Source organism: Miniopterus natalensis, chromosome 11, assembly GCF_054644295.1.
Source record: "Miniopterus natalensis isolate mMinNat1 chromosome 11, mMinNat1.hap1, whole genome shotgun sequence".
Classification (NCBI taxonomy): Eukaryota; Metazoa; Chordata; class Mammalia; order Chiroptera; family Miniopteridae; genus Miniopterus; species Miniopterus natalensis.
This window is the reverse complement of record NC_142091.1, coordinates 56041369-56183557: the sequence shown is the minus strand read 5'-3', so window position 1 is coordinate 56183557 and position 142189 is coordinate 56041369. Positions and strand designations below refer to the sequence as shown.

General features: G+C 43.9%; 1 long non-coding RNA gene across 1 annotated transcript; it reads left to right on the top strand.

Annotated features, from left to right (window-relative positions):
* Window positions 1-22276: 22276 nt before the first annotated feature.
* On the top strand, window positions 22277-84724 carry LOC107531940 (uncharacterized). The gene is made up of 3 exons (XR_015715313.1): window positions 22277-22366; window positions 64662-64751; window positions 84369-84724. It is a non-coding gene; the product is annotated as an uncharacterized LOC107531940 (long non-coding RNA).
* The last annotated feature ends 57465 nt before the right edge of the window (window positions 84725-142189 follow it).

The window sequence follows — 142189 nt, the reverse complement described above, 5'->3', positions numbered from 1 at the left end:
TAGGGGATCGTCAAGAAATGAAAATTTGTTGTGGCAATATAAAGTCAGTAAGTTCATTCAAAAGTGATTCCTATTTAGAATATATTCTACGTTTCTGCTATTTCAGTCATTTGCCAAGTTTCTTGTGATTAACCTGCAATGGTGGTGATCAGTGCAAGAAAACAGCAATGGGATCTTTGGAGAGTATTCATGTCATCAGAAATCTAGGAAAATTCTAAGCAGAGAAAGTTAGGGAGGAGTCAGTAGAGTTTGTTCGACCAAAATATTGGTGAGATTTAGAGGCCTGACCATTTTTCTCAGAACCTCTTAGATGCAGTGAAACTTACAGATGATCATTCTACTTGAGTAAATTTACCTATAGAGAGAGAGTGAAGAACTTGCCAACATAGCAATAAACTTATGTCAGGAACATAGTGTGCATAGACCTGAATTCCTGGGGTTTTAGATACAGCTACCATCTCTAAGAAACCTTCCATTCACACAGTAGATTAAGTCATTTAGGCACCGTTTAGCCATAAACATCATCCTAATAAGACTTTCCATTCAATCAATAATTAATGAGTTAGAACCAATATTAATTGAACATTTACTCTGTGACAGATATTTTGCATATTGATTTAGGAATTTAAATTATATATTTCTTTAATTGAGCAAACATTTACAGCCTAGCCAGGAAAACAGCAGAATAAATGCTATAATATACTATGCTTAAAATTATGTTCAGAGTTCATATGGGAACATAGATTCAGCTATGAATGGATTAAGAAAGGCTACAAAGGAGGTTACATTAGAGCTGGTGAAAGTTATGGAGGAATTTTCTAGATGGCTATGAGGCTGACCATACTCACGGACACGTAGTGGAAGGTAGCTGGGAATGAAGCCACGGTCAAAGTGAAGAGGCTCTGTGTGCTGCAGAATCAGACTTGGTCCTGTGGGCTTGTGAGGTCCTGCTTGCTACACCAATGAGACATTTTTAAAAGATTTTGACTACCAAACTTCATCTATTATTAAAATCTCATTTTTCTTCAAACCAGTCAACATACCTGATTACCATGATATTAGTGTTTTTAACCTGAATCAATTTTCCTTGAAGTCAATATACTTGATATGTTAGGCATTACAAACTACCAGTACATTACAACATTTGAAATTTCTGTTGTGGTTTTTAAACTATCTTTTTGACTTCTGCTACTACTTTGATAGGAACTGCTCTGAAATATCTTGGTAACCTATAGTGTCATCAAATTCATGATCCAATAGAAAGGACACAAGTATTGTAGACGCAAGTCTGTGTTTGAGTCCTAGCTTCGTGTCTGCTTATCTAGGAGATGCCTCAGTTGTTTTCAGTGTTCAGTACCTTATCTAATTTAGAAACTTATCCTGGGGAAAGTACCTAGAAAGGCAAAATTGTTTCTTTTTTATATAATGGTAGTTCTGATAAGATGTACAAATATTCTTTTTAGCAATAATTGATTTACATAACTGACTTTGGTTAACGTGCCAACCTTGACTGATGATACACCAAAAACAAGTTAACTTGTCTGCTTAGGGTAGACTTTCATTTGCCTCCAACAGTAAAAAGTGAATACATTGTTTTTATTTTCTTCAAATTGATTCAATAAATATTTCTTGAATACCTACTAAGCACTAGTTAGTACTCTAGATGCTGTGAATAAGAGAGGGTCCCTGCTGCCTCATGGGATCTTCTTTGACTGATAGCAAACAGATATTGAACATGTAAACTATTTGTTTGGCTGTATGTGCTGTAAAGGAAATAAAACGGCATTGGGATAAACCAGGGATTTTTCAACCGCTGTGCCGCGAGAATTTTTAAAACATGCACTACCTGACTACTTACGGGCACCGACCTCGTTTCCCTTAGTTTGTCAAATAAAAAAATGACAACAGCCAACACAATAGCCATCCCGTGTGAATGAATCACAATTATACCTATTTTTTTGTCAGATTGGCAAAAATATTTTTGGTGTGCCACAGAATTTTAGTAATTCACGTGTGCCATGAGATGATGAACAAGGTTGAAAGTCACTGGAATAAAACTAGGTGGATGGATGCCTTAGATGGATGGGTTTCTCTGAGGTGGCAACATGTCCTGACTAGCCTTGCTAAAATCTGGGGAAAGAGATACCCAGTCGGGGAACAGCTTGTAAGTGAATTTGGTGTGTCTGAAAAAGGCCAGCTTGCCTGGAGTGGAGAGAGTGATGGGGAAAACAGTAGGAGTTAAGGTTGGAAAGTCAGCAGGGCAGATCATATATAATCCTGAGTTCAGTAGTTCAGATTTTATTCTAATTGTATTGGGAAGCCTCTGGAAGGTGTTAAGCAGGGAATTGATATGATCTGGTGTATAGTTGAGCTGCTCCGGCTGCTGTGAGGAAATTGGCCTGTTGGAGACAGAGACTCAAAAGCAGGGGAAACTCACTGGGAGCATTTTGCTGTCTCCAAAAAAGAGACCGTGACAGTTTAGATTACGATGGCAGCGGTGACATGGTAAAAGTAAGGGTGTATTTGGGATATGTTTTGCAGGTAGAGCAAACAGGACTGCTAACATTAGATGTCAGGTAGAGGGAAGAAGGAAAAGTCAGATAAGACTTTTCTAATTTTTAGGCCTGATCCACTGGGTTAATGAAGACGTGATACGAGCAGGTGTTTGGGCTGAGATGGGGGGAGGGGCATCCTTAAGAATTCTGTCCTGCAGCCTGGATGGACCTGGACTGGATATGCTGAGTGAAATAAGCCGGTCGGAGAGAGACATATCACATGATCTCACTCACATGTGGAATCTAACGAACATATAAACTAACGAACAAAATAGGTCCAAAGGCATGGATACATGGAACAGACTGACAGATCTCAGTGAGGAAACGAGAAGACATTACTCAAAGAACTTATATACATATACGCATAGCCCATGGACAGACAAGAGTGTGGTGAAGGCCTGGGATGGGGCAGGGGCTGGGAGGAGGGGAGAAATTGGGGGAAATCTGTAATACTGTTAACAATTACACACACACACACACACACACACATATATATATATATATATATATATATTTTTTTTTTTTTTTTTAATGAGTTTTGTCCTAGATCTGTGAGGTCTGTGGTACCAACTTAATATCCCACTGGCAATGGCAATTAGATATTTGTGTCTGACGCTCAGGGGACAGCCAGGAGAGGAGTTACAAATTTAAGTAACATCAGCACATAGGTGGTATTTAAAAACACGGGACCGGGTCCGGTTGCCTGGGAAGAGTTTAGATAATAAAAAGAGAGGGTTGAGTATTCCACTATTTAGAAGTTGAGCGGCCAGCAGGGATCCTGAGAAGCAGCGGCCCTGAGGTAGAAGGAAACCCAGGAGGCCCGAGGGGGAGCGTTAGAAGCAGGCTGTGAAAGCGGAGCGGGAAGAGCCTTCTTGGCGGGTTTGGTGAGGATGAAGGGCCATCCTGACCTCAGTGGCGGGCGGCGGTGAGCACTCCCGTGTGCAGGGAAGTGCCCGGGCCGCCTGGATGGCTAACTCCTGGCCTCAGGGCAGCCCTGTGAGGTTGCACGCTTACTATCCCCGCTTGATCACTGAGGGAACACAGGAGTCCCTACGCTGCTGTTACACCTAGTGACTCCCAGGAGGGGACTGAGCGTAAGACGCCCCGGTCCAAGCTCAACCACATTCCTCCTTCCCTCCTGTATGACACATGTGATAAGGAAAATGGGTAGGAAAGCACAGCCCGGCAGGGGGAGGAGAGAGCGGGAGGTGAGAGCGGGGCCGCCCGGGAGGAGCTTCGGGGTGCGGGGAGCACGCGCGGCCAAGGCCGCTTTTCATGTGGGTGATAGTAAACGTGCTTCTCCGCTGGTGCTGCTGACCCAGGGGAAAGGGGACTTGCAGATTTAGGAGGCATCAGGGCTGCTTTAGCAATGCATTTCCTAAACAGCAGAAGTTGATGGCTTCGTGGAAGCAAGGACACTCCTTCCGTCTGGGCAGGAGAGACGCGTGTCCCCAGGCTCGCCTGTGCCCGCGACAGCACTGGCCGTGGGCGGGTGACGTGGGCGCGGCTGGTCTGAAGCCTTTCGGTTTCTCTGCCTCACGGAAGGGGGGCACGGTCCTCAGGAGAGGGGTAGAATAAGTTGTTGCAGGTAGGAGGGCAAAGAAAATGCTAAAAGAGAAAAAAGCCTCTCAGAGAGGGGGGGCATTTACCAGAGAACTTAGTGGGACTGGCCGGTGGGCAGTGTTGCCATTTCACATTTTTTGCCCAAAGTGGGACCAGTTCGCAGGCTCCGCCCTGGTGTGGTGGTGGTTTCTTCCATTCTGGAGGCAAGTTTAGCTGCTCGTGTTTAGGGGCAGAGGAAGCCCGACGGGCTGGTCACTACCCAGCGACGGCGAGGACAGGCCCGGCTGTCGCAGGACGTTGGCTGGGGTTCCCTGAGGGAAGCTGGAGCAGCAGCCTGGAGTCGGGGTGATGACAAGGCCCAGAGGCCGACCGTGGCACTGGGCGGCCAGGTGGAGTGTATGGATGAAGTCGAGGACATTGAGAGATTAAGAGGCCAGGGTACCGGACATCTTTATATAGATGTTGAGATCGCTGGGAATGATCAGAGACGTGGTGGCTGAGAAAGACGGCGGCTGGGTGCCGGAGTCCCAGCGAGCCAGGGAACCTGCCAGCCCGGCGACAGTCAGAAAGAGCAGCGCTGCGGGAGGGCGAGATGACCGTTCAGAGCCGGCAGCTTGGAAGGGGCAGGAGACGGAGCGGCCTGGAAGCTGCCTGCGGAGCAGGGAGGCAGGGAAACACCTGCCTGCGGCCCAGGCCGACGCCGGAGGTGGGGACAGCACGCGCAGGAGCCCGCGGGGGCCCCAAGAGCCCTCCAAGGCCAGGCCATGGCAGGGTGGCTCGGGGGCACAGGGACCAGCCACGGAGCCACCAGTGGCAGTGCTGGGAAACCATTCCAGGGAGAGGTGCCGGGTCAGATGAGGACAGTGGGGACAGAGAGGAGGGAAAATTCCATCTGAGACAGCCCGTAAAGGGGTGCAGAGCCAACGAGGTGGTCATATTAGTGGAGGAAAGGAATGCAGAGAAGGAGGAGAGCTTTGGCTGTGAGAGACGGGGGATTTTTTATCCTTTTAAATTGTTTATGAAAATAGTATATGCACATAGTTTAAAAATCAAATAGTGCTAAACGTTTTTGGATGGAAAACTGCTTTGCCTCACTTCTCACTACTACACGGTCCCGCTCCCAGGGGGATACTTACTCATATTATTTCTTTGATAATTGCCTCTCGCAATTATTCTCTGTTCCCTTTTTCTGAAATTCTTTTAGGCAATTATTAGTCGTCTTGAATCAATTCTTTATTTTTTTAAAAGTGAGTTTTTTTTCCCCTCCAATCTTACTTTTTTTTTTTTTTTACTCCCTGTGAAATCTCTTTGATGTTATTTGCTAATTCTTGAATAATTTTTATGGCTACTTTATTTTAGATTTCAAGTTCTTTTTTTTCTGTTTATTCCTTTTTCATAGCATTCTGAACTTATTTTATGGAAGACATTAATTATAATTTCTTCTTTCTAATTGGCTCTGTTTCCTCCAGGTGGCTTTTCTACCTCTTCATTTTCTCTTTTTCAGTCCTCAAATGTTTGTAATCTCTGTGTGACATTGATGTTCATATTATGTTCGTAATATGAATTCCTGTCTGTCTATACTTGAGAACAGAGCATTAAAAAGCTGGATGGAGCTATGTGGGCACAGGTTGGGCTTGCTGATGGTGGATTTTGTTGTTGTTGAGGGAACCTCCCCGTACTGGGAAGTCTTCCCCTTAGGCTATTCAGTTTCTTAGAGAAAAAATCTAATCTTCCTTGGGAACGCAAGCCAGCTGCCAGTTTTCCTGAGTAGAGCCTGGGAAGGAGGCTCTGTGTGTCACAGTCCATTATGTAAGCTGCCACTTGACCTGCGTTTCAGTCCACCTGGTGCATAGCCCTGTGCCCCTTGGTACCTGGGTCTCCATGTGCTGAGCCTTCCAGGGTTCTGTAGGCTGAGACTGAACCTGTCTCCCTCCCCCCCAATATCTAATTCAGCATTCAGAAACCTTGAAATGGTAAAAGAAAACAGCAAATAAGGCACATGAGGAAACAGCCAATTAAAAGAGAAGAAAATATTGCAACTTATATTCCTAGACATGAGAAGAAATCACTACGCACATGTGGGCCTATCCCCAGTTCTCTCCTAACTCAGCCAGTTCACCTCCATCCACCTTCCACGTTCCAAAAACGTGTGGAAATCTTTAGTTAGCTGGTGGGTTCTCCTCTGTTCTCTTTGCCCTTGTGGATTTGTACCTCGTTTTCCCTTAAATTCCTCTACCATTAGTTAGCAGATTGGGGAGGGAAAGGAGATCATCTTGTGTGATCAACCTGTTGTGTTTAATTGGAAAGTCTAGGTTTAGTTGTGAACGGTATTGACATCAGGGTGCTCACGGAGGTATAGGCTTGTTGCCCAGGTGAGATATTTGGGTTAGGGATAGTTATGTAAATTTAGGTTGGGTATAGATATGTAGATATTTAGTTTAACATCATTATTGAAGCTACGGAGATTGATAACCTTTGCCTAGGAGAGTTAGAGAAATGACATTCTTTCATTCAATGCAAGTTGACCAAGTGCCTACTGTGTCCCGGCAGGGAGAAGATGGCCTGGGCTGGGATGTAGGGAAGGAACATCAAGATGAGGCGGAGGGAAAGAAGCCGTTGGAAGAGCAATGAAAAAGGTGGCAAGAGGATACAGGAGAGAGTTCCCAACGTGAGAAGGAAGTTCTAAGGAAGGGATGGGACTGAACCCTGGAAGGGTTCAGATGGAATGAGTGAAGCCTTCTCTTTGATTATTCCACTGGTATTTATTGAATTTCTAGCAATGTGCTAGATTCTGGAGGTATTGAACCTGATAGAGTTTACATTCTGGCAGAGATGAGTTAAACCAGTCCTTACCTTAAAGCACAAGCTCTCAGGGTGGATCGGGAGGAAACCAAGTTTTGCTGAGTTCAGGAAAAGCTTCCAGGAGGAAGCGATTAAGCTGAGACTAGTTTTGAGCTGCCCAAATAAACAGCACTTAGCATCTGATCATTTTGGAGGCCAGAGAGGGATGCATGGCTTTGGAACAACGGTGATTCCATCCGTAACCGCTCTCTCAAGGACCAAATGTTGGTGATAGGACAGCTTTCAAATCCCAAAGGCATTCTCAGACAGCTTGTGTAGGTGGCACACGACTACAGAGTTACAAGGGAGATTTCTAAAGCCTTAGTCATTCCTGAAGAAAGCCTTAGAATTCCATGGGAAGGTAAACCTTGATGTCTAATGCTAAAAATAGACCATCTGGGGCCTCAGTGTCTGAAGGAATACAGACGGGGCTATTTATTTAATAAATAAATTGCTAGTGATCTCATTGGCAGCTCAAAGGTTGGACTTTCACAGACTTGCTTATTATGATCCCCAAGGCCCAGGTGAACAACACAGTGAGGGTATTTATGTTGCACTAACAAACTACACATTATGACTTAAAACTAAAACCTAATTTGTCTCTATTCAAAAAAGAAAACATAGCAGATAATACTCGTGCCCATTAGTATTCTAAGTTAAATTCATGTGTTGGCTTGAGAAAGAAATGAAACACACAAAGTTACTTTACAGTGAATATTTACCTACTCCTGTTGGTAGTGGCAACCTGCCTGAGAGAGAGACCTTTTCAGCAAGGACAGTGGGATCTTGAATTACCTCTTAAAACTGGAAGTGGGCTGGACACTCGAGAAGGGAAAATACTCCGCTATCCGTCAGTAGGGAGAAAGCTGTACCTTAAGTGCAGGAGGAAAAAGTCGGGAAGGAACACTGTCCTTTTCTTCCCCAGAACCCACAGAGCCTCCCCTTTCCCTTTGGTCATATGCCCATAGAACCAGCACAGGAACTTGGGGAAAAGGAGGGGTCCCCCTTCCCACCAGCCTCATGGGCCTGGGAACCACCTGAGGGCCAGAGGGAGATGGAAGGAGCGTTGTTTCTCTTGGGTGGTGTGGGAGCGGAATGTTTTCTTAGTTTGAATAAGTTTACTAAAAAGCCATCCATCACCTACCTGTCTGCAACTCCCACGCCCGCGGCCAAGGGCTCTCCTCTCTTAGTGTAGACTAAGGTGCACAGCGCCCCATAGGCGAGTCTAAAAGGTAAATCTTAAAAAGTTTCCATCTCTCAAGCAAACAGGAGAAATTCTCACCGATTTCTTTAGCTGTCCAATGACAACATTAAACTAGGTGACCTCAAAGGCCTGTTTCTGCTCTACGTTTATATTATTCTGAGTGGTTCCCTTTTGTATTTTTAGAATGCGGACTTAGGTCACTGTTTCTCTCGTAAGGACGTTGAGGGCAACACCATTTCCCTCTAAGCGTGTGACATAAGAACAGCTGACTTCAGGAAGCTTCCCACGGGCTGGGCCAGCTCCTGCCGGGGGCAGCCTGGCTGGGGGAGCGCTGGGGACTCGCCTGAGTGGGGATCTGAGCTCTGCTCCGTGTGCTGGGGGAACTGGACCAGTCTCCACCCTTCTCAGCCTCAGGGACAACTAAGTGCACTGCAGGACCCCGGACTGGATCCTGGAATATAAATCGGAACGAAATCGATAGATTAGTTAACGGTATCGCATCAGTGATAATGTCTTAGTTTTCATAAATGTACCACAGTGATATAAATGTTTATAAATGGTTATATAAATATACCATGGTTATATCTAAGGGAAAGTTGGGTGAAAGGTATATGGGAACTCTCAATATTCTATTTACTACACTCTTGTAAGTCAAAATTATTTTAAAATAAAAAGTTAAATACACTTTCTTCTGAAATTTATGCTTTCAAATCCAGAGGCTTTGTTTTTGTTTATCCTTATAAACATTGGATATTTTGTTATTCTATTTTAACATAACTAGTCATTTGGCAAGAGAACATTTAAACATAGTTATAAATGCTTGGAATTTATTTAAAGTAAGGGCTTTATTTCACTTTATTTGTCGTGGAACTAACATCAAATATCAGAGAAAAAGAACATGAAAGAGAACTATCATGTCATGGGGTGGCACTGCCATTGGGGGAAAAACAGACCTTTTTATGCCATAGTGTCCTCTATTAAAAATATATGCACATATAATTTTATATATAAAGTACAGTTAGTATATGTTTGTATATATTTAATATATATATTCAGGTGAAATGAAATTTTTCCTTGAACTATCTCTAAGAATTTGAAATCATGAAACAATATAGTGAGCGCATAGACTTAAAATATTCTGACTTAAACTAGGATGGGCTATGCCAGAATTTACATATTGGTGGTCCACGGGCCGTCTTTCATTGGCCAGCACAATTTAGTTTTTTTAATTAGTTGCCAAAATTTAAAAATAATGATTTTTTATATAAAATCCCAAGCTTCCATCCTCTCTCAGACAGTAAGGTCTGTCATGGCAGCACCTGGCAAGGACAGGGTGGGAGGTGCCAGTGACAAGGTGTGTCCTTTCCAGCTTGCCACAGTTCCTCTGTTGTTGTTGTATCTAGATTTTTAAAAATTGAGGTGAAATTCTCATAACATAAAATTAATTATTTCAAAGTGAGCATAACCAGTGGCATATAATACATTCACAAGGTTGCACAGCCACCACCTCTGTCTAGTTCCAAAACTTTCCATCACCCCAAGTAAAACTGTTCCAATTAAGCAGCCACTCCCCATTCTCCCTTCCCCCCGGCTCCTGGCAACCATCAATTTACTTCCTGTCTCTCTGATTTTACCTATTCTGGATGTTTTATATAAGTGAGATCATATGATATGTGACCTTTTGTGTCTGGCTTCTTTCACTTAGCATAATGTTTTCAAGATTGATTAATGCAGAGGCATTTATCAGCACTCCTTTCCTTTTTGTGGCTGAGTAATACTCCATTGTATGGATATGCTGCATTTGGTCTATCCTTTCATAGGTGCACATTTGGTGGTTTCTACCTTTCGATTATTATGAATAGTGCTGCTATGAACATTCATGTACAGGGTTTTGTGTAAATGAATATCCTTTTTTAAAAATATGTTTTTATTGATTTTAGAGAGAGAGGAAGAGAGGGATAGAAAGAGAGAAACAGGCTGAATATCATACCTTTTATATTTTCTATGGACATTACAGTTGTTTCCGCCACAGTTCTCACACTGCCTCCCACCCGGGCCCGCATTACTCACTTGCTTTCCCATCCCGCCTGCATCAGCTTTAGTGTTTACATTTTCTGGGCATGTAATGGGGTTGAGCATTTCCCCTCCATGCCTGCACTTTCTTCCAGCACAAAACTTGAACTAATTAATGAAAACATTTTTACATTTTTCTAAAAACGTACCTCTATACTAAATTTCTTGGTCTGTTTTTCCTTCAGTTTTGGTCGTTCTCCAATAACTATTGGTTATGGCTGAGGGTTTTTATTTTCTTCTATTTTGGGCATTAAAATATAGGACAGTTGGAGCAGATCTAAAATTGGGGCTTTGCCCCTTTTAGAGTAAGCAGGGACTTTAAATATGCATGTGGATTTAATTATAGTTGGCATCTCTGAACTTGGAGGCAGAATATGCATAGCTGAGATGTCACGTGTTTCTGGGACCCAAGAGCATAACCGCTCAGAGGTGTAGTCACTCTGGCTTTTTTTAACCCGGCCCCAGGCTCTGTTTACCTCCCTGTTCCTGCCCCTGCACTCCTGCAATGGCCTTTTTTTCACTTTAATCCCTGTCAGTACCCCCTCTGATTTCCCCTTATTTGCCATTTAATCATTCACTCTAAGTAATTTGACTTAACTTCTTTATGGTTGTATATTGCCCCCCTAACTAGATTATCAAGCCCTGCTGAACACAATCTAGTTGTGTTTATTTTTTATATGCTTCAGTGCAGAGCCTATGTAACAGGCATGCAATAAATATTTAAACTAGTGACTCACCAAACCAAAAAAATCCCCCTTTAAGTATTCTTAAGTTCTCAGGATTATACAGTTGAGCAAGTTTAAAAGTGTTCAAATTCAGTTTTTTAGAAATAGTAAGTTATGGCAGTAAATTCCTTTTAAACCTAAATCGAAGTATTAGTAGGAATAGGTGATTCTAAAAATGTGTGTTGCAAACCGCCTGCATCAGAATTGTTTGAAAATGGAGATGCTTGGACCTCACCCCAGAATCTATACGCTAATACCGCCTGATGGTTGAGAGTACAAGGCTGCCCTGGGGTCTTTGTACTCTAAATGTTGAGAAACACTGGGATTGAGAAGTCAGTCCTTTTACTTGGAATAACTCAGGGAGATTAGAAGTTCAACCTAAGTTGCTATATGGGGACAACAAAAAATTGTATATATTTTTTAATAGATATTGATTTCAGAGAGGAAGGGAGAGAGAAACATCAATGATGGGAGAATTGTCATCAATCCGCTGCCTCCTGCATGCCCCCAACAGGGGATGGAGCCCGCAACCCAGGCATGAGCCCTGACCGGGAATTGAACCCTGGTCGCCTGGATCCTAGGTCCACGCTCAACCGCTGAGCCACGCCCGGCCAGGCTGAAATTGTATATTTACCAAGTGATCATTTCAACGTGGTTTTTGGGAAGTTCATTCTTTTGAGTCTACAAACGAATGTTACTGATGCTGCATAGTTTTAAGGGCATGGAATGAAAATCCTAGAAATTTCACAAATCCCAACTAACCTGAGAATTACTGAGGTGAAACGATCAAATCGTGGGAAAACAGCACTGTATATGATTAACACTTAAGTTCCTCCTAGGACAGAAATAATGAAATGCGACTCTCTCTTCCAAAAGCCGAAAAGGCAGCTGAAAAACAAGTCCTGCACGACACCTTCCAAGGTCCAGTGAGTGGCCGCCGGGACTCTTACCAACCCTGTGCCATGTATTGCTGCTTGAAGAACTCCTGGACCGAGTGTGCAGAGGCTTGGCAAGCACTGCGTTCAGATAACGCAGACTTATCGTGTCCTAGGAGTTCAACAAACAAGCCAGTAATAAGTAACCAGCAGTATAATGAAGGATCACCCAGCAGAAGTGACACAGGGCGTTGCTTGCTGGTAGCAAGTCACTTAAATGAAACAAGTCTGTAAAACTTAGATGCTGTCAGGGAATCATCGCAAGTGATCGCCCAGGGCTTTTTGTTAGAAAAATCAGGAGTTTACTGGCTGTGTTTTGCATCCCCACGAGCATGTTTTGCTCCCTCTCTGCACTTCTTAAACTTACTACTTTGCGTAGCCCCTGATTCGGTAGTGGAGCCAAGATTTATTCACTAATTCTGCAAACATGCTTGCAATATATTTTCTTGTGGGATTCTATTTAATTCTCTATAGATTGATAACTCACCGTGTGATTTGGCAGAGGCTGAGCTTCCTTCAACCTCACGCTGATCAAACAGAGCAATCGTTTACACAGAACTAGACACCGAGGACAAGGCTGAGCGCTTTGTCACACCTCTGCATTTAACTCTCACTAGGGTCAGCTCTTGCGGAAACGACAATGGGCATGCAGGGCCCAGTACCCTATTTAACATCACCCAGTATGTTTCTTTCTTATTTCATTTATCATGTAGCCTTATTGGCACTAGAAGACAAGCCTTTCCACTCCCGAACCTCGTTTTCTCTCTCACTTAATGTAAGATGATAAACCACAAACACTGTGGGCTGCAAAAGGGACAGTCTGCTTAGGCCGGTGGTCTGGCAAATGAAGTCTTAAGTCAGTAGAACTGAAAGCACACAGAGCTGGTGACAAGTTCAAGGTCGAGAACCAGGACTGCTTTTCCTGGTTTTTTGAGTCAGACAGTGTGAGTTCATTATTTTGTTTCTATTTCCAATCCCAAGAGCTCCAGATAGACCTGGGATCAAGTGTAAATAGAAACACATTTCCAAACCAAATAAACGATTTTGGGATTACCTGGGTCACTGGTCCCCTCCACGAACGTGTATAAGCAAGAGATGATGATACCACATACGAAAAGCAATTCTTTGATGAAAGACTTGATGCTTAATTCCTTGTAGGAGTTTAGTTTTTGTTTTTACAAGTTTCAGTTTTGACATGCCTGTTTTCTGAAGAGTGTCCCGTTCAGTCCTCTGAGTTACAGAATGTCATCTGAAATACTTAGCTATTTGAGAGAAAGCACACAAAAAGAATCCAACTGGGACTAACAACTTATGCCAGACCGGACAACATAAAGCATTAGCCATGGCTGTTGAAATAACAAGTTAGCAATCATAAACTCCACTCCCACCAAGACAAAGCGGTCACTCTCTCCCCTGCCCCCCACTCCCCTCTCTCACATGCAGCTTTTATAATGCACTTGTCAGGCCAGTTGTTAAGTTCCCATTTGTATGCTGACCACGAGGACTATTTTGGCTTCCACGTTGGTCAAGTTGAACGGCTTTGAAGCTAGTAATCTGCTGAATTAGCTGACTTCTTTCATGGTGTTCCAGAACAAACAGATCCCCTTTTAAAAATCCCCCACTTCTGTTATTTCAGGTGGTTTGAGACTGTTATTCTTACCTAAAGATGTTAGGGCTCTTCCAAAAGGGGTTCAAAGAGAAAGTTAGAAATAAAATGTCAAACAGATTAAAAGGGCCTTTAGGATGATGATCGTGTCACTGGGTGAAAGATGAGGTTAACGTTGGCCATCACGTCGCTGTGGAGTGAGCCATATTTTTTATTCTGAACTTGCCTAGAAAGTCTCAAGGTGGCCTTCAGTTTCACCACTAGGAAAGGCGTCAGGGTACCGTTTATGGGGTGCTTCCTCTAGCCACCCTGGGAAGCAGGGTTATTATGCCCATTCTATAGATGAGGAAACTGAGGCAAAGGGCTTAATACCACGCTTGCCTCAGGTAGGAATGAAAAGTTATCCGCTCGAGGAGGCCTTGTAGCATCGTGTGGAGCTTGGCTTCAAAGGCATGTGGAAATGGGTTCAAATTCCATCTGTGATGCTTAGTTGCTGAGTAATTTTGAGCACATTTCTTAGCCTCTGAGTCTCAGTGTCCTCATCTGTAAAATGGGATTATAATTTCTGCTCAAAGGGTGATTTTGTGTATTAATTTAAATAATAGTAAGTACTAATAATACTGGACATTTATTGAGTGTTTACGATGTACCAGCCATTATGCTCAGCACTTTATATTCATTTAATTTTTACAACAACTCTATTATGTGGGTACTTTCATTACCTCCATTTTTATTCTCAAGAGAACATCAGTGTAGAGAAGCTAACTTGCTAGTTAATAGTAGAACTGGATTTCAAATTATGGAGCATAGTCCCTGACAAATAATAGGCATGGATAATAGTAACTATATTACTGGGACCTAGAGAAAGGGAAATGTTCGCAGTGTATCTGGATAATAGTAATTCTTCTCTTTCTCATAATGCCTTTACTAATGAACATTGGAGAGGCACAGAGTATTGGAAGCGTCAGGTTCGTGGGGCCCATTCAGGGTGGTGTAAACCTATGCATCAGAGTGAAGTGAAAAAGGAATTAACTAACTTTTAGCCAATTTGATTTCAGCCTCGATGCACGATATTCATTAAAACAGTTGCTGCTGCTACTTTTGGGGGCCAAATGGATGCACTTGGGCAAAGCATGAAGAATAATAGACAATCATATCTAGACATGTATCCCCATGTTTGTGTGCAAACAGGTTTTGTTGTCACCTAAATGAATTTAGTCAGTGAGAATCCTAAAATTATATTTTGGGGCTGTTTTTCTTTTGCACGTTTATTATCGTATCTTTTTTTACTATGAATGGTTGCCATGTGAGTTTACTTTTAAAATATAGTCAGTCCTTAAAGCCCCATTTTCTCTTTTCCTCTCGTGTATCCCCAGTTCTTTTCATGGCCCTAACACACTCACACACTCATACACACGCACGCACACACACATCAGAGTTATACAAAGTATAGCTTTTAAAGCTCCATCATTAAGCATGAAAAGGCCAAGGAATGTGTGGAACTGGTAGGCTGGAGCCAAAAAGGTTTATCACATTGTAAAAAAGAATCTTTGGCATTAATGGAGAAACCAGAACCAATTGTAAAGAATAATTACTGCACAAACATGTGCAGTATGTGTGAAGCTACGATCATTCCTTTAATCTCTTATACCAGAGAAAACCAAGACAATGTGTCTGTTGTTTAAATTCCCAGGCACACTCCTCCTATATCCTGCTAAAACATTGCTTTGTTTATACATACATCTGTGTAAAATGCAAGCAAACACCCAAGCTCAATTTCTTGGAAATATGGTTTGAGTTCCTAAAGGAGATTCAGAGTTTTGGCTCCTCGTGCGGGTTAAAAAAAGGCGGGTCACATAGCTAGGTTTATGGCTCCAATTTCAACAACCAAAATGGTCTCACGCAAATAAATGACTACCTTCCACACCCAGCAATAACTAACATTTCAGGAAACTATGTAGTGAATTCTTCCTTAGGAAGGAAATCCCCAGTGTCTTAGAGGTGTCTTAGATGTCTTCCTACCATACAAGGATTTTTTTTTTTTTTTTTTTTTTTTGGTGCTCTGTGACACAATTACACATTAACAGTGTTCACAATCATGCTAGCTAAAACTAGTGGGGACTTCCTATGTTCCCAGCACCTTGCTAAGCCCCTATGAACACAGAATTCATTCACCGCCTCCACCCAGGAGATGCTATTACACTCATTTTACTGGTGATTTTCTGTTTGTTTAAAATTTGTTAAAACGCTGTTATCCAGCTTTTCAGTTTTTAGAGAAAACATTCTTTCTTGAAAGCCGTCATAATTATTTTGCTTCACTTATTAATTTCTGCTTAATTTTCATAAAACATTTTTTTTATCCAGTACAATTTAGACATGCTATGAGCTACGAACTCCACTCTTTTTCTGGGCACACAGAGATCAATAGGGTATTTTCCCCATCCTCAGAGCTCATTGTACAGGGAGGGAAGGCAAAAATGCACACAAAATTATTGCGTAATACATTTAGTGATAGAAATATGTGCAAGTCATAGAGACGGCAGAGAGGAGGAACCTTGGCCGAGGGATTAAGGACATCAAAGAAGACTCTGGATGAGCTGATATATGAACTGAAAACTAAAGGAGAGAGTTCATCAGACCAGCAAAAGGGAAAGGGGTCCCGCAGAGAGCACGCAACACCTGCGAAGGCAGGCGGGCGTGAGAGCACTCGTTGTAGACGACATAAATAAGAACCCCTTCTACCATATGTGTTCCTGGCAGTAAAGTTTGAGGTGGACGCAAGGCAAAGAGGCACGTATCTGATGGTGAAGGCCAGGGAGCAATGCTAAGGGACTTAGACTTCACTCCACAGGCAATGAGCTTGTGTAGGGTCTTAAATGGCTGAGAGACAAGACAGGCTTATGTTTTAGAAAAGTCGCTTCAATGTAACAATCACCGTGTCCTAGAGCAATTTTGACTTTTCATGATTGGGGTCAGAGTACACAGGTGGATAAAGCAACCTTTTTAAAAAACACTTTATAAAATAAATGGGAACAGGATGTGATAGAATTAAACACAACAGAATAGAAATAGAAAATATCAGAGGGCATTTCTAATAGTAAGGTTATATATTCTGGGATTTTTGGGGGGAGTTGCCAATAATAATATTTTATATTGTCCAGTGAATCATTTTGAGTTGTGTTGTAAAATGTAATTTTTTTCTTAAATCCTCACCCGAGGATATTTTTTCTATTGCTTTTCAGAGAGAGTGGAAGGGAGATAGAGAGAGAGAAACATTGATGTGAGAGAGACACATGGATTGCTGCCTACCACCTGGGCCCCGCTGGGCCGGGATCGACCTGCAGCTGAGGTACATGCCCTCGGCCAGAATTGAACCCGGGACCCTTCAGTCCTCTGGCCAGCGCTCTAACCACTGAGCAACTGTCTAGGGCATAAAATGTATTTCTTATTATGAGTTGTGTTCAAAACATTTTGAAAGCCACTGTCCTAAAAAACCCTTCATACGTACTAGGACACAATGATAAGAACGCCTATAAGAGTATTGCTTATAATAACAAAAAACTGAAAACAGCCAAATATCCAAGAGCAGTAACAGGATAAATAATTTGTGGATTAGTCATGTAATGGAATATTCTTCTGAAATAAAAATGAAGGAACCTTGTGGGTTAGTCATGAAATGAATACTCAACACAAGCAACTACTGCTACATACATAAAAAATAATTAAAGCTGAAAAGCATAATATTGAATAAAAGAAGTGAGTCACTGAATATAAATCAGTATGATTCATTGACATAAAATTTAAAATGGAGCAAAACTCCATATGTTGCTTAAATGTGCATCCATAGGCATTGAAACTATAAAGAAAGGGCAGAGCTCACTCCTGCGCGGGAGGCAGAGGCGTGGAGATATGTACAAAGCATGTTTGAAGGCGCCAACAGTGCTCTGCCAACCCGGGTGAGGGGCACCCGCGTGCTTGTATTTTTATTATCATTGAATCTGAACACACGTGTTCATACACCTGTGTACGGATGATGTATTTCACAATTTAAATAATTACGAGAGATACAAGCAAGAGAGGCGTCCATTGAGGAAGCCCCTTGAGGCAGTGCGTGGGGACGGGCTCCTGAACAAGCGGCTGGGCATTTCTTGGACAAAGGGAGAGGCAGCTCGTGTGCGAGAGCAGGGCAGGACGAGACGCGGAGAGCGGCGCGGGGGCGCTGCGGGGGGTGCGTGGGGCGGCGCGGGGGCGCTGCGGGGCGTGCGTGGGGCGGCGCGGGGGCGCTGCGGGGGTGTGCGTGGGGCGGCGCGGGTGCGCTGCGTGTGTGCGTGGGGCGGCGCGGGTGCGCTGCGTGTGTGCGTGGGGCGGCGCGGGGGCGCTGCGTGTGTGCGTGGGGCGGCGCGGGGGCGCTGCGTGTGTGCGTGGGGCGGCGCGGGGGCGCTGCGTGTGTGCGTGGGACGGCGCGGGGGCGCTGCGTGTGTGCGTGGGGCGGCGCGGGGGCGCTGCGGGGGGTGCGTGGGGCGGCGCGGGGGCGCTGCGGGGGGTGCGTGGGGCGGCGCGGGGGCGCTGCGGGGGGTGCGTGGGGCGGCGCGGGGGCGCTGCGGGGGTGTGGGGGTGTGCGTGGGGCGGCGCGGGGGCGCTGCGTGTGTGCATGGAGCGGCGCGGTATGGGGAGAGGCGGGGGGAAACCAGTCCGCTTATAGACTCTTCATGGATGCAGGAGGTGAGAGTCCGCTGAGAATGAAGGGGCAGAAGGCCTGGGGAGGGGAGTGAGGGCTTAGAATTTCACAGGGGAGCAGGCATGATACTAGGAGGTGATTTGCGTGGGTACCTAGGAAAAGTAGTTTTTTAAAATTTTAATAGTTATGAGTTTATTTTAATGCAAAGGTGTTTTTTTTTACTTTTATTATTTTTATTTTATTATATATTATGAAGAAAAGCACATCTAATTTAATATTTCATGGATATGATTTATAAAGCAAAAGTGCTGTTTAAAAATTGAGTTAATCTGAAGGAAGGTATTCAGTAAATATTAGCTCAGGTGCTACTTTGATATGGCAAGAATCCCAAAGGTGAGGCTCAAAATTTGGGGAAACTTTGCTATTTCAATAAGATATCCACGAAGGCAACTGGGGAAAGAGGGGATGCTATGTGTAAAAAGACTGGGGAGTCGTGCCGAGACCCCAACCACACCTAAAAGCACAGCCTTGCCAGGGCTCAGACTTTAACTCTTCATTGGGAAGCCCTGTGCTTTCATACAGGTGTTGCCAGAAACTTCTGCAAAATTGGATTTGCCAGAAAGTTAAGCATAATGAAGAGTAAGACAGTTCGTTCTTGGCTTCAGCAACTCCTGCCCCTCTTGTTGGGCTGCCTAGGGGAGGGCAATAATTATGATAGTGTCATATCCCAGCCATAAAAGTGTGGACTCTGCTATGGAAACAGGGGAGAGTTGCTCATAAGGAGAGCTGGAGAAGACACTTTTGAGGTGACGGTTCACCGGGTGGGCAGGGAAGTTACATGAGATAAGCTCAGAGGTGTGGAAAGGCGTCAAGGGCAGAGGGCGTGTGAGGTAATCCACAGAGGCCTTCCTAACTCACATGAACTCTTCTCTTGAGATATCAGGAACTCCGAGAAATGAACTTTGAAGTACTTGATGGATGAATGTTCTAGTCACTAGAGTGCTGTATTTCACCCATTTTAATACTGTGATATACTTTCGGAGAGGCCCTTGGCAGGAAGCTGTTCTCATGCTTAGGTTTGTTTGTAACCCAACCTAGGCCTTGGGAGTGGGTCACAGAACAGAGAACAGAACTTTTCATAAGAGCAGCCACACATCCAGAACCTGAGTGGCCTGTGTGGGGTGTTCTAGGGGAACGTCCCAGGCAACCAGAGGCCACTGATTAATTAGGGAGGGAAATGAGCAGGTCCCCAGGGGAACTGACTCATTGAGGAGGACCATCCACATATTCATTCATAAAATACCTTTTGATTGTGGCTCGTGTTCGTTGGGAATAGGACTGATCTACATAGACATGGCCCCTCTTCTCACGGAGCTCACGCGGAAGAGCCTGCGTGCACTGGCAAGACATCGTGTTCATTCAGGCTTTTCCAAAGCCGTTGGAAGTGCCAGGATGAAAAGAGCTAAGGGTTTAGAGGCAGCACTGGCTTTTGTTCACTGAAGAAAGCCCTCTGCACATTCACTGTGTTGCTTCTGTAGGCTGTCCACAGAGTCAGCCGGTGAGACTGTGGTATGCTCTTACATTTGACGGAAAAAATGCTCCCAAATTGCTACTTTCCTAGAACCATCTTCGTTCGCCGCCAATCCCAGGCATGCCTAAGGGAATGCTAGAAGGCCTCCAGGGCCGTATCCATAGGCTTTTCCTTGACTATTAGCAAATATATACTAGTTGGTCAATCCTTCCAAATACTCTGAACAACAGGCTGAAGAGATAACTGGATAGGCATGGAAAACATCATAATTAAGGGAAAGAGTAAAGCACTTCAAAGTTCATTTCCTTGAGTTCTTGGTATCTCAAGATTACACCCAGTAGATGCTGATAACTTCTTAACTTGGGGTCCTTAGAGTCCTGGAGGGTCAGTAGATACCTGTCAGGGTGGTCCATGGATGTTCTGATGTTGTAGGGGAAATTGTGTAGTTATGGGCCCATAATTCTCATTGGACTCTCAAAAGGACCCTAAAAGTCAAGGGTAACTTCTATAAATCCCTTGAAAGTGCTTGCTTCCACAAGTGCTTCCTGTGAGAGCATTCATGGAGACTTTACATAGTTGTCACAGACCATGAGGCAGTGCAGCAGAATATCACGGGAGACCTGGCTTCCCTTCCCGTTCCCTTGCTACCAGCCACATGACAGGTTTCAGCCCCATCTGAGCCTCAGCTTACCTATCTGTTAAATGGGGGAAAGGATACTTTTACTTCCTACTGTTTTCGTGTTAAATGAGCAGATGCGTGTAAAAATGCTATAGAAACTCAAGCTGCTGTTTGGAAGCAAGAGACTAGAAAATGTTTGCTATCTGTACCTGTAGCCGGTGATATGTTCTTGGTCACTAGAGGGAGCTTTAGGATTCAGGGGAGAGATAAGCCAGTGATGTGACATCCCTCCTTGAAAGCTTGAGGTCTCTGTGAGGGATTCTTCAAAAAACATGTGCCGTTAATAAATATCCATTTAGAGTTTTCTTCCTTTTTTAAGAAATTCACATAAAGGTCTATAAAAGCAAATATGACCACAGTTCCTTGTGGCACAGATTTTTCCACTCATTAACCAATAGGATCCATCCTTCCGACTTTCTCGGTTGTAAATTTAGTTTGTGGGAAATCCTAGTATTTATGTAGAATCCCTTTAAAAGCCAAAAAAAAAAAAAAAAAAAGTAGAAAACAACTTTCCAGAAGGCCTTAGGAAGAAAGTACTTTTCCATTAGCAGAAACGGTTCATTGTAAATTGTATGACACGCGGTAATGACTGTTTGAGGCTTTTCGAGCCCGGCAGGATGGGGAAGTGCATTGTCTGACTTTGGCATCCACTTGAAACTCTTACTTTGGATTTCCTGGTGCCATTCTCTGCAGTTCTTAATCGGTGTGCTTTGCTCATGTTAGGGCTGGAGCGAGAGGAATCTCTTACTCATTTAAAAGAGCTTGGCTGTCCCCCCAGACACCCAGAATGGGGTGAGGTAGGAGGTGTGAGAGAGTAGAAGACAATGACTGCACATCAGGGAGTCAGAATTTCACTGGCTCACTCTGTGCTTGGGGAACAATTTTTCTCTCCTTTTAGGATTTCAGGTTCTCTCTCTGCCTCTGACGACTACCCCATCCATCCTCCCTGTTCCCCACATATATATGCCCATGGTCAGATGGTCTGTCTTCCTGACGTCTGGATCGTTAGGTGACCGGAATCAGGCCCCAGATCACGAAAGCCAAAGTTTTGCAGGAGCACAAAGCTCTTAGATGTATTTGATTTTCCACCCAAATTTCTTTGGAGAAGGTGAAGTCTTGATATTTCTCTTCTCTGTAGCCCTTCAGGTTATACTTCAGTCCTGCAGCAAAACAGATGCTTGCAGAAAACAGTGACCATCACTCTTTCACATAGATTAGCAGGGTGCCAAGTAAAAACGTCATTGCTGAGATCCATGAACAAAACTGGCCAATGAAATTGTCAAGCGCTGTTCTGTCCAATTTTCTTTATTCTAAGCTGTCCTCCCACAAGCCCTGCCCTCCTCAGTTTTACTTTTCGAAAACGGGGACACGTCTGTGACTTACTTAAAGAAGCGGTCACGCCCCTCCCGAAAAGCTGTCCTTAAACCCGTGGTGTGTCCTGCAACCTGTGGGCTTTTTGAACTGAGGCAGTGCTCTAGGAAACACCGTATTTTCGTTCTGTGCGTCTCACACCTGGCCGCTCACAAAGCTGGCCTCTGCTGCCACGTGCGTGCTCTCGTTGAAACTGTCGCCGCGATTTCTGTGCGGACGGAGCGGCTGCGGGTTGTAAGGATGAAGCCCCGCTAGGCTCCTTCGCCCGGTTATGAGAAACAGCTGCCTTGCCTTGCGGAGATGCGCGTTGGAGGCTTTCCTCCCCTTCCCGAAGCCCACCAGCCAACCGAGACTAATCAGCTGATTTGGGTCAAAACAAGCCCGAGGCCCTGGCAGCGATTTCAGCCCGGCTGTGCCACGTGAGCAGCAGGGCATTTTCTAAAACAATACAAACACTTGATCCATGATTCCATGAATGATTACAACCTGAGCAATTTTCCCCTTTTCTGTTTTCCAGAGGCTGCTGTTTCTTCTAAAAGCTTTCAGGTGCTGAAGGTCGGAAGGCGAGCGACAGAAACGTTCCTCAGGACTCCTCAAATGCCAAGGTACCTGCAAATGGCTGGGATCTGGTTACACCGCAGATTCTGATTCAGCACCTCTGGGGGTGGGGTGGGGTGCGGGGGGTGGGGACCTACGGGGCTGCGTCTTTGGACCACACCAGTAGCAAGGCCCTAGTTAATTTTTATCTCTGTGTCCTGTTTCCAGCCGATGCTATTGGTAGGGCAAAGAAGACCTTTTCTAATCTGATCCTCAGAGGCTGTCAGAAATGAATGACTAAATAATGATTTCGAGCCCATAGGAAATCCTGAGGTGGCAGATTCTATCTTCTGAGTTAACAATTAAGTTTGGCATACCGTGACTTTGAATTCTAATTTATTGCAAAGCAGAATATTGAGAATAGGCCCGTAGTGTGCACAAAGGCAGGGCGCAGAATTCAGGCAGATCTGATTGTTCCTATGAGATGGCAAAGCAACTGTTTATCTGAGGTTATTTTTCTGCATGACAGGCATACTGCATTTGAGTAGGAATCTGGTGGGGCGGTGTGGGAGTTTGTGCACCAGTTCTCCCGGCTCTAAATCACCGGTGTACTTCATCTTTATCTTCAGTTCCAGGAATCCAGTCTAATTACTATTTTTCTTACAAAGCGATGAATTTTGTTCAGGTGTGAAGAAATTTCTGTTTTTTTCTCGACTATTCTCGGGAGAGCTGCTTTTTGGAATGGTCATACTGAGCTTTTTAGACCTTTCCCTTGACTCACCGTCTGTTGCTTTGGATCTGCTATTATTTCCACAATTTCTGTTTTCTTGGTTATCCTATAAGCTTGCCATAGTTGGATGTCACACCTTCTGTTTTACCGGCCTGGAAAACCGAAGGTGAACTTTAAACTGATGGAGTCTAGTTTCCTCTTTCGAATATGGATTTCTGTAAGCCAGCCTTCGCTGGAAACACATTTGGTGACGGGGATCTTACTGCTTTGCTTTCTATCCTTTGAGCAGGCCTGGCTGCTAGGAAGCCTTTCCTGATACTGGGCCAAGAGTTGTCTCTGTGGCTTTTGCTCACTAGCCAGTTGTACTCACTGGGGGCGGTCCTTTGTCTTGAATAGAATATGGACACATACATATTGTTGGGCAACTGACTTTGTCAGGCCCAGCACTTGGGGGTTCTCTGTGCCTTTGGCAGTTCCTCATGCAACAGAGTGGCCTTCAGCGCATGGCGTGAGGAGTAGACCTGGGGCGAGGCCAGAGCTGCACCTCCAGAAATTGCCTGGGCCCGGACAGTGGCTGCTTAAGGGATCTATCTTACCCTGCTTCGTTACAGGGGCTTAAGATTTCCTGCACTTCTTTCTTATGTGCAGGCTGCCTTAAGCCTCAAATGAAATTCAGGATGAGGGTTCATGATTACTCACGAATTTTTATACCACCAGGTCATTCCATAGGCCTCTTAGTAATGGCTCCAGTTTCCAAAATGTTTATATTTTCTTTCTTCTCACCTAAAGCAAAAATTTAAAACTGGCGAAGTTGGACTCTAGCCTTCCTCGCCTAGGCCCCCTTCAGAACCCTTCTTCTATCCTATTTTATGCTCCATGGGCGACTGGATCTCCCAGGCTTCCCCTTTGCAATATCATTACCTCTTCCTTGCCCTTTTCCCTCATCAAAACTTACCTGCCCTCTGTCTGATTTTCTCCGCAGTTGGCTTATCCAATGGGACCCTGACTGTTAATGGGTCTTGTTCCCCTTAACAAATCCCTGATAATGTGTAAGATAGCTCTTGCTTTATCTGCCTGCCTCAGCGTCATAGTTCCTCAATCCAGACAAACCCAGTCTCCAGATGGCCCTCAGGTAGTGGCTTTTTAGTGGGGAGGCATGGGCATCATGATAAGATCATGGATGAGAGACTGTTTTGGTCTGTGTGCCCCTTAGCACAAGGTCATATTATGCATCTCCTCATTAGATGGAACCAGTTCTGTTTTCCATAAACAATAACAACAGCTCTTACTGCATGTCATTATTAATTATAGTTACTTACTATGTTTCAAGTACCGTGCCTAGGACCCAACAGGTTTCTCATTCAATTTTTATAACAACCCTGTGATAGAGGAAGAATTATTCTCATTTTGCTGATGAGCAACCTGAAGTTCAGAGAGGTTAGGTAATTTGCCTAGCATCACACAGCAGAGATAAGGTTCAGACCAAGGTCTGTCTGACTGAGGCCCTGCTGTTGAACATGCAGCCCCCTTTTCTCTGATCAGCCAACAGGGCAGAAGCCTAAGATCAGTGAGATTCCCCAGACAAGCCTTGCTGTGCCCACTTTGAATATAACCTTTCTACTTCACCTAAGTATGAAAAAAACACCATTTTGCTCATGCCTAACCTCTCAGGTCTTACCTCTCTCACTTTTCCATGCTTAGAAAAGCTTCTTCTGGCTTCTGCATGCACAAGAATAATGCCTATTTATTTAGTTACAAGGATTTATTATAGAACGAGAGGAGGGATACCAACACATCCCACCTGGGGTTACTTAAAAACAACTGTGTTGTTGAGTAGATGTGGTTTTTCTTTTTTCTGGAGAGAAATAGTTCCAGCAACTCGGTGGTGCATGAAGCATGGCGTGATTTAACAGGAGTTGGGTGACTGAGACATCTTGGTGTTATTTCTGAGAAAGCGAGATGGTTCATCCCTCTTAATGAGAGGGCAACAGAGTTGCCACAATGTCAGCCTTGGACAGGTGGGTTTACACCTGTGCCTGGATTCGTTATTTTTTTTTTTAAGGACATTCGCATCAACGTCTCCTTTTGGGACAAAGAACATAAAAAGACAACAGAATGCTGCTTTCAGGATAAATGCATCGGTTTGCAAAAATTCCCAGGGCTTCCCAGTGCGGCCACTCAGAGAGGCAGCGACATCTGGCCGGCATGCTGTCACAACAGGGGCGAGCCGTGCTTGGGCACAGGGCAGGGCAGAATGTCCCTCATGACTGGGTGGGAGACGCGCGGCCAGACCGAAGCCAGGAGGCGGCAGACCTCCCGGGCCAGGGGAACATGGAGCTGCGTGAGGCGGGGGCCTAGGTGCGGCCACATTCGCCCTGTGGCCTGTAGTGATTTTGAAACAGGCTTACACAAATCAGAAACGTGTGCATCTCCAGAGAGGCCTTTGCCTGTTTTCAGACAAAAAGTAGAATGAATCAGTATTTTGTAAGAATAATAAACATCTCCATTCTTGGAAATATATTCATTTAGCTGAGGCTATGATCTCTAAGAAAGATAGTTTTCATTCATTCATTCATTCATTCATTCATTCATTCATTCATCCATCAGATGTTTGCCAGGTGTCTCCTATGTGCCAGGATACTGTGTACTTGATACACAAAAAGGAATAAGACATCGTCTCTACCCTCAGGAAGCTCATAGACCCGTAGGAAAGACTCATTGAATGAAGTAACTGTGGTTCAGTACGCTTTACGGGACGCCTGGGAGGGTCACCTCACCAGCCTGCAGGCATCCATGAAAGCATCCCAGAGGAGGTGTCACCTGAGCCAGGTGTTTCAGCACCTTCAGGAATAATCCTCCAGAAATCTATATATTTACACCATATCGCTTCACCATTTAACAAGAGATGAAAAGATTAAGTAGATGTTGTGTGTGTGGCGGTGGCAGGGGGGTGGAGATAAAGGGGGTATTAAGTAAAAAATAGGAATTTAAACATTCAGACTGGGATGTTTGAAGGGCAGTGCAGGCAACTACAGGCTCTGGCTTTCGATGACTAAGGTTGGGATCTCTACCACTTCCTAGGTGTGTGTACCTGAGCAAATTGCCCAGCACACTAAGATCCAGTGCCTCACAGGGTTTCCAGGTTTCGGTGAGAGAACACTTGGAAAGCCTTGGCTCAGGAGCTGGTTTATTTAAATGTTAATAAATGTCAACTCTTATTATTAATGCTGTTATTATCATCAGTAGTGTTCTGGCACTGATTACGCTCTTAAGCTCCCTGAATCTCCTGTCCCTGATTTTTTGCCTCCACAGAAAAATGGAGGGAGGGACAGGAAAATACAAAAAGAATATAAAAAATTAGGGTGTGATGCTGATTGTCACTCTAGTTCAGAGTGGGTAGATAGATCTAAGAGGGCATCTTACACAGAACAGAGCACACTGTCCCTTTTTGCCATCCGATCACAAATCCTGCTCTCAGCCCGCTGATCTCTGCTCAAAAAGGCAAAAGCATTCGTGACGTGCAGTTCTAATTTATGAAACTTTTAGTTCTGCTGGTACCAGATAACCTAAAGCCCTCCTACTGGGAAACTCCTTTTACTAGTGCAATGAATACAATCCCCTTGGCTGTGGGGGGTGTGGGAAGGGGAGTGGGGATGGGAGATGAGGCCCTATGCCCGCCTAAGAGGAAGAGTTGGAACTGAGAAATATAAAATAAGGGAACGTTTTCCAACCCACACAAGGAGAGTATAAGAAAGAAAGATTAAAAATCAGCCGCATGGATAAATATGTGTGCATAAATACGCAAAATGCTAGGAAATTAATGAATGTATTAAAATAAAATTGTATTTATCATTGGAATACAAAGATGGTTTGACATTAAAAAGGTTAAAGGAGAAAAGCCATGTGATTGTCTCAATAGCATTTGATAAAATTCAATGCCTAGTTATGATTAACAACTTTCTTAGCCAACTTCTAGCAAAAAGGAAATAGAAGGAAACTTGCTTAATTAATAAAGGGTGTCTACTAAACACCTACAGCAAACATTATTAAGGATGAAATGTTAAAATCTTTTTCTTTAAAAGTGGGAACAAGACTCTTTCACTAGGGGGATAAAAAGGCTAAAGAAATGAAGAAACATACCATGTTCATTGATATGATGACTCAGCATCAAGAAGCTATTAATTCCCAAAATTAACTTGCAAATTAAAACAAAATTCTAGGTAGAGTTTTTCCTGGAACTTAATCAGGGGATTCTAAAATTGATATGGAAGGGCAAAGGTCAATATGAAATGAAAAAGAAGAGAGAGAAGGTGGGTGGGGGAAGATGTTGAAATTGTTCCACCAGGTATAAACTTATAAGGCTATAGTAATTAAGATATGTGGTGTCATAACAGGAATGGACAAACAGAGCTCATAGGCCAACCCACATAGCTATGTGAACTTGACAGATGAAGAATGTGACATTACCAGTGTGGAAAGGATGGTGGGATAGGGAAGTAAGCGAGCCTAGGAAAAGTGGTTATCCATTTGAAAAAATATATATTAGATCCCTACCTCATGTCTTAATCCAAAATAAATTCCAGATAAAATTATAAGCCTAAATATCAAAATTAAATATTTCAAACTTGTAGAAGAAAATACAGGAGAAATACTTTTATGATTTGGGGGATAATTTTTTATTTTATTTTTAAACAATGTTTTTTGATTTTTTGATTCCTAAACAAGAGAAAGAACAGATGGAATAATTGATAAACATGACTCCATTAAAATAAAAATACAACTTCTGGACACTAATAGTAGCCACTGTTTGTGAGGATTAAATACATTAATACATGAAAAGCAGTTAGGTTTTACTGCGTCCCACACATAATAAGTACTGGCAGGTATTTGCTATTATTTATTTTATAGGGTATTTTCCCCTCAATAATTGCAATGAAGCTAGATTTACCATGTATTTTTTTCTCTTCAAGACACATCTTCTAGAAATGTAGCAAATGATATAACTAAAGGGAGGGACTATTATTACCTGAAAAACAACATAAAAATGAGTATTTTATTCTTAGGCAAATCTGGCAATTATTTGAAAAGGGGAATCTCTTTCATGGGAATCAGTCCTCATTTGCGTGACCTCTGTAGCTTGTAGTCTTTTTTTTCGTCATGTGAACATGCAGCAAATTCCTCCTGGTGACTTGCTTTGTGTGCCCAAGAATGCAGCTACTGGCATCTCCTAGGAATGTAAGTGCTGGCAGCCCCCCAGCAGGTCTGAGGCTGCGGCACTGCTGCGGCTGAAGTGGTTAGAGTGGAAACCAGGAGCCTCCTCTGCACTCCACTTTTAACCCTGGGTCACCATTTTACTTTTCCATCTGGGCCCTTCCACATTTATCTCCTGAAATAAACGAGTGAACTTGCATTCTTGCTGGTAGGTGAGACCGCACCAAAGTATTGGTGTTATCAGAAGAGAAACATTTGTGGAAGCTCTGGACGTCTTAGATAGTCATCATTTGACAAATAAAAATCAGAAGATGCTGGGCTTATATTGACCATGGAGGTGAAAGATGGCTTTCTTTAAAAAAAATAAAAATCATTCCTCAAAATGATATTATTTCTGGCCCCTTGGCTGAATCCCTACAGTTTCAAAAGGCAATCTCTTTAAACCCACGCTCGTTAGCATTACAAATGAGCGATTACTGTGCCCCCTCAAAGCAGCAGCAAGAGCTGTTTTTGCTTCAACTCATAGCACAGTTCAAAAGGTCAGACTTGACCACAGTATCTCCTGTTATTTCAGGGCTTACATGTGTTTGCCTTGGCGCCATTTCCCTGGCATTTGGTTTCCCTTATTTTTCCATGGGTTTGGCTTGCAGGAATCAAAGAAGCATACTTTTGAAAATAAGTGAAGTTTGTGAAGATGAAGCATTCTGAGCTGGCGGTGGCTGGGCGCAGCGAGAGGGAATGCGCTCCTCCCTGCTCACGTTCAGGAGCTTGGCCCTGACCCTGCTCGCGGCCAGCGTGAGTCATGGCAAAGGCGGACGGCTGTCCCACTCCGCAGGGGCTGCTCAGCGCCTCCCAGCGAGCTCCCCGGTCAGACACCAGCCAAGCCCAGTTGTCTCAGTTCAGGGTACCCACTGAGGCCAAAGCTAAAAGCTGGGGAGAGTGGGGGGCCTCCCTTGGCGAAACGCTTTCCATTCCCGTCTCAGTGACAGCTGAGTGTTGTCACTGGGAAGATTCTGTGAGTGGCCCTTTGCCATGGCTTGCTTTGGGCCTTGACAGGAGCTCTCTGAAGAATGTGAGTGTGGGAAAGAGGTAGTCACTCTGTGTCAGCCGTGATTCGGGTCACTGGGGCGGGGGTAAACCCGCAGGGGACGCTCAGGGCAGATTCCATCAGCCTGGAGGGGCCTGGGGGCGGCGGCGGTGGCTGGGTGGGAAGGAAGGAGTGTCCAGTGATCCCAAGCTTGTCTGCACACTGGGGTTTCCTGGGGGGTTTCAAAAACTGCTCTTACCTGGGATTCACCTCAAGAGGTTTGATTGAGTTGGTCTGCAGGGTCACCTGGACTCTGGAGATTTTAAATCGTCCCCAGGTCATTTAGAACCACAATGTGATGGTTAAAGAGCCCGTGCTTTGAAGTAGCAGAGCCCTGGTTTGGGTTTGAACTCCCAGATTTACTAGCTGTGTGACTTTGAGGCAGGAAAACTTTGTGAGCCCCGGCTTTCTCATCTTCAATATGGGGGTGATCTTTTCTCTATTATGTGGTTGTCACGGAAAGTGAGCGTAAACATGCCAACTTTGTAATACAAAAAAAGTATCACATCACCAGTCAGAGATCTGGGGAGCAGCGCAGCTCCCCCGTTTCCTAGCCGTGTACCAGACGGGTGGTATGGCCGAGTTACTAATGTGGGCTTTGGAGTCTTACTGGCCTGGGTTTGAATTCTGGCTCCATTGTTTGATCTTGGGTAATTGCCTTTAAGTCTGCACTCCCCTGGTTGATAAAATGGGAATTTGTTCTTACCCTATAGGTTTGATATGAGGAATAAATGAGCACAATATGTAGGTTGAACAATACGAAGTTCTTTATCTTGTGTAAGTTAAAATGGTAGAATACCAGCAATCTCATGTGTTTAAACTAATATTAAGTCTTCAGAAATGTTAGTAGTATTAACTATTGTTATTACTATTAATCAGTATGACCTTGAGGGGATTACTTCAGAGGGACTCAATTTCCCCATCCATAAAATGGACAGGTTAAGGTTTTGCCTTCCTCATAGCATTGTTATAAGGTTGACATGAGATGAGGTTTGTGAGATCACTTGGAATATTATAAAATATGAGGAAACCACAATAACTTAAAAAATGTTCTTAGAATCTGGGAATCTCACGCACATGATGGTAAATGTTTGTTCTGGGACAGTTAGAGGATATGTCTGCACAGGATGAAGCTTGGGGGAGGGAACTGAGTCACGTAGAGCTTGGTCTTGGGCTCCTGCTAAGGGCTAGTTCGCTGTACGGGTGGGGAAACACAGCGTGAATCCGGGCAGGAATGACTGACACCTGTATGATACCACAGGCCAGGCTCTGCCAAGGTTCCCCCTCTGTGTTAGCTCATTTTGTCCTTGGTGAGGATGGCAATTTTTCACAGGTGAGGAAATTATGATGCCAGTTTTTTACAGGTGCGGACACAGAGACACAGAGGGGTTAAATGACGTGTCCAAGTCACACAGGCATAATAATAAAGGACACTCAAGAAATGGTGATTGTGAAAAACATTTGTGGCCATGAATATGTTCAGGAACTTAAATTGTAACCAATAACAAAATTATCTAGAGATCTCTGGTGCTCCTCTACCCTGCGCTCGTCACAGAGCCCTTTTAACTGGAGCATAAACATCCCTCGGAGAGACTGTGTCATGGCCTGTGCTGAGCACAGACTACCCATGGGTTTTGTTCTTGACCTCATTTTCCTCCCAGACACTTTGGGTGGCCTTGGGTGGGAAAAATCACTTCCCTGTGGCTATAGTTCCTCCACCTATAACATGGGTCTAATAATGCCGCCTTTGAAAGCATGTTGTGGAGCCTAATTATCATAAAGTCCTTTTTTGTGAGCGCCTCTGATGCAGACTGGAAACCCAAAGGGCCACCCAGATTTCAGCTCTGTGGTGAAATATTGGCTTCTCTTGGACAGAGACAAGAGTATTGCTTCTTGGTGGGCTCCCAAACCCTCTGTCTGCCTTCTCTTTGCATAGGGCAGTGCTGGGTCTCTCTTTTCTCATGCAGCATTACTTGGAGTAATTTCCCAGAAATACCCTGTGGTGCAGGAGTAAGTGATACCGTTTATTACGATGTTACTTGGGAAACAGTTTCAACTAATAGGGACCATTAAGGCAGTGACAGTGTCACTTAACACGCTCATGATCCAATAGGGAGAATACTGTTCCATGAAGGAACAACTTACAAAGGACAGAGACAGTGGCTCCTGTGGATCCTGGAGTCCCCCGCCCAAGTGTGGCCCACAGTCTAGCAGGATAGGTACACTTGGGAGCTTGTCAGAAATCAGAGTCTCAGGCCCCCCTGCATTGGGTTCTGCATTCTAACAACGTGGTTGGAAGACCCGTTAAAGCTCGAGGAGCGTCACTCTGCTTGGAGCTGTAAGGGTGATGACGTGTGTGGTGGACCTGGGACTCCAGTCGAGGTGTATCGGACTCCAGAGCCCGTGTTCTCTCCTCTCTGCGGCTCTGCCTCCTCTCAGGTGGTGCAGATAGGATCTGATTTATTGCTGAAATGCAATCTGACCTTCTGGTGAAGACCTCTGACCATGACTACTCCAGTGGGGCACGTACTCCTTAGTTCCAGAAACTTCTGGGTAAAAGCAGCTTTTATCATGGTGTTTGTAATCTTGTGACATTTTGATTTCCTGCCTTTAGTTTTTAAAAAAGCTCAAGTTATTTTTTTACTTAAAAAAACAAAAGGCAAGAGAGAGATTGGGGTGGGGAGGGAGGGAGGGAATAGAAAAAGAAAAAAGAAGGGAAAAAGAGAAAGGAAAGAAAAAGCAAGCATTTTAGGAAATTCAATGTTTATTTTAAGACAACAGTTCCCCATCCTGGTTCTTGGGTAAACCAATTTTTTGTTAAACTTCAGGGGTTGATGTTTTATTAAAATTTTTTTTAATAGAAGTCTTTTTGAAATAATTGAGCTATATCAATAAAAGAGTAGGCCAAAACAATATATTCCTTTTTTTCATTTCCCTTTGAACTTACTTATTTTTATAGACTATTAAAATGGCCAAAAGAGAATGAGGTTCCCTATAAATCTTCATATCATTTTGACTTGGTTTGACAGCCATTCTCATGAGGCTGCACATAATTGTTACTTTCTTTCTTTTTAAGACAACTTGTACTATAGCCAGAATGATTTTTGGGGGGAAAAAATGCACATTTGAACTCCTGATGAATTGCTTTACCTAGGCATTTGATTACCAGTGGCCATTACTGTAAGAAGATAACCAACCCGGCATTATGTCCCTCCCACTGGAAGTACACAAAACCACTTAGGAAATATTCTTACCGAAAGACAGAAGCTGAATCTCCTCAAGATTCTATATCTAATTACCATTGTACAGGCAATAGAGAAGTCACTTAAAAGTGGGGCTGTTGGAATGGTTGCTCTTGGGTCACTCTATCTTGGAATCCAGCTGCCATGCTTGGAGAAGCTCAAGTCACATGGAGAAGCTACGTGCAGGCCCTTCCTTTTGACAGCGCAAGCTGGGCTCCCAGCTGTTCATTGTCATCAGCTGTCAGCATGAGAGAGGATCATCTTGGACGTCCAGCTGACATGTGACTTCACGATAGACCCCAAATGAGAACCACGCGGTGGATCCCAGTCAACCCACAGAACTAAGAGAATTAATGAAAAATGTTTGCAGCACTAAGTTTTGGGGTGATTCCTTAGGTAGTGTTATGGGCTACATGTGCCCCTGCCCTACATAATTCGTCTGTTAAAGCCCTAACTCCTAATGCAATGGTGTTAGGAGTTAGAGCCTTTGGGTGGTAATTAGGCGGGGCCCCCATGATGGGATTAGTGCCCTTATAAGAAGAGGCTGAGAGGCCAGGCTCCTCTCTCTCCACCGAGTGAAGATGCAATGAGAAGGTGGTCGCCTGCAAGCCAGGAGGTGAGTTCTCACCAGGAACCGCATCTGCCGTCACCTTGTTCTTGGACTTCCCAGCCTCAAGAACAGTGAAAAATAAACATGTGTTCTTTACGCCACCCAGTTTATGAATTTGGTTGTAGCAGCTTGGAGCTGAGAGTAAGACAAGTAGCCACAGAAGTGAGTAGTGCAGTGCACTGGCTGTGGGAGAGGACCCCAGGTCTGGGGCTCGGGAAGGTGTGTGGATGATGGTGCTTTTCAAGGAACTAGGAAGCCTAGGAGGAGGAGCAGTTTGGGGATGGGAGAGCAGGAAGAAGTAACTTAAATGTTTTTTATGATTACCCTAATAATATTTATTAATCTTAGGAAATTTGAAACATACAAAAAAGTTAAAAGAAGATAAAAAAAATACCACATTTGTGATCCTACCACACAGAGCTAACCACTGTCATTATTTGTTGTAGTTCTCTCCTGTGTTGTTTTTTGTTTTCTGTTTGTTTGATATTTTACAATGAAAAACGTTTTATATTGAGAATTAGCCAGCTGGACTCAGTTTAGATGATCCCAATTTTATTGGCAACATCTACAGCATCCTAGTGGGGAGCCAGTGGAACATATGCCGTCTTCTCTCCATCGGGCTGATCGGGGTGTTGACCTTGGCCACGTTGAAGTCACAGAGCCTCTTCACAGCCTGTTGGATCTGGTGCTCATTGGCCTTGACACCCACAGTGAACACAGGTGTATGGTTGTCTTCTACCTTCTTCGTGATGGCATAGTGGTCAAGCTGGTTTCTTAAGGGGGTGCCCTTAGGAAATTTGGGCTGCCTTCTGAGCCCAGTGTCTTGGGCCATCAGAAGGTTTGCGACGTGTGGATCTTTTTGTGTGTGACTATAGATGCCTTCCAGCTCTGCTTTCTTTGCCTTCAAAGCCTTCATTTTGGCTTCAGCCTTGGGAGAGACAGGGGCTTCCTTCACTTCCTTCTTTACTTTCCAAAGGCTACTTGTTCTTTGTTTGTTTTTTTATTTCAGGGGCAAATTTCCTCTAACTATCTCAAAGCATAGTAATCTGGCAAACTTTATGGAGAGCAAAAATCTTGGACCCAAAAATCTAGCGAGAACCTCTAACTACAACCTGACTTCCGTCTGTAAAATTTCAAATCAAAGCAAATGAAATAAATGTCACTGTTGGGAATTATTTGTTTTGGAAAAAAAGCTTGTTGTTTTCACCAGGGCTAAATCTTCAGGGAATTCCTGGACATCCATCCCCTGTGAGAGATTTCCTGGCCTGTGACTCAAGCAGCAGACAGGGTTTTACGTTTAGTGCTTGAAAGAAATTAAAGTCACTGGATGATTCTTTGTCTATATAGTCTAAATGGAAAAAGTAAAGTGAAACTGGAAACATTCAGAGAATCTATATGAATCACTGGTTGTGCTATAATCTATTCATTTATTCTTCAAGAAGTATTTGTTGAGCACCTACCATGTACCAGCTCCTGAGGTAAGTGCCAAAGATCCAGTGGGAAGCAAAAAGGCATTAATTCCCTAATTTGTCCAGTGAGAGAGACAAATCATTAAGCAAATAGTTTCATAAGTATATAAATACTATGACAAGAAGATCATCAACAAGTAGCAATGAAATGTTGACCTTTGCTCATCCTGTGCATAGTGTTGTGTGAGCTACCGTGAGGGCTAAGATGGATTTGTCCTCACACCATTACCATCCTACTGGGGATGCGTGTGTTCTCGGAAGTGGCGAAGGACTCTGAGCACTCATCTGAGCAGTACCAGCTTGTTATCATGGGAGATCATAAAGAGAAGACACCAGTGTTGGAGCAAACACATTTTTAAATTAGGAAAAATAATATATAATAAGTATATAGCAAGGTAAAACACTTTGAGTAGTACATGGATAGTAAGTCTCCTTTCTACCCCAAACTCTAGGCGCAACAGCTGTTAACAGCTTCTTGTGTAGTCTAGAAATGTTTCGTGCGTTCTTGAGGCTATATATGTAACAATTTAAATACATAATTTCCATTGCTTCTGTTAGCCACAGGAGGTACTAAAATATTACCAAGCTAATATTTGCCTTGATTTAGGACATGCAAACAATATAAAAATGTGTTCAGTGAAAGTCAAAGTCTCTTCTCAGAAGTTAACTATTGTTGATTATTTATTGTGTTTCTTTCTTGAAAAACAAACAAACAAACAAACAAACACATATCCACATGCCATCATAGGAATAAAAGAAAGACTTTTGGCTCACCAACTCTATATTCAAGAAATAAATCTTTCTTAGTTGGTGCTCACTAGTTCAACTTTTTTTTGCCATTACTTTGCGTGGAGGGTTGATATTAAATCTGCCAGTGTGGGGACCGGCCACTTTTCTCAAAGTCATGCTTGAATTCTGAGTGAGATTACAATGTACCAAGGTGCTGGGGCCTTTATCTAGAGCAAGGGTGGGGAATGTCCTACTTGCCGGCCCTTATTCAGCCCATGAAATCATTTGGCCTGGCCCTGCCAAGGCAACCACAGGCAGGACTCAAAAGTCAATAATCTAGGAGCTATTTTCATAGCTAATTTTTAAGTTGATAATTTTGTATGGCCCATGAATTATATTATAAATATCCAAATGGCCCTTGGCCGAGAAAAGGTTCCCCACCCCTGATCTAAAGCCATTTGGTTGGTCTTCCATGCACTTTGACTATCACTGAGACATTCTCTTTTCCTATCTGCCTTGCCCCTTTGGGTCAGTGCTATCTGCCACCTCCTATATGCTTCTCTGACCACAGGGCAAGGTCGGAAGGGGCTCACCTGCCTGGACACACCCCATTGCCATTCTCTGGAGGTATCCTGTCTCCCTCCAAAGTACCTGGCATTTGAATGCCTCTTTGAGATCCTGTACAGCGAAGAAGGCACAGACCCTTCCCTTTGAGACCCACCTGACCCTTCCTGTATCATTAACTATTTCTTGTCTTTCATTCCTCCACTTCACCCTCACCTGGGGACATCTTTTTCGTAACTTGTGGCTGAGGGTTGGGAGATCTCTCTTCAAACACAGTTATTTGTTTCTAGCTCAATTCTAACTTTTCCCTTAATGGCTTAAGTTTTTAGAAACTAAAGCTGAGAAGGACCTAAAGGTGATGCCTAGCTTTCTGCACTCTCCATTCCTTCTCAGAGATAACAATCATGGAGATCACTATTGCTTAAGTGGTGAGGGCTGGGGATCACGAAACATCAAAATAAGAGGAGGGAGGAACTGTTAATATTTTTAAAAATCTTATCCTAACAGATAGCCCAAATCACAGCTTGGTAACTTGCCTTTAAGTCCACTTTTTGAGTTTATGTTGTCACAGTGGCCGTGAAATGGACAGAGGGTGCGGTTGGAGACCTGGGTTCCAATCTCGGCCTTGGTCACAGGCAGCCCTATGACACTCAGGCGAGTGTCTCTCCCATCAGACGGCGGCTGGAGTAACTGAAAGATGAATAGGTTAGAGTATGGCATTATGCTGACTAAGACATATCGTTTTGCTTATATGAAAGGTATTACGCTGTAAGACATTTGCAGGGAGTATGTGTGTTTAGTGGGATCATAGTGGAAAATGTCTTTCTAAATGAGCTACGATCAAAAAATTTGAAAGTCTCTGGACTAGAGGACTCTCTGCTACGGGACTCTCTGTAAGTAATTGGCCAACAACTGTAAAAATAAAGGAATATGAGATTTTTATTGCAGTGGGCTTCAGAATGGAAACATGTTCTCCCTGGAGCTCTGGGCAATGGGAATGGAGCTGCTGCTCCCCCTTTCTGCCAAAGGAGCCCACTCAGCCCTTATTTCTTTCTTGTCTAGCCTAACTTAACTTAGTGTAGCTACAGTCTCCCCCCTTATTTCTCCTTTTATTTCTCTCTTTCCTTTCTCCCTCCTTTCTGTCCCCTCCTACTTTCCTCTCAACCTGTCCCCCCCTATTTTCTCCCCTGTTCCTCTCTTCCTCCCTTTCCTTCTAGCATACTGCCCTTTGGGAACAGATTTAATCGGCATGCTTTCCCTCAAGTCAGCACAAAAGATATCTGAGGTATCATTATGCCCTTAAACTAAATGCTGTGGACTCTTTCTACTCAAAGTGGGGCCCGTGGTCAGCAGCCTCAGCAGCACCTGGGAGCTTGTCAGAATGCAGCGCCCCAGGCCCCCCCGAGACGTACCGAAACAGGATCTGCCTGTTGACAAGAACTTATTTGATTCTTAGGAAAGTTCAAGTGTAAGAAGCACTGCCGTAGGATTGGTCATCTTCTTAAATCAACCCTTTGAAAGTCTGTCATCAAATCCTTAAACCTGATTATTCACAGATACCTCCCATCAACATGGTCACGGAAGATGCTCCACTCCCTTGGAAAATAGATGAGGTTAGGGGTGGGGCAGGCGTGGAGATGCGGGGGTTTGGATGCCTACATGGGGAGGTGGTAGCTTTCCCTGAGACTCAGGACAAAGGGCAGTTAGTCACGGAGGCAAGTGAGTGGCTGTCTTAATAATTACCGGGACTTCTCTTGTTTGTCCAGGAATGGTAGGTGATGTGGTTTGTGGTTTCAGGATCTGTTGTATGTTGTCAAATGCCAGCCTGAGGACATGTTGGTTGGTTTCAGTTGGCTCAGAAAGGGGCATCATTCTACTTGTTAGGTTCTCTGAGAAACACGGACTGAGTTTGAGGCCTTCCACTGAGAATGCTTCTGTTACCAGAAGGGTGGCAGGTCCTGGATTTCCTGGGCTAGTCCAAGTTAACACCTTGGTCCAAGTTAATAGTGGCCACTTTCATGTTCAAATGTGTCTCAATTTGAACCACAAAGTGGGGTCACACTGGAGGGAGCCGATCTCTTTTAGGGACTGGGTGATAACAAATCTAACAAGCTAGAGAGAGAAACACCCCTGATTCTATTTGTTGTAAGGCCGAAAGCCAGGAAAAACAATTCCCCCTCAATCAATGACCCTGATACTAGATATTTGGGGGCATGATAGTCACCTGGTATCTTTTGAGCAATTCCCAGGTCAGTGCCAGTTAAGGTTATACCTTGTCATCTTGATCTAACCTCTGACTTCTCCAGTCTTGGATGTCTTTCTGGTTATGTGTTCTTCACCCAGGACCGGACTGCGTTTTCACTGCCTTGAACTTCTGTTGCCAGTGTAAAGAGTGCATACCTGTAAATCTTTGATGTTTCTTTGGCCTTTGTGTCTCCTGATTCATATTTAGGAAAGAGGAGATGGTGCTCCAAATAGCTGAAATGCCTCGTACTCGAGACTGGAAGTAGAAGCTAATGTGTAAGTGCTATCAGGAGGCAAAACATTTTTAGACCAATTCATTGCATTGAAATTCTGAAACAGAAACTAGACTTGATACTAGATGGTCAAGAGTGGAAGATGGGGAGTCCTCAAGACACAAGCTTACCAGGACTTGCACTCACATTCATTCTCAGGTCTTCCCCACACACCTCAAAGGCCATAAAGCAGATCACAGGATCCCAAGCTTTGGGCTCCGTAGTGCGCCTTTGCACTTGGCCCCTGCATGTTTAAGGTGGGGCTCAAAAAATGCTATTTCTCCTCCAGTTCCACCCAGAAGCTGCTAGGCTACCATTCTGGTGATGCTCTTGGAATTTCAGAGCTGAGTTGTGTTTGTCAGTCCTGGGGCAGGCCCCGGCAGATCTGGGGTGAAGGAACACAAGCAGGTGGGCTCTGAGGGACGTCTACACTTGGCTGGAACGCACTGCGGTGCTGTCTCGGGGAGCTGGTATTTATTTTTCCAGTCATGCTTAGTGCTGGGAGGTGTTAGATTTCTTTAAAGCCTTTATGACTCATGACCCTGCAAGAGCCCGGATTCCCCATCTCTTGCCTCCTCAACCCACCTGCCTTGTTCTTCAGAATGAAACAGCAGAAGGTGTTAGAGGGGCCCCTGTGGAAGAGGCCGGCCTGGCCAGTTGGGGGAAAGCACTTGATAAACCCAAAAGCACCACACAGTTGGGAGGAGGAATTGTCATTCCGAGGAGTTTGTTTGTGGTTGGGTTTCCACAAATGTTTTCAAAAGACCAAACAAGGCTTATGTTTCCAATGGTCCCACTGGAGGCTGGCTTCCCTCCCTCCTCCACGTTTGCTGCCAGGGCTCAGAGAGTGTTTGGAATGACCTTCAGAGACAGTTTCGGAGGCACAGGAGAGATGTGGTCTCTGTAAAGTTCCACCGGATTTTTGACCTAAGCACCCCTGTCTGGCTTGTTCTGCAGGCTCATTCGTAAGACTTAGTACAAAATGCCAGTTGGCTTTTCCAGAAATCAGAACCTCCCTTCAAAGATTGTAGTCTTGCCATTATTGAGGAGGTCAAATAGATTATACTGAGACTTTTCAGGCAAGTTCCAGAGAGGAGTTTTAGAAACTCCCTGAATTGCTGCTGTCTTTGGGACAAGGGTTCAGCTTGAAGAGGTAACCGTTATGGAATTCAATACTTGTTTAGAATACACACCTGTGCACAGCAATAAATATATTACAAAGATCTCAGTCAGGTCACTGTTAACCATTTCCCTAGTGTATTAAAGCACAGTTTTTGTTTGTTTGGTTTTATTTATTTATATTTATTTATTTTAAACACTTCTTTTTAAAAAATATATATTTTCATTGATTTCAGAGAGGGGAAGGGAAAGGGAGAGAGATAGAAACATCAATGATGAGAGAGTCATTGACCACCGCCTGCTGGGGATGGAGCCCACAACCTGGGCAAGTGCCCTGACCGAGAGTTGAACCACAATCTCCTAGATCATAGGTCCATGCTCAACCACTGAGCCACACCGGCCGGGCTTGATTTTATTTTTGGTAGGAGTAGCCAATACATAACCAATATTCTGTTCATTAACTTATTTTTTTCATTAATAATTTATTCGTTCACTCAATCAGTCAAAATCTGCTTGGCATTTGACTTTCAAGGGCAAAGGAGACATGGTTACTGCCTGCATTCAAATGGGAGAGATAGTTGAGTATTAATGACCCAAATAAAAGTAAACAGAACAAAACCAAACCCACTACGATAAGTGCCATGGAGGAGAGGAAGATGCTGGAGCTGAGAGGCAGCCTGAAGGAGAACCCTCCTGGCCGGGGGGATCTGCAGGAGGCGTCGCCGTGGTTTGGTGCAGGAGCTTCCAGCTGGAGGGGACAGCTCCTGGAAAGCCCCTGGAGCAAGAGGCGTGACAGAAAGTTGGGGCAACAGAGAGAAGTCCAGTGTGGCTGCTGCTGAAAGCTGGGCAGGAGATGAGGGCAGACATCGGCTGTGGAAAGACCATACAATTTATCACCCAAACCAAAACACTTGAGAGAGTAAAATGAGGGACCATCAATAATGACCCAAACAGGCATGAACCCCAACCGTTTGGGGCAAACCAGGGCATATGCTCCCCTGACTTGAAGGCCGTGCTAAGGATTTTGGTCTTCACCCTAAAGGCAACGCTAAGCGGGGTTTAAGGTTGGGGGTGACAATGAGGATACGGCCACATGTGCGTTTTGAAAAGACCTTTCCGGTTACACTTTGGGGACAGGAATGGTGGTCATTTCCTCAAATACCAAGAGTCCCAGTTTGATTTGGATAAATCTCTTTACGCTCCAGCCTCCTTTGCCTGCTCCCATCCCAGTGCTCAGCTCACATCTGCGCAGCAGCTGCAGACCTGGGATTCCAGAGGCTCTGGCTAATTTGTAGCATTATGGGGACGGTGCCTGGCAATGGAGTGCTCCCATTAGTGCTGCTCATGTTCGCATTACAAGCTTGATGCCTTCCACATGCTCCTGTTTTATTCTGATCCTCCAGGGGACAGGCCAGTAATTAACTCTTTGGAGGAATTTGGCCCAATCTAGTGTCTCTCATTGCTAAGAGTTTCAGAAAAACAGGGCCTGTGGCATGTAAACCAGGGGGAACCATGTCTTGGGCCCGCAGGGAGCTTTGTTCACATGCCGATGTCCCTTCTAGAATCTCTTCTCTGTCTCTTGGGAAGTCGCGGGGTTGGAAGGGGCTTTAGGAGATCTGAATTCCTTCTACGGCCTGTTGAGGAATCACCGTCTCAGCTCTGACCACACTCTCTCGTAGGATCCTGTCCTGGCTTTGCTCGCTTCTCTCTGTGTCTGTTGCCACCACTCTGGTCCCAGCCACCATCTCCTCTCACTGGGACCACTGTACTAGCCTCCTAACTGCTCTCCCTGTTTCCCTTTCAGCCCTTCCCTAACCTATTTCTCACACTGAAGCCAAGTGCTCTTTAAAAAAAAAATAGAATCAACCAAGTCAAACCCTGTTTAAGCCTCTTCAGCAGCTTCTTATAGCCTTGTGATTAAAATCCACGCTCCTGACTGTGCCCCCAAAGCCCCGCTTTCTACCTGTTTCTCCAGCCTCCCCTCTCACATACCACACTCCTCATTCTCTGTTGAAGTGTCACTTACACAGAAAAGTTTTTTCCTGGCCATCTGTTTACAGCAGGTCCCTTTTACCAATGTTTATCTCAGGCCCTTTTATTGCTTACTTTATAGCACACAATTTGTCATTGTTTATTAGTTTATTTGATTGTTTCATCAGCCTGGCTGGCTGGCTAAAATTGGACCACCCTGGGGGTGGGGGTCATGATTGACTCATTCGGTGCTGTGTCCTCAGCACCCCCAGCACAGTGCTCGCACAGTGTTTGTGCTCAATAAATGTTTATGGAATAAGTGAGCAAATGCCAGTGGGTTACTTCTTATGAACCTTGTAGTCATGGTTACCATTGATTATAGCTCTCCTTGGAATTCCCTTTTTATAATGAAGATCTCCTCCATCCCCCAGATATGAAGAGCATTTTCTTGTCCTTTCTAAGGCTTATTTTCTCTAGTTGAAGCACATCCAGCTTATTAAAAAATCCCCAGTTTGTAAAATTTTTACCCCGTGAAATGCCATCTTGTTTTTGATTCAGCCTATTGTTCTTTCAGCCTATCAAATTCTTTCTGGATTCAGAATCTTTCATTTACCATAGTGGTTATGCCTCCCCTCTCTTAGGCCACTTAGAAATTTGATAAATATACTAGTTAAGCCCTAATGCAATTCACAAGCAAATATATTGAATGCCCCTAGAGAGAGTTCTTTCTTCAGGCATTGATAACTTCACAAGGCCATGGAAAAAATTAGAGACCCTTGCTTTAAACATTAAGCAAAGAATGGAACAGTTCAACCCAGAAACATTTTTCTAGATGACATTTTCAATTGCATGTATTGCCTGCTTCATACAATCAACATATTTGAAGAGAAACAAAAATTGTGATACGTAATAGGGGGCCATTTAAACGATCATTTTGAAGAATGCAGGGACACAGAAGAACAATTCTGCTATGTGATATACAGTAAATGAGAAAAGCACAATGCAAAGTTACATTATGAGCAAATTTTCTTCTTTTGAAATATGTGGTTTTCACATCTATAATGAAAAACATGCCTGTATACAAAGGCCTTATGCTATATTCCTGTTCTAAAAATCAGTGCTTTCTATTATGGAACCTCCCTTTCCCACAGAAATATGGACTGAAAGGTGTCCTGCAGGTAATGGGGGGCATACAATCTCTCTGGGACTGGGAGAATTAAGCCCCTCTTCTTTCTTTTTTTTTTTTTTTTTGACATCAGGGGTTACAAATATGTTTGCATGTTATTTCCTAAGTTTGTGCTTTCTTTCTTTTGAATGGTACTGATACTGTTTTTCTATGAATCTTATTTTTAAGAAAAATGTGAAATGGATAAAATTAAAAACGTGTTTTTTTGTTTTCCTTTGACCACTCCTCTGTCCTCAGGCAGTGACTCCGTACTGTGCCCGTCACAGCCAGTCTTCCTGCCTAGCTCTCCCAGCACGCACCAGAGCTGACCTATGCTGAGCCCTGTTCCCAAGAGCATCTATCTCTGTCCCATTGGAGATGTTCCCTTGACTCCCAAAATACTGTTGATCGTTACGATAACTGGTAAAGTTCAGAAAAGTGTAAATAAGAAAGGACCATCACTCATTGCTCAATCATCCAGAAAAAGGCTCTTACATAAGAAAAAACAATCAGAAATCCACTTCGTTTAAGGAGCTTATGGCTGGTAATGCCTTATTCTTTCCTCCCCCATGGTAACAAACAATTTTTATTCTAAACTACCTGGTCTTTAAGCTCCTGGATTTCAAGGAGTGGCTTATGGGTGGACATTTTATTCACCGAAGTGGGGCTGCCAGAACATTTTCTTAGGAGGGGGGGCTGTTTGCCTTCTGCAAATAAAACCAGGAAGGCAGCCACTTACTCCACCTTCCTGAAAATGCATCCCTTCTCTTCAAGATCCCATGTGGAGAAGATGCAACTTAATACTCTTCCCCTATGTTTCCTTTCAGTTATTCATCCCAGTCCTTATTTTCAGCACCCAGGCAGCTCTCCAACTCCCAGTGGTGGTCATTAGGGCAGGCCACCCAGCTAGTCCAAGTCTTCTCTGAATTCCTATTATGCTTTATTGTCTCTTCTACTTGCCTTTTTCCAGCCTCGTATTTTTCTCAAGTTGTTTCTTATGAAGAAAGCCTGCTTTTCATCCAGACATGACTCCAAGGGCCAAATCTGTGCTTTACACAGAACAATTTTATTTAATCAGAATGCTTGAGGGACCTTAGGGCTGGTGAATTTTACTGCAAATGTATACTCAACACTAATCAGAACTTTCCCCTCAGAATATGTTCAAGACAATTGATTCTCCTTTCATGTCTCCATAGTAAAAACTAGAGAATATCATAAAATTTTCCATAGTTTTGGAAGTACTTGCAGTTTCAGCATCCTGGAAAGGGTGCTTATTGCCAAAATTTCACTGTTGAAGCAAGACTATGGAATCAGGGTTGCATAATTCCTCTCCTTCTTTATCCCCAAGACTTGGCCCATAGTCATCAATAGCACTTGAGGTGTCCAAGTGAATGATGAAAGTGATGAGGAAAGATCATGCCCCTAAAGCAAGAGCATCTCAATGTCATGGCGGGACCTACTCACCTGATCGGGAGGGAGAGCAGGGCAGGAGCCCCCCGTCAGCGAGTCTGACGCATTGAGCTTCCAAGGAAGAGTGTAAATCACATGCAGCCCCTCCTGGCTGTGGGTGGGGAGGTGCATTATGGTGCTGGGTCCCAGAGGCTCACCTCTTGATTAAGGGCAGAAACTCATTTCATTATAGTTCCCCCCTTCCCCCAACATATATTCATTCATTTTTGTTTAAACTCCTCTGGGCCTATCATTGAAAAACTACTGTTGAACGTGTATTGAGTAAAAATATGGAAAAAAGATTCAGAGTCTGGCACTTAGAAAGCTTTCAAGAAATATTTGGTGGCTGGATAAATTAGTACACAGATTTGAACCCTGCCTCTGCCTAATTTTCAAGCAACCTTAGAAAGCTGATTAACCTCTCTAAGCCCTGATTTTTTCATCTACAAAATGGGCATGCTGATATCTTCCTTCTAGGATTGCATGTGAAGATGAAATGAACTAATGCATGGAAAATACTGAGTGCAGTGATTTTTAAAATGTAAAATAATGACAATAATAGCAGTAATCCTCATAATACTTGCTATTATTGTTATTAGTAGGTAATGCCAGTAAGTTAAGACTCTTTCTAGCTCTATTTGGTGTATTGAAGTTTTTTTTGGTTTTGTTTTAATTTTTAATTATTTATTTTTTAATTTATTGATTTCAGAGAGAGGAAGGGAGAGGGTCCCTCCAGTGCAGCGCTGGAGGGACCCCCCCCCTCTAAGTCCCGTCAACCCAGAGACTTGTGAAATATAATAATACATTGTTGTTTTAAGCCATTTAATTTTGGGTGGCCTGTTTAAGTAACAGTAAATAATGGATCCATAGTCTCTTCCTCTCGTCCTTTAGAACTCACGGACAGACCAAATGGAAGCATTGCCTGATATATCTCCAAAAAGTATCTTGGTGTTCACAGTGGGCAGCCCTTGTTTAACCTGGGAAGAGATTATGCATCTCCTCACATGCCTTCATTTTACAGGTGCAAATACTGAGGCTCAGAGGGAATAAGTTCTTGTCCAAAATCACTTGTCTAGGTCTCCTGATTCTGCAGTCAATGTTTCTTCCATAAGGGGCCCCCAGAATATCTTTAGTTTCAAAGGAAATTTCAAACCAAAATCATGTCATAATGTCCAACTTATATACAACAGTTTTTACATACTCACATAACAATCTCTGTATATAATTCTTTTCTAATTTGAAATAATAATTTAAATATCTCATGAGAGCCATGTTGTCCATGGAAATTAATAGCTAATTGAGCCCAGGGGCAAAGATACAGATATCTTCGGAAGGAATAGAGAAGTCATACTGATTCTTTTTAAAAAAAAAAAAAAAAAAGTTTTTTCAATTACAGTTGACATACAATATTATATTAGTTTAAGTTGTGCATCATAGTGATTAGACATTTATGTAGCTTGCAACGTGATGGCTCCGGTAAGTCTAGTACCCATCTGACACCATGTGTAGTTATTATAATATTATTTTCTATATTCCCTATGTTGTGCTTTGATTCTTGCTAGAAGTTACTCTAGGTCTTTAAGAGTAAAAATGATGCCTCGCCTAATTCTGCAAACACTCATTTAGCACTATCTGTTGTGCACAGTTTTGTGTGTGTGCCAGGTACTGTGGTAGATGCTGGGATCTACAAGGAATGAGATAGTTCTTGCCCTCAAAAGGACTTGACTCAAAGGTTAATTTACTTACTTAGGCTCACAAAGCTAGTTGGTGTTAGATCTGGGGCTATATCTGAGGGCTGGTCACCCTAGTGGATGCCAACCAAAAATGCCTGATTGCCCTCTGGAGTTACTAGTCATGCTTAATTGTAGTAATTATGGCCTCAAGAGGTGATCTATTTTTTGGGTCCCTATCTCCTTTTAAGACTATAGTCATGAATTCTGAAGGCTTTGCGTTAGTTTACTGTGTCTAAGACTCCCCTTTATGTGTCAAGTAAAACTTTCTTATAGATTAGATTCAGCTTTTCTCTCTCATTCATTGGGGCAGGGTATGATCTATGCTATGGTGTTATAGTTGCATTCCTAAGAAGCCTCTTTGTAAAAATCACTTTAAAAATAATTATTGCAGAGAGAAAATAGGGGATTTGGGCTGAGGCATTTAGACACAATAATAGAGTAACTTTGCCTGCAGGCATTTCAATAATACTGGTGTTTTTATAGCTTTAAGTCTATAGTTATAAAGCTAAATATCCCTGGGCAAATCCAGCTTTGATTACATCTAGCTTTTGATCAAGAGGAATGGCCTTTGTTTTTCAGTCCTCACCAAGACTATTGTTGGCATAAGGATTCTTAGTCATTTATATCACGTTTTCACCCATTGTTGGATAAACATATCACAGAATCACTCAAACAAAGCAACTGACAGCAAGTTTTTTTCTCTTCGATATAATGTTAGTTCTAGCATTACAACCACGTGCGTAATGAATATCACATGTCCAATTATTGATTCAACAGATATAGTTTGATGCCTGTATAGTCAGGCAGCGAGCCAGGCACCGGGGGTCTAGCGGTGAAGCAGACAAGCCCTTTCGGTTAGGGAGCTTGCATTCCCCTGGAGGAGATGGTCTGTAGACGGATGAATGCCCAGTATGTCACGTGGTGTCAGTGGTATGGGAAAAAATAGAGAGGGACCAGTGGCTGGATCATGCTGAGCCTTAGAGTCACTGAAGGGACTTCGGATTTCTTCTGAATGTGGTGGAAGCCGTTAGAAATTTTTGAGCAGAAGAATGATCTAATATATTAATATTTTAGAAGATCTACTCTGGCTGCTGTAGGCCAGGTTATAGAATATTCAAAGTGATAGATGGGGAAAGTTAGGAGGCCATTAAGCCTGCGTTTCTCCATAAAGCTGAGCCTAGACAAGGGGTTGTGTGTAGGTAGTGTGTTTTGGGATGTGATCCAAGGAACAGAAGTGGAGGAATAGAAAGGATGAGACGGAAAGACAGCAACGCCAAGCCACTCACATGGAAGACACTGATATGCTCGGCACACAACTGGGGACTTCTAAGAGGCCAAGTGGAATTCACCTCTGAGCTGTTCAGCTCCTGTCCTCCGCGGGCCGGGGTTGCCCACTGGGGCGTTCACTCCCTTGCACAGCCAGGTTTGTGCGTGGGGCAGAATGACTGAGTAGTTCCCACAAGCACCCCACATTCCCGGCAGCAGGGATGAAGCAAGGTCCTGTGGCGCAGCTGCAAGACACAGAGAGGGCAGGTTATTATACTCAGCAAGTATCTGATCCAGAAGCAAGCGCAGTGAGAGATGGCGGGAGCTCAGATCTGAGTGGCGGTGGTGATGTGCTGATAAGTGAGCAAATGCATGGGCTGTATCCAAATTACTTAGTGAAAATTTGCATTGGAATAAAAATATGTTTTTGCAGTGAAACAGACCACTAACTTCTCAACACCTTGCTTCTGCGGTGTTATCTCCATTTCGTAGTCCTGCTCTCATTCCTGCTCGCACGACTACCCATTTTGTGGGCATCAAAGTTTGCCATTTAAAGCAGAGAAATTGATGAATGAAGATTTAACAGCTTGCAAACAAGTCTCTTTCATTTTATATGTCTTCTCTGTTTAACATATTTGATCGGCTGTCCAGGCAAATGAAGGTGATGTAATGGGAACAAACTTGAACTTGCTGTATATTTGGACAGGAAAATGCACTTTGTTTCAGACAAATGTCTAAAAGGATAGAAGACTTATGGACAATTTAAAAAATGTCTGTTTAAAGGTTAAATAACAAAAGAATATCCCTCCATTGGTCACGGTTATTCAAGTTTCTTATATAATGCTAAGTGAAGGCCAGGAATACAATTTTCATGGTACGAAACTCAACATTTCAAAAAACAATATGCATTGGGGTGTTTCTCAGGAAAAGAAAAACATCTGTAAGTTGTTTTTAAAATCTCCTGGTGGATAAAGGTGCCCAGAAGAGTGATTCTGGAGAAAAGCTGTCCAAAGACTGAGGCCAAGAGCCCTAGTGAGAGGCCGAGTAGAAATGCGTTGTGGCATCAGAGCTGCACTGCAGCTCTGGGGAGTGTTTCACGATGCCCTCGTGGAAGCATTGTCTCCCTTGCCCAGAACTTGGCTACATTTCTATCATTCTCCATGGTCGCTGTAAGCTTCCCGTTTCATCTCACTTGGGCAAAATGTGAATAATACTTTTACTACCACTAATTTCCATATAATGAGTCCTCTTTTATGCAAGCACTTTGCCAAGCCCTATGCATACATATGCCTTGTTAGAGAACAAATATTTTCTTAGTAGATGATGGGAGAATTCTTTGTGGAGAGAGGGATCGTTTGCAGAAAAGTTTCTTCAACTCACGCAGGTGTGAAAGGAAGCCTCCAGGGTCTGGAGGTGGGGGTGTCAGGCTGTTCCCAGGTTTACAAGTAAGGAGGACTCTGTGTTAGCAAGAGGGGTGGAAGGGAGATGATGGAGAGTCCAAGAACTGCTGCATGTTGAGAGGGAGGGATGAAGAGACACCCTTGGCTTGCACCAGGATGAGTGACTTGGGAATTGAGCCTGTCTAATGGGGGCTTGTTCAAGTGAACCATTTGTACTCCTCTATGAGCCCTCCTGCTGACAAATCTTTGTTATAATTATGCGTCAGGATTTGCAGAGAAAGGGCCGTTTGGTTGCAAGGTGGAATTCGAACTAACACACTCAGGCTTTGCAAATAACTTGGAGAAAGGCTAATAACTGGTTTATGTTCAAGAGGCAATGGAGCGAGTGATTAAGAAAATGGATTTGAATCCCAGCTCTGTCATGTTGCAGTTTCTCCACGTGCCTTTCCTGTTCTCAGCACTGCCCTGCGCCCTGGGAGGCTGACCTCTATCTATGTCCTGTGTCACCTGGGCGCCCATAATCTCTGACTTCCAGTTGAGTTTGATCAATGAAACGGGAGGTGCTGGCAGAAGATTAGAGGATGGGAGAAAAGAGAGATCAGAATGTTAATTTCCTGTGGTTTTGGCAGTGACTAGGTTTCTCTATCTACAGCCATCTCTCCCACGTGCACAGCTCTCACCTGGTTTCAGCTTCATCAATCTCTCCTCTTGTCCCTTCAGGCCTAGAGGTGATAATGACTTTCTGTTGGGTAGTCCCTGGATCCATCACTCTATTTGTTCCCTTAATTCTGCCACACATTAAACATTCTGTTCCCCTTTGAACATGCCTACCTCCCTGATTGTTACAGTGAGTACCTTGTGCAAGGACTTCACTGTTCTGTGCTTCTGGTGTTGTTTTTTTAACTCTCATCTGAGGATATTTTTTCCCATTGCTTTTCAGAGAAAGTGGAAGGGAGAGAGAGAGAGACGCATACACACATTCATTGGTTGCCTCCCCAGTGCACCCTGACCGGGGCCAGAGATGGAGCCTGCAACCAAGGTATGTGCCCTTGGCCAGAATCGAACCCAGGACCCTTCAGTCCCTGGGCCTACGCTCTAACCGCTGAGCCAAACCAGCTAGGGCTGCGCCTCTGTTTTTACATCTGCAAAATGGGATTGCTATTAGTGTATAGCACATAAGATCCATTGTTGGGAGATTAAAGCAATTAACAGACATAAAAAAAGTACTTCGCATATAATAACTAATATAGTAATAATGAGGAATTATATTCCTTATTACAGTGAGGGTAAGTAAAGTTTCTCATTTAATCCTTAAAACAATTATATAATGTAGGTACTATTTTTCTTATATTACAAATGGAAAAAACTAAGGCCTAATGAAATTAGATAACAGAGTTGCGATTCAAAAACCAGGTTAGATTTGGAAGCTTTTTTTCCCCCTTTTACCTCCTTGCATAAAATGAGATTTCCCACCTAGTAAAAGGAAAGAGAACAAATAGTAAGATTAGAAGCTAGCAAAAAGCATACTGAAAACTAGTGATGACGGAGTATTTATTAGATTTGTTTTTAAAGAAACTAATCTCCCAGAAGTGACTTTGGACAGTAAAGAGGACATTTGTCAATGTCAGGCCATGGAACAGGGCTTCCCCCCCCTCAACAGAGCTTGTCACTTATATTTTTAATTTTTTAAGCCAATCGATTTTTCTTTTGGCTTCAGGACCTTTCCTTTTCAGGATGCTTTTGTGTCCTCAAGACTTGATTCTGGTGACAGACTGTGTTCATCTTCCTCATCGCCCACTGAAAAGCTCTGAAATCCGGTGATTAATGAAACAATCCTCACTGTCATTTTCCGAGGCAGGGCTTTTGTAGTGAAAGTGGGATGGAAAAGTGAAACTGGAGGGGCTCAGTTTCACAGTAAACCTTCATTTAAAAATCTGACTGCTGTGCGAGGGGAGACAGGGAGACAATGAACGTAATCAAACTGGATTTGTCTAAGCCAGTGATCCAGCATCTCCTGAAACTTCTTTTGAAGGAAATAAATTCCTCTTGGCTCCTATAGGAGAGGTATTATCTTTCAGACTAAAAACAAAACGACGGGCCCCAGACAGACATAACCTGGTGCAATGTGTGTGCCAAGTTCTGTTCTCCAACCTCCTCTGTGGTAGCTGGACCAGGAGGAGGTATTGCAGGGTAGCCGAGTCAGAAGGAGAGGGGCCAGAGGTGTCAAGAATGATGGTTCCAGACATCAGCAAGGTGGCCGAATAAGATGTCCTTTGTTTATCTCTCCCCTTAGCATCTACAGAAAAAGTGCCTTTCTGGGAGCTGTGGAGCCAAGAGACCCAGAAGGAGTATTGCCCACCCAGTTACTGGGTGACAGGCATGCAGATCTATAGATCGCAGCCCCAGCTGTAGACTCTGCATTGGCCCATGAATTGGCTCCAGCTGGGAATCCTGACTTAGTCACTCTTGGATAAGAAAGTCTCTGGGGGTGCTCAGAAGTCCAACGGAGACGTTCCGGCCCACCATGGGAGGGCAAATATATATATGTTTTGATGCATTGAAGAGGGTAAGAGGAACAGCTTGACTTTACTCTGACACCCTCCCTCCAAGGCAGCACAGCCAATGCTGTGAGAGACCTTGGCCATGATTTCTCCTACATGGGAAAGTGAGAGTGTGTAAGCAAGAACCCAGCTTCCCCAACTGTGCGGGACTCTGTCCAGGAGGCCCCTTTCTCTCTCACCTCATGTAGAGGTGAATTAATATTGTTAAAATGTCCATACTACCCAAAGCCATCTATAGATTGAATGCACAGAGGTGCTCGACAGAGCACAAGGGCTTTCACTGTAACAGGTTCCTTCTTTGGAACGCATATGGTAGAAATTTCCCGTCCTACCCTCTCTAAAGCCACCGCCCTGCCGAGACAGGGCTCATTCCTGCCAGGATCTAGCAGAGCCTTCTTGGATGAATGCTATCGGTAACTTCAGAGTCTCTGACAGCCTGAATCAAGCAGATTCCCTGGAGAGTGATTTTGAAACTGGGTCTGGGTCTCTGCCTCCTCCTGCCTCTGGGCTAGGCTGGGGTTTCTGGAACCCAGAGGACTGCTTTGGGTTGCTGGGCTCCTTAAAGGGCATTTGGCACCCTGTAAAAACTGCTTATTAAAGGAAACAGTAGGACTGCTTTCCCTTTAATAGTCTAGCTATGGAAAGTTTGACCTACTTGGTGAGGTCTGACGTGGAAGACTGTAGACTCTAGGATGGTGGTTGAGCCTGCTTGGCAAGGCAATTGCAAGGCTATAGAGGGAGGACATGGCCCATCGAGCTCTGAGGCCAAGTTCCTGGTGGTCAGGAAAGCCCAGTGGGAGCACTATAAAAAATAATAATAGCCGTTAAGCCATTCAGGGGTCCAGCTTTGGGCTGAAATTCCAGATTTTGCTTTTTTTTTTCTCCTTCTCACTCTTGAGGTTTGGCTCACCACTTTTTTCCCTCCCCTGAGATCCTGTTGACACATGAGTGTTACTAAGGCTTCTGGAGGGTGGGGTGAAGGGTGACCGTGTCACAAAGGAAGGCTAATTGGCTGGGACTCCCCCCTCCACCCCCTCCAGCTGGCCTGAGTCTCTTTGGTTTTCAGTTCTTCCTAAAGGATCTTGGCATTGGTGGCCTGCCTCTCTTTTCAAAATAATTAAAACCAAAGGGATTAAAGTGAGGTCCTTTCTTGTTGTCAGTGCTGCTTTGCCCTAGTTTGCAAGGCTGGTGGAAGCAGGGTGCCATTGGGACATTTCGGCTCCTTACCTGGACCTGAACTCAGTTAACCCCTTCTACAGAGTATCTCTAAGCTGTGCTGTCCCCAAAAGCAGAAATGGCAAATTATGGGCACATGTGAGGCTCTTCCCACTCTCAAATTTGTGGCAGAAATTACTAATGGACCAACGCATTGTTTTATTCCCAGCTGAGCCTAGGCAGATTTTTATGATCCTTCTTTTAAAAAAAACTAATTTATTTTTTAAAACTGAGTTGATATTGGTTAAGCATTATACAAATTTCAGGTGTACAACGTTATAATTCAATATCTGTATACTCTATTGTTGCTCACTGACAAAAGTCTAGTTTCCATATAGTTGACCCTCTTTACCCATTTCACCCTTTGCCTCTGGTAACTGCCATTGTTTTCTGTATCTATGTGTTTGTTTTGTTCATTTGTTTGTTTTTTGTTTTATATTATACATATGAGTGAAATAATACAATTTTTGTTCTTTCTGTCTGACTTATTTCACTTAGCACAATATCCTCAAGATCCATCCATGTTGTCACAAATGACAATATTTCATCTTATTTTATTGCTGAGTAGTATTCCATTGTGTGTATAAGTGTATGTGTGTGTATATATATATATATAAATATATATAAAACATCTTGTGTATCCACTCATCTGCTGATGGACACATAGGTTGCTTTCATATCTTGGCTATTGTAAATAATGCTGCAGTGAACATAAGGATAGATATATCTTTTTGAATTAGTGTTTTCATATTCTTTGGATAAATACTTAGGAGAGAAATTGCTAGATTTATGAGCCTTCTTAATACAACTCTCTCAGAAGCTACTACTAGTAATCAAGGTTAATGTAGGTGTTGGAATCTATTTAGCATCTTTGTTTTTACCTTAAATTCTCTGAGGCCCAAAAGGCATTGGTAGAGGCTTGACCAAAGGCAAGGTTAATTGGATAAACTGTAGGTTTTCTTTTGAATCCAAAAGAAAGTCATCCCTCAGCCTTCAGGCCTCTTGTACCTTTTCTTCTCCTCTCCCCCATCTCCCTCCATACTCTGTCTTCTTCAAAATGCTCTAGCTTCCCAGGGAAGGTTATCTGCTTTCCCAGGTACATATTATCAGTGATTAAAGGTCCCACAAAATCCAACTGAGACTCCCTCAGCCAGATTTGTACCACTTACAGTGAATATTTTGGGTTCAGCCTTCAGTTAAAATGAAAAATATGTTACCTGGAAGAACTGAGCTGCATTACATTTCTGGAATAGTGAGCGAGTGACAGCAGAGTGTTTTAGACTCAGGGCACCAGGGCAGACAGAGTGGGAATCAAACTGCAGCTGACCCATTTGCCTGCTGGATGGCCTTTGAGAAATTGACTCAACCTCTTTGAACGTACGTTCAACCTCAGTAAAATAAGAAGTCCTTATCTCATGTTGTATTTTGAGAATAAAATGCCTGTGAGACACTTGGCAGTTTGGTAAATTCTGGGCATATGCGAGGTCCCTTCCACTCTCAAATTTGTGGAAGACATAACTGGACCAAGATACTTGATAAATTTGTGCTGATTTTACCCCCTACTTCTTATCTGCTTGACAAAGAGGTTACCTTAGTTGTCCAAAGTCACATAGCAAATAAAGGACAGATTCTGGGTTTGTTGGACTTCAAAGGCTATGTTCTTAACTACTTGGATGCCTCCTAGTTGACCTTAGACAAGCTACTCTGATCTTCGCTTCCTGGAAGGAGAAGAGTTTTTTCACCTGTAAAACAGAGATAATATAATCTTTCTCATTGAATTGTTGCAAGGATTGAGTCAGTGCTTGTAGCACAGGGCTTGATCTGATGTAAATATATGCTATCACATAGTTATCATCATCATCAATTTCTTCCTTATTATTGTTACATTTTTTTCTGGATCCACTCCCTCTTTCCCACCATCTAGCTCTGGAGTTGGCACATCACAGGTGTTTACTATGTGTGAGTAGCTCTGTTGGGGCAACATATGGTATTATTACTCCAGTAAGGGAGGGGGAACAAATGACTGTTCAGTCTGAGAACTCTGGCTGACCTTCTGGCATCCTCATAAACAATTCCAGGAAACCTCTTTCTAGCTACCTTGGGAAAAGCCTGGAGAAGTAACTCAGCCAAGCAAGGATCAGAAGCTCTTTCCAGTCCCCGCAGGATCTTGGCTTTTGTGGCCATCCTGTAGAGGTTGGCCTTCTAACTGGTCAGTGAGATAAGACCTGTTCTTCTTATGTCCGTGAGGGAATAGCTGTGAGGCTTCCTGTGTGTGGAAAGGAGATCTCATTGACTGTTGTGTCCCTATCATTAGCACCCAATGCCTGAGATGGACCCCTCTTGTTGAGATTGTTGAGAGAGGTGTGTTTTGTCCCCCAGAGCTCTAGGGAAAGCAGAATTTCCTGAGCTTTGGCCTGAGCTGTACTCAGACAAATGCTGATATAAGATTGATTATCTAGGTTACTGTACTTGCCCACCCAGGGAGAGAATCATTGTGATCCAGGCAATCTTCCCCAAGCTCTTACCAGTCATCTCCTTCTTCAAAACATGCTAGTTCCTGTGATGGCAGCTGTGTATCTCTGTTGGCTAAATGGAGACAGTCTACCTTGCTTCCAGTCTGCACATATCTGTTATTCTTTGTGGTTCACCTATTTAAAAAAAATATTTCTATAAACTTTTAATTTCAGAATAATTGCAGATTTACAAAAAAGTTACAAAGGTCATTCTCATAGACCTCCACCCAACTTTCCCTAACATCTTACATAATCATGTTACATTTGTCAAAACTAAGAAATGAACTTTGATACCATGCTATTAACTAAGCTGTTGATTTCTTTTTGTATTTAGAAGTTTTTCCACTAGTGTTCCTTTTTTAAATTTCATGATCCAATCCAGGATTTCACATAGTTTTACATTGTCCCCTCTTACGTGTGACTGTTTCTGAGTGTTTTCTTTGTTTTTCTTGACCTTGACAAATATTTTGCATGCAGAATGTACCTCTATTGGGTTTGTTTGATACACCTATTTGTTTTAATAATTTTTTTTATTTTATAGTAGTTTTAGATTTACAAAAATTGCAAACATAGAACAGAGAGTTCCATGTGCCCCACACCCACTTTTTCTCATTTTTCACAGCTTATATTATTGTGGTATATTTGTCACAATTAATGAATTGATATTGATACAGTATTATGAACTACACTCCATAGTTTCTTCAGATTTCCTTAGTTCCTTTACCTAATGTCCTTCTTCTACTTCAGGATCCCATCCAGGATGTCACACTATGTTTAGTTGCCATTTCTCCTTAGGCTCCTCTAGTCTGCGATAATTTCTCAGACTTCCCTTATTTTTGATGACCTTGATAGTTTTGAGGGGCACTGGTCAGGTATTTCAGAGACTCTTCATTAGCTGGGTTTTGTTTAACATTTTCTTCATTATTAGACTAGGGTTATGGTTTTATGGGAGGGAGAGTATAGAGGTAAAGTGCCATTCTTATCACATCATATAAAAGGTACATGCTATCAACGTATTATATGACTGTTGATGTTGACCTTGATACCTTGGCTGAGGTAGTGTTTGTGAGGTTTCTCTATTGTAAATTTACTTCCCCACCCCCTTTTCACACTGTACTATTTATAAGAAAGTCACTATGCACAGGACACATTTAAGGATTTAAGGAGTGGAGAGTTAGCTTCACCTCTTTGAGGGCAGAGTATCTACATAGTACATTATTTGAAATTCTTCTGCGTGCCTTATCTCTTCTTTTTATTTGTTCAATTATTTGTTCGTATCAGTATGGGCTCAAAATTTATTTTATACTTGAGTTATAATCTAAGAATACTTATTTTGTTACTTAAATTGTTTCAACCTTGGCCATTAGGAGCTCTGCCGCTTGGCTCCTATATCCCTTTGACACAGCTCCATCATGTTGTTTCATTCATTCATTTATTTGTTCATTGGCAAACTGCTCACTTTCTGGTGCTACAAGATGCTTCAGGCCCATCTTACCCAATTTCTGCCTCAATTCTAGAATCAGCCATTTTTCCAAAAAGCCCTGTTCCCTTTTATTGGAGAATAGTAGAAGCCAGGATCTGGGTGCTAGGTGTGCTCGTTGGTGCTGGGGTGTTGTTGCTCCCAGGCCCTCTCAGCTGACTGAGAGGAAATATATGCATATATAGTAACCCATGTATCTATTAATATTTCTCTATGTAAGTATCTGTATCTGTGTTAAGTCAAATATGAATTCATACTGATGTCTCCAATTCTAATCCAGCCTCCTTTCTTTACTTATGTATAAACTCTGTCTCCAACAGTAAGAAGCTTGGATCCTATCATCTGCCATTCATTTACTGAATTGTAAATTCCAGCATACATGTACAAGGTTGGAGATTTGTTAACCTATATTACTGTGGAAAACAATTTTATCAACTAGAGTTCAGTACTCTGTACAGTTCCTTTTCCCATTAGTCTTACAGACTCCACTAATTTCATTACTTAGATCAGCACTTCCCCCTCCCCTACCCCATCCCCTTCACTGAGTTTTGTTTTACACATTTGTAGTTCAGGTAGAATTTTTTGGTCACATTCGATCTGGGATTTCCCTGACTTCCTAAATGATTAATTTGCACATGTCAAGATGTACTCTTTGTGCTGAAAAGTTCTATGGATTTTGACAAATACATAGTGTTGCTCATTTTTTTCCTACTTGCTGTTAAGGTATATTTTTCAGAAGTTTAAAAAATCACTTTCATACAAATATAAGGTGTGCCAGAGATTGTATTTAACTTATTAATTATTGAAGGAAATGATAATATATTAAAACCAGTCCAAATAGCATTTCAGAAGCTAGGCATCCAATATTAGGTTAAGCGTGCTAAGTTAGATACAAAACTGGTTGTTGTCCACTCAGGGCAAAAGCCATAAATTCTGAGATTATCTGTTCCATGGAAGAGAAATTATTTCCATCTTAACCATACAAAAATGTACAAGGTAGCCTCTGCCCCCACAGGGCTGTAAAATAGCTCAGACAGTAGATTGTCAGGAAGAACACTGCGCTGGGAGGACATCCAGGAACCGCTTTCAAGTTTCAGAGAATTTTTTCTGATGCTAAGTTGGAAAAACATAAAATTGAGGTATCTAACAAAACTACGTAGTTGGAAGTAGACAAAAATTGTTAAAGAGATAAATTTAAGAGAGAAAAGTAAGAATAGAAAGAATCCAGGAATCAAGCATTTATGCCTGAAAATCTCGCATAACTCTAAGAGTGGCCAATTCAACTATGAGCTTGCTAGCTTGTAAAGCAAAGGAGATTCCTAAGATTTGCCATGTTCATAGGTGGTTCTGAAACACAGTCTGCTTTTTTGGGTCTGATTTTTCATTTGGACAGAAAGCAAAAGAAGCTTTTTGTTAGATTGGTAGAAATGTCTATAGCTTCAGAAGCTGAGAAACTTACAGGATGAGAGGAGACCTCAGAAAAAGCCCAGGGTTCTTTGGGGTTTTTTGGCTTTAAAAAAAAAATCAAATTACACTCTCTCAGGTGCTTCTATCCAGAACCCTTTGCAAATTAAACTAAGGCCATGGGTCCAAGCCTGCTATAAGCCAGAGAAGAGGGCTTATAAGCCCTCTGTAATGTGTCTGGCGAGGTTAATTTTCTGTAAATATCCCCTGAAAAGGTGATAAGATTGTATTAATGTTGATAGAATATTAAATCCTGCCCTAGCCAGTTTGGCTCAGTGTTTGGAGCATTGGCCTGTGGACTGAATGGTCCGGGTTCAGTTCCAGCCAAAGGCACGTAACTCGGTTGCAGGCTTCATCCCCTGCCCTGGTTGGGGCAAGTGCGGGAGGCAACCAATCGATGTGTCTCTCTCACACTGATGTTTCTCTCTTTCCTTTCCACTCTCTCTGAAAAGCAATGGAAAAATATCCCCGGGTGAAGATTTAAAAAAAAAAAGAGAGAATATTAAAACCCCACCAATTGCTATCACTAGGGCTGGTCCTCCCAATCCCCTGAGAGATACATACTCAAGGGTTCCGGGGCTAAGAATTGCCAGCAGAGCTCTGTAGGCAAGGATCAGGGCTCAGACAGAACCCAGCAGGTCATCTGTGGGGAACCAGAGGCCTGCTCTCGGCCTGATACTGCTTCTGGGTTGCTTTATCTTACTCATCTCCCTATTGTATTTTTGCATCTTAGGTAAAGGTACTTTTGTAACGTCCAACCTTTGTTCCTTTGTCTACATTTAGGCCTTAGAGACAGGGACACACTGAGTCTTTACAGGTGGCATTGGAAGTATCACGAGAGAAATCCTAGAGGGAAGGAGAGTACCAGAGGTCAAACGTTGAGGTTACTCCTGTGGCTGTGTCTTCCCCAGAGCTGCACCTCCCAGGGGTGCATCACTGCTGTGGTTTTAGAAGGAAAACATTCTAATTGGTTCTTTTAGGCTTGATTCCTTTCCTGTGTCTTTATGTAGACCTGGAGGTGAGATCCTTTTTGCCTGAATCATCGTCTCTTAGTCAAGTAGAAGCAGTGTGGGATTTCTTCCCCATACGGGACTAATGGAAAATGGTCCTTTTCTTTGAAAGGGTGTTGGAAATACAATCCCTTCACTGGTCTCAAATTCAGGCAAATCATTTCCAAGATAAGTATTTTTTATTGAACTGTTTTCATTTTCCCAGTGAGGTCACCACTCTGCCTCCCCAGGAGGCCTCCCACAGAGGGAACATCACACTCTCCTGCTCAGCCCTGCAGATCCTATCTGGCTGCACTGGCACCGAGCCTGAGACACAGTGAGAGCAGATAAGGCTCCTCCTCGGCTCACCGCAGAGACGGGAGTCTCGGCGCTCTGGGAGACAGTTTTGTGGTTTGCAGATGGTGAGAAGGGCTTGTGGAACCCAGGGCAACCATTTGGTCGGAAGGTACTCTTTAAACCCCAAATGTTGGGTTTAAGGCTGCAAAAACTTTGAGGAACTTTCCATTTTCACTCATATTCATTACAAATTTCAGTAACAATTAATATCTGGAATATTCTGAAGTCCAAGGTATACATGCCTTTCAAAGAAGAGAAAATTTTAAGCATCACAAAAATTCTGCTGTCATGTTTATGCCCAGATACTATTTTTTTATTATTTACATCACCACCACCACTGAAAACAAAACAAAACAAAACAAAACAAAACAAAACAAAACAAAACAGCCTAGAGCTGCCTAAAAATCTCTCCTTTATATTACCTGGGATTTTACTTACAAAAATATTTGAGTTAAGAAGTCTTCCCTCTAACATTATAAATTTTCCTAGAAATTCAGGCATGTGAGATATCAGTCATTCACAGTTCACTGATATTTAATTATATAACTTGTTTTCCCCCCCAACATTATTTTGATCAGCCCCTAAGGAAGTGGAGATTTTGTTGGAAAGGAGTGAAGAGTGGGGTGTGGGAAGGACTTAAATTGGGGAACACTGGATCATAGCTAAGGGCCCCTTCAGCCCTTAAGACTTTCCCCTTATTGAAATATCCTTTCCTTAAAAAATGTATGTCCTGTTTTTAAGCCAATCTGAAGTAGAATATGTGGCTATATTAACACACACCTGAGGATAGTCACCTAATAGAGTCAGGGTCTCAAATTCAATTTTGGTAGTGACAGGAGGGCAGTTTCAAGTGAATGGTTCCATTTCTAGGTCTCAGATTTCAAACTATTGGTGGCTGTGACCACAGGGTGAGTTAGGAAGGTGGAAGGGAACGTAGTATCCCAACTTGTGAGGTGCTCACAGGCCATCAGCCTATAGCATCCTCTGCAGCTCCCTCAGCTCCACGATAAGGCCTGCCACCCTTCTACCCTCCCTTCTTTAGAACACTCTCCCTTGGATGACATTTGACCTGCTGTAACATATCCTCACTCATTCACTCATTCATTCATTCCCAGGCATGCATAAGTTATGGTTTTTAAATTACAAACAACAGAAGCTGACATATAGTACCTTTATTTAAAAAGGGGGTGCACTGGAAGATTAACAGGGACCCAAATAACAAAGCCATGGTAGTTTGCAGATATGACCACACTTTTCCACTCTTGTCTGTATCCACAACCTTCATGAGGTGACTTTGCAGCTCCTCCCATCAAGAAGTAGAGCCTAGTTTCCACCCCCTTGAATCTGGGCTGGTCCTGTAACTTGCTTTGGCTAATAGAGATGATGATGTCCAGGTCTGAGCCTAGGCCTCAGCAAGCCTTGTCTGCTTCCATTCCCTCTCCTGGAACCCTGCGCAGGGCATGTGGGTAAGATCAAGCTGGACTGCTGGAAGATGAGATGCCACGGAGAACAGAGAGGATCTCGGCTGAGGTGGCCCTGGACCACCAGCCTCCAGTTCACCAACAGCTGATCACAGATACAAGTGTGAATCCTCCCAAAATCAGGAGAAATGCTCAGCTTGCCAAGCCCAAATTACTGACCTCCAGAATTTTGAGATAACTAAAAGGACATTATTTTATGCTGTTGAATTTTGGGGTTATTTGTTACACGGCAAAAGCTCATTGATACCAAAGCCTTGAGAAGAACAAAATCCAGGATCTAGGGTACCTGCGGTTTCTTTAGACAGCTGCCACCAGATGCCATAGCTCCAGTTGCCTTTGTGAACCTTGCCCATTCCCAGGTAAAATAATTTGATTGGCCCAACTTGGGTCATGTGTCTTCGCCTAGGGCTGGAGTCTTCTGGTTTAGCAGCATTGCCAGAATCGTAAGGTGCAGAAAAAGGACAGTTCCTGAAAGAGAAGGTGGGTAAGCAGCTGCTATTTACAAGAAAAGGGTAGAGGAGGTCCTGGTGAACAAAACTCACGTCCGCTGTAAACATTTATTCTGTCTACTTACTCAGGGAGGAGTAAGATATTTCCGTTCATCAAGGAAGTCTTGGTGCAATGGAGTCTGGCAAGCAACAGAGTCAAGCAAATAACAGTGTGATTACTGCTGTCACAGAGGGGCTGCAGGTGGCTTTGAGAGCCAGAGGAATGACCCCCAACCCAGGCCCACTGCTAAGAAAAGATTCTCCAAGGAGGCTGCTTTGGAACCAAGTTCTGTGAGATAAATAATGAGCTAGGTGAAGAGGCAGGAGTGGTGAGCAGCACTGAGGTCCTTCAGGCCCTTGGATTAGCCCAAGTGAAACCTATAGTGAGAGTTTTAAACTGTCCCCCTGAGCCAAATTCATACCATGCTATGTCTGGTGTGCCCCAACTTCTTTAAAAAAAAAAAAAAGAAGAATTCCATGTACAGATTCTACCATTTTCTACTGTTTTATTTCCCTTTGTTATAGTCAGCCTTGTATGCTTGCTAAGGACTGTGTATTTTCTTCTATGAGCAATGGGGAGCTACTGCAGGTATTTGAGCAAGGGGTGGGGATAGTCATACTCAGATTTGTGTTTCAAAAAGTATTGTTCTGGAGAGATTAAGCAAAGAATTTATATGCATCTATGCACAACCCAAGGACATGGACAATGGTGTGGAGAGGGACTGGGGAGGGGGAGGGGATGGAATGGAATGGGTCAGTGGGGAGAAAAAGGGACATCTGTAATATTTTAAACAAACAAAAAAACAAACAAAAAGTATTGTTCTGGCAGCAAGTGGAAAGAAGGGAGAAGGCCAGGGGCAAGAAAGGAGACAAGGAGACCAATTAGGAAGCTACTATTGCTTTCAAGACAAGCAGTAATAGCTCCACCTAAACGGAGTGGAATGAAGAAATGGCAAGGATGGGATGGATCTTTTAATGATATCCTCAAAGGATGAGTGGAGAGACACCAGTCGCTTCTATCTTTAAAACTACTGCTCCTTTCTTAAAATCAAGTCATAATTTGGGAGGCCTTTTCATCTGATAACAGATCTTCCTTTATGTCAAATAAGACATACCTGTTAGGGGGAAATCGGTAATAAGCTTAAATCTGCATGATGCTGAGGCACCAATCCCTCCTTACTCTTGCTTGGAAAAAAAATAAACAGCTCTCCATGGACCCACTCAGCTTGCCAGAGAGCCAAGCAGTTTCCACACCCGCTTAGAGTCATGGTGTGAGACGGAGGGCGCCAAAGGCCAGCCCTGAACTAGAACCAGATGGGGGAAGATTCTTGCCAGAGACCGTCATCCAAATCTCTTGCTTCTCAGTGACCAGAGGTTGAATGTTCAGAGAAAGTGCATCTGATGCCTTAGTCACAAGTGGATCAACTGAAATAACAATGCAGGGAGGTGTCCGCCTCGTGAGGGATGAAAGCAGCAGCTGCAGGGAGATCCACTCCAGGCTTCTGGGGAGGGGAGGAAGGGCTGATACCCTTGCTCAAAAGGGTTTGGACAGAAAGCAAAGAAAAAAAGACTGATGTGAGGTTTCCTCCTTTAATATGATCAAGTCGGCTTGGAGGATAAAGATCTTGGTAGGATAAAGAAAAAATGTGACTTTATAGTGGAGAGAAGTGCATTTTTTGTTAGCTAGTACTTAAAAAACAACCTTCATGTTCAGCAAGTATCAGACATTTGCTTAGTAAGTTACACGTCTGTTACAAGCACAGAGTCACAGGAGCATAGATGACTCTTTTACTCTGGTTGGGAAGCCCAGACATTTGCATGGAAAAATGCTGATGTTAAAAGAAGGAACAAAGGTTAATAGCCACCAGAATCTATTGGTGTTGGTAAAGGGAGGAGGTGCCTGAGGAAGGCAATTTAGCAACAAAATCCAATTTTAGACATTTGTTTTAATCTCCAAATGACACCATCGAGTCACAGAGCCTCACTGACCGGCCTGAAAGAAGACTTCGTACGTCTCAGTGCGCTGCAGTTTGGTCTCCTCACCAGGCCACATGGCCTACACAGTGCACGCTCAACGCATTATTTGTTTCTCATAAGTCTCAGAATAATATCGTCAATTGCACAATTTTGTTGTATGTTGGTTTTGCACGTGTGTGCAGGTTTAAAACACTGATCTGTTAAATGAAACATTTCAAACACATTGTATGTTACATAATCCTGTTTTTCCATTTTCCTATTCCTATTTTATTTTTTTTACTAAATGAGGCAGCTCCAGAAACCCCCGTGAGTCTGTCCTCTCTCGACAGCAGCGAGCTCCCGACGGCGATGCGGGAAGCGTCAGGGCACGTCTGGTTCACGGCCGAGCCATAGTGAGTGCTCCCGACTGAAGGACGATTTTGAGCCAGTTACTTTACCCATGTCCTTTAAAACGGAAAAATTAAAGTAAATGCATTTGTAGCAGAGACTATAGAAACATCGGAAGAGGCGGTAAATAAATTCTGTAGTATTGTGGGAAATATCATCGGAGAGCCCTGCTGACCCCATGACCCTCAGAGTCATGATGACACCAAGTTGGATGAAGGGCCAACACCGCCTTGCTCCACTCAGTGGGGCTGAGGGCCTGGGAGAAAGGTGAGGACGACAGACACTTTTTAAGGGAAGGAAGTCGAGAGAGGTTTCTGCATCGCTGGACTCTGCTCCCTGACAAGAGAACGTAATTCTGAGGTACAGGCAGGGACCAAGGGCCTCTCAGATCAGCAGTAGGGAGAATGCTGGGTGACTTTTTGCCTCAAACTGGTTGTAAGCGCCCTCAAGCTTTTCTGTCGGACTCTCTTTCCCCAGAGAAGCCCAGGGCTCTTCTAAGCCACCAGCCCCACCTTGCCCACACCTAGTGAGAGCCTGGGTGGGAGGGAGGCTCTAACCCCTCCTGCCAGGAGGCCCCTGTGCCTTTGCTCAGACCCAAACAGCACAGCGTCTGCTCGCTCTTTCCCTGTAATTTTATTCCTTCACGGACGGGTTTGTTGTATTTTCATTATGTGCTTCTCCTTCCCAGTCCTGCCAAAGGCCAGGGGAAGTTTTTCTCCTGGTGAAGACCTCGCCTTTGCCTGGTGAAGTCATCTCCTTTCACTGAAATGCTTCCAGGAGGCGCGTAATTGAAAGGCAATGCGATGCTGTGCCCCAAGCTGAACCTTCCGCGCCCGCATACAGCCTATCAAACGTGCCAGCGGCACACGGCCCCCACATTAAATAGGCTTTTTTTTTTTTTTTTGCTTTAAGAACTCTTGTAAGGGTTTTTATATTTGTGCTTTAGAAATTATTTGGTGCTATGTTACTTATTTAATTTAGAATTGGCTGTGAGCGCCCAACAATTACTGTGTATTCTTAGGGGAATTTGTGAAGTGAGAAAACTGAACCTGTAAGTTGTATTAGATGGAATCAAATCCTTATGAGTATTAAATTTAACAGTGAATGAAGCTGGCACATTGGTACATTTTGCAGATGTACATTTAGCTAAATGTTCATTAATTTTTATGTTTCTTGTTTTCTTTTTGTAGATGTGGAGCCAACAACTGTTTTTCTATCTGGGTTTCATGCAGTTTTCCAGGCCCCTGACAAGCTCTGACCTCTGGGATCTCGCTGTGCTGGTAAGTTTCTGATACAGTAGTGGTTCTCAAACCATTTGGCTTCAAGATCCTTTTACACTCTGAAAAATTATTGGGGGCCCCTAAGAGTTTTTTTATATTTTATTTTCAAATGTTGGTTTATCTACTAATATTTTTGTACTAGAAATTACAACTGAGAAATTTAAAAATTATTTAAATACTAATTTATTTAAAAATAACAATCATAGCCCCGGCCAGATGGCTTAGTTGGTTGGAGGGTCATCCAGTCCTATACGCCAAAAACAAACAAAAAGAAAAAAGTTTTCGTTTGATTCCCAGTCAGGGCACATACCTAGGTTTTGGGTTTGTTCCCCATTTGGGGCGCATACGAGAGGCAACTGATCCATGTTTCTCTCTCACATGGATGTTTCTCTCTCTCTTTCCCCTTTCCTCTCTCTTTTTCAAATCAATAAAAAAATATCCTTGGGTGATGATTAAAAAATAATAATAACAATCATAAACTGATTACATGTTACATAATGGAAGACAGATTTTCATAATCTCTCCTGCATACAATGTGTTGCCATATATTGTTTTGCTTGAGGTATAGGAAAAAATTTAGCCTCATGCAGATATGTAGTTGGATAAGGGAAATATATTTTAACAGACTTTTTTGGATACTAAATCAAAACTTGACTGCCAGTTTCTTTGTTAAAAAAATTTTATTTTCATTGTTGACATTATTACAGATGTCCCCATGCCCCCCTTCCCTCCCCCGCCCGCTTTGCCTATCTCCACCTAGCCCCCGTCGCCCCTGCCCTCTGGCCATCACCATACTGTCGTCTGTTTCTTAAAAATTAGTTTTATGTGGAAAATGAAACCATATCAATGAAATTTTCATGCTATTATGTCATCTTAAAATCCATTGGCTATTCTGCACTTCAAACCAATGTTTTAACCTGTGTGTGCTTTTGCAACATGGGGCATTGGACATTTGAAAAACATTGGTTCACTGATTTATGCAGATCATCCAGATGCTGACACTTTTTAAATACAAAACCCAAACATCACATTCATTAATGCCACCACAGGTCACATCAGAAAGGTCTTTGAGTATTGGGAAGTTGGCACGTTAACAGCGGCATACATGTTTTCCAAAATTCTAATTTTCCTTTGAAACTCAAATATTATCACTGGCTACAAACATTGTCAGTTGTATCGCTTTATGTAACAGTCTCATTTATTAATTTTTGAGAACATGCCTGCCAGCTACCCAAATCTGAGCGCCCGTGATTTTTCATTCATTCTTCCAAGTGCACGTGGTAACCCATGAAAAATGATTTCCGTTTGATTGCCGCTCAAACAGTTGTGCAGGTGCCTTTTCTTGAGGTGACCATGGCATTGGACGTGGGTAAAAGTGCATTATGCCATCTGCCCATTTCCTCACGCAGAACCTTAAAAAGATGCGTGCTTAAGGGTTGAGATTTAATAAAATTAATAATTATTCTGCTTCATCAAAGACATGCTTAAGCGAAGCAGCATTTTTTTTCCTGCCGGGAGCGGGTGCCATAAAGAACGCGATAACCGCTAGTGCTGTGGGTGCGCTGCCTTGATTCCCGCTGCGGCACTAGCAGCTCCCTCCACCTTTTCTTTTGCAACATCAGTGCAGATGTAAACGCACTGGAAAAGGAAAATAATATCTTCGTGTGAGTGTGAATATTGTTTTGACCTGGCAGATGCATCCGCAGTCAGGGTCTTGGGGACGCAGAGAGGCCACAACCTCACTTGGACAACCGCGGCGATCCGCAGCCCTGATACAAGCACCCACGACGGTGCCAGGCACATAAGAAATGTTCGGTCAGTTGTAGCTAAGACCATGTTTCCTTTGACTTTCTAAGCACCATTTTTCTCTTTTTAAAAACAGGGTTAATAGTACTCACATCATAGGGCGGTTGTGGAGATTAAATGCAGTGAAGTATGTAGGATGCTTAGCACTGTGTCTGGCACAGAACAAATGTGTGATAAACATGAAGTATTATTATCATTATTATTATTGCTGATAACAAGTCAAACCAGCAGGATCCCTTCATACTCCGACTGCCACTGCCTGACTGGGCTCTTTTCCTCCGGAGACTCTGAACTGAGGCTCCTCTTTTCTCTTTGTGTCTCGCCCTCCAGCGCCAGCTGCTGCTGCTTCTGGGGACTGGCTGCTCCTGCGCGCTGGGCAAAGGGCCTCAGGCAGGAATTCCCATTTGCTCGGGGGCCACAGAAAGCTGCCGTCATTTTCCCCAGCTCTGGCAGTCTGGTCTAGACACTGAGGGGGTGGAGGGTATAATTACAGCTGGGATCACTTAACAGCACCAGCAACTCAGCCCCTCCTGCTTGGGTGTGACCCAAGCCCCGAGAGGTCACCGAAATCTGATGATTCACCCGCCCAGATAAGCTGGAAGTGAGACCCTAGGGGTCCAGGGTCCAGCGGCCTTGACCGCACAGCACCCTTTACTGGAAATCTGTTTCTCCACTGGGTTCAGGGAGTCCAAAGCCCACCCTCTGTGCTGCGCCTGCTGCTCTCGGGGGGCCGCTTTCCGGGGCCTGCTCTGCGCCTGGGAGGCGGGCGGGTATCGGTGGCATCGCCAGGCTCTTTGCCTCTGGCCTCCAGCTGGAGCCCGGCTGTGGCAGGGACTGGCCGGATGGAGACGACGGCAGAAGGGAAACGTCAGCCCTCCCCGCTCCCACCCCGCTCACGCTGGCTCTCCTTTGGCCAGTTTCTGTCTGCAGACCCCCCTTCCGTCGCTCGCACCGTAAGCTGGCAATACCACCCTCTCCCGTTCCGTGCAGGGTGGCAGCAGCCTCCCTCTGCCGCTAGCCCGCGGCATGTCATTGCCTCCCGCCTGCCCACACCTCTGTGACTAGCCTTCATGACACTCTTTGTAATTAAGCGTTTGAGTGCGCCATCTGCCCCCTGACCGGACTCTGACCGACACCAACAGGCTCCCGCCCCTGGGAAGCTCGAGGCCTCCTTCCACTAGTTATCCCAACCTCAGTGGGCGCATTCCACCCTCACGGCTGCTCTACATCCACGATCCAGCTCTGCTGTTACGCGCTAAATATTTCTGTTCAACTTGCCTCACTTTTTGCCATACATTAATTCAGGTAAAAAAAGAAACTCTTTTCCCATTTAAATCTATCTATTATTTATTTAAATTGAGGTATCATTTACATATAATGTACAAAAGAGATTTTTTTTATCACCATCTAAATAAAAAAATGAATACATTTGCCCAAAATAGAAAATAAGGGTAAAACAAAACAGTATTGTTAGACTCTAGCTCAGTATCACTGTGGTTAAGGGCACACTCTGGTACTTGGCCTAGGCTGAAATCCTGCTTCTCCCACTTCCCTGCTGTGTGACCAGCAGTGAGCCACATAACTTCTCTGTACCTCAGTCTCTTAATCTGTAAACTGGGAGTCATGATTTTATCTGCCTCCTAGGGTTGTGAGGATTAACTGAGTTAGTTTATTAATCAGTTATATGTCTAGGAAATACAGGTAGAGCCCTTCAAACGCTGCCAGACACAGAAAGCATTATGATTGTTTTGATGATGGTGATTGAATTACCTGACTCAGGCTCTGAGCTCGAAGGCTATTAGCAAGGGGCGAAGACACATCAGTCCCAGTCTGGGGCTTTCTCCCTGATGTAATCAGAGTTTGGGAAAAAAAAAATTGAGAGTAATAACTTCCTTATCTTGTGCTTCACTGCTGTTTGTTTCTCTGAGTACCATCTAAAACCATTGATGTGCCACAGAAATTGGCCTTAGGTCCCAGCAGTAGAACATCTACACTTTAGGAAACAGGGAAACAAATAACTGTTGTGCTATAGCAGACAGACGATAAACAAAATGTAAGCATCAGCACAGAGAAATGAGTGACACACCCAGAGGTGGAAAGTTGGAAGGAAGCTGTTGGCCACACGTATCAATCTGATTTGGGGCTGGAAAACTGGCAGAGAAAGGGGCTCTCCGGGGTAGAGGGCAGGTGGATAACTTAGTATATTTAGGAAAGGACGTTAGAAGAAAAAGCATCTCCCCACCAAAGAGGCAGCAATGGCTTAGGAGGAGCTGCCTAGACCACTTCTCAATGTGTGGTTCTCAGAACTGCCTCATCGATAAGACTGGGAACTTGTTAGAAATGCAAATGATCAGGCCCCCTCACATACTGAATTGGGCACTCTGGATGAAGGGCCCTGCCAGCAGCTGGGGGGTTAGCAAGCCCTCCAGGTGAGTCTTATGCCTGCTAGAGTTTGGGAATCCCTGGCTGAGGGGAAGATGGGAGAGAGTGTTAGCAACAGTAATTACCATGAGATTTTGCACACAGTAACAGTAAGGGCCATTGATCTAGCCAGGTGTTGGTTAATCCTACCTGTTATATCTCCTGTTATTCTCACATCAGCCCTGACATATACTATTGTGCCCATTTTACAAATGAGCAAATTGAGGCTTGGGCTGAAGTTTGATATACAATTGTTCCTAAGGCAATGGAGCCTAGCAATGAGGCCATAAGGTGGTAGAAAGAAAGCCAGAGGATGGATTTGAAATGACTGTCAGAGACTGTGTACAGCAGTGTTGTCCAGTAGGATGTTCTCTGATGGGGGCGATGTTCTGCATCTGCACAGTCTGAGGTGACAGCCACTAGCTGAACTGACTAGTAGTGAACTAACTAGTGACTACTACTGTGATGACTGTGACGGAGGAACTGAATTTTACATTTTGTTTAACTTTAATGAAGTTAAATATCAATATCAATATGGAGCTAGTGGCTACCGTCCTAGACAGTGCAGGTCTAAAGTCACAGTGAGTAAGTTCAAGCGCAGAACATGACCTCAGATCTGTCTGACTCTCAAAGCCATGGGCTTGCCCGCTGTTGTTCCTAATAAAGAGCCTCTCTTGCCTGGTGTCTGAAAAGAACTGGGACCTCTCCTTGGTCAAGTCCCTGGGAAATTACCTCTTGACCCAGGATGGCTGTCTGAGAGCCCCATCCTTAGCTGATGAGTGTTGGCCCAGCGGCTGGAGGGAAAGCCTAGAAAGGAGCCTTAACCAGCTGCTCCCAAATGTTCCCCATGGTACTGCCACGAATGAGAGCTGGCTGGTGGCTTTCAGATCAGGATTGCCTGCCGACCCTGTTTTCCCTGATCCTTCACCCCTGCTGGCCCTTTTGTCAATATTAGGCATCAGTGGCCCATCCAGAGACCCCAGGAGGTCTCCTGGAAAAGATGTTTTTTAAACAAAATTCCAGAACGTGAGCACATTTTTTTATTTGCTTGATTATTCATGGAGCTGACGGAACATTGAAAACTCCTGCTCCCAGGAATTCTTGGCCTCCTCAGCCCTATAAACTGTTTAAATCCACCCCCTGCCTTTCTTTTTACCATCCAATGACCTCATTATTCCAGGCCAGGGGTTGGCAAACTTTTTCTGTAATGAGCCAGGTAGTAAATATTTTTGCCTTTGTGAGCCATGTAAGGTCTCTGTTTCATATTCTTCTTTGTGTGAAATTTTTTTTTCCAGATAACCCTTTAAAAATGTAAAAACCATTATTAACACTCAGGCAGGACGGGTTGCTCTTTGTTCTAGGCTCTCTTGTCTGGGGAAAATGTGTTTATCAAACTTCAGTGGGCACAAGGCTATTCTGGGCAAGCTGGTTGGAACCACAGACCACAGATTCCTGTGCTCCTCCGAGATGATGATTTGGTGGGGCTGAGCTAGGACATAGGAGCAGCATGTTTTAACAAACACTCTAAGTGACCACTCTAATGAAGATGGCTGTGGTCCACCTTTGGGAAACACTGTTAGAGGTGGAAGGGCACTTGGAGTTCATTCAGTGACCAAACCCATCAGGGAACCGAGGTCCAGGGAAGGGAAGGCATCTGTTCCAAGGGCTGCTGAGTTAGGGCCACAAGGAGAGTGCCACTGCCCAAGGCAGAGCAAGGAGATGGGGAGAAACTAGAGGTTTGGTGACTTAATTTAGCCACTGGCAACATGCCTCCTCTGAAGGTGGTCATACTATGGCACTTTCAACAAGATTCCCTTTCTCACTTAAGCCAGTTTGCGTCAGGTAGAAGATACAGACCCCTCTTTTCACCAGCCTTCTTTGTTCCACCTCTTTTGAGAGAACTATCTTTGAAGAAATACTCCCAAGCCATCATCCACATGGTTGAACCTTTCAATGTCAAGGCCTTCATAGTAAACAGGGTGGGTCACATGTACCTCCCTGCAGCTGAAGGCAGACTGTGTAGAGCTGAAAGTGGGCCAGAGCCGGAATTGAGAATTTTGGCTTCCAGCCTTGCTTCTATCACCGTATAACTGCTTAAAATGGGCAAATTACCTAACTTTTCTGGGCTTACTTTTTTTCATGTGGAAAATTGGGGGGGAGGGTGTTGGAAAGGGCCATTTTTAGATCCGTTTTGTCCTAGATATTATTACCCTTGTGTTCTAATTGTCAACACTACTCCCCTTACATCTCAGAGCTCATTCAGTTCCTGTCTTCTTCCCCCCACTCTTTTTCTTTTCCTGCCTTCCTTCCTTCTCTGCCTTCCCCTCCCCTTACTCCCTTCTTCCCCTCTCCTCCCCTCTCTTCTTTTTCTTTCTTTCCAGAGAAGAAACACACACACACACACACACACACACACACACACACACACACACACACAGACGAGACCATTGACTTTGGCCCAGTCTGTTCTTTCCTGGCAGAAATTATATCCCCAGGAGCTCATATATGTTTGCATTTGAATCAACCAGCCCTCAACAGTTTCTCTAAGGAACTTAAACATTTCCTTCCTGGTTTGAAGATTGGAGCTAATTGATAGAACATGAATTTTGATTGGGCGGAAACACTTTTTTTTTTTTTTAATGTAGTAAAAAATAACCAAGCCAGTCAGTTGAACAGCAACAACAAAAAGCACCCGCCTCTTAATTTGGTAGCACTGGGGGAACTGTTAGCTAGGACAAGGGTCGCAAGGTCTAGGCCATGCTTACTAAATGCTCTTCTTGCTGAATGTTAAAACATAGCACAGTATCTTGCAGATCAACTGTAAACAGGATAAGCTTGATTGGAACCCAACCTGATGAGCTCAGGCAACTGCAAAGAAGAAATCAACATATCACTGACCAAATAGTGTTTATAAGCAGTGGCGAGGCCTTCTTTCCCGCAGGCAGAGCTTTGGATATGAACCCTGTCTCCTTTACTTGCTGCAGATAAAGAAAACTACCTTGTGACAACCACATCTCATTCTTGAATACTACCCCCCAAGTGGTGAACCCCTAGAGTTCGGTAACAGAATGTGCCCCATACCCCTGGGAGACCGGCCACCCCCTCTTGCAGGTTTTCCTCTCGCTTTCTCTTCACTGAGGGAGGACATTACCTAATTCCGTCTTCAACATGTTGTGACAGGGGCCAGGGAGGCCTAGGTGGTTAGAGCTCACGCTCATATGAAATTGTTCTTGTTTGACTTTTAGTAACGTTTGTTCTTTTTTCTTTGGGATCTGAAAGCATTACCCGTTCAAAGTAGAAAGTGTAGGAAAACAGAAAACACTGCAAAGCAGCAGCAACACAATCACCAGTAATCCCACAGCCCAGAGGTGACCACAAGCAGTTTTTTAGCTGTTTTGTTTCAACAGCTTCTCTAATCACCAAAGCAATATCTGCCCAGTGCTCAAGCAAACACTCAAAAGAAAAATTAATCACCGCTAATCCCACCACCGATGATAGTCGCATGAAGCCTTTGAATGCCCGGCCCCGCCCGGGCCGCCCAGCCGGCTGCCTTTCCTCACATTTGCTTTGTTTCCGTGCACCAGCATTTCACGTTCCGTGAACTGAAGGCATCGGGCCTGGCAGAAAGGCACAAGTGTGTTTGCTTTAGTGCTTTGGGGCGATGCCTCCCTGAGGGCTGGACCCCAGGGAGGGTCTGTGCACAGGAAAACCAGCTCTGCAGAAACACACAGCCGCCAGGACTCCCCTCCTGTCCCCTCATCAGAATTTAAACAGTGTCTGGAACTCTCCCACAGGGGGTTTTCAAACTGGTTTGAATGCCAGCTGTACTCACAGGCAGCAACGTGGCCTAAAACATTGTTTTGTTTGCAGAGTTAACTTCTGATGCCATAATGTAACTGAGCATCTTTCACCCCAAACCAGTTCTTTTTTCTATTCTTACTTCTGCCATAAATACCATCCCTCTCCCTAACGCCCAGGCTCCACTTTCTTTAGCCCCATCTTTTCTGACTAGAAAAGGTGCTGAATATTTTCTTACCATGTATGTGATAATCAATAGTGGGACAAACATTCCATTGGCTTTGGAGTCAGTTTGACTTGGATTTAAATTCTGCTTTTGCCTCTTACCAGCGGCGGGTGAACTTGGATAGATGAACTGACCTCCTCAAACCTCTGTTCCGGGCTCTGAAAAGGTGACAGTAGCCATTATACGTTGAGCATTTAGTACATGCATAACACTCTTCTTACTGCTTTGTGTATATTAACTCACTTAATCCTCATGATGCATTATAGGCATCATTCTCATTGTACTGGACAAAGAAATTGGCCCAGAGAGGGTAAGCCACTTACCCCAAGTCACACAGATAAGTGGCCAAGTTAGAGTACAGATTTATAGTCTGTTCCTAACCATTCCTCTACTTACCTTCCAGTGAGGGAAGAAGTATTTACTCCAAAAGGTATCATGAGAGCTGAATGAGTATTTATATATAGTGCCTAGAGCACAGCCTGGCCAATCCACATGCTTTACTCTTCTTTAAAATACTAAGAAAATTTCTGTCTGAATTGAATTATCTTTGTCCTACATTTTGGGGGGGTTAAGAGTTGCAAAAATTGAAATTTTAGGAAACAAATGGCCCAGAACTATTTAATGGCCAGGTTATAAAAACATAATTGTATACTGTGCATTTATTATGTTTCAGGTCTATGCTAAATATTTTAAAAGGATAATCTTAATGAGTCCTCCTGGCAGTCCTGTAAGGTTTGCCCTGTAGTGTCCTCAGCCTGTGGGTGGCACGGTTCTGCTTGGTGTGGTTAGGTAACCTGGCCAAGGTCACACAGGTAAGTGATAGAGTTAGGATTTAAACTGAGGCTGCTTTACTTCAGAGCATGACACTTAATCTCTGTTGCTAAAAGATGTCCTTCTTTTTGGTGTTGGGATGGGGGTGGATAGCTTTGGGAGGAAATAAATGGGACCCTCTTTGAAGGAATGTGAAATGGTCAAAGAGGAATGTTGGTAAATATTGCTCTGGCATCTGGGGGTTGGGGCATCCTTGCAGAGCCCCAAGTCAGGGTGACATCAGAGCTAGAGTAGCAGCAGGGCCTGTGGCTGAAAGTATTTGTGGGGAGTTGACAACATGGATCCCCAACCTTTTTCTTGCATCCACTCAAAGGCACCCTGATAGACATCAGGGAGGAGACAACTTTCAGGCAGTTTCTTAACAGGGACCCCAGTGTGTGGTATTGGGGCATAAGTGGTGAGATTGGGAAATAAAGGTGGAATCACAATAAATCTTGAGGGCAGTGAGGTGTGGGCTGCAGGGTTTTTCTTCTCCTTTTTTTCCTTTTCTTTCCCTTACCTTTATCTTTTATTAATAGTATTTCCATTGCCTGGTGTGAGTAGTCAGAAGGAATTAAATTTATACAGTATGTGAACCCTGAGAAAGAAGACACCTGCTAAGAAGGGCTCCTGGTGGCTATCTGGGCCAACATTAAAAACAAACAAAAACAAGTCAGAGCCCAGTAGCCATTTCTGCACAGCGACCTCACAGAAACCGCCCTTCATGGCGAGGAGGGCACTGCCTGCCCGCTTCTGGGCCGAGCCCCCGCTGCACTGCGTTTCTGCCAGTGGAGCCAGCCCTTAGAAAGAAGTTCCTGCGATCCTATTTCAACCAATAGGATTGAGGCTTTCCCCATCCAATCAGAGCTGCGCTCGCTGCTTTAACCAATCAGGTTGGCTCTATTCTGACCAATCACGACAGTGCCTTTTGGGCCAATCAAACTGTGAGGGTTCATAGGCCTCATTTGCCTGGGGACTGACCAATCAGGGACAGGGGTGGGGCTTCCGTCCATATAAGTTCCAGAGCCCACGTGCCCTTTTCACTTGGCGGTGGAGCGTTGTCTCCCTGGCTGGGCTGCAGCAGTGGAGCTGGGTCCCCAGAGCGCACAGGACCAGACGGGGCCAGAGGGGACCAGGCGGTGGAGGAGCAGCGCTGTGTCACAGCTGTGCTCTTTCGTGCTGAATAAAGTTTCCTTCTTCACCACACCCCAAATTGGGGATTCTTGTTGGTGTTGAATTGCCACCAAAAACCATCGGTGGACAAGTACCTACTATGTGCCAGTTGCTTCCTATAGACATTCTCTTTTGAGCCTTAACGATTTTTCAAAATACTAACCCCATTTTGTAGATGGGAAAACCAAGGCCCAGGAATTGCAGGGGGCTTGTTTCAGATTGTGAAGAAATAAAATGGCTGAGCTGGGATTTGAAATCAAACCCTTGTGACTTCAGAGCCAGATGTCTCTCCGGGGCGTGTGATAAAACTACATGAGTGTGACTGAAGGCCAATGAACATGTGCCAAGTGGTGTCTAGATACGGCGTCCTGCCGTTGAGCAAACACTCAGTGACCAGCCCAGCCCAAAACACATGGTATGTAGTCAAGAGTAGTCCTCCTGTGGGTAGGGAGTGGAATCCTTGCCATGGCCACCCTGCTTGGGAAAGTGGTTCTGCCCCAGAAATGGCTGCTTGTTTGTTTGAAATTTCAAGTGATAAGGTCTGAATAAATGTCACAGGCTGTTTTCCAGGAGCGAAGCACAGGCAGTGCAACGTGGTGACCTTGGGGGTCGTGAGTGACCTCACAGAAAGGCGTTCTTATTTGGCAGTTTCTGCAGTTCTAATTCTGCCGGCTTCTGGATGGCTCCTCTGAAAAGTGCTCCCCTTGACTGAGTCATGCTGGATACCTTCCCTTGGGCTGGAGGAATTCCATCTCTGCTCCTCTCTGCAGTCAGCTGGGCCAGTAGAGCCCAGAGGATTAGCAGGATCTGTGCCCTGGCCAGTGAGATCTGCCCTGGTGCACAGGTCCGTGACTTCCCAATGACCCTTAGCCCTGAGACATGACTCTTGGACCTGCTTCCACTCCTCCCCCTTCCTGGAGAAGCCAGCTTGCTGAGGCCTGCTTCTTAGGGTCTCTTGGTTTACTTGGTTTGTGGAGGAAGCGGGAGAAGGAACTCTGGGCCTCATAGCCCTTTCAACACAGGCAACCGCTCGTGGAATTTTCCCTGATGTTTGTGTGGTTCTCAAGTTTCCCAACCAGTTCAACGGAGCCCTTGGAGTTGGCTTTTCAGCTCAGAGAAAATACTTGGAGCTGCCAGGCCACCAGTTTAGCCTTGGGGCTGTGACTAAATAAATAAGGGGGACCCCTTCCTCCAACTGGATTAGTTTATTTTCAAAGATAAGGGTTTCTAAGATGTCGACATAAAGCCCACAGGAAGGACTCTGTGGGCAACCGGGGGACCCCCTTTCCCTGACCTGCTTAAGTCACCCTGTGATTGATGATTGGAATGGTAAAAAAACAACAACTGGAGATGGACAGACAGTGGGATAAGCAAAAATCAACAGTGCCTGTTCCTGGCATCTGTTCCCGCCTGAGGTGGAGCAGGCGCTGTGAGTCTGGTCATGAAAATTACGGGTTTTGGTGTCAGACAAGTTGAGTTCGAATCCCACCAACATCACTTATTGGCTGGGTTAGTTTTCATCACTGTTTTGAGTCTCAGTGTCCTGAAAGGGGGAGGAGATAGTCTTATCTGTCTCTTAGGGTGGTTCTGGGGGGGATTAAATGAGATAAAACAGGGACAGTCCTTATAGTCGAGCCTGGCAAATAGCAGTGATTATTTTGTGATTCTATAAAATAGATCAGTGCCTGATATCAAGGAAATGCCCCATAAATGGTAGCTGTTTCCTGGGATTCTGGATTGCCAGTGTTGGGAGGCATCTGCCCAAAGCCACAGTGGCAGAGCAAGGGTCACACTCCCAGCTCACAGCAGAGAGGGGACCAACCATGCTTCCTTCCTTCTCTCCCTTTGAAGAGCACCCAGGCAGCTGTTTTGCTCATTAAACTTAGTTTGGGGCTATGAAGGTTGAGTTTGCTGGGGGCAACTGTCTTCTATAGTGTGACTCTGAAAGGGTCCAGGCTGCTGTTTCATTTGGTTTGGCAGTCGGGGCATGGTGGGAACAAAAAACACACAAGACTTAGCAGCTGCAGGAATGGGTTTAAACTTTACTTGCAACTCATCAATTCTGTGGCCTTGGGCATCAACTAAATTCTCTGAGACTCAGTTTCCACAGCCCTTACTCAGGTCTCTATTTTCGGATGCACAGGTGAGCGAGTCCTCCTGGGTCCCTTAGCTTATGGTGCTGGGTCTCACAGCTCCCACTGAAGCACTTCGGTTTGAGGATGGATGTGTTATTAAAAAGGGGGGGAGAGAGGAGGAATGTCTTATGCCACCATAATGCAGACCTCACTGCCTGAGACTCAGTTTATTCTTTTGTAAAATGGGGATATAAACAGTACTGACCTCAAAATATGTTGATGAAGATGAAATGAGTTAATATAAAAAGAGTTTAGAGCAGTGCTAGGCACACAGTACTCAATACGCATCACTATTATTATTATTATTCTCATTCTCATTGTGAAAGGTTAGGTTGCAGGGTCTAGGAACTTGGAAACTGTTTCCCTGCTTCCAACCAATTTGGTGCCCCAGAGGCTGGATTGGTGGCCTTGGTCACAAGATAAGGGGGTGGCAGAGCTGTTGCCGGGCGGAGCAGTGGCATGGGAGTTCCGCAGGATTTATGGGAACAGGAGGACATTAATTTGCAATCTTGGCGCGGGTCTGGGGTAGAGATCTGGAAGCCAGGACTCTCGCTGTGGCTGGTGGCTGTGAGACACCTATTGCATCATTCTTGTTATTTTTCTGTGGCTGGAGCAGAGCAGAGGCTTTTCTTGGTTCAAACAGGAGTCGTGGGCAAGGCCAAGCAGAGCAGCCGGGCAGCTGTCAGGAAAGCTCAGGCTGCAGTGGGCTCAGCGCCCAGGCCAGCAGCCTGTGACAGGGGGGAATGTAGTAAAACGTGACATCTGCTGCCCAACCCCGTCCCCACACCGCCCGCCCTTGTCCAGCTGCTCAGAACAAGGAAGGAAACTAGCATTTTCCCAGTGCCATTGTGTACCTGACAGGTCATCAGTCTTAGCTCAGCTCATCCTCACAGCCCCTCCAGCTGGTTGTCATCCTCTTTGTGGAGGAGGAAGGGGCTGAGGAACAGGAGAGCCAGAGGTGTCCAAGGGCACAGGCCCAGGCAGAGCTGGCGACCAAGCCCGCACCCAGGCTCCTTGTATGGCACCAGCTAGTTCTTACTGGCCCGGCCATGGCATCACCGGCAGCATCTGGCTTATCTTTAATCAGTGCCCTGCACGGGAGGAGACAGAGCTAAACCTAGAGGCAGGCAGCTCCTGGCACTATCAGCCTGAAGAATGGAGCAGCCTCAGCCCGAGACCCCTTCCCAGTTTGAGTACCTCTCTCGTTGACCCCAGCCTTTCACCTTTCTGCCCCTACTGCCCTGGACACACCCTTGGCTCGGAGGCAGCCGCCTGTCCTGGTGCCAGCCCAGCAGGCTTGGCCCGAACAACAATAGCTGGAAGGGCCTCTTGGAGCAAGTACTTCCTGAAGTGCCCAGAACAGCCACTGTCCCTGCAGCTCAGGAACAATCACATCCCACGCCAGCTTCCGTGCTCCTTTCAGGGCCTCCTGCACGCTGGGCAGAGCCCGTGGCCGGCGGCTGCGAGCTCTGAGCTCCGGGAGGGACTGGCAGAGACAAGTGCAGGAGGCCAAGGCTCGGGCTGCTCACACGCCTAAAGGGTCTGGGATTTCAGGATATAGATATATTTTCACACTGGAGCTGGAGGCAAATTCCTGGATTCTCATTTCCTTTACTTTTCTGTGAACCCACTGCCTTTTCCTTGACCCATTTGTACTTCTGTCATCTTTCTTCGGGCTTTGTAAATAAAGAGGGAGAAAAAGGGTGAAAGAAGCCAAGGGGAAAACATAAATTCTAGCATCAGACTATCCACCCCGCCACTCACCCAGCAACAGTAAGTGAGGCCTGCGATGGGCCAAGCACAATGGGGTAAAAACAGGATGACTCAGTGTTCTCCCCCTCGTGCATTTATCGACTCACTTCATAATAATGATAGAGCTCCTGCCAGGTCCCAGGCACCGTGGATGCGGCAATGCCGGCGCAGCGTGGGCCCTGCCCAGTGTGGCAGGTGGACAGTGACCCGGCAGCTGAAATACCCGCTTTATGTGGCGAGTGCTGGGAAGGGAAGTGTAGGCCGATAAGGGGCGGGCACAGGAGGGCGGCGGACCCCGGGCCTGGTGCACGGATGGGAGGGAGCCCAAGGGAAGGCGGGGTTAGGCTGTGGGGAGGGGGTGTACAGGAAGAGAAACTGGCATTTGCGAAAGCTGGGACGCAGGTTTCCCAGGAAACGTAGGGGAGGTCCATGTGGCCGGATAGCGAGGGGAATAATAGTCTAGGGGTGAGGCTCCAGCCCGCCTGGGTTAGAGTCCTCGCTGGGCCATTTATTACTGCGTGCCTTCTGCCAAGCTGTCAACCTTTCTGCAACTCACGTTTCTCGTCGTGAAATGGAGAGGAAGAGATACCAGGTTGTGATAAAGAGGAGAAGGAGCCAATGCGCCGAAGCACCTCCACCATACCTGGCATGCAGTAGGCGCTATAGAAGTGTGAGCTACGATTAGCCGGGGAGTGGTGGACAGGGAGCGTGGAGAAGTGAGCAGTTCACACCCCCCGCATGAGCTCCAGTCCCCGCCAGGCACTAGCAAACCATGCAGAGTAAGAAAGGCCCAGCGCCTGCCTGCAGGCCACTTGGAGTATTGAGTTGTTAAAAGCTTGGACCTGGAATCAGGGAGACCTGGATTCTCATATCTCATCTCATCTCATCTCAATCTCAATCTCAATCTCATATCTCCCCTCCCCTCCCCTCCCCTCCCCTCCCCTCCCCTCCCCTCCCCTCCCCTCCCCTCCCCTCCCCTCCCCTCCCCTCCCCTCCCCTCCCCTCCCCTCCTCTCTTCATCTCACCATCTCATCTGTGTGACCTTGGGCTTATTTGCCCTCTTTGAGCCTCCCTCTTTTCATCTGTAAAATGGCCATAAAGATAGTGTATACCTTATAGGGTGTGGGTAAGGACTCATTGAGATAATATATGTGAAGTAAATAGCTTAAAAAAACATAGAGAAATGGTAGCTATTATGACAATTGGTATAAGATGAAAAAGAAATAACCTTAACGTAAGTAGACTATCTTATAATAACCAGGGTAATGTGCCCTTGGACACCGGCTACAGTCTCTCAGTGGCTTCCCATTGTTCGAGAATAAAGAGGTGCCTGATTCACTGGCTTCACCTCCTGTCTTTATCTCTCTGGCTCTTTCTTTACTTCATCCATCCTGTTGGGGTATACAATGCCTAGAATGTTCCATTCCCAAACCTTCGGATCACGGGTGAAACATCGTTTACCGGAGGAAGATTCCCTGACCCCAGGCGTGGTCAGCTTCTTGTTACCCTGCCACATGTGTTCATGGCACCGTTTACTGTACTGGCTTTTGAGCGGCAGGCAGCTGAACCTGGGTTTGGTATCAAGAGTAAAGTCTTAGGAAGGGAGAAACTGGAACCTTTTCCCAAGGCCCAGGCACCATGCACAGAGCACAGTTTTCCAAGGTCCCTCTGTGTCCCCTGCGTCAACACGGCGCACTCCAAGACCCCACGCCTTTGCCTGGCCAGCAGTGTAATGGATACATCGCACTGTAATGAACCTGGGGGCTGATTAAGGGCTTGTGTAAATGCTGAAACCTTTGGCAGCACTCATTTCCTCAGATTTTGCCGTGACTCAAAGCAAGGGAATTTTTCAAAGGCGAGAGCTTTCAGAGCATACCCACACCCAACTGTGGAAACCTTAGAAGAATGGAGCGCAGGGAACGTCCTTCGGTGAGGGATTAGGGGGCTCTGAACAAGTTTTCAAAGGCATATGGAGACAAGATGTCAGTGGGAGCTTGTTTCTCTGACAGACTCTGAAATGCTTTTAACCAGCAAGTTTCCAAGAGGCTTTTAAGTGAAGAGGTTACTGTTGTAGGTTTATAAATAAATGGATGTTTGTGGTGACTTCATTGTGGTTCATGTGACAGGGCAGACTGAGGGAGAGGGGAGGGGGGATTATGCCTTGCATCAACAGCTTAACTGCTTCTTCTGCCTCTTGGGTCAGGGAGTAAGAGAGAGAGCCCTGGACGAGGAACTGGAGACCTTTCTTTCCAAGCCAACCTTACCTCTGACGAGCTGTGTGACCCGTGCACATGATAGTAACTATTCTCTGCCGTAGTTCCTTCATTTGACCAATGATTGGGAAAAAACCCTGATCAAAGTGTTGTAAAATTGTGTCAGCACTCGTATGGACTCCATTTATCTACACAGCGACCTGTGAGATAGATTTTTATTGCCCCATTTTACAAATGAGGTCACTGAGGTACAGAAAAACTAAACACCTTTTTGCTCAAGGTCACACAGCTGGCAGGTGGTGGAGCCAGGGTTTGAACCCAGGCTGCCTGGCTCTGGAATCAGTTTTAATGACCGTGCTATATTATGTTATCTTTCAAGGTATGCGGGGTGCATGGGTTGGGAGGGGCTTTGAGAAGAATAAACCCCCGTTGCTCACTGGCCGGCCGGGATCTCAACAGAGAGTCCTCAGTGGGAAGGAGATGGGTGGAGTGCCTGCCAAGGAGAGGTGTTATGTCTCTGTGGTGATTGCCCCCTCCAGAAGGGGAGGTTTGCATTTTTATGGCTAGCGTTGGTGAGAGAGAGTGCTGAGACCCTGGACTTGAATCCAGGCCCAGCCGCTTGGTGTGTGACTGTTAGGGGAAATCACTGATCTGATCTGAGTGTCGTAGTTCACCTGAAGAACGGCTCCGTCAAGGTTACAGGTGTTGTATGGGTAACCTGAGAAAACAGCTGGCACAGTGTGGGTGCCCAGCGAGTTTCCTTTCTCTGCGCTGTATCACGGCCCCAAGAAGATGAATTTATTCTGTGTCAGCTACACCCTGGAACTTGTTTGGGGTATGTTTATTTGCTGGGTTCTTCAGATAGCCTGCATTTTATGTTGAAAATGTTTTTCAGATCAGGGTAATTGATAGTTTTCAGGTTTTATTTCCACACTCCCAGTCATCTGTCAAAGAGCAATTTCCTTCTCCTTTGGTCTGAGGCAGAGGACAATTTCCTGTGATGTTTCAGTTTCGTTGGGGGTAGGGTCTCAGCACCATTCCGGTGGGGGGCTGGAAATGGACGTGAAACATAGACCACTGGATTCCGTACACTGTTCCTGGGCACTGCCTCTGGGCCAGGGGTCTGAACCCAGCACTTCAGTCCTTCAGCCAGGAGGCCAGTGGCCGATTGGCTGTGGCCTTGGCTGGGGGACTTGAGCACCTAAAAAGGGCTTTTAATCAAGGAAGCAGAAAGCCAGGAGAGTCCCAGGTAGACCCATACCAAAGTCCGTGATGGCTGCTTGGAGTCATTCGTCAGAGGGCCATCTGGAGAAGGTCGAGCTCCCAGCGAGGGTGGCTCTAGGTAAGTCCAGGCAGCTCTGTATGACCTGAGCGTATGGGGAAGAAGGTACTTGGCATGTGAGAGCACCAGGCGTTAGCCAAGGCACCAGTGGTTCAGGTGGTATATTCTGCACTGGAAGACAGCCAGGTGAAGCCTGGAAACCCCTGAGTACACCAGCCTGGGGACAAACATTCAGGTGAGGGGATTGCACTGTGACCGGGAGGGAAACTGACTTTGGCCCTTAGCCCCTACTTAGGTGGTGATAATAACATTTGCATGTACTGAACGCTGACTGGGAACAAGGAGTCTTCTTTAATCTCTATAGCAAGCCTGTAATATCAGGACCTGTTTTCTTAACAAAGGCCTGGTGTGCCTTCTCTCCCTCTGCCGGCCCTGGCCCCTGCTCCTAAGGAGGGCGTCCCTCACCATGTGAGGAATTCAAGGTGGGGCCAGATTCCCGAGGTCAGGCTAGAGGACCCAGGGTAGTAGCACCGTGCCGGGCCCCTCGCAAACCTGGCCCATGTGCTGACAGTGGCATTTCAGGACAGGACCGTGAGACTTGAGCTTTCTCTTTCCGTTGGATAAAGTCCCTGCCCATTGAGAAGTCTTCCCTGTTGATGCCCGTCTGCCTCTGTTCTACAGTGTTTATCCCAGGGCTCTGGAGGAAGCCTGTAGGTCCCAGCGTCCTTGCAACATTTTACTCAAGGCCTTGTGGGTTGTTGTGCAAACAGAACACCTCGGCAATGCTCTAATGGCCACTCAGAGGGAGGGGAGATTAGGTTCCCGTTTATTGGACAGAAAAGTGTAAGATTTGGTCTCTGTCCTCAAGGTGTTAATATTGTCATGGACTCAGATGAATGGAACATCAGAAACATCCCTCTGGTCAGTCCTGTTCCCCGTTCTTTCTTCCAGGTTTAGGGGCCTCATGGCCAGTTTTGGTATCTGCCCAGTTGTAGAAAGTGCCCTTCTCTATACCTCACTCATTCAATATATATTACTTCAGGTGCCTACTAGGTGTCAGGGAATGTTCTGGATGCTGGTAACATGACATAGACCCTGCTTTCATAGACCTTGCAATCCCATGGGCTGGCTGACCCGAGAGTAAGGAATTGACAATATGATAAGCACTTTTCCCAAGGAAGTAGCAAGTGTTTCAGAGACTCACAAATGGAACACTGCCTAAAGATATCAGGGAAGACTTCCTGAGAGAAGTGACAACTATCTCCACACTTATGAGGAGTTGGTGAGGAGTGAAGCTTTCTTTGAATTATGTCATCAAGGCTTGAGCATTCTTACTGCAAAGGGGACAGTCATAATTACTATATAAGTTGGGACTGAGAAGATTAAAACAAACATGAAAAATTCCAATTAAAGACCTGTCTAAAAAAAAAAGAAAAGGTCAGAGCTCCTTTCTTCCAAGTCCCTCACTCTTGGTGCTGGCAGACCCTCCAAGGTATGGTTAAATTCTGTGAGTCCTAATTGACACTGATAAACAAGAGGATGTTAAAAAGAGGGGTCACCAAGAGGTGGAGAGACTTGAACCCTTTCCATGAAAGGAATAGGTTGTATCTTGAAGGGTATACAGTAAGGCAGAGACATAACCTTGGGAAGTCTCAGATATTGCCTGGGACAGAGTAGACCTCCATCCTACTCCTACTCTTTACACACACGTGCATGCACACGCACATGCGCACACACACACACACACACACACACTCCAGATGGAATGTCCTAAACGATGACTCAGAGTCATTAATAATATGACCACTTGTGCAGCCCAAAGATTAGACAGCCAAAAGCCAAGAGCCTGTTATGTTGAAGTGGCACTGGGTGGGAAGCACTCTCTCCAGAGACTGGGGCAGGGTATGACTTGCCAGAGGAGGGTTCATAGAATGTTTAGACTGTGACTCATAAATGTCTTAGATGAATAAATAGCTCTCTTTCTGCTGTGACTGTTGACAGGCCTGGTGACAGCTTACCTTTGCAATTGCCAAGGAGAATCTGACTCTTGATTTTTGACAAGTTCAACTTTCCTAACCAGCCAGGCCCTCCAGAGGGACCAACATGACCAAAGACCTGGCCAAAAGCAAAGGGCGATGAGGCAATGGGTGCAATTTGGAGGCATGAAATCAGAAGAGCAAATATTTCCTCTCAGCCAAGGAAGAGTCAGCGTTGGGAAGGGAAGATTAAAGGAAGAAAATTTTCTGCTTCCAGGATTGAGGGAACATTATCTTGGACCTTCATGTGGCTAGTTTGCCACAGACGACCACTTTGTTAACAGTTTTAGAGCTTCATAATTCTGGTGAGAAGAAAGGTAGTCCTTCTGGAAGCAACTATATAATTTAGGATATATTTGGCTATAGGTAACGACAAACCTGACCGATAGTGGTCTAAGCCATAAAGGTGTTTATCTTACATGACAGGAGTCTGGAGGTAAGTATTCTAAAATGGGAACAGAAGCTCAATGGTGTTATCAAGATACCAGGCACTTTTTCATCTTTCCACTTTTTCACCTCCCGTATGGCTGTAGGTCATTGATTCGTCTACTGTTTGCCTCATGGCTGCAAGATAGTTGCCACACCTCTGGACATCACAACAGTATTCATAGGAAGAAAGGTTGCAAGGGGATAAGGGTATAGAATAATAGCAAAGGATCCTTTTCCTGGAACCTATGCCATTTTATCAGTGAAGGAACAGAAATATCCCAGAAGTCCTCCCAGGTGACTTAACACTTGTATCTAATCGACCAGATGAGAATTAATCAAAACTGGGTCACGTGTCCATCCTTAGCTGCAAAAGAGTCTGGGAAAGTGACTGTCTGGTAAATGTTAATGGAATAGCCATGACTGACTTAGACCAATCATAATTCCAGCCCCTCGGGGCTGGGCACCTTGCTGTCTTGGGTAAGACTGATGTTCTGTTGGCAAGAAAGAAGTTTATGGGGGGCAGGGGTTGGTCTCTGCCATACACCCTTAAGAAAGTGAAATGTTACAATATGAAGACACATCATTAACTTAAAAAATTAAAAACAAAACAGGGATAGAGGTGGGAATTTGCAAAATTTTCAAGACAGAAATGTTTATAGGAATGTGATGGATTCCAAAGACTATTACCGTGTGCTAATAGAAGACTGCAGAGGAAACTAAGTTACTTAACATGCCCTTTGTTGTACTAACCATTTGAGTGGCAGGTCTTCACCTGCTCTCTGAACCTTCCCACCCCCTGGAGGCAGCACTAGCCAGTCGCTCCTCTCTCCCATTGCACTTTGCATGCACCTCAATTATACAAGTCACCACCCTGAACTCAGTCAACAGAAATGTATTGTGTCCCTACCCTGACCTTGCCCTGTGCTTGCTATCTGTCTGTCTGCATCAGTTCAAGAGAGACCTCCCCCGGCTTCCCATTGTCTTTAGGTAATGGGCATTGATGGAAGGTAAACTCAGGTGAATTTTTAACTTAGCTCACAGGCCCTTTGTACTGACCCAGGCTTACTTCTAATGTCTCACATCCCACCACCCCCTTCTCTTTGAGTCCTATATGTCATCCGTTCTCAATTGGCGGAAGCTGCCCATTTCTTCTCTCTACACCTTTGCACAGAACAGTCTTCTGTCCCTTCTGGCCAACTTTCACTCATCCTTCAGGCCTCAGCTTAGAGGTCATTTCCTGGACAGCCTTTCCTGGCCCTCAGGCCTTGGCCAGGTAGCCGTTTTCTGTGTTCTTTCACACTCCACGTGACATAGTTCTAGTCACTCTATAGTATAACTGCTGGCTTTCCCAGAGATGGGACCAGTTGCATTCATCCCTTCATTGCCAAATGCCTGGTGAAGTGCCTAATCCATTCTGAGAGATATTTGTTGACTGGCTGAAAAAAGTTATTTGTCACATATTTAGTGCTGGCTCATGTGGCAGAGCCCAGAACTGCAGCCCTGACCCAGAAGAGGAGATCTCAGAGTACTCACTGGGCTGTAAGTGCAACGAACACTGGGCCAGTTGCCCTGCCACCATGTGACCATGGACAAAACATGGCCTCTTTCCGGACACCAACATTTTTCTTCTGGATCAAAAAAAAAAAAGAGAAGAATTTGTTTTCAACTTTTTTTTTTTAAATCCTCACCTGAGGATATTTTTTCCATTGCTTTTCAGAGAAGAGTGGAAGGGGGAGAGAGAAACATTGATGTGAGAGACACATTGATTGGTTGTCTCCCGCACACCCGGGGATCGAGCCTGCAAAGAGCCTGCAACTGAGATACGTGCCCTTGGCTGCAATCGAACCCAGGACCCTTCAGTCTGAGGGCCGATGCTCTATCCACTGAGTGAAACAAGCTAGGGCTCAAAATTTTTTTAAAGCAGGAAAATCCCTCTTTGTTTTATTTTCCAAATGAATTATCACACTGAAGCCTGATCGCTACAACACACTAGGGGAGGGGCTGTGCTGAAGCAGGGGCATAGTCCTGGGTTCCCGTGGCTGCCTTCACACATGACCACAAAGTCAGTGGCTTAGAACAGCATGAATTCATGATCCTGAATGCAGCTCTGTGGGTTAGAATTCAGAGGGGTCCCACTGGGCGAAAATCAAGATGTTGGCAGGGCTGCATTCCTTTCCGGAGGCTCTAGGGGAGCAGCATTGCCTTGCCTTTTCCAGCTTCGAGAGGTGACATGTTTTGGCTCACGGCCCTTCCTCTATCCCCAAATCTAGCCACGTTGCACCTCTCTGACATTCTCCTGTAATCCCAGCTCCCTCTGCCCCCAGCCTGGAGTTCTTCACTCTAAGGCCCCGTGTGATTAGATCGGGCCCACTGGATAAACCTGTGTCATCTCCCACCTTAAGATCCTTCACTTCACATTCGTGTAGTCCCTCTTGCCATGGAAGGCAGCATATTCACACGTTCCTGGGGTCTGGACATTGACATCTTTGGGAGGCCATTCTGCCTATCACCAGGGGCGGGGAGGGGGAAGTGGGGTGCGTAGGAGCCTTTCACTCTGGCTTTCCCTTCTTGGAGTGCCCTCGCCTCCACAGTGGTCCCTGGAGCCCCAGAGTCAAGTGTAAGGCCTCATGGTCTTTAAGATCTTCTCTGACTCTAACTGGGCTGAGTCTCTGTAACCTTGGAAAGTTAGAACCTCTGTGTTCCTCCATTTTCCCAACTGCAAAATGGGAAGAATAAATCTATCTACCTGGTAGGCTTGTGCTGGGCTGACTGGAAATCATATATGCAAAGCGCGTTAGCTGTTTTCATTCGTAGCCACCGGTTCCTTTCCATGCCACACCGGCCTCCATCGCCCCAATTCAAAACTGTCTGCCCCCGATGGGATGAGAAACTGATTTTCAGTGGTTCGCTGCTGCATGACAAATGCCACCGCACTGAAAACTTTACAAGTTTCAATTATTTTACCTCCAAAGCAAAGCATATTTTTGTGTGTCTGGGATTAGAGACATTTTGTTCTTTAGAGAATATGGAAAAGTGGTTAACCTGGTGGGCACGGGTCCGCTCATACCAGAAAGCTGCGGGAGCCCTGGGGTTTGGTTAGGAACATACCAAAGTGACAGGCTGTGGCCCCGAGACGGTTTATAAAACACAAACACCAGAGAGCTTGACCAAATCTCAGGCGAGGATTCTACAGCTTCTGGAAGAAGCGCTATGCTCCAGATGACAATAAGAAATCTGGCCTTCGAAACGTAAACAGCCCCTCCTGTCACTTTTGAAGAAACTTTCTTTCTTGTCTCCAGGCCTTACAGTGTCACCTTCGAGTGAGAGCCAACTGGGCACGGACTGTCGGTAACCCAATCTTCCTCTGACTCAGTCCTACTGCCTGGAGGGTTCTGCCCTAAGCTCAAAGTATGGAAAAAAGCCTTTGGGCACAAAGACGTTAATTGCAGCTTTATTTATAATTATCCTCAGTGGAGAGCACCTCAAATTGTCTGCATTAGGAGAACGCCTTAGTAAATTATGGCACATCCAGACAATGGGATGGAAGGCACCAGAGCTTTGAGGAGCATGGGAAACTGCTTACGGCATGTTCCCTGAAAAAACAATAATGCGGGATATACATTTGCATGTGTAGTCTGATCTCTGTGTTATTAGAAAATACTGAGTGGGGCAAAAGGAGGTTTACCGTTGTTCATATGGGAAATGTGCAATAATTAATAAATATTTCACGTACTCACAACTGGAAACCTGCTTTTGCCCCACCCTGTATATCAAAGAGATTTTCTTGCTTGTCTCCAGGTGTTTGGAGTATGGAAAAGGGTTCCCTTCCTCTTCTTATTACTTTTTCTCTATTTTCGATCTCTTATAATAGATGGATAGTGTAGTGTTTAAACACCTTGGGTATGAAGCTGGACTGCCTTCCTTTGAACCCTGCTGCCTACTGACCCACCTCTTGACCTCTCTGAATCTTAGTTTTCACATCTGTCACGTGGGAGTAATCATTATTCCAAGCTTGTAGACCAGCTGTGAGCATTAAAGGGAGAATCCAGGCAAAGGGCTTGACAGCACTTTGTGCACAGTAAGTGCTCAAGAGGTGCCAGCTGGTGGTAGTATTTTTAGATTAGAAAACTATCTCCAACAGAACTAGAAAGGGACATATAGGGTGTTCCAAACAAAATGTGTATATACACTTTGAATAAAGGCAATGCTTATTAAAATACATTTCATTTTCAAAATTGACTTATCAGCTGTTTAAGCATGTATACATTTTGGGGGAGGACACCCTGCATATAGCCTGCTGTCCTACCTTTAGTTCAAGGACTTACCCCAAAAGAGTTAATTAACAAACTTTCTAGTCTTTAGTCACCTATAATATTTTGCCAAACAGCCAAATGGTCAGCAGCTTAAAGCCCTTTGAATGAAAACACTCAGTTCTATTTGGAGAAAAATCTAAGACCTTGGCTTTCTCTTCATCTGCCAACAACTCCCCCTTTCCCACCTTTTCTGCAAGTCAATTTCCACTCCTCAACGCTTTTGAGGGGTCTCCCTAGATGCTCCTCTGTGTGTCCACCGACTGTGTATTAGTTTGGCTGAACAGAACCGAAATATGACCAGTGTAGCTAATAGTTACAGAGTAGTGTAAAGCGAGGGTATAGGTGATTCACTGCTGCATGACAAATGCCACAAACATAGCGGCTTAAAACTGCATTCGGTCGTGATCTCACAGGTTCTGTGGTGCTAGAGTCTGGGCATGGTTCAGCTGGGCCCCTTGCTCAGGGCCTTGCAGAAGCTGGGCTGCATTCTCATCTGGAGGCTCGTCTGGGGAAGAATCCACTTGCAAGTTCATCCAGGTTGTTGGCAGAATACATTTCCTTGCAGCTGTAGAGCTGAGGGCCCTGGCTTCTTGTTGCCTGGAGGCCATCCCCATTTCCTAAAGGCTTTCACAGTTTCTAGAAGCTTCCCTCAGTTTGCAGAGACTTCCCACAGTTCCTGGAGGCGCCTGCAGTTCCTTCCCATGGGCTTTTCCAGCATGGCCGCTGGCTTTACTCACCCAGCAGGCAGAGCCGCTCGAGAAAGCCTGCTGATAAGATGAAGCCTATGTGACATCCCATCACCTTTGCCATATCCTATTGGTTGGAAACAAGTCACAGATGCCACCCGTGTTCAAGGGGAGTGGATTGCACAAAGACATGCCCACCCATAGGTGGGCATCATGGGGCCACCTTCCAGTCTGTCCCCACCGTGGTCCCAAGAAGCCTGAGCACAGGTACATAGGCACTGAGGGGGCACCTCCCCGCTGCCATCTATGCCCCAAGCTCTTTCCTTCTTTCTGTTTTACCATCTTTCATCTTTTTTGGTCGTAAGATTGATGCTGCTCATCTAAGCTCACACCCTCATTCAAAGAAGGAAAGATGGGAATGGGTAGAAGACACATGCCAGCTAAGTATGGCTCTTTAATAAACAGTATCCATGTGACCCCAGTAAAATAAGCAATGCCTGCCACAAACATCTTCTGTGGGGGGCACATGAGTTAAAGCTTCCAGTGAGCGCTAGCCTGTGAACACGTTACGGAGCTTGAATGAGAAAAAGAGTGATAAGTCCCTTGCACAGTGCCGGGCACATCTCGATCGACGTTGCTTCTTTCCTCCCTCCCTCCCTTCCTTTCTGCACTGCCCCCGCCTCTCGGTTTGAATGCTCCAAGCACAGCAGCAGCTCTAGAGTTAAGCGCCCTGCCTTTGGAGCTCCGAGGAGAGCTGAGGAGGGAGGAATGTAATAGCCCCAGCTGGAGCCCTGCCAGGGGCCTAGCAACTGCAACACCCTTATTTACTCTAGGCAGGAGCAGCCTGGAAACTTTTTATGAGATTCCAGAAGCAGCAAGGTCATCAGTTTTATGGCCATCCCGCTCCATTTGTAAATACAGCCTTTGAATGAATGTTTGGGCTCCACAACAAGAACAAGGCTGATGTTAGCTCCTTTGGAGCAGGGTGCAATAAAATAAATAAAAGATCCTCCGTTCCACACGACTGCAAGGCTTTCGGAGTCACTTCAGGACCCCAGCAAACAACCACAACGGGCCAGTTGTGCCTTCAGAGGGCTCCGTTTCCAGGTTGCCTCACAGCGAAGCCCCCGTATGGGTCTGAGGCAGGTAATCTGATTTGTCAGGTCACAGGCGAGGGAACATGTGTTTACTATCATGCTCATTTTCCAGCCAGCTGCAAGTGTCTGGAGGAAAGCTCTGTCGGGCCTGTTTGCTGTGATAAAGTCAAGGCCGAGGAGGAGGGCTGCGGCCAGCCAGCCTTTGTGTGCTCTTGTAAATAGGAACCAGCTCCTCTAGGGACACCTGGGCCTCTGTCTCTAATTGCTCACTGGACCGTGGCTTTTATTGCAGCTGAATATTTACTAGGCTGGGCCCAGGAAACAGTCAGCCTCCATTGTCTGGCCAGCTGCCAGGGCCAGCTCTGGTTGCAGTTGGCCATGGGGACAGGGTCACCCTATCTTTGCCTTTCTTTTCTTTGGGCCACAAGGCACAAAGGCAGAGCCAGCTTGTGTGTGTGTGTTTATGGGGATTGAGGGAGAGGGTGGAGAGGGGAGGCAGGAAGTGGTAGAGAGGCAGGAAGACATTTTTCATAAGTGGATGAGATTTTCTCCTTTATAGGCACAATTCGCGGCACCTAATACGCTTACATTATTTTTTTTTAATTTTGAGAGAGAGAAACGTCAATTTGTTGTTCCACTTATTTATGCATTCACTGGTTGCTTCTTGTATGTACGGAGATTGAACTCACAACCTTGGTGTATTGGGACGATGCTCTAACCAACTGAGCGACCTGGGACCTAATATACTTTTAATGAACACTTGTTGAATGAAAAAATGAGTGATTTTACCCACTTCACTAATATTTATTGAATGCCAGTTGCCTGGACTCTGATGACACAACGCAGGACTTGACAGGCAAGATTTGAGCTCTTCTGGAACTTGACTCCTGGTGAGAAGATACAAACAAATAGATGAGCATAGTAATGACAGAGGGTGACAAATGCCACATGAAATTTAGTAGGCAGGCTGGCGGGGGGCGAGGGCTGGAGATGAGGAGCTGCTTTAAACAGGGAGGCGTTCCTTCCTGGAGAGATGATATTTGAACTGAGACCTGAACGATGGGAAGGCACTAGCCATGGAATACATGGGAATGTGGGTTCCCGGGGAGACAGAGCACATTTCTGGAAGGCTGAAGGCAGACAGAAGTTGCAGGAGAGAGGAACCCATAGTCTAACCCCTCAGCTGGGGAGGGGGCTGCTCTTTCTTCCAGAACACGGGCAAAGGTAGGAAGTACAGAAAAATATTGGGAATGGAAACAAGAGGTGGTGTTGAAAACGAGGCGTTTCAGGGAAAGCCTGTCTATATTCTCAAGGCAGCCCTTGCACCGGAACCCTGGGCAGCTAAGCGTCTAACACCAAGACAAGCAAATGGAAGTGGTGTCCTCTGAAGACATTGGATGGTCCTAGAGAAATAACTTCCCTGTTGGGGAAGATAGGGGGTGGGCAGTGTGACCCTCGCTCCCTGCCTGAATGCCTTCAAGGGGAGCCTGCTAGCTCGCTCCAGACCCCCCAGCAGCTGCTGGTTGCTTTCTTTGTGAATATGGACAATTCAGCTTCACTAGATATGTGAACAATACATGCAGTAGAAATGAATGAATAATAATAGTTCCACGTATTCAATTCCTGGCCTGTGAAAGTCTTGCCTAGGGCCTATTCAAGCTGTGGCACCCTTGGGAGCCACGGAGCCCAAAAGCTTTCAAAGTTGGGTTCTTTACATTATTTACAAATGCACAGATAGGACTGAAAGAGGAAGCTTATTCAGTATACGTCTTTAAACTTATGTCCCACCGTTGAAACTCATGCCTGAAATGTAGTATGAATATACTATCTGAATAATTGCATGCACCCTGCAATTAACCTTTGAATAGCACAGTTATATCACATTGTATTTTTGAGTGTTAAAAGCGTAATGTTGTTAAATACATACACAACATAATTTTTAACACTGTTTTGACATTTTTTTTATTATTTCATTGAGAGGAAGGGAGAGGGAGAGAGAGAGAGAAATATCAGTGAGAGAGAGTCATTGATCGGCTGCCTCCTGCACGCCTCCTGCTGGGGGTCGAGCCTGCAGCCCGGGCACGGGCCCTGACAGGGAATCAAGCCGTGGTCTCCTGGGTCCTAGGCCGATGCTCAACCACTGAGCCACGGCCGGCCTGTTTTGACATTTTAAAAATATTTGCTATGAGCTCCGAGAAATGGAAAAGTTCTGGGCACCTGGATCATCTGGATTGGAGTTTGACGTATGCATTTAAGTGTGTAATGTAAGCATCATTATACATTTGCTGCAGTTTCTTGGATGACTCTCTCTCACTAATGCTAGTTCCTCTTGCATGTGAATTTTACTGGTTTACCACCCACACAGCATCGTTTTATCTGAGGTCAAGGGAAATCCTCATGTGGGACAGAGCTAACAATTCGGATGTTATCGGCCTACTAGGGGAGAGCACTGGGTGTCCCTCACTGTTCTCTTAGAGCTTTTCCTACATGGTAAGAGAAGTCCTAGGTAATAAAGACATGAAATTAAAACTGTATTAAAATGTAGGAAATAAGTTTAGGAGGATCAGGAAGGTGGTGAGTGGAAGAATATTGCATGCCAGCTTCATGCTGAAGGCCTTCTGCAATGATTTCCAGATAGACTTTTGTGGGCTTTCCCATCATTACTACAGTCAGTTAAAAGCCTACCCGTTTGTCAAGGTCCATCTTACTGCTGCATTTTCTGTAAAGCTCTCCTTGAATTTGCAGCTAGAAGTAATCACTCCTTTCCCCATGTTCTCATGGTGCCCTTAATTCTCTCTCTCATTCTCTCTCTCTCTTTATCTATCTATCTATCTATCTATCTATCTATCTATCTATCTATCTATCTGTCTGTCTGTCTGTCTGTCTGTCTGTCTGTCTGTCTGTCTGTCTGTCTATCATCTTTCATCTATCATCTATCATCATCTATCTATAACTATCTATCTATCTTCTATCTATCTGTGCTTCACTCTGCTGGGCACTGTTTTTACCATGCACTTCAGTTCACAAGGTGACTTCTATGTGCATTTTCTCTTTTAATTCTCAGCAACTCTATGGCACTAAAAATAGAGACACAGAGGTCCAGAGAGGTGAGGTTGTTAGTAGATTGGCTTCATAAATTGTGACTACAAGTCAGACAAAATCATGCGAGATATCTAAAATTCAGTAGCCAAAGAATACAAGATTCTGTTAGGTTAGGAAAGACATTCACAATGTTTTGGAGTTTATTACATTAAAAAGTTTATAACATTAGGCCTTGAGTGGGTAACTCAGATGGTTAGAGCATTGTCCTGATAAGCCAAGGTTGTGGGTTCAATCCCAGGTCAGGGCACATACAAGAAACAACCAATGATACATAAGTAAGTGGAACCACAAATCGATGTTTCTCTCTCCCTTCTTTCTCTCTCTCTCTCTGAAAATCAATAACATTTTTTTAAAAAGTCTATAACATTAGATAGAAGAGACTTACAGAGATCTTAAGTGCCAAACAAAATACATAATCTAATCACGAGCTCAGGCTGAGCTGGAGTTGCAGACATCAGTGAAGCAGAAGTGGGGTTATGTGTAACTTGAGTTCCAGGATGTGACCCTGCCCCTTTTGAAGTTACAGAATCATTGACATAACCTATAAAAATAGAGGTCAGTATGTAACATCAAGGTTACCAAAATCTCTGACCACTAGTCATCCTAAGAATGCTGAGACAGCAACTCCCATACTTCTTGGGATAATTTGATAGTTTTCTTAGTTTTTGTAAAAAGCACCACCCAGGAAACCTGAATTTCCAGATTGCATGTTTAGCCAAGGCAATTTCAGTTAACTGGGGTGATGATTGTCTTTCCTACTGAGCAAGCAAATTTCATTTCCTGGAAGTTTTAGATTATATATACACATGTTTAAAATAATCAAAACTACAATATAAATATTTTTGCATTAAGAAAGAACTAGGTCATTTTTGTATTTCTATATACTTAGGATGTTTAAGAAAATTGGCCTTTTAAAATGATATTCTTGTAATTGTAATTTAAAATATATGTAATTGACCAATTATTGAGACATAATTTTAAGTGGAAACTCATGTCAGTCATATTTAAAAGCATAATTTATTAGGTTAACTATTGGGAACACTTGTTGACCAGATAACTGATGTGCTTAAAATGAAAACTAAGTTTATAAATGCTGTTCAAACTATTTGAAGGAATTCAATGACCTAATTTTTGCACATGTAACCAAACATTGGTTAAAGGCCCTTTCAAAGAGACTGGGAAAAAAGTGATGGTTAAAATTTGCTCCACTTGTAAATAGAAAAGTAAGATTTGTAAGCAGAATGTAAAACTCAAGGAGAAAATATATTTTAAAATGTGTAACTTTAATAAGTTGACCATTAACTTACAAATCCAAGATGCACTTCTCAACAGTCTTTTCGGTGCACAGAACTCTCAGGGCATCAAAATAAATTAGAGTCCCAGAGGTGACCCTTCCAAGGTCACATGGCTAATAAGTGGCACAGTCACAGATTGAACTCAGTCAGGGTCTAGAGCCTGTATCTTTCCGTTGAACTCGGCTGTCCTTCTTGGTTGCAGTTTTAGTACCTCTTTTATAGCACCTGTAATGTTTTACCTGGGATTTCAGTTATTTATCTGTGTCTTATTTTGACTACTTGCCTCTCCCCAGCTGCCAACACAGGGTTAGACTCAGACATGGGGTGGCGGTGGGGAGAAACTCAGTAAATGTGTGAGATTCAAATGGCTGTAGGTCATAAAGAGCCTCTGAGGAAGTGTGGCTGGCATGGGGGATGCATATAGCATGTTATCTCTCTGTGACAGTTTTGCTTTAAGAGGGTCTGAGTCTATAGCCCTGCACTCCAGAGGCCCAAGCTCTGACGAAGTGGATATAAACCAGGTTGAGGCTGTCTACCTTCTTTTAAGATTTGGTTCCAGAGATATCTTTCCATGTCTTCCCACTGCTCAGGAAGTGCCTTCCCTGCCTAACGAGACCGGTGTGGTCCATCCCCTGCCCATCTCTCTAGACTCCTACTCCACTTGCTCTGAGTACATGACCTTCATTTAGTTCCCTGAACAAACCAAGATTTCCTGCAGATGAAGTGAGGTCTCTGCATAAGACACTCTTACAGTTCTCTGAACCTCTCCTTTGCAACACTTGCTACAGGTTGTAATTATATGTGTTTTATTTGTAGCTATTCAGTTACTGTCTCCCTCCTGTGGGAGGCCTTTAGCTCTGTGCACTTTGCCTGTTCTGCTCATCACTGTGTTTGGTGCATTGTCGGGGCTTCATAAATGTAGACTTTTATTATCATTATTATTAACATTTAATAGATGTCTGTTGTTGGGATGGATGGATGAATGAATGAATGAATGAATGAATGAATGAATGAATAAATGAATGAATGAATATGGGAGCATCAACCTTATGCGTTCTTTTAGACTGGCCTGGTCTCCACTCAGCCGAGAAGGATTTTAGATTGAAATCTTATCGGACAGCTAGGGGACGTGCTGTCTGAGATTCCTTCCAGGCCAGTGAACCTTTTGCTCCAGGAAGGCTGTCTGTCACTTTGCTTTAGCCATTGCTTTTATCATTCTCATGGGGAACCGTGTGTGTGTGTGTGTGTGTGCTGGGCTGCAAGGTGATGGGGAATGACTCGGGAGACCCCAACCCCCGCAAACAACCCTGGGCTCCCTTTTTACCTTGTCCAAGCAAGTGAGGTCCATTGGGCAGGGAGCAGGCCAGCTGAAAATGCCAGGCCCTGAACACCAGGGAGTTTTGCATTTCCAAATGATGGGTTTATGATTAAGCTCTGATAACTCAACATGCACCGTCTGTGAAGAACGCCAGCTTCAGCTGGGAATTCTTGCTCTCTTGAATCCCTTCCCCCTGTACTTTTAAAATCTATTCCGCAGAGTCCCCCAAACAGCCATGGGTGGGGCTTGGATGAAATTTTCTGATGACATGGAGACGCTTACCCAAGATAGTGAATCCATACTGAGAATTTTAGGAAAAGACAGCAAAAAGCAAGAGGCTGGGAAGGCAGACGTTTTCTAAAAATAAGCTGTAGGATTCTCGCTTTCTTCCTCAGAGAGGCTGGAGCTACACTGACCTCTAGCTGGATGGAGAGAGTGAGTTCAGTTGGTGTTTCTACTATGGTTGTTAGGTGTTGGCTGATCTGAAATGAAAAGAGAATATTTGGAAATCTTCTCTTCCCCTCCTCAAATAATATCAACATTTCTGTAGCATTCATGATGTACTAGCCATTATGAGTTCCCATATTAGCTCTAATTATTCTCAATGACCCCGTCAGGTAGGTGTTATTGCACCCATTTTCCTGGCAGGAAAACTGAGGCCCGGGAGTTCTGTAACTTGCCCAGCACATACCCTTATGAGGTGGCTGAACCAGTATTCTAACCAGGCTCGTCAGCTCCAGAGCCTGTGCTCCTCCTGCAAACCCCGAGCCTGGCAGAGACCCAGGGAGGGTTTGGGTGTCTGGTCCTCCCGCAGGGGCCTGCTCTCTGGGAAAGGCCTCTCAGTCACTGTGCTTGTTTGTTCTGCCTTCTACCTTACTAATTCCTGTTTATATTCAGAAGCCAGGCTGAGTCTCCTTCCAGATGCGTCAGTCCCTGTAAAAGCAACCAGCTGCCTCCCAGGCCCTCCACTTTCTCAGTGATAACATCTTCCTTTTCACAGACTAAGAGCTCTGTTTTAAGCCGTGGGTGCCTGGTTAGTAGGGAATCAATGAAGCTTCCCAATAATGACCTAAAATGGAATTCGAAAACCCACCGGGGGTTGACATGTCCAAGAGAGTGTAATTCAGTTTTCTGTTTATCTTTCTCTGTGTGTTTTTAAAGATGTTCCAGTTGAGATTTTTCTGGTTGATAAATGGGTTTCAGGCTAACTCTGTTCAAACAGGATTGAGGGTAGGATGGAGGAAAAAACAGTTTCATTCTCACTTTGATGAGATGATTGAGCTGAGCATGTGGGTGGCGAAATGGGTGTAATAAGAGTAGATCTAAAAAAAAAACAGTAACAATTTTGGTTCTTTAAAAAGTGTATTAGCTGATGTAAGGACTATTATTGCTTATGCAATGGGGGTGTTTCGGCTCTCCATGGTGGGGAGTCTTCCAGCACGTCCCTGGGTTGTCCCACTGATGTGGCCCAGGCTTTCAGTGGCTTGCAAGCTATGGGACACTAAGCTGTTGGCTTTTTTCTGGACTGCTTCATTCAGGTGGAAGCTTGTCTACAGCGATTTGGCCTGTTCCTGCTGAGGTCCCGTGTTTACCTGATTTCATAATATCTTGTTTTTTTATTTTAAAATCTCTTAGTCACCCAACTAAAAATCATCATGTGTTCTTTTAGGTGTTTTCTATAAATAAAATACATTTTTGTTTAAAAATATGAATTTAATATGCAAACTACGTTTCTTTATTTATTGGCACAGCATTGCCATCTTTTCAAGGCTGCAAATCCCTCCATTTCTAGTACATTTTATCGTCTCACGTTTATTGAGTAGACACTGTCCCTGGTGTCCGGCTACCAGCTGGATTCCATTCCATCCCACTGTAAGCATAAGGCATAATTCCATTAACGAATCTCTCATTGTTGGGAATTTTGATTTTTTTTTCTTTCTATATAAAATTGTGATATTATAAACATTGCTGTGATAAACTCTCTGAAGCGGAGTTGCCAGATCAGGAGTGACAACTCCACTTCTAAAATTATCCATTTAAATCCCTCTTCTGAAAAGTTACACTGTTCACATTTTCTCCACGAGTGTGCCTTTCCTCCCTGCTTTAGCCCACACGTGTGATTTCTTAACCTACTAATAGTAGTGTAAGGAGACTGACAAAGTTGGAGACTTAATACCGTCCAGGAGTCTCAATGGAATCAACACTCAGGGCGATGAGCGAAGCATCCTGCAGACTGGCAGGAGCCCGGTGCTGCAGGGACCAGCCCCTGCCTGTGTGAAGGCCACTGCGTCCCCGGCCTGTGGGCCAGCAGAGGGTGTCTGCAGAAACCGCCAGGCCGGGTGGCTGGGGCCGAGGGCGAGACCGACAAGGGGCGGACGCGCGTGGGCCTCCTGATCCCTCTCCAAGGGCCTGGGCCGCTCTCCTGGCCGTGGGTGGACGTGACAGCCCTGGGGAAAGGCAACGCTCTGAGGGGACTCGCTGTCCTGCAAGTGCCCCGGGCTCCGTTTCACTGCAGCCCTTCCTCCCTGTCGCCCTCGGCTCCTGCTTCTCTGGGAAGAGCGGGTTGAGAGGGGGCGTGGTGCTTTGTGTGTGTCCGCGTTATTTTGCTTCTTAAATTTAAAAGTTGGGGAAAGATGTGTTGCGTTGCGTTCATGTGGAAACCTGGGGGAGCTGAAGGGTAAAACAGGGGACCCGTCGGAATTGCTAATAACCTCGGTAACAGCAATTTTCCTTTTCTGTTTTGCTCTGGGACACACACAAAAAAAGGAGATTGATTTTGGGAAAAAAATGATTCCTCTAGCTTTTTTTAAAAGACATTTTTCTATTTGCATTTCAAATCCTTCAGTTTAAAAAATGTTAAAGTAAATAACTATAGTCTGACTTCATGTTTCAGGAAATTCAATATTATGCGTTGCATTCTGGCTGAAGAGAAACCAACACTACAGCTCATTTCTGCAAAGGGTGCTGTATTTGAAAACCTAACAAGTCAGAAATTTGGATATTAAAGAAGAAAGGGCAAGTCAAAGGGAGGAAAGAAGGGTAAGAGGTGAAGAGAAAAGAAGGGAAACTGAGAGCTTGAGCGTAGCTTTTCAAGTTTTTTTTCTGAAACAGGTGAAAAAGGAGATTGTTCACAAACACAAGCCCTTACTGTTCCTTTTTAGGTTTAATTTAACATAACAAATTGCAACACACACACAGGCGCAGTGAAGCATTCATCTGGTGTCAGGGCACAAGCCGCATCTTTCACACCTTCACCTGTACAGGGTCAGCCCCAAAGCATGCGTTGGACCAGAGCTGCTGGTTTTCCTTCAATGCCTCTGTTTCCAGTTCTCCTTGAGCTACAGACCACACTTGTCTTGTGTCACTTGTGTGCATTTCCCCCTTGATTACTGGACCCAGGTTTATCCATGATGCTTCCGGTACAGATAGTTTTTACTAATTGGTTTTATAATGTCTTACACATTGGCCTGGAGTTTTACTGACCCTCTTGTTTAAAAATTCATATAATAAGGCGGGAATGACATAATCATTATATTCAAGAATTTCTGAAATGGTTTGCATTGTGTTTAATGAATGACCTATAATCTGTTAGCATTCATCTCTCTTTTGTAGAAATGGAAAGGTCATTCCTTTTTTTTTTCGTTTTTCAAATATGTTTTATTTCAAGCATGAAGAGTCACATTCTGCTTAAAAATCCAGGAGGCGTTTTTCCAATATACAAACAAAAGGAAGTAAGGAGACATGATGAAGGAAGACCACCAGGAGCCTAGAGATAACTTACAATTCCCTTTCCAAAGGAAGGGTCATTCTTTACATTCTGTTATTTTATAACTAATTCATTTACACAGATTTTCAGTATAAGTTAATTATGGAACTTACAGGAATATTCATATGATTTTTCTTCTTTGCTCTCTTGCCTTAGACATTTGACTCGTTAAAAATGTTGAATAAATTTTCCCAAAGAGACTTACCTCTCCCCTGCATTTTTATCTCCTGTCCTGTAAAGGTGTTTTCTTATGTACAGTTGGAAACTTCCCAACTTTCTTTAAGTCCTGCTAGTTTTGGACAGGCCTATGATGTTCTATCTGAGGCCAACCTAGGAAGAGAAAGAATGTTAGATTATCCGGGGCCATGGGCTCAGCCTTTAACGGAGTGACCGTAGGTCTGGTTGAAATGAAGGGAATTGATGATCCTGTCCTGAATGGATTATTGATGGAGGACCCGAGTTGCCCAACCTGACCCTCTGGCCTTCAAATCTGGTGTAACATGAAAAACCCTTTCCAGAGCCATCCTTCTTCATGGCAGCATCAGGGGCCTTTTGTTTGAATATCTGACTTGTTTGGATCCCTGGAAGGGAGACAGAGCTGGCTCAGGGAAACGATGTTTACCACGAGCAGGGACGAAGACTGATGGAAAGTCTCAGCTTATCTAAAACCCAGAGGCCAGGCCTTGAGATAACAATATACTGCTTTAAAAGCGTGTATTTCTAGAAAGAAGAATTGTGCAAAGAGCCAAAGCATGGCCACTGTGGCACAAATAGGATCTCTTCCCCACTGCGCAACCCTGGGATGTCTTTTTGGAGAGTACACAGGTGTCCTTATGAAGATAAAATTATATAGGGTTTATGAGCCTAGAATCTTAACAGTCGATAAGAGCAAAGCAAGATAATCTCAGTTTGGGAGAGTGTGAGGTAAAACATGAGAGGTAAACTTATTTACGATTCCCCCTCCCCACTTGCTAATAGTAACGATTAAGTTAAAGGCTTCGTCTTCTAAATGGTTTATATAAACTTATCACAACCTTGATTTCATCACCCCCTTTTATATCTGAGAAAGCTTAGGGTCAGAACATTTATTTATTTACTTATTTTTAGTTTATCTTTATTGTTGCAAGCCTTACAGATGTGAGGGGCAGAACATGTAAATGACTTTCCCATGACTCGGAGCTGTGTACAGAAATACAGGCACAGGCTGATGAAGGCACCTTGACCCCGTGGGCCCCACAAACTCCGCGTGCTAACCAACGAGAATCTCTGTCCCCCTTCCACTCTGAAGAACAAAAGGACACCCAGTCGACAGCTGAGTAAATAGCATAGTCTTCTCCAAAAATGCAATACAAAATAGCAGTCAATCCAAGTGAATTTTGTGAAAACGGTAAAAATTCATTCCCTATGCCTTTTTTTAAACCTTCCCCCGAGCGGTAACTGGTAGAGTTGTCACTGGTAAAAAATGGTGCCAAGGCCCTGCCAGACTTTCTGTTTACAAAGAGCACTGCTGTCAGCTTTGCTGACTGTGACGTCCGAGCCCCACAGAGGAGTCGTACTTTCTGGGAAGAGTTTCAGCCCCAAATAGTGGAAACACAAAACTCGTTTTGCTTATGTCTCAGTTGCCCAGGACGTCCCAGTTTGTTAAGGTTTCTCTGTATCGATTTGGTACATTTCAGGGAACAGAAAGGACGGTGCGGCTGGGCGGAGGGGGTGCCAGGAGAGCGGCAGGTGAGGCTGTACAGGCGACATGGCCGGGTCAGCGCTGGGGGCCCGCAGGGGACCTGGGGTTTTATCACGGTGCAGAGAAGCCACCGAGGAGGCTGGAGCCAGGGAGTGACATAATCTCATGGACAGTGTTAAAGGGTCATCCTGACTGCTTTGTGTCTGTTAATATTTGTGTCTGTTAGCGCATTGAAAAGGGACAGAAGAGGCCATGGCATCTTAGACGCCGGGGGTGGCCACGTTCACAGAAAAAAGTGGATGCGTTTGAGCTGTCCTTTGGCAATGGGATTTGGTGGTGGATTGGATGGGAAGGAAGGACGTGTCAAGAGTGACTCAACGTTTCTGGTTTGAGCAACTGCCTAGAAGATGATGTTTGTTGGGGGGGAGAAGAGGCTTGGGGGAGGGAAACGAGCTCCCGGACAGATGTAAGTAGTTGAACAGAGTCCAAGGGAATATCGACGCTCGAGCATGCAGCAAGCAGCTGCAGGTATTGATTCGGAGGTCAGAGGCGCTGTGTGGAGTAGGGATATAAATATGACAGCCATTGGCCCACGGATGGTCTTTGAAGCCTTGGAAGTGAGCGCCCTGAAGGTTCAAATGTCAAGGGGGAAGGCAAAGGGCCCCGCGCTGTGCTCTGAGGGCCTCGCTACTATGGGCCTGCTCGGGGAGGGAGAGCCAGCATAGGCTACGGACAGAGTGGCGCCCAAAGGAAGGACACGCCAACGGGCGGGGGTGGCCGGCCTGTGGGCCGGAATCAAGGGAGCTGAGGCTCGCACTGCAGGCTTAAACAGACGTTTACCAGGGAAAAGTATGTGCTGTGGGTGGTCTCAGGATTAGAGATTTGCAAAGGTCTCAGGACATACGTTGGGCAAATATTGAGAGTTTACTGCTAGTTTGTAGAACATAAAAGCTGTTCTAAATCACTTTTTAATCCAGCTAGGTTATCAGTATGAGGGGGGCAGGACTTGGGTCAAAGTCAGGACTCCTTATCCAGTTGAAATCCCCTAATATACAACAGAGCACAGTTCTTAGCAACGTGCATTACAATCAAGGAAGGGAGGAAATTCAGGGAACGTTCTTTGCAAAACCCTATAGCAGTGTGGACAAGGCAGAGAATATTGTCTTCATGGTCACAGCAGAGGTATTAGGTAATTTTTCTGTCATTTAACAGACTTTCGAGAGCATAATAGGGGAATCTTGAGAAAACCAAAGGTTGTATTAGGTTTTAAAGCCAGATCTTGTTTTGGGGTGTCCAGAACAGAAATTGGGGCTCTCTTTAAAAGCAAGAGAAGAAAGGTATCCTCTTCTTATGTGAGTGATGCCAAGATTTCTCTTCAGTTGAATTTGCAAATAAACTGACCAAACCTGCTTTGTATAATTTAGACTTCTTTTGAGATTGAAAAAAATCTGAAGACTGAAATGGAACAGGAGATTATATCAAAGGGGATTAAGAATCAGAGGGACACACAGGCATAGCTGGAGAGACAGGGGAGATAGGGCGCAGCTCACACAGGGAGAGCTCAGGACGCTGAGTGGGAGAGGGAGACCGTTGGGAAGGGGCCGCATGTTGAACTCCCGCATGCTGAACCCTCCCAGTAAAGTGGTTTTATTTACGGAGGAGCAGTTTCTCTAAGTCCCAGACACCTTTTCCCAGCATCCCTTAACTCAGGAAAATATTGAACATGGGAAGGAAAAGTGTTAAGGACGTGGGTGGTAGGCCGTTTGAGTTTCTTTGAAATATAATTTTGAATTAAAAACCAAACTGCAGAAGAATGAAAACTGCATGATTCCATTTATAGAGCATTTAAAAAAAAGTGAAACCAACCAACAAACAAAAGCCCTAAGGATATATACATATGCAGAGAAGCTCAAAAGGGACACCGAGGGAATGAGGGGAGAGGGCAAAGCTGAAGAGAGTGGATGCCTCTTGGCAGGGAGGTGGCACGAGGGAGGGGCACACAAGTAGCTTCTAGTTCATAAATTAAGGGGTGGATTATGGGTGTTCATTATATTTTATGTTTTATTACTTTTGTGTGTTAAATGCATGCCTTTGTAGATAGCAACAATTGCATAAGAAGATAATAAAGAAGCAGACCAAAAAATCATAGGATCTTTTCAGAAGACAACATAAATTGGTCCAAAGTGTGCCATAAACACCTCGCTGAGGCAGCAGGACCGCTTGGGCTTCTCAGAACAGAAAGCCCAGGGTGTCCCTCCTCTACCCACTCCCACCCCGTGGACTGACCGGCCCAGGGTCCGAAGGCTCTGACAGCTTCCCCCTTGCCTCTTAGCTCAGTGACCTTGACCAGGTCCCTTTCATTCTCTGTGCCCCCATTTCCCTAACTGAAGAAAAAAGAAAAACGTGGGCCTGACTTGGAAGTCAGCCTGGCAAGTCCACGCGTATCTTCCCGCATTCTGTGCCTTTGGCAGGTCACCACACGCGTCCTCTCCAGACTGGGAAGAGGCCTCCCTGCTGTTTTCAACAAGGAACTGCAGCCCACTGATCACACGGAGCAAGAGAGAAGCCTGTATTCCTGTCTTGACTTTCAAAGCTCCTTCAAAGTTTGCCATTCAGTTGTCCCTTCCCTCCCATTCTGTATGTAGTCACCCTAGTTCGCGTGGGGACTCTTTAAAGGACGGGGCTATGTCTTATTTCCATGGTATCACCCATTCCTCCTGCTGTTCAGTGGACACCAGAGTTTCGGTAAGAGCGCGCTGGTTAGAAAGCACCATTTCTTCCACCTTCTGCGCCATTCATGCCCCAGATCAAGAGGGAGGCAGTTCTTCTAGATCCCACCGCATGGGTTCTGCCTGCCTGGGAGCTGAGCCCAGTCAGCATTCTGGGCCATATTCCGAAGAACCAGAATCTAGTTTCTGCCGGAGATTTGTGAAAAAGACAAAGGGACTTAGACTTTTCTCTCTGTTGACTTCGCCAACTCATGCAATGACTCAGGGCTGTACCTCCTCTCTTAAGTCTGTCAAACGAGGGAAGCAGTTTCTTTGATTCTCTGATTCCAGTTCAATTGACTGGAAATTGAAGTTGGGAGCCAGAGAACTGAAGCCCAGAAGGATATTTTACAAACGAGCACTGCACGCCCTCCAGTGGCAGGAAACAAATAACTCAGATGAAAATGGAGAACTCAGTTTTTGCCTAAATTAGGTTTTGGAAATAGTATATTTTTTTCTTTTGCGTTCAACAGGCTACTCGGGATTCTCTATGTATTAAGTGATGCTGCAGTGTTGTGCAGGAGTGTTATGTAATGTTATCAATACATAGAATGTCAGAGCTAAAATGAATCATAAAAATAACTTATCCAATTTTTCATTATACTTAAGACATGAAAGTTCAAAGAGGTAGAGGGACAGGACTGATATGATGACCGCCACCTTCCGGGTCTCAATTCAGGGCTTGCTCCACTCTATCCCTTGGCTCCCCCATAGCAGTATTTTTTGGATACTTGCCATGTGCATGGCATTGTGCTGTTGGGGAATGATGATAACAGTTATCAAGTATTGAGTCTTAGTCTTTGTAAAGTACTATTCTAAGTGCTTCACATTTATTTCTTATTAATTCTCACAACAACCTTATGAGATAGTATTATTATCCTTATCTTGTAGATGAAGAAACTGAAGCTCAGAGTGATATTAAGGGAGTTGCTAAAAGTAGATGATATGTCCCTACCCTCAAGCCATTTGCAGCCTACTTGGAAAGACAAGCTTGCTCATTTGCTAGAAGGAAAGCTATATCTGTAATTACCTGGCTCATTTGTCTAGGACACAGAGTTCTGGAGCCTGGACATTATGGCTGAGAAAAGAAGTGGGTTTTCTAAGTGGATTTCTTTGTGTTATTAATAGATGGGACTTACGTCAGCACTCTAGGTCAAGGTGACCAGTAGGTTTCATCTCACAAATCACTCCTACAGAGTAGCACCCACCCTCTGCTGTACTCTATCGAAGGGTCCTATCTGGGCTCAGGAGGAAAGGTGTGTATGAACAATTAGTTATCTCTGCTATGGGTGAGGGATGGGGGTGGTTGGCGTGATGGCATGTATTTGTCATAATTGCTCCAAACAAACTGAATTCTACAAAGCCCATACATTCCTCAGTGTCGTCTGCAGGCACAGAATCAAGGCCATTGCCTGGAAGAAATACAGACACTCCGGCTCTGTTCCAGGCCCACTGAAGGAACATCTCGGTTGTCACTAAAGCCTAAAGTGATTTGTGTGCCCATTAAAATTACGAGAGTATTGTGTAAAGTTTGTTTACAAACGTAGCTGTGACATTTCAGAGGACAAGGCCTGCATTCTGCTGTCTATGACTCAGCAATGTGATGATTCTTTCCCTTTTATATTAATTTTATTTTTAAATGAGCATATGGCAAGATCGACTTATTTTTGGTGTATAGTTCTATGAACTTTAACACGTGTACGGATTTGCGAACCACCATCACAGTCATGATGTAATACAGGGTAGTCACCCCAAACACTCTCTAGTGTTCTCCCTCTTACAGGCACACCCTGCCCCCATCCTGAACCCCTGGTGACCACTGGCACTTCAGTTTTGTCTTTTTGTGAATATCATGTAAATGAAATCATACCGTGTGTGATGGATCGTTTTGAGACTGGCTTCTTTTACTCAGCAAAATGCCTACCATAATTGGGCTTTAATAGCATTTTTTTTTCTTTGTTTCCCAGCTGTAAAGAAAATACTACATAGGAAAATTCCAGGACTCCAGAGACAAATGGTGATTTCTCACATAAATGTTGAGGTTCTAAATTATTCTAATAATAATAATACGTCAATATATTGTTGTCTATGTTCATTCAAGGGACACCATGTACCAAGTTTACTTCCCAGACACACTCAATCTGATGATGTCTTGAGTTAAATTGCTCTGCTTCATAAAATGGTTATTTGTATTTGCTTTATTAGGCTAACATTTTCCTTGCTTTTATTTTTCAGAATATTTTTAAAGAACGGTATTCCTTAACTGTCTTTGTGAATCACATTTTGGGTGGAACCTTTAAGTACATACCTGCTCCATCCCACCAAACACTACAAAATAGAACAAACTTAAGCAGTTTCTTTTAAAATAAAAAAATCTTTTGAAACAAAGAGCTCTAAAGGCTCCTTTGAGGAGGAAAACAGTAAGAGCAACAACAAAAACACTTTAAAAATTCTACCCTAGAATATAATGTTCACCATCACGCCTCTCCTTCATGTTTGCAAATCTGGTTCCTATCATCCTCTGTCAGGAGTCAGTGTCCCTGGGAAATGAAGGAGCCGGGCCAAGTGCTGTTACTATCATTTTTCAGTAAAGACTAGACAGGGAGGGGAGTGGTCATAGGTTACACAGCTGGCTGGTGGAAGAGCCAGAATTATAATGTAAAACGCTGAGTTCTAACTATGCTCATTATGAGTCTGGTATTACAGATTTTTTTTCTATCAGCTAATCACAAAGAATTCATTAGATCTATTGCATTTTAAAAGACACAACAGTCTATTCTCTTACGAAGACCAAAGTTTTTCCTATTCATGGTAATCTTCTAAAGCGTCATGAACATTTTGATAGCAATTCTGTTCCATCAGGATGTTTCTGTTTGACTCAGACAATTATACCTGGTTTTAGGATATGATCCATTTGCCATTATAATCACACAAATAGACATTTTTGTTTTCAGAGAGTAAAACTATAAAGCTGAGGCCGTTTTCAGGTTCAGTTCCTCTGCCTCCCAGCCCAGAGCTTTCTAAAGATGGAGTCTATTAAGAAGCAGGAGTTCTTAGAAGGAGAAACAGGCTTCTTTTCTGCCTTAGAATTGCCATGGGATCTGGTAGCTGCTTTACTCCCTCTGACCAGGCTTATTGGGACATCTTACCATCCAGGGAGTAATTGATATTTCAGTGTCAATGGCTATAATTTTAGTTTATGTCTTCAGGGACACATCATATGGCATTTGATCTGAAACATACCATACATTTGTAATTTGTGAGCCAATGTTTTCAAACATATGGAAACAAGCTCAGAGCCTCTTTGAACTTGATTAGGGTTTATAGAATGGGAGAAGCCAATGAGTAGCCCTCATGCATAAAGCTTGCTCCGCGGACGCCAGCCACCGTTTTCCATCCCCGTGACATGCCCTGCCCGGTGCCCAGATGCTGTGCAGCTGTCCTGCAGGGATGACCTGCCGCCATCCCACGCTGCAGACATCGATTCAGGGTGAGAAACAGGCCCAGGATTCATTAGCTAATGAGGGCGATGGGAAGTCGTAAACACAGCTGCCGGCTGCTGGCTCCGCAGACCTGCCTGCATATGGCAAATGAAGAAATGCCTGGTGGTAACACAGCCCCATTGTTCGGGCTCCTTAACTGAACCTGACGGCAGATCTTTGGCAGGGGAGCCAATGGCAACATACCAGCCTCTCCAGAGGCACCTAGAAGCCGGGCTCCTTTTTGCCTGGAGTTTCTCTCCTTAGAGTCAGCCCGATGATGGGAGAGAATCTTGGAGAAGACTAGGAAGAAAGCAGCCCCCTGCTTACAAAAGGCCATCTTTTCTAGACATTGAGCACTTATATTTTTGGTGAGTCCCCAGAGGAGACAGTATCTGGCCTTCTCTTTCCAGCTGCCTTTTAGTAGTAATTACTTACCCTTCACCTTAAACTGGACCATGGCAGTTTCTTTCTGGGAGAGACACATTCGTCCCTTTAGCAGACAAAGCTGTTTGATATGTGAGAATGATAGCATCTCATTTTCCAGAGAATCAGAGGCTACAAAATATGTCCACACTTGTTTTTTCATGAGCCCTCATTTGAGCCTCGCCAGTCCCAATGTGCAGATGAAGACACTGAGGTTCCAAGAGGTTAAGCAGCTCGCACAAGGTCATAAGCAAGCGACAGGGATGAGACATGAAGGGAACCCTCAGCCTCCCCACCTTGTTCTCTCTCCTCTGTCCCCCAGAAGCCGCACCAGGCCTCGGGGGAGAAGCAGGGACTCCTGGCGAAGCCTGACGGTCGGCCCCGGGTGCTGGGACCCCTCACAGGTCATTGAAACCAAGGCCCCGGCTGAGCCGCACTGCCTGCGCCAGCGTTTGGACCAGCGCTCAGCTCGCTGACAGCGAGTTCCGGGAGCAGAAGAAGGAAACACATGCGGCAGCTTGTTATGTAATTAAAACTGGAGGAAAACAGGAAAACAAGTGGACTCGCAGGCAGGCCAGCGATGACGGTCGCTTTGATGAGCTGCTTCCTGTTCCTGGGAAAGTGTTTTCCATTCATGATTCAGAAGGCGCACAAGATGGGCAAGGTCACTGGGATTTCTAACACTGCCTTCTTTATAACGCTTTAACCTGAGTACATGTATGCCTTTGCAAATAACAGATGCACTATATAATATATGTATTATATTAATGATATATTTCTTTGCAAATAACAGATATACTATATAATGTATTATATTAATGATATATTTCTTTGCAAATAACAGATGCACTATATAATATCTATATAATGACTTTCTGACCAGATTTATTGGGCATTATTGGGCTCCCAAACTTTAATATATTATTGTGCATCTGTGGTTTGAGCGCATAATGGTAGCTGCTGAGGGACATCAGAATTGACTAAACCAGGCTCCCTGCTTTTGAATTGCTTCCAGTCATGTGGGAAAGACTGACCTGTTGTAAACAACTTTTTGGAACACGAGGTAGAATGAAGTAAGCGCTATAACTGAATGAAAAATTAAGTGCTATGTGAGCCGGAGGAGGGAGAACTTTTCCAACAAGGATAATGGAGAGCTTCAGGTAGAGGAGGGATGTGTGGCGTGCCTTGAAGGATAGTAGGATTATAGTAAGGTTGGAAAGAAAAAAGCCAGGGAAAGGCATTCTGGGCTCAAGGCCCAGAGGAGCATAGGCTGGGGCATCCGCGATGTTCTGTCACCACAGGAAAGCTGCGGTGTGAGGGACCTGCGGAAGGCTGGGAGCAGAGGTGAAGGACCGGGCTTGAAGAAGGAACTAGGAATCCAGGTGGGCTTTTTAATGGTTCTATGTCCAGGGACCTGGGAAGGCTTAGACCTCACCCACCAGACACTTCTAGTTGATTTTCCAGTGGAAGTAGAGTCAAGGAGCAACAGCTTAATGGAAATCTAATTAGTGCTAGGAGTACCCAATAACCCTCATGATGGAGTTCTGGGGGAAATGCTGAAGACTCGGGGAAAAGCTTGAAGACTATTTTGTGTTATAAGTCTCAAAAACTTGAATCTAAATCCTACTGACCAGCTCAATTACACAGAGAGGCAGGGGCCAGCATGCTTGGGCATGCATATGGAGATATGGTTGGCCTGCCTGGAGGTGCACTCCTAGCCACACAGAGAAGGTGAAAGAATAGATAAATGGATTTTGTACCTTCAACCCACAGTAATCTGACCCCTAAGAAAATGTGACATGAAAAATGACCTGGAATTTTTATCAATCGTATTAGTAACTTTTCCTCTCTTGAAGGTAAGGGGGAGAGCTAGGAAGGGCTGGTGGGATTTTTCATGGCGTGAAGAAAGGGGTGGAAACACCTCCTCTTCTACAGGTAGTGGTGGGAGGGAAGCGGATGAATCTCTATGCACCAGGAGGGCACAGATTCTGGCTGGCAGGACAAAATGGGAGGGCTCAGGCCGGGAAACAGTCAGGAACTATTTCCTGGTTTAATGGATGGAGTTCATGAGCCAGAAAAAGGTGGATGGTCGAAGGACCAAGAGGTTGACAGGACATGAGGGGCAGGGCAAGACAAGCAGGAAGGTGAAGAAGACAAATGGAAGCATTGCTGCCCAACTGTCTTAACTCGTTGAGATCAAGTTCATGGTGCATCTCTGGCAGCGGTGACTGCGAGCCGCAGACCCGATAGGTGGAATGGGGGCTGTGGGGAGGCATTTGTCAGGTGGTGGGAAGTGGGGACGGATGGGAGGCACTTCAGGCTCCTCTCCCCAACTCTAACAAGAGTGGCTCAGGGATGTTACGTACTCACGGACCACACACAATATTGTTTTCCTGAAGATGGATTTCAGTGTTTTGAAATGTTTGAAAATATCAGTATGGCAGAAAATATTGGATTGGAAGTCAGCAAGCAGGAGTTTTAGTCCTGGTTCTGCTGTTTCAGCTATATGACCTCGAACAATAGTTAGAACTATGATAACGACCGTGATGATTACTAACTGATAGTGTGTTAAGCTACGTGTTGAACAGTGTACATAATAAGAAACCTTATATATGCCACTTCATTTAATCCCCATAATAACTCCATGAAATAGGTTTATTATTCCCATTTCACAGATGAGGAAAATTAGATGCAGAAAGGTAACTTGCTCATGGAGATTCACAGCTGGTATCAGACCCAGGCCTCAAACCCAGGTCCCTCTGATACCAGAGACTAAGATTTTATAGCATTCACTCGACTGCTTCTTATGACTTTTGCTCCCACCTCTAATAGATGAGTAAGATCCTTGTCTGTCCTCACAGAATATGACGGGGAATCGAATGAATGAATGCTTGTTGAGAAAGGTATTTTAAGTCAAAAGTGCTTTAAAAAGGAAGCAATATTACCCTCTTGCTTTTAAATGTCTGGTGCTTTTAAATGACTGTTGAATGAATACATACTAAATTGGGAATGCAATTTCTCTCTCTCTCATCTATTTTTTTTTCATTCTAATTATGTGAAGAATTGTTCTAAGCCAGAGAAAAACAGTTTTCTAGAAATTCTTTTAGTACAAGAGCTTCCTCCACAAATTTGATTGGTTTTAGAGGATTTAAAAATGATTGGCCTTGGGGTACCCTTCATGAAAAGTATTATAAAAGAGCTCCCTCTTTTAGACACGCTGTATGTAGGTATACTTGTTACCTCACTTAGTCCTCAGGTGTGAGCATTATTATTTTCATTTTATAGGTGAGGGAACTTAACCTCTAAGAGATTGAGCAATTCACTCAAATTTATGTAGCTCAAAGTGCAAGCATGAAGCCTGAAAATCCTGAATGCCGCGGAAGAGGAACACAGCCTTGGAGGCACAGCTAGGGGATGCCTTATTAGGATCTTTCACTTCTTACCAAGCCCAGAAAAGAAAACGGGTCTCGCTGCGTACTAGAAAAACATTCCCCAAAGGTTTGGATACATATGAATAGTTTTAGCAGCCCTGTGACCCTGAAGAGTGAGGGCCGGTTACTCCCCAGAGCCCTGGTATGTGTCTCCAGCTCTTCTCAGTAGCCTTGGCTCTAACACGCATCTGGCGAGAGTCTTGTTTTCCGCCCCAGCATAGCTGGGCTGGAGCTTTTGATAGCATTTGACTTCAGCAAGCCTCCACATGAGCCTCTGATCTAATGTTGGAACAAAGCAACGGTGGAGGGAGGCCCGGCCTGGAATGAGTCAGGTGGAGACTGATGCCTTGCTTCTAGTTAAAGGCTGTTCCCCCTCCAGGTATGTACTTTTCCCCAACAGTCAAACTCTGTCAACACAAGTCTGGGCTTCCCTTTCCCCACCAAGGCAAACACTGTCAATAGCAGAAGGAAAAAAGTCAGGGGCTGGAATTTGAAAACCTTTGCTTTCTTGGGAGGGATCAAGAGCCCTTCACCTTGCCAAACATTATTTGACTTTTGTAGAACCAACACTGGAGTTTAAGTGACATCCTTGAATTCAATGTTTGGCATAGGAATCGCTGGTGATTACTCCCACTTGGTGTGCCGGTGAATTGCCTTGAGATAAAGCGACAGACCCTATCAGAGGATTGTGAGTACGTTTGCATTACCCCACTATTTTTAAATAGTGAAGAAACTGAGTCCCAGAGAAGGTGATTCTCCCAGGATTATACAGCTGCTTCAAGAGTGAGCTGTGTAGAAACCAAGGGCTCCTAACTTATAGTAGAGTGTTTTTCAACTACAGTAGACTTAAGTCCTTATTTGTGTGTGTGTATCAGTATCCACTGAAACAAAGCTATTTGTCTTGGATCAGCTTGAAAACACATTCTTAAGACGTGATCTGATAGTAACTAATAGTGTTTACTATTGCTAAATATTCCAACTCAATTTACCAGCATCTCTGATGTTGTGGTTGAGGGTGCAGCTTCAGGCATCTACCCAGGTTGGTATCTCAGCTGCACCACTTATTAGCTCTATTGTTTTAGGAAGTTTTACCCCTTTGCATGCCAATATCCTTCTCTATAAAACAGCAATGCTAATAACACCCACCTAATGAAATTATTCTGAGAATCAAGTGAGATTATACATAGACAGAAGTCAGAACAGTGCCAGGCACATGATAAATTCCAAGTAGATGTCAGGTGTCACTACCATTACCTGGGAACTTAAGACATTTATTTTTGTATTTATCACTAATTAGCCTCTTACTCTCTGTGCCTGTTTTCTGTTCTGCAAGATAAAAATTCTTATTGCTTCACCATTCAAAATTGAGTGTGTTACATTCTATGCAATGGAGGCACTTATTTCTTAACTTATTCATTGCTGAATGAATATTTATTGAGGCCAGCTGTGCCAGGCACAAGGTGAGGAAGACAGAGGAATTCTTGTTTTCAAGGAGTTTATAGCCTGTGGGGGAGACAGAAAATTATATGAGCAGTTCGAGTAAAGGGTGATAATTGTAAAGAGACCTAAAGTATGGGGTGCTGTGGAGGTGCACAGCTGGGGTAACTCAGTCTGAGGGTGGAGGTGGAGAGCTTAAGGAAGACTCTTTGGAAGTGATAATTATGCCCAAACCCAGAGGATGGGCGTAGTTAACCAGGCAAAGAGAGAGAAAAGTGTTCTAGGAGGGGAGGGAGAGCAGAACACGTGAAAGTCCAGCGACTGGAGAAACAAGAGCTAGAAGTGGATCTACCATATTTCATCGACTATGAGACACCATTCACTTTAAGATATGCCTTCATTTTATATACCCGTAAGGAAAAAAACACATTGCCAATCAAACTATGGCGTACGGTTTTCTAATCACTTAGGATTTTAATACTTTTTGAAAGAGGCTTTTAAAAAAGAAAATCCTTAATTGGACATATATCTTATCATATAGCACTTTATCAAATATAGCAAAATAAACACATTTAAGAAATAATTTGCTTTCGGTCTTCCTGAAACACCACTTCTAGAGTCAGAGCCTTCTGAAAGGCGTTCTTGGTTCAGAGGCACTGACCTCAAGCTTTCCCGTACGGTATGGTCAAGAGCATTGGGGACACAGCTCTTCTTAAAAGCACTCACGGAAGAACTAAAATCACTGGGGCTGCGCTCTAAGCTGGCTTTGTGAGTCTGTGGGATTAGTCTCGATTCCCGCTTGGGTAACGTTGCTAAATGCCCTGGTTCACTACCCCTACCCTGCACCTCCCCGCAACGTTTGGTACTTAGGGTTTAAGCGGGTCCACTGTTGTTTCTGGGATTTTCTTATGAGCTGACACCCGTCCTGACAGTTTTGGAGCTGGTGCTTTTCATGTTTGTGCATGTGAGGCCAAAACAGTTAGTTAATAAGTGTGGCCTGTTCTACAACGATGCCCAGTCTCAGGGGTGTTATGATATAAAAAAGAAAAGTGCATCTCCAAGAATGGAGTGTGTGTGTGTGTGTGTGTGTGTGTTGTAGGCTGAGGCAGGCAAGTGGTAGCCTGTGGTCTGATCAGATATTTTAAGGTGTTTCGACTTCATCCTACAATTGTGAGTTAAGCTAATAAGGATATCAAGCAGAGGAATGACCACCCTTGCTGCTGAGGGTAGAACAGATTGGGTGGGAGCGAGACAAACTCGGTGGATCCAGGGGAGAGGCAGGCTGTGGAGCATCCCTGCCCAGTGGGCTACTATCCTAAAGAGAGGAGGAACGGTCCTCATCATCTTGGGGCTCTCAGTGGGGGATGCAGCCGTGAGAGATTGCTCGTCCAGGGTAGCCAGCTCCCTCCCCCAGTTTCCAGGAAAAGGTGATGTTCCTAGAGGAGGAGTGAACAGAGAGAGATGCTTAGATTCTCAAGCTAAATGAATGATAACTGAAACTGATCCCTTCAAAAATGAAATTCTCTTGTGGATTAAAATCTCTCGATTCAGTACCAACTTAGATGCCTTCTTACACTGTCACCTATTAAATATAACTTTTTTTTTTTAACTGAGCACTACCATTAAGAGTATCAATATTCTTTGAGGGAAATATCAATATTAGCTAAGGAATAGGAAAGCAATGCAGTAAGTTCCAAAAGGCTACTGAGTTGGATAAAACAATTTGCCCTGAATTTTTTTAAAAAGTGATAATACTTACTAATTGCTCCTCTTGCTATTGTTTACAAGGCATGCAAACATCTCATTTGATCGTCACAGCATCCTGTGCGCCAAGTCAGGTCCTCCTGGAAGCAGATGCTGAGATACAATTAAAAGCGCAAGAGATGCACTGAGGGAAACGCCTGGGAAAGGTGAGGGGAGAGGGAGCAGGAGCAGGCGGGGAGGACCTGAGGACAGTGCAGGCCTGACAGCTGTGACAGGGTGAGAGGGGGAAGGAGACGGGCAGGAAGAGCCTCAGACTGCAGTGCAGCCGCGAGCAGGTCTCCATGGGCGATGGGGTGCTCCCGAGCACACCGCTCCTTGGCGGAATCGCGAGGCAAGCAGAAATGGGCAGGGAGCAGCCTGGGGAGGGCGTGGCCCTGGCACGAATGCTGTCACAGACGCCCCGAAAGCAGCAGCTGGAAGCCCTTGGCTAACTGTGCTCCTCCCGGCAGTCTTTCCTCTTTAAGAGCCATCTTAGCAGCAATGGTCCATGGCTGCCATGCCCTGTGAGGTAGGCACAGCAGGTTCTATTAGTCCTATTTTAAAGAAGTTTCAGGTCATTAAAAATGTGCAGTGCAATAGTGGCAGATTCACAGGTGTCGTGGTTGTCTTATTAAGTGAATATTTAAAAGTATTTTTGACAACTCAGGTACGATAGGTGGCCTTCAAAGATAGTTACCATCACCCAGCCAGCAAGGCTCAGTGGTTGAGCATCAGTCTATGTATGATCCAGGAGATCGGGGTTCAATTCCCAGTCAGGGCACCTGCCAGCCTTGCGGGCTCCATCCCCAGTCGGGGGCGTTCAGGAGGACCAATGACTCTCTCATCATTGATGTTTCTATCTCTCTCTCTCCCTTTCCTTCCCTCTCTCTGAAATCAATAAAGACATATATATATATTTTAAAAAGATAGCTACCATCTATTACTTCATTCCCATAGGCCAGCCTGCTCCTCACAGAGGGAGAATCCGTTGCCCCTCTCCTTGAATCTGGGCTGGCCCTATGTCTTGCTTTGACCACTAGAATGTGGACAGAGTGGTTGGTGTTCTGCAGGTTTTAAGAAGACAGGCAGCTGCCTCTCTCACAAGTCACCCTCATGTAAGTAGTCTGACCATAGCCTCGTTTATGAGAAAACATCAGAAAGAACCAACTTGAGTGGCATTCTACAAAATAACTGATTAGTCAAAAGTGTTAAGACCCTGAAGGATGAGGCTGATGAACTATTAAAGATTGGAACAGGCTAAGGGAGAGATAACAACTGAATACAATGTGGGATCCTGGGTAGGATCTTGGGATAGAAAAAGATCACCAGTAGATCAACTGGTGAAATGTAAGAGTGTCTGTAGCTTAGTTAATAATATTGTACCATGTTAATTTCTCAGCTGTGATGATGTATTAAGCTTGTGTAAGCAGTTAATGGTAGGAGGCCCTGGGTGATGGGTATATGGAAACTCTATGTACACTTTCTATCGCACTAAATTTCAGGGTAATTTTTGATGCAGCAGTAGATACCTCAGAACAGAGGCAGAAGCTCAGGTAATCCCAGCAGAGGTCCTCTTGACTTGGGGCTATTAGAAAACAGGGCTGATCTCAAGTTTGGGGAGTTGACTTTTTCTGTGCTATTATCTAAGGGGACCAGAGGACCTTTGGTTTTCAAACAACCTATTCACTGTTCTATCTTGAAGGCTGAAATTTCCATTCTTCAGATAATCCATTACTTTAAGGCAAGTACAATAAAAGGTATCTCATAACAGTAAATCTGGGAGATCCACCACAAAAGACAAATGTTTGGTTAAAAGTTTGGGAAATAATTGCACAATTATTCTACTTTTTGAAGATGATGAACATTAGTATGTGAAAAGCTCTGAGAAATTCTACAGTAAAGAAATCCCTGTAACTTTATTTAACCTAGCATTTATCCCCCCAAATTTATTCACCTGCAGAGTTCTAAATGTGTGTATGTAAAAATTTTCTACAAAGACACTTTAGGGAACGCCAGATGGAAGCATCATGAACTGGAAGGGATCTTGAGTAGCAAAATGAATCCCCTTTCCCTGAAAGGGTTAAAAAGGGGAATGAATGTCAACACTACTCTAAAAAGGTCTCCCACACTGGAAGATGGTTTAAACTCAGTGACCTTTATACATCCGTGTCCATTTCAAGTCAGTCAATGGAAGGGTGTGTGTTAGTCAAAATTCTACAACAGAATTTACTCTGGGAAAGGGATTTGTTACGTATATCAATATTAAGGATATTGATTAGTTTTTTATATTTAAATGAGGGCCAGAGAACTTGTTTTGATGCTATACAGCTAGAAGAATACAGAAAAGGGAAACACCCAACTCCAATACAGAGTCATCTAGAAGAAATCCCACTGCCAAGGATGCCTCCCTCTTATTACCTGCAATGTCAAACTTTAGTCACAGCTATGCAGAACCAAGTGCCACAGAAGATCTGGTCTCATGGAGTGTGACCACTACATGGTATGACTATGTCTCATCACTTCTGCTTTCCAGGATTTGAGTGGGCATTTCTCTTCACAGACTACAAGTCATAGAATAGCTTAGCTGCAGAGGGTTCTTGGAAATATAGTTCTCCCCACGTCCCAGCAGTTATAATACAAGAAGGCACATGAGAAGGGTGTTTGAACAGGTGTGGAGTAAACCAATTTGCAGCATTGGCCACAGGGCCCTACATTCACCCATTCTTCATTGACGTATGCAGACATGAGATTGGTTTTATATCATGATTGTCATTTTTTCCCATTTCTACTCAGACCACAGAACTAATTACTAGAACACTAAACATGGTAGCAAATAGTGTAATATAGAACTGAAATAATGATAATAATTATCACCATAAAATGGGTACTAAGAAAATACATGCAATATAGTATTAATAGCAAGCCAAATATTGTAATTATACTAAAATTCAAAACTATGGTAATAAAACAATGCTAATTAAAATCCATTACTAGAGTAGAATAAAAGTCAGTATTATAATGGCAATAAAACTTCACTTTCTAAATAGACTGAATGATGTGGTTGGAATCTCAGTATCTGAACTTAGATTCTCTCCTCTTCATGCTTAAGAACTTGGGTTTTGGTATCAGAGCACCTGGTTCGACCCTGACTTTCCGACATTAGGTTAGAAAGCAGCTTGGTTCTCAGTTTGTCATTGAGAGAACTGGAGATAATAGCAGTATCTCCCTCACAGGGCTGCTGTGAGAATTAGCACTCAATAAATGTTAGGGGATAGTCAGGGAAGAAGTCAGGGGCATGTCAATGAAACTTTCTCTGGGACAGGATGCCTGCCTCTGTAACCTAGCTTTTTGTGACAGATTTCCTAATATCTCCCTATTTATCTATTTTCTGCTAAGCTACCATTGCTGCTTAAGAGAATTTACCATTCATTTCCAGTTTTAGAGTATCCCTACTCATAAACATTGAATTTGGGACCTGCGTGCTATAGTGGAGCCATGAGGTCCTTTCTGGATTTCTGTCTTTAGGGACTAGCCTCCCCTCGAGCTCAGGAGTCTGCCTACGCCCTTAAATGCCTTTCCTTGGCTGTGGTTTTACAAAGAGAGACAGGGCCTTTAGAGCCAGTCACAATTGGACTCAAACATTATCATTATCTTTCTCTCTTAGTTGAGTGACCTTAGGCAAATTATTTCACCTCTCTGAACCTTGGACTCACATGTGAAATGGCATTAAAAATACTTTTCTTGGGGTGGGTGCAGGGTAGAAGGGGTCAATGGGGAAAAATGGGGGACATCTGTAATACTTTCAACAGTAAAGATAAATTAAAAAAAATAATACTGTTCTCAGAAAGTTGCTATGAAAAAGTTAAGTGATGTTGGATGGTGCCTGGCACGGTTCTTAGCACCCAGCAGGTGCTTGGTAGCTGATATTCCACCTCCTCTCTGCTGTCTGATTCCTGCCCTGTCCCACCCTGCCATTCTTCTTTGTCCTGGTAATACGTGTGTGGTGGTAGGGGCTGGAGACTGAACCTCGAGTTTGTTCTGACCCCTTGAAGACCCTTGGATGTTGTGAATTTTGTTTTAGTTCAAGGAAAAAAGAATCAGCTTGTTACCTTGTGTATGTCTTTCCCTAGAAGTTCAATCAGCTGAAATTCTGGGAACAGAGTGTTCAGGTTAACTAGGTTCTGCTTGAGAGGTTTTGCTGAGTCTCTCCATTGAGTAGGTGGTTCTGGTCTCTTGCTTGGGCAGATACTCGACTTATTCTTTATTGAAGAGGTTAGAGACTACATTTTCCTTAGGGCCCTCAGATGCTTAGTACAACTTCTGAGACTCTATACAAATCTTAGTATAATTGTATAATCTTAATATAATTATTATCACAGTGCTGGCATTCACTGTTTTGGCTTTAGGGCAGAGAACTCAAGAGATCTGGCTTTAGGTAGATATAGATTTAAGTTCTAGGCTATGGGACATTGAGAAAATTATATTAGAACCTTTCGTTGTTCCTTGAAAGGGTAAACTAATGCCCCCAGCCCTTGGGTGGCCAGTGCCCCAGAAATGCCAACACCTACAATGAGCTGTACAAGGGGCATCCTTTTCTGTTTGTGCTTTGACATGACATGACAAAGCTGGGTTCTTCATCTGTAAAGTGGCGATAACAATAGTATCTAACCATAGGGAGCTGTCAAGGTTAAAATATTTAATATTTACAAAATGTTTAGGCCATGACCTGTCACAAAGTAAGTAGTACACTGCATGTAAGCAATTATTATTATTAACTCTTGTTGTTATGTAGCTGTTATCTACAAAAGGGGATTTATGAATAATTATTTTGTACTTTGGGTAATAATCTAAAACTATGTTATTTTGCTGTTCAAATTGTCTTGGCTTTGGCCGTCGAGGGTCCCTCACGGTGACTCTGTTTACCTCTGGCGTGGGCCCGTTGTTTTGTTTCTGATTTCGTCCATACTTCCTGGGCTGCGAGATTCTCCAGGCTTTGTACCTTCCCTGCCACACCTCTTGGATTGGCCATCCCATGAAGGTGCCCTGCTTTTTCTTTTAATTGAAGATGGTGTTAGAAACCAAGGTGTGGGTGCTGGGTGAGCCACTAGCTTTCGATGCAGATACTTCCACTGTTATATTATGTCTGTGAAATGTAACAGACGAGTAGGTAAGGGGGGCCCTGTAGGGCTGGGTATAGGTTAATAATATCACCCAGGTTCCAAGGAAGTGTTTACTATACTGGAGCTCAAGAATACTCCAAAGGGGGCTCTACTGAGGGGAAGCTGTGACAGAAATTGTGCACGTTTTTATAGAAAGTGTGGGACGCAGTGATTCTGCAGTAGTGATTGCATTTGAATAATTCCTGAGTTATTTTGTATTGCTTTAAGTCTTTCTTTCTGTTCCAACCATCCACTGCTGTGTAATAAATTACTCCAAAACTTAGTGGTTTAGAACAGCAATTATTTTATTATCTCTCTTGGTTTCTGTGGGTTAATAATTTGGGGAAAGTCTCCACTGATTGGCCCTGGAGTCTTTCATTTAGTTTCAGTCAGTTGGTGGCTGCAGCTGGAACAGGAGGGCCCGAAGCAGCTGGGGACCAGCCAGGGATCTCGCTCTGGTCTCTGTCCTTCATACAGTCTCAGCGCTTCTCCATGTGCTCTCTCCCTGTGAACTAGTTTGGTTTCCTCACATCGTGACGGTCTCAGAGAGTTGGACTACTTGCGCAGTGACTAAGGACTTCAGTGCCAGCATCTCAGTGGACAAGGCAGGGGGACCCTCACCCTTTCTGACCTAACTATGGGATTTACATCCACTGCATCCTATTGGTTCTAAGTGAGTCACAGACCACTCAAATTTAAGGGACATCTGTGGGACGAGACACACTACTTTGGTCATCTTTGTGAAAAAATTCTGCCCCACGTCCACCTCAGCTATGCTGCCAAGATTATAAGACACTTTCAGATGTGCCACCTTGAAACTGATGGGTCTTATTCTGGTGTCTTTCTGTATTTCTTTCTCTCCCTCTATTTTCATGCTCTCACAGTTTCTTAGAACTTGTTTCCTACCCACTGTCGTGTTTTCTGATTTGCTTTCCTACATCATGTTTTCTGATTCTTTCTTGATGGGCAGAGATTTCCTTTAAAAACACTGTTTGCTCTTAGTGTTTGAAAGGCTGAAAGATGACATGTCAAATAAAGAAAGACACAAATAAAAATGGAAAACAGTGGGAATAAACAATGTTGGGGGAACAGACAGTGGCATTGAGTGAAATGTGAGAGCACACAAAGTAGGGCTGAAGAACATTGAGGAGTGGAAAGAAGAAATACTCAATCATGTGAAAAATTGCCCCAGTGCTAAGAATCGCCAGAGGCCTGTTTTGAAAGGAAGAGTGAACCCAGAGATCAGAAATGGGTTTGAGGGACATCCTGCAACCATCAAAATTATGTGCAAAAGTATGTAAACAGGAGAAAAGAGTCCATAGCACTCACCAGAATTGCAAAGGGGTATGTGGTCAAAGAGGCTTTAAAACCCATGGGTAAAAAACGTGAGCTCAGCCAGAGACAGACTTGATTAAAGTCACATGCTGGTAGGAGCGAGGGAGCTCTGGCAACCCGAGGTCACTTACTCAGGGCCATGAACCATGGATGTCCTGGTTGGCATTTGCCTCATTTGGGCCACACTCTGCCCCCCTGTCCTTTGTGGCCCCATGCTGTCCCTCCCTTGTAAGTTTGGGCATCTGCTTTTATCTCATTGCCCACTCATTTCTTCTCATTTATTTATTCTCCTGTTGTTCTAATTGATCTGTAACCCATGTTCCCAATTTAGCGACTGCCATTGTCCATTTTTTTTCCACAACTGGGCTCTTTCTCATACACCTCAGCCCATCACACATGCGAGTGAGAGCACACACACACAGACACACACACACACACACACAAACACACATACCCCTTTGCCCCTTCTGGTCATTAGAAATCATTTTTCTTCCTTGTGCAATGAGATAAACTGGATATGAGATCTCCAGGAATGGAGACGGTTTGGCAGAGTCTAGAAGTTAAGAAATCTGCCGTTTGTGGCCAGAGAGGGACAGGGCTCAGTGGGCTGAGGGAGGACCCTGCTGGGCAGCAAGAGGGAACTTTATTTTTTCTCTTTTCATATGGTTTGGGAAAGGAAATTGTGTGTGTGTTTAATAAAGGCTGTGGGATAATTTCCAGGGCACACCACTAGATGGAGGTCCTGCCTAAAGAACACACTCGAAGGCTCAAGCACTGGAATCCTGCAAGTTTCCTCCTCTAGATGAAGATGAACGTGTGAATTAGGGGCACGAGATGAAACCCCAATCCATCCAGAGGGCTCTGTAATCTTGTCTTGTAATGGAACATGCTTCCTCTCGAACGACTCAGCTACTTACTCAGGAATCGCCCCAAATACAGGCCATTTGCTACCCCCTGGTTCATTACATGTACACAACTATAGGCATGTTTACTTTTCAATCTTTTTTTCCTTTGAAGGCCAGATGGCCAGTTTTGTCTTTTATTTTCCATTTTATGAGCTTTAAGTGCTGCCTGTCCTGTGAAGAGTTCTTTGTTTCTTGAAATGAAACCTTGCAAACACAGGTAATTCTCCCCGTATGGGATTTTGAGGCAAGCAAGGCATTAAATAAAAGCCGACAAATCTGAAGCTAGCTAACCCCTCTTTCTGGGGGTTGAGCTGAGTTTTTCTAACTGATACTGATTACCCCATAGCTAAAGAACTTGGGGCACACTTTATTTTTATTGCAAGGATTACTAGAAGCAAGTGCACATTTATTCTGCAAGTAAAACTCCATTAATTTAAACATACTATAGATCAACTTAATGAGCTATAAACTCACAGTGTTTGACATTTTCTCCACAAAAAGGCTTCACACTTGAGATTTAGAAGTGAACTAACAATTCACAGGGCTTGCCTGTTTCCCTTTTGTGTGAGAAATCAACAACTTTGCACTCGACAAAGAATGATTTGTTTTCTAGCTCAGCCGGATGAAGAATTGGGTTACACTAATGTTAGCCTTGGGAAATCTTGATAGTGACTAGCCTCTGAATCCCTCCTTGCTAGGCTGTCGGAAATAAAACTGAGGGCTGAAGATGTTTCTTTCCAGTGTCCTCGGTGCTCTGTTAGGGTCCCTGCCACTGTCTAGCTCCCTCACCTCTGCATTCTTTGCAGTCAGTAGCTGGGAGTATGTTTGTCCCTTGGCCTGCTTGCCCCCACCCTTTGTCCAAGACTGGGCAGAGGGCCACACTATCCTACAATCCCAGTCAGCTAGACCAGGGTGATCCCATCAGGATCTATCAGGATAAGGTAAACCACGCTGAGAATTTAAACACAAAGGAAATTATTTGCTGGGTAATTGGTTACATAAGTGATGGAGCTGAGAAGCCGAAGAGGGCAGTCAGACAACCCAAGAAGTCATTACTACCCCTGGGCTGGAAGGGACAAAGGGAGGAGGCCGTATTACCGGAGCCTAGGAGCGAGGATCACCAAACAGTGCCTGGAACTGGAGCCATGGGGAAGATGCCCAACCTGCTTGAGATGCCACCAAAGGCAGAGCGGGGGGGGGGGGGGGGGGAACACTGGCCTTTCCCTCCATCGGTTCTCCAGTCCTCCAATAACGCCCCCCAATGGCTGAACTCACCAGAAGCCAGCTGGCAGGGAGCTTAGGAAGCTCTTCTGACACGGCCCAGGGCCTGGGCTGTAGAGCAAAGCAGAGGAAGGGCAAATGGGCCCAGGGGAGGCACAGTGGGTGAACATCTGCACTAAGTAAGGCCCATCCAATGTTTTCCTTCAGGAATTGGGATTGATTATGGAAATGAGTACAGTTAGTTGCTTTTGGGTGTTGTAGCTGGGGCGGGGGGGGGGGGTGTCATATAGAGCTACAGCTGTGGTTTCCTGTTAAGTTTTTGCAAAATATGGAGAAAACTAGTATGGGGGAGCTAGAGAGAGGGCAGGTGAGGGAGGGGGAGGGAGGGGGGAGGGAGGAGAAGCTGAGCTGTTGGCAGTATTACGGAGCTGGGAGATAAAATTTGGAAGTCAGAGCCTCCTAAGGACTAAATACTCCAAATGAAAGACAAAAGCACAGGAAGCAGGGAATGATGCTTAGGAATACCTCTAATTAGGGAAGAGCCTTTCGATGGAGCTTCTAATTTTAATCGGGTGTGTTTATATTCTGTCCCAGCATAGAAGGAATCAAAAACGCCTACACTTTTTGTAGCATCTAAGTTTGGTGACACATTCAAAAGGATCATATGACTTTTTATTGATAACTGTTGCCTTGAAATAAAATATTTATCAAATAAAGATATTTTACCCAGAGGCCAAAAAGGGAGTGCCCTTGGGTATATTTGGGCTGAAATTTTATACATTTAATCCCCCAAATGTAGAAAATGCCAATGTTCTCTCTTTAGCAGATTTTTATCTGCATTTTCTATGAAAGCAGCACCTATAAAGTAGTTTTAAATTAAATATATAATGGCTTACTGAGAAGAGTCATTTACAGGTTTCACCAATTTATTAACCATAAATGCAGCTTCGAAGTTTGCAATTTAATGACAAAATGAAAAATAAGATTATGTAAAACAAAATGCTCAGTAGCATACTAGTGACACAGAATTAGACCCAGGTAAGTGTTCCAGCAGTGTTCCGCTCAGTTATTTTTTTTCTTTTTTTTTTTTTAAAAAGCCTTTATTGATTTCATTGAGAGGAAGGGAGAGGGAGAGAGAGTTAGAAACATCAATGATGAGAGAGTCCTCATTGACTGGCTGCCTCATGCACACCCCGACTGGGGACTGAGCCCACAACTCAGGCATGTGCTCTGACCCAGAATCGAACCACGATCTTCTGGATCCTAGGTTGATGCTCAGCTCCTGAGCCATGCCCAGCAGGGCTGCTCAGTTATTTTTTTCAATGTGTACATTATTAACTTAAAGAAGCTTTAAAAAATATTTAGTGTACACAGACATGTCATTTTAACTTTTTAAAATCAATTAAAAATAGTTTTAAATTTATATATTTTATACATTCAGTAATACAATAAAACTAATTTGTTGATCAGTAAATAAGTAAAAAATAATCAGACCCAACTTTTGCCCAGAAGCTGTTGTGACAGTTAGGCTCAGAGGCACTGTTTGCTGACCCTGAGCTGCCCAGCAGAACCTATCCGGGAAGGACATAGACTCTCATCTCACACTCCCCTTCATTTTACTTGTGGACATTTTATCTCCCCAGCAGGGGCACCTAAGCCCCCAGCTCTCAGATAGACCCTGTATTATACTACTATATCTTAGTTCCTCCACTCTGAGAGCAGACGGTTAGCAATTCTCGTTAACATCTCAGAAATCACCACAGAACAAATTGGCAGGTTCCTAGAGGAGAAAAGATTCCACTTACCTTGCTTGGACTATGGGTTATTCCTGCAGATGATATCCTTTTGCTCCCCAATGATATAACTTAAATAACCAGAAAAGGTAAAACAAAGAATGACTTGACTAGAAAATTTAAAAAAAGAATGCTTAAGCAAGCAAATTAGAATAAAGACAAGATAAAACAATTAAAAAAAAACCCTGGAATCATAATAAGGCCCTAAAAAGAACAACAACAAAAGAGCAGCATAAATAATAATAGAAACACAACGCAGACCAAGAGCGATGACAGTAGAGTAAAAGAGTTGAAGTGAAAGAAATCAAACATTCAAAGAGTAAATCACACTAAAAAGAGATGAGAGTAAGCACAAGTTTGGGCTTATAAACACTAAATCAATTAAAGATTGGACATGGACTCGGCAGCATAGGAGTTTTTTGTCTCACCGTGTCATACAAAACCACCGCGGCTGTCCTGGCTGGGCCAGACCTCTAAGTTCTAGACTGGAGAGAAGTCTGGGGTGGAGGCCCTCAGGGCTTTGAGGTAAACACCATCATGCAGCTTAAATCTGCTGAGAAAAATCTCTTAGGCCTCATTGACTATTTAGGTCACAGATCATGGTGCAGTAGATGGTTCCTTAGAAAAGTCATCTCGTCCAATTTCTTTTCTACAGATGTGAACTAAGGCCTATGTTGAAGAAAAAGATGTAATTCCAGTGACAGGGGTGGGTTGGTGGAGACATAGGGAACCTTTCTTGGCAACACCATCTGATTAGGAGGCCTGTCCAATTAAAGACCCTACTCTCAGCACCTTCTGAAATAATTATTTTCCTTGTATCAGAACTTTTGGAATTGACACAAGTATGTTTGATATGCCTGGTGGTCAGTTAGCTCCTTTGGGACCCATTCCCTAGGGTGTCTAGTTTGGTTGCAACGAGCTGAGCAGCACATGTGAGATGTGTCCAAGAGCAGTGGTTTCTCATCAAGGACATGGGAAGCTCTGCTGGCCAGGGGTGAGTCAAGATTGATGCGGAGGTGGGGAGTGGGGGAGGACAGTCCTGCGGGACCCTTGGCTGGGTTCGGTAGAGCAGCTGGAGAAAACCTCTCAAGGGGGGAAGAGAGATGCAGAGCAGACTGGGATCCTTGGCTGGCCCCAGGTTCACTTTGCCTCTCAAGTGGTGCCTGGGGCTATCTATAGAGATGCTCCCAGGAACGAGGCCCCAAACAGAGCTGGTGGTACGAGTCAAGGCATATACAGTAAGACCCAAAGGACCTCTTCAGTTATGCCAGTTCTAGAGAGATGGTCTGTATTAGTTTTCTCTTGCTGCTGTAACAAATTACGACAACCTTAGTGACTTAAAACAACACAAATTTATTATCTTACAGTTCTGGAGGTCAGAAGTCTGAAATGAGCCTTATGGGGCTAAAATCAGGGTGTTGGCAGGATGATTTCCTCTTGGAGATTCTAGGGGAGAATTCAGTTCTTCCCTTTTCTAGCTTCCAGGGACCACCTACATTTCTTGGTTCCTGGCTCCTCTCTCCGTCTTCCAGCAACTTGGTATCTTCACATTTCCCCCCTGACATCTCACCCCATCTCCTTTTCTCTCTCCTACATCTACTTCCTACACTGACCTTCCTACTTTGCTCTTCTGAGTGCCTTTGTGATTATATTGGGCCTATTTAGATAACTCAGGATAATCTCCTCATCTCTAAATCCTTCATTTAATTACATCTGCTAAGTCCCCTTTGCCATAAGTCCTTCACAGATTCAGGGGGTTAAGCTGTGGATATCTTTGGGGGGCCATTGTTCAGATGACCACAAGGGCTTTCATCCCCCATCCTTTCAGGAGATGGCACAGGGGTCCTTGCAGAGCCACGCATACCAGAGCTGCCTGTTCTTCAGCCCTTGGTCCTCACCACCCTTCTGGCGGGAGCTGAGGAAGGCTCTGCCTTGTGCCTTCATTAAATTGATGACTAGTTGAGCCAACTGCTCTAGGGTGAGTTTGGGAGTCTACTTTCTGTTGGAATTCTCAGCAGCTTAGGCCACTGGTTCCTTTGGAAGAAGGGAGCTGAGGGTTGGGTGAGAACTTTATAGTACTGGACATGCTGATCGAACAAATGTACACTTAGTCCCTATAGAGCACTGAACGCTGAGCTGGGCAGCAGAATGTCATTGGTGAGTAAGACTCAGATTTTACTGATTTTGCTTATTTACTGTTTCCCCATAAAATACCATCCATGCTGGGTCCATCTACTGTGATTCTACACAGAGAAATTTCCTGATGGGAAAACACAGATAAGGCATGTGGCAAAACTGACATTCAGTCTATATATTTTTCTAACCTCAGATATTATGAAAAAACCCTTCTCTCATGAGGACAGGATCTGACAATAATAAAATGGTCATCTTTTAGGCTGTCAAATTATAGTCTGCCGTTGAAGCAGATGGCAAAGTTATAAAAGGAAAGTATTCCAGGCTACTTCCTCCTCTCTCCTCTCACTTTTTCTCCATGCTCTTCTCCCCTTCCACCCTGTTTCCCCTCCCCCCATCTCCCTTCCTCCCATAACAGTCAGCACTGGTGACCACACAGTAGCCTACGCACCCTCCTCTGCCTAGAGTTCCCAAAATAACAAATAAGGGCGAGGTTAAGAAACGCATGTACGAAGAATCCAATGCTGGAAACGGTTCAAAAGTTTTCCAAATAAAATTTAGTTTGTGATTCAGTCCAAGTTCTTTTTCATTTAAGTGGTTGGGGCCTACTTAGGATCTCTTCAGACAGTAAAATAAAATGTTAAGAAGCAAAATCCTTCTGGTAATTTAACAATACTGGAGCCTGCTGTTTTTGGCTTTCCACTAGATCCATAGCCAGAGAAGGACAGATGCGTTTGGATGTGTATATGCTTTTAGAGACAGTTTTTTATTATTTTAAAATTCATTAACAATATTTAGAGCAGTTTACAGAAAAATGAAGCAGTAAGTACAGAGAATTCTTGTCTACTCCCTTACACATGATCAACGTCCCACTCCATAGCGGTACATTTGCTATAATTGATGAACCTACCTGGCCTCATCATCAGCACCCAAAGCCCATAGTTTACATCAGGGCTCTCACTCTTGGTGTTGTACATTCCATGGGTTTTGACAAATGTCTAATGACCCGTATCCACCAGTAGAGTATACAGAAAACTTTCACTGCTCTAAAAATCCTCCTTGAAAACACCTTTCACAGATTCACTCAGAAATACTGTTTTACCAGTTATCTGGGCATCCTGAAGCCCAATCAGGTTGACACATAAAATTAACCGTCACAACAATATTTGCTTTAAATATTTATATGTATTTTAAAAGACATTAAGAAAGAAAACTTGTTTTTCAATTCATTATGCAGTTCTTGATTGTCACAGAATTATGCTGTTGTTATTTAGGAAGAATTGTTAAAGAGCCACTGTTGAAAGAGATGTTGATGTACCATTGAAGTGAGAATTCCCACCTCCTCACCTCCTTCCCCAGAGGAAGCCTCTGGCAACAACTTAGTTGTGTCTTTCTAGTCACACACACATACACACATACACACACACCCCTATATTATTTACATGCATACATATATAATGATTACTAAGCATAAATCACTGATATAATCATAAAGCCATTTTATTTTATTTTTGTTTTTTACTGTCCCTTGTGAAAGCCAGTTCTCCTCCTACCCTGAATGCAAACACATTTGGGTCTTAGGCCTTCCTTCTCTAGCTGCTTCAAGTCACCAAATGCTGTCTCAGTGCACTAATTATCATGTTAAGTCTCAAGTAACAAAAAAATTTGTATTTGTATTCAGGTTGAGGCTTTGTCCCTCTTGCGTGTTGGCCTTGCTTCAGGAAAAAGGAGTCATTATTTTCATCCATATTTCCTCATCTGGAATTTCTGCTTGTCACCAACATTGTCTTTCTGACTCCTTTGGTCACAGTGCCTTTTTCCTAATCTCTACCCCATCATTGCATGGGGGTATTTTATTTTATTATTTTATTATTATTTTTAATCCTCACCTGAGGATATTTTTTCCTTTGCTTTTCAGAGTGGAAGAGAGAGAAAGAGAACAAGAGAGAAAGAGAGAGAGAGAAACACTGATGTGAGAGAGACACATCAATTGGTTGCCTCTCTCAAGCATCCCTCCTGGGCCTGGGACAAGCCTGCAACCGAGGTACATGCTCTTGTCTGGAATCGAACTCGGGCCCCTTCAGTCGAAGGGCTGATGGTCTAACCACTGAGCCATACCGGCCAGGGTAGAAGTCTTTTAAAAACTTTCTTCCACTCTGATACACAAAACTCTCTTAATGCTGTTTAAAAATTTATAATTTCCTAATTACTAGTGAGATAGAGCACCTTCTCATATATTTATTGGCCAATCATATTTCTTCTTTCATAAGTTGCCTGTTCATGTCTTTTTATAATTTTTTGACTAGTTATTTTAAAAGTAATTTGTAATCCTTTGTTTTGTCTATAATGTCATTTGTGTAATATTTTGGAAACATTTTTTTTTCAGTTTGTTATATGATTTTTGTCTTTATGTTGATGTTTCTTGTATTGATGTTTTGCTTTTATATGAGCTCAGATTTCCCATTATCTTCTAGGTTTTATGTCTTACTTAGGAAGGCCTTCCCCATTCCATGATTATAAAATATTCTCCTATAGTTATTATATGCTCATATTTTCTGCATTTATTTTAACTCCATAATCTATCTGAGGTTAATTTTTGTATATAGAGTAAGGTGGTGGCGAGGTGGGGGGAGGGTCTAAATTTAAAGCTTTCAAAATGGGGGACCAATAGTTTTCAATGCTGTTTATTGGAAAAAGACATCTTCTCCCCATTGATTTGAAATATCACTTTTATTAAAATAACATTATAGATATGTTTCTGGACTGTATCTTCTACCACGAAAGAGTTTTCTATTCTTGTGCCAACACCATGGCTTTTGTTACTACAACGTAGTTTGCTTTGACATCTGGTAGGGTAGAAGTCCCTTGTTCTTTGTTTATTTTGTTTCTCATGTTCTTGGCTATTCATGCACCTTTTGTCTTTTACATGAATTTTCAAATTAGCTTGTTATAGTCCATAAATGATCCAGTTGGAATTATGGTTCTAATTTTATTTTATTACAAATTAATTAATTGGAACAGAACCAACATTTTTGTAACATTGAATTTGTCATCCAGAACCACAGTATCTCTACATTGTTTAGGTCTTTTTATGTGCTTTAGTGAAGTTAACATTGCTTACCATCTAAATCTTTCATATCTGTTGCTAGATTTATTTCTTCCTATCTATTCCAAGTTTCCTTTTAAAGTGCCTTCTCTAATTGGCATTGCCACTCTTGGAAAGAGTTTGCTCATCTCAGAGCAATTAATTTGTTTGAGTCATATAAGATTCTGTCATGCTGAATAATATGGTAACATTAATTTAAGTAGAAGAAAATATACTAGATTTAGAATTAAAAAATGGGATTATGCACCACTATTTATTCTATGTCAGTCATTTGACTTTTTACTTTTGTTTTTTTGTTTTTGTTCTCAGGTTCACATCTGTAAAATGTGAGTAATAATTTTGACTTCGCACAGGGCCATTATGAGTCTCTAATGAGATGATACTTGGAAATGTGTACTATATTAATGTGAGGGACTCTCAGTAGAATTCTTTTCACTAAAATTCTTTGAAAAAAGGTGACTGAGTAAACATTTTTATGGATTTAGAAGCTCTGCAGGGTTCCCCTAACTGAAGTATTTCTGCATGTTACAATAACCCTTTAAATTAAAGCAAAGTAAAAACTTATTAGAAAACTTTTTAAAAGCGTATTAGAACCACTGCATCGGTACATTTTGAGAGCTTCAGGTTGTCTAATAACTATCATCTAGATTTTAGTCATGGCATTAAGCATATTGCACATATTATTTAAATCTATGGGTAGATAGTCTTATCTCCATTTTAAAGATTCTTTCCTTCCTTCTTTCTTTTTTCTTTCAAACTTACTGAAAAGTTGCAAGAATACTAAAAACGATTTCTGTGTCAATTTAATTCAGATTTTCCAAAAGTTAACATATTACTATATTTACCTTTTTATTTTCTCCCTCTCTCATTTATAATTTTTATTATTGTATTATTATTTCTCTAATATTAGAGAATAAGTTGGAAATATAATGACTTATTATTCTTAAATAATTCAGGGACCTTGTCCTATAAACCCATTGGACAGTTATTAGAACCAAACAATACTGATATAATACTACCATTCCTATGTAGACCCCACATTTCAATTTGCCAATTGCCCCAATAATGTCTTTGTAAACAATATTCTTTCCTTTTTCTCCAGGATCCAATCAAGGATCACCTGTTGTATTTAGTTGTCATATATTTTATTATTATTATTATTTTTTAAAATTTATCTTTATCATTGAAAGTATTACAGGTGTCCCATTTCCCCCCCCCAATTGACCCCCTCCACCTCCCCAGGCCTTCACCCCATTATTGACTGTGTCCATGGGTAATGCTTATATGCATATAACTTCTTTGGTTAATCTCTTCCCACCCTCCATCCCCCTTCCCTCTTTCCTCTGAAATATGATCGTTTGTTGCATGTGTCAGTGTCTCTGGGTCTATTTAGTTCATCAGATTCTTTTGTTCATTAGCTTCTTCTTAAAGAAGATCCTTCAACATTTCCTGTAGTGCTGGTCTGGTGGTGATGAACTCCTTTAGCTTTTTCTTATCTGTGAAGGTCTTTATCTGACCTTCAATTCTAAATGATAGCTTTGCTGGGTAGAGCATTCTTGGTTGTAGTTCCACGTTTTTCATCACTTTGACTATTTCTTGCCACTCCCTTCTGGCCTGCAAGGTTTCTGTTGAGAAATCAGCTGACAGTTGCATGGGTGCTCCCTTGTAGGTAACTAATTGCTTTTCTCTTGCTGCTTTTAAGATTCTCTCTTTGTCTTTAACCTTTGGCATTTTAATTATGATGTGTCTTGCTGTGGGCCTCTTTGGGGTCCTCTTGTTTGGGACCCTCTGTGTTTCCTGGACTTGTAAGTCTATTTCTTTCCCCAGGTAGGGGAAGTTTTCTGTCATTATTTTTTCAAATAGGTTTTCAATTTCTTGGTCTCTTTCTTCTCCTTATGGCACCCCAATAATACAAATGTTGGGCCCCTTGAAGTTGTCCCAGGGGCTTCTTATACTATCTTCACATTTCTGGATTCTTTTTTCTTTTTGCTCTTCTGGTTGGGTGTTTTTTGTTTCCTCATGTTCCAAATTGTTGATTTGATTCTCAGTGTCCTCTACTCTACTGTTGATTCCCTGTAAATTATTCTTCATTTCAGTTCGTGTAGCCTTCATTTCAAATTGGACCTTCATTATGTCATCGATTTTCTCAGTTATTTTCGTGAAACTCTTACTAATATGGTTGAGCATCCTTATAAACAAAATTCTGAACTCTGTATCTGTTAGCTTGCTTGGATCTACTTCATTTAGTTCCTCTTCTAGAGATTTCTTCTCTTCTTTCCTTTGTAACATGTTTCTTTGCCTCCACATTTTGGCTGCTTCCAGGTGTTTGTTTCTATGTATTAGGTAGAGCTGCTATGTCTCCTGGAATTGGTAGAGTGGCTCTGTGTAGTAGGTGTCCTGTGGGGTCCAGTGGTTCAGCCTCCCCAGTCACCTGAGCTGGGCCTTCTAGGTGCTCCCCTGTGTGGGCTGTGTGCACTGTCCCTTTGTAGTTGAGCCTTGGTTGCTGTTGGCATCGCTGGGAGGAATTGACCCCCAGGCCAATCAGCTGTGAGGATCAGCTTCAACTACAGCCAAAGAGCTGCTGTGCTGGAGACACCCCTTTGGAGCAGGGTTTACTTCAGTGGGCCTTTGGTGTTCACCATGTACACCCCTTGAGTGTGTCACTGGTGGATGTGGTAGGGTTGTAATCCAGCATGGTCGAGTCTGACCACCAGGTGCACTGTCTCTGGGGCCTCCCAGGAGGTGCAAAGTCAGCCTGTGCCAGTGCCTTGCCCAGGGCCACCCAGCATGAGCTACTCAGCAAACCTTAGATGGCTGCTATTTGTGCTGGGCTTGGAGGTGTCCAGGAGAGGCCAAGCTATGAGCCAGTGCAGCTGCCGCTAGTACCAGGCCTGGGGCCCCTTATCAAGCCGTATGGGGCCCGCTGCTGCTTGTTTGAGAGATTTTAGGAAAGTCCTAAGCATGAGGCTCAAGAGGCCACTTGCACAGAAAAGCCCCTGGAAATGGCCTGGATGAGCTGCAGGTGGGAGGGGCGGGGCCTCCGGGAATCACGGGGCGGGGCCAAAGGTGCGAGTCAGGTGCTGGCGATTCAAACATGGCGCCTGCCTGCCGGCTGTGTGCGGGGAGGACTCGCCACAGGAGCCATGGCCTCCGCCAGCCCTTCTGCCCGGGAGGAAGCCGCCCTCCGCCTCTCGCCCGGATCTCAGGCAGGTTAGTTCCTCCCCCAGTGTCCCGGGTCCTTTCAGGCTGCTGCCCGGCGCTGGGCTCAGAGGGAGCGTCCGAGTGAGTCCGTGCCGGGCCCTTTAGAGGAGCTGCTGGGGCTCCCGCAGCCTCCGAGACCCTCAGGGACAGTCCCCGCTGGTTTCACAGCCCAGAGTTGTGGGGACATCTCTTCCCGGCCCTGGAGCCCTGGGCTGGGGACCCCTCAGGCTGGGACCCCTCCCTTCTCCCTCCTCGGGGAAATCCCCACCGCCGAGATTCCCTCCCAGGTTTACCCTGCGGAACCTGGTGTGGGTCCCCGGCCGCGTCTCCGGGATCCGCCCGAGTCTCCGCCCCTCCTCCCGTCTCGGTGCTCCTTCAGCTCCCTGGCTGTGGGGCTTCTGTGCAGCCGGGTGTCAGGAGGCTCTGAGTGACGGTGGTTCTGTATTTTAGTGGTGACTTTGATGTGGTTGCGGGAGGCGGCGAGTGCAGAGCTACCTACGCCCCCATCTTGTTTTCCCATGTATTTTTAGTCTCCTTCAAAGTTGGATGGTTTCTCATTTTTTCCCTTGTCATTCATGACTTGGACATTTTTTGAGAACTCCAGGGAAGTTACTCTGTAAAACGTGCCTCAGTTTGGGCTATATGATATTTTCTCCTGTTTAGGTAAATGTTATGCACTTTTTTCCTTTGACAAGAATAGTGCAAAGTGATGCTCTGTTCTTCTCAGCTCTTCATATAAGGAAGCACACGGTGCCTATTTTCTATTATTTAGTTAAGATGGTGTCTGTAAGATTTCTCTAAAGTCGACTTAGAAGTATTTATTGCATTTATTAGTTAGTTATTAATTATATTAATAAGAATTGCATAAGTATCTCATGGTGAGCAACTTTGAGACTATGTAAATATCCTGTTCCTCAACAAACTTTTATCCATGAGTTTCAATATTCATTGATGATTTTTGTCTGAATCAGTTATTACTATCATGGTGGCTTTCTAATTCCATTGTTCTGTCTACAGTATCATGTGGGGTTCTACTGAAAGGCAGAGCTTTACCTTCATCTCCGTCTATGCACTTATATTAGTATGGACTCAGGAATTACTCTTGATGCAATATGTTGCCATTGTCATTTATTTAATGCTCAAATTGTCCTTATTTGGTCAGTTGAATCCCCTCAAGCTGGCCCTTGTATCCTTTGACATGAGTTACTATTCTTAAGGCTCTCCTTTCTTTGTGGCACAAGATAGTCTAGCTTAACTGACTTCTGGGTTTTCAATGTAGATTGTATATGCAGTTTAGATTTGTTGTCAAGATTTTACTCTTTAAGGAATTTAATCTTTAAGGTATTTGGGTTCCTCAAATATCATCCATCTGTAATTATTTTTTTGGTAGATGGTGTAAGACTGGGATAGGGAGGTTTCTATTTTTAGTTTTCCAGAAGGCTTGCCAATTGTGTCATTATTTAATAAATAATCCATCCTTTTACTTGGAATCAAACTACCATTTTGGTCATATAACAAATTCTCTTACATGGAAGTTTCTACTTCTGGATTCTCTGTTTGGCTATTGCAGCACCAGTACCATAACGAATGGACTAAAGAGGCTTTGTCATGAATCTCTTGAATCATTAGTGACTCAGCTAAGTTACTTTCAGGACAGTTCTGTCTCTCAGGATGAGACACATTTCCAGAGTCCCTAGTACTGGCCCCGACTCACAATTTCAATTAGAAATACTTGCTGAACCACCTTTACTTGTGTATGTGCCAAAATGTAAAAGGTAAAAATTGCCAGATATCAGCATTTGTTGTAAATGTCATCTGGTTTGGTTGGTATGTTAGATAAATAAATTGTACCAATTTTTTTCTTTTTAAGTACCACATTATTTTAAAAATTAGCTTAAATGCTATATAATTAGTGGTAGTTGCTAAGGGAAAGCAAATGACATCTTAGATGGTCTTACTTAAGAGGTTTCCACTTGGATCCTGGTTCAATTTGTTTAGTGAATGGTTCCAGTGGAGAAGAGCTTGCTGATAGCCTCAGGTGGGGGCCTTTCCAAACCTGAGATCCTTCGGTTCCTGGGAAAAAAGGTACATTATTCATCATCACCAATGCTTTCGGTTGTATCCAAGAAAAAGTGGAGGACTTTTCCAGAGATCATTAAATGCTAGCTTTCACGGGGGTTTCATTTTAATTCTGGTTGAATCCAATATTTCAAAGATGCTGCCTAAAATTGGAAAGCAAACTGTGTAGGGGAAATACAGAAACCACTAAATAAGTTTTCTTTCCATGTGCATGTTTCTATTCATTTCACCCTTTCCCCCATCTGGACCTGCCTCCCCCGGCCCAAGAATCAAGTCTCTCTGCACTTGACTTAAGTCAAAACAACTAGGACTGCAATTTTGCCCAAGTGTATTAAAAAGGAAGTGCTGTAATTTATGTCTTAAAATGAAACCGCGTATCTATGTGCATTGCATCTTCTGTACCCTGCCTCCCTACCACCTGTTGTAGAAAGTAGGTCTCTTTGTGTATGACTTAACCGAGAACAACCCGGGTGGTAAGCTCTGTAATTTTGCATAAGCCTATTAAAAGGGAAACCTTGTGATTTATGTCTTTAAATATGTAATGAACATTAAACAGCTGGGGCAGCACACGAAAATTTCTTGGAGAGAAACTCTAACGGTATTTGGGTTCCTCAAATATCATTGACAGTGATCTTTTCCATATGTCTTCCAGAGAATGTAAAGCGTAGCTCAGGGCCACTGCTTACATTATACATAAATAAGCCCAAAGAAGCCTTTTTTTTTGCTTATTGTAAATGTTTTCTCATGTTGATTTCAGCAATTTGAGAACATTTATAACTAGCATCTTCCAGGCCATATCATAGAATGACCTTTGGAAGTGACGCTTTCTCCAAAAATAAAAGGAAAAGAGAAAGATTGCCTTTCTTCTACCTACCAAATATAAAATTTGGATCATTTTCCAAAGAAAAAAATCTGTACCTGCAAGTGATACTTCGCTTGTGTATTCAGCAGCAGTCCATTGCGTGTCCCCTGGGTCCCATGTATGCTGTGTACTATGAATATCACATCTGGGAGAAAAAACCTGGATAATTAATTATGCAGAAAACCCTTTGGTTACAGTTACGATAAAAACATCCAAGGAAAAGTTCAGTTTATGAGGAGAGTGTGTGGTGGGCAAGAGACTGAGGAAAAGTTGACCTCCTAGGGCTCACAGAAGGATCTAGTGACCGACTCCCCAAAACATAGAGTAGGGTAAGGAGACCCTCTCTGATATCTCTTTTCACTGCTGGGGTACCAAAGAAAGACAAGGAAAATCCTGAGCAAGGAGAGTGGAGCAAATGCAGGCAACATGTGGCTATTAAAAGTCCCAGAGGCCTTTGAAGTCAGGAATGAATATTTCTTTTAGACCATGTGATCAGAGAACTGTTTCTTAAAGTGTGGTCCATGGACCACCTACAGCCAGGTCCCTGGGATGCTTGTGAAATATCAAGATTCCCAGACCTAGGCCTACTGAATCCAAATGAGGGTGTATTGGGAGTCAGCATTTTAGACAGGATTCCCAGTGATTTTTACACATTTCATACTTTGAGAACTTTTTCATTGATTTAGATTCTCATGTTGATTAGACCCTCAAATAAATGACTTTTGTGCCCTCTCACTTCGTCTCCAAATCAATTCTGGGATTACTTTACAGGGAATGTGCTGTAAAGCCATTGGTCAGGCATTTGGAAACAGCAAGGAGCCAACCTAATTCCATATGAAATTAAAATCCTCACAGTATGGAAAAATAGAAAGAGAAATGAATTGAAAACCAAAACCAGTGTTTGAATTTTGGCTCTGCCACTCACTCTATATAGCCAAGGGAAGTAATTTCTCCTCTCATTCCATTTCCTTGTTCATAAAATTATCAGCATTTTCCAAACTTCAGTCAATGGAGAACCACCTTCAAAATAATATCACCTGTACTATTAGAAATATTTTTCTTTCAATAGTTACTTAAGTTTTATTTGAAAAAAATCTTTATATCATTACCATAAATGGAAAACCAACCATCACTTACTATAATTAGAAAATCATAACTATAAAATATATAACAATTAAGATTAAAAAGTTTATCCCTGAAGCTCTAATATTCAAGTCCTTAAATATTCTGTTCTGTTGTTTTTTTGTGTGTGTGTTTTTTTTAGTCTTTTTTCTCTTCACTTAACAGTCTTGGAAAATTTCTATTTTTATTTTCTCAAGATCAGAAATTCTTTCCTAAACTATGTCCTCTCTACTAATGAGTCCATCAAAGACATTATTCATTTCGGTAATAGCATTCTTGATTTCTAGGATCCCTTTTTGATTCTTTCTTAGAATTTCCATTTCTCTGCTTACATTATCCACCTGTTCTTGCATGTTGTCAACTTTTTCCATTAAAGCCCTTAGCTACTAACCATAGTTTAAAAAAAATTTCCTGGTCTGATAATTCCAACATGCCTGCCTTATCTGACTCTAGTTCTAATGCTTGTTCAGGCCCTTTAAACAGTTTTTGTGTTTTAGCATGCCCTGTAACTTTTTGGTTGAATGTGATCATGAAGTACTAGGTAAAAGGAACTGTGGTAAATGGGTCTTTAATAATGTAGTGGTAAGATGTGGGAGGGATGGGGAGTGTTCTGCAGCCCTCTGATTAAGTCTCAGTCCTTTGGTGAACCCGTGTCCCTGGGCTGTGAACTTCACTGGTGCCTCCTAGTTTCACCTCCTTAGGTGAGGCAGGATGGCTGGGAGTGTCTGGAGTTGTGTGTTTTTCTTCCTCCAGGTAGGTTAGGCTCTGATAAGATAGTTTCTCCTGAGAGCAGGCCTTGATAAAAGCAGAATAATCTGGTGCATTTCAAAATGGTTTCTCTTCCCTGCCTCCTGCTGGAAGGAAACAGGAGATTTTTCTCTGATAGTCACTATGAGGACTTGTTTTAGTTCCTGGAGGTAAAACACACAAAAATGTGAAGGCCTCCCTATGACTGGGTTCCCCTGGAGTTTTTACCTTTTAGGCTTGTCCACATTGAGCCATGGGCACTTGTCAATTATTAATCAGGTTTTCCTACCCTGGCACTAGTTCCTGTGGAGATTTCTGCTCTGGGAAGTTGTGATTCTCTGCATTGGCCTGTTTGTCTCTACAATTTTGGGAACAGTGGTTTGCCCCGTGACCTCACTTGCCTGATGAATCTGAGAAGAGCTGCTGAGTTTTCAGTTTGTTCAGCTTTCACCTGTTCTTAGGATGGAGTGAGGACTTCAGAGGTCCTAACTTGATGGTCTGGAAACTGGAAGTTCCTTGCTGGGATGTTTAAATTGGCGAATGGGCTGATCCTAGTAGAAATTGGGAAAGCTTTTGAGGCTAAAATTGGGTATGTGCATAGATAAAATGTGTTAGGAGGGAAGAGAAATGAAGTCCTGCCTGGTACAGAAATTGAGACTTTTCTCCATGACTGAATTTCTGGAGATGTGACTTGGTTTCATTAAGATGTGAAATGGAGAATGCTGAAAGAACAATCACCCTAGCTCCTTTCATTTGTTCCACAAATAGTTAGGCAGTGGGGAGGCACAAATAAAAATATCTCTGCCTTTTGAGTTCACCATCTATTGGACACTGTTGGTCGGCTACTCAGCTGCTAGACTCAGGGCCTTTATTTCTTCAAGAGCACACTCTTGCCTGCTAGGTCAGAGCCCTTACTCTGTTCTGCCTCGTATGCTCTCCCTGCCTGCTTTCCCCTTCTACCTAGACAAGTGTCTCTTATCCAGAGCAGACACTAGGGGTTGTCTACACATCATCTAACGTTCATCTCCATCCTAATTTTTTAGTTATCCACTCCTCTGCACAACCACAGATGCCAGCGATAGAGACCACCTCCCTAGCCTGAGGGTGTATCTAGAGCATTGAAGTGAATCATGGAAGTTTCATTTTCTATAGCCATAATTAGTTTATGATAGTTTGTTTGACACAATTTTGGTTGAGAGGACATTAGAGAAAGCCTGTAGAGGGGGTTTTAAGGCAGGTTTCTCTGCTTTTAAGAAAGAGACACAGGACAAGTTAGTCTCTTTATTTTTTCCATTTTATCAGCTTGAGGATAAAGCACAGAACCAAGAGAACTACAGAGATGTGGGACTGGGGATATACAAGGTGGGGATCCTGCCTTATATCCTGGACTTTACATTTTGTGAGATTAAAAAAAAAGTCCTTATTCTTAGATTCAGAATTTCTGTTAATTGAAGCCAAAAGTATTATTATTGTATATCATCCTTCATCAAACAGCTCAAATGTCGCTTCCTCAGGGAAGCCTTCCCTGAGCCCCACTCCCCTGAGATTTGTCCTGTCTTATTTTATGATCTTGTAGCTTCTTGGACTTTTCATCTATAACATTTACCACAATTAGTAATTTATTTCTGTGATTATTTGATCAGTGCCTGATATTCCTACTAGACCATTAGCTTTATGAAGTCCCTCATGTCTATCTTGTGCATCACTGCCCTGAATAGTGTCTGGCACATAGTAGGTATGCGTGGGTATAGCTAGAATGACTGGGTAAATATAAAAACGTGTATAAGGCTCAGTGGGGGCCTGAGGAAAGGGTGCTTAAGCCTGATTGGGAGAACCAGGGAAGGATTCACAGGGGAGGTGAAACTTAAGCTGAATTTTGAAGGAAGAGAAGGAGTTTTCCAGGCATAAAAGGTTTTAGGGCAGAAGATTTCAGGCAGCTGGAAAAATATGTGCAGAAACCCAGAAGTATGCTCTAAGCCCTTAAGTCCAACCAAATCACATTTTCATTGCAAGAACTTACAGTTCAAATTTATCCTCAAAATGATATTTTTTTGAAGATGACATAAAGGGGTATTTTTGTTTATAAAATGTCTCCTGTTTCTTAGTTTAAATTCTTGAACAGAGAAATTACCCTTGATGTCACTCAGTTTTTCCATAGGATTCCTTTTGTTGCATAAATTCTCTCTACCTCTCTAGTAGATATCTATTTACACTGTTTAGTGGTCAGCTAGGGGGAGAAATGGAGACGAATGAAGATACCTTGTGACATGTCATTCTGGTGACCTGTGGAGTTATTCCAACGAACCAGCCAAGAAGTTAATGTGCTCTGAGTCAAATCAGAGAAATGGAACAGACAGTGAGTCCACGCTGCCAAATCAGGGTAAATTCTAATCCAAGTTACATCAGATCTATTATGAGTTTGGGGGAAAGTCAAATCTTTAGACCATTATATCCAAGAAACCTAATCATCTTTAGTCGGCACCAGCTGCTGTAGCCCATAATATGTCATATCCTATATAACACTTCAGAAATTGTTGCAACTGTATCCAATCCTTCTGTTCTTCCTTTCCAGGGCAAAAATAATTTTTTAGCAGAGAAGGAAACAACTAGTCCATGGGGTGCTGGCTTGGGATGCTGTCTTCTAATGGCAGAATACAATATGTAAGCAGTCTAGCTGATTTTGAATACAAGCCACCAGAGCCTTTATGTATAAAGTGTAACTGATTCCACAAACGAGGCCAATATAATTAGCTTATCATGATACCATGAGGCTTATAACCTTGGTCACAATCATGAAATGTCTCCAGGAAAACAAGTAATGATTTCATCCACCATCTATACACTTTCCAACTAGAGATCTCCAACCCAGGTCTTTGTCCTGAGCTCTGTGTGTGTATATATCCAACTGCCAAACGAAATAGCTCAGGGGCGATGCACGTTCAGTCTGTTCAAAACTGGGTTCACTTTCTTGCCCATAAGCTTGTTTCTGCTGTTGTGTCTTCTCTCCTTGAGCATAGAGTCAACGTTCATTTATCCTAGCTAGAAACCTGGGAGACATCCTAGACATCGCTTCCTTCTTCCCTTGACTGTGGATTATCAAGTCCTTCAGATTTAGCCATCTAAGTGTCTCTCCAGTCCCTCCCCCAGCATTC